At 39.8% G+C, this 128,077-nt stretch overlaps 3 protein-coding genes and 1 long non-coding RNA gene across 5 annotated transcripts in view; 3 read left to right on the top strand and 1 right to left on the bottom strand.

Moving 5' to 3' along the window:
- Positions 1-7,814: 7,814 nt before the first annotated feature.
- Positions 7,815-58,969, bottom strand: sf3b3 (splicing factor 3b, subunit 3). 2 transcript variants are annotated; one of them, XM_077515631.1, is made up of 27 exons: positions 58,829-58,969; positions 58,009-58,155; positions 52,780-52,935; positions 52,276-52,446; positions 50,259-50,431; positions 49,495-49,636; positions 49,203-49,315; positions 44,940-45,077; positions 42,498-42,601; positions 42,170-42,335; positions 37,986-38,081; positions 35,655-35,727; positions 33,078-33,229; positions 32,825-32,980; positions 24,214-24,369; positions 22,982-23,125; positions 20,334-20,456; positions 20,060-20,214; positions 19,801-19,975; positions 17,783-17,988; positions 17,480-17,636; positions 14,175-14,300; positions 12,676-12,888; positions 12,350-12,448; positions 9,036-9,179; positions 8,836-8,940; positions 7,815-8,662 (listed from the first exon to the last, which is right to left on the bottom strand). In XM_077515631.1, exons 2-27 carry the CDS (start codon positions 58,076-58,078, stop codon positions 8,522-8,524), a joined length of 3,654 nt encoding a protein of 1,217 aa, XP_077371757.1. In that variant the 5' UTR covers positions 58,079-58,155; positions 58,829-58,969; the 3' UTR covers positions 7,815-8,521. The 2 variants fall into 2 exon arrangements, with proteins under 2 accessions (XP_077371757.1, XP_077371758.1); XM_077515632.1 differs by lacking the exon at positions 58,829-58,969 and adding an exon at positions 58,586-58,700.
- A 175-nt stretch (positions 58,970-59,144) lies between these two features.
- LOC144015547 (uncharacterized) lies at positions 59,145-92,342 on the top strand. Its single transcript, XR_013282750.1, has 3 exons — positions 59,145-59,631; positions 89,817-89,897; positions 90,792-92,342. It is a non-coding gene; the product is annotated as an uncharacterized LOC144015547 (long non-coding RNA).
- LOC144016658 (uncharacterized) lies at positions 78,935-81,488 on the top strand. Its single transcript, XM_077517992.1, has 6 exons — positions 78,935-79,137; positions 79,572-79,822; positions 79,992-80,108; positions 80,271-80,442; positions 80,874-81,022; positions 81,128-81,488. Exons 1-6 carry the CDS (start codon positions 78,947-78,949, stop codon positions 81,292-81,294), a joined length of 1,047 nt encoding a protein of 348 aa, XP_077374118.1. The 5' UTR covers positions 78,935-78,946; the 3' UTR covers positions 81,295-81,488.
- A 24,598-nt stretch (positions 92,343-116,940) lies between the features above and the next one.
- Positions 116,941-128,077, top strand: part of st3gal2 (ST3 beta-galactoside alpha-2,3-sialyltransferase 2) — a 23,940-nt gene continuing 12,803 nt past the window's right edge. Inside the window, exons 1-4 of the mRNA XM_077517949.1 lie at positions 116,941-116,970; positions 117,316-117,891; positions 125,621-125,680; positions 127,491-127,624. Coding sequence (XP_077374075.1) covers positions 116,941-116,970; positions 117,316-117,891; positions 125,621-125,680; positions 127,491-127,624 — 800 coding nt within the window. The remainder of the gene's footprint in view (positions 116,971-117,315; positions 117,892-125,620; positions 125,681-127,490; positions 127,625-128,077) is intronic.

Raw genomic sequence — 128,077 nt, 5'->3', positions numbered from 1 at the left:
AGACTCTGGATGTTGTGGGACTGTCGTGGTTGACACGCCTCTACAACATCGCGTAGACGGGGACAGTGCCTCTGGATTGGCAGACCGGGGTGGTGGTCCCCCTTTTGTATGAATGGGGACCGGTGTGTGTGTTCCAATTGCAGAGGGATCACACTCCTCAGCCTCCATGGTAAGGTCTATTCAGGGGTGCTGGAGAAGAGGGTCCATCGGGAAGTCGAATCTAAGGCTACGTTCACACTGCAGGTCTTAATACTCAGTTCCAATTTTGCGCAATACAATTTTTTTGAATAAACGTTGAAGTCAAATATAAAGCCACAACTGTTACTCGAAACAACTTTGCCGATTCACGTACGTCTCCCGAGTAGTGCACCCGCCTGCGCGGATACCGCAGAGCGCATTTTGTGGACTTTTGATGACGGAGATTTCGGATATATGAGACCTGGCCGTTCAGACTGCGGTCGCATTGTAAAACTTCAGATACAGTATCCGATCTAGGACCACATATGAAAGTGACCCAGGTCGGATATGAAAAAATCGGAATTGAGCCGTTCAGACTGACATAAAAAAAAGTCAGATACAGGTCGCATTTGGGCAAAAAATAAAAATAAAAATCCGATCTGGGTTGCATTTGCCTGTAGTGTAAACGTAGCCTAAGATTCAGGAGGAGCAGTGTGGTTTCGTCCTGGCCGTGGAACATGGACCAGCTCTACACGCTCGGCAGGGTCCTCGAGGGTGCATTGGCGTTCACCCAACCAGTCCACATGTGCTTTTTTGGATTTGAAGGCGTTTAACCGTGTCCCTCGGGGGGTGCTTCGAGAGGATGGGGTACAGAGCCCCCTGATACGGGTTGTTCGGCCCCTGTACTATCGTTGTTGAGTTTTGTCCCCATTTCCAGCAGCAAGTCAGATTTGTTTCCAATGAGGGTTGGACAGAACAGAATCGGTGACAAAGGGCAGCCGCCAAGGTTTCCCTTTGCCACCGATTCTGTTCATAACTTTTGTGGTGCATGAATTATGATAGCATACCATTAGGAAAAAGTTGAAAGTTAAAAGGCCGCTGGGAATACGTGCGTGCTTTGGAGGAGATGCCTTTGCTTCAGTATTGAAAGATGTCCATGCTCGTAACTAAAAAAAGTTTCCAAGCAGGAATAAATTAATGCTCCATACATTGGGCATCCCCTGTTAACATCACTGTCCAACAATCCATCAGTCCAATCTTTTATAGGATATTATTTTTCCATACATGTTAGGTTACAGATTTTTCTCTGAGGTTCCACATCATGTTCTGTTTTTTCCCCACGGTATACCTGGAAAGTCAAATGAAAGAGATGAAAAGGTGCTTTTTTTTTAACATTGGAAACACTGTTCAAAATTAATTTGACTTCAGTTTCCGTCACATAACTTTGCCAGCAAGCTGAATTCACACGGTATTTGTTCACAAACACCACGAGAATCCATCTTGTACTTCTGCTGCTGATCCGTTCGCAACCGACCTTATTTAGGTCGGACCAATCAGGTGTTCTTTAGTGCGGGATATGCAGCTGTCACAAAACCAGGAAGAGTCGACGCCGGGGGAAACGAACAAACCTAACATAGACGAATAGACGCTGCAATTAATTCTGTTCTCGCAGTGTTGCCCACCATTTCGTTGTTGAATGTTGTACAGCGAGGGGCACTTCGTGCATTTTCATCTGGTGAAGATGTTTGTGCTTTTTTTTTTTTCCTAAGATGAAACCGAAGTTGGGTGCTGGGGGTCGGGGTGTTTTCGGGGGTTTGGGGGTCGGGGGTGGTGGGGCCTGGGTCGTGGTGGATGGCGGGTTTGGGTGGGGTGCGGGGGGGTCGTGGGGGGATGGGGGCTGGAGACCGGTGGGGCGCTGTGGGGGCCCGCTGGGCCTCGTTCTGCGGCCTTGGGCTCGGGGGTGTGGGCCGGGGCTGGGGCGGGGGTGTTCCGGGTGTCTGGGTCGGCTCGCCGACCGGTGTCCGCTCGGGTGGCTTGGGGGTGGCCTTGGTGCTGCCGCGGCCTGGGGATTCCGGGTGGGGGGGGTGGGGTGGAGTGCTCGCTTTGCTGGACCGCGGTTGACGGCTTCTTTCTTTGGTGGTGGTCCTTATGCATGCCAGATCCGTCGCACCAGCATCTACTGAAACTCAACAGAAGTACCCTCTCACTCCCACAGCCCCTTGAATCAGTTGGTGCTGGTGTCTGTGGTTCTCACTTTGCTTTATCTATCCTTCCCTCCTTCCTCTCTTTAGTTTTTCCTCTGGTCACTTGAGATCTTAATTTATTAGAAGTATGAGGTTTCTGGGGTTGGCATAAGACTCTGGTTTTGTAACCACGCAGGAGGGGTCTTGTTGGTGCTGGACTTCACTTTGATGGATTGGATGTACTGGCTTCTATGGATCTCACTCTGCCTTATCGATCCTTCCCTCCTTCCTCTCTTTAGTTTTTCCTCTGGTCTCTTGAGATCTCGCTAAATTTGCTGGAATTTAGAGGCTTCCGGGGTTGGCGTAAGACTTTGATTTTGTAATCATGAGGAAGGCAGGAAGTGTTTGGTCGGTGCTGGATTTCACTTTGATTTACCTTTCTTTTATCTTTATTTCTTTTTTTTCTGACCTTTTCTCTGGTCTCCTGACCATTTAAACCTCACGACTCTGGCAAGATTCTGAAGTACCTGGTTAAGGCGAAGGGTAATGGGATATTTATAAGGTTTTAGGTGAATGAATGAGTATAAATTTATACGTATTTGCACGCACGCACACGCACGCACGCGCACGCACGCAAACGCACGCACGCAAACGCACGCACACATACACACAAAAAATAAAAATAAAAATAAAATAAAAAAAAGAGCAATGATGACAAGACGTTGAATCGGTAAGACTACCGAATGAACAATTCTGAGCTCTTTTTAAAGAGAAAAAAAGAAAAAAAAAAAAAAAAAGTTATGTTTGTATCTGTTTCAGTTTTGCAGCAATTAGCATTACAATATAGCTAAGTTTCATTTTTTTGTTTATTCAAAACCTGTCAAAAACACTGGTAAAAACCGCTTCTTCTTCTTTTTTTTAATAACTACCATTGCTTTAAACGACCTCTTCAGGTCAGAAGCTGCATCAAAGCCTTCTGTGTGCTCTAGCATTAAAAAAAAAACAAAAAAAAAACGTTTTAGGTAGGGAAGGACAATGTATTAAAAAACAAAAACGTATTCACACACTTTTGGGTTTGAATGAGTTAAACTCAAGTTTCACATAACCTAGAGGTAAGCCAAGCTATCATTCGGACTGTAAACAAGCCTACGTTAGCCAAGACCTTGGAAGCATGGTTTCCTGAATTGCTCAGTCATTCAGAAGCAAAGATGGGGCGAGGTTCACCCCTTTGTGAACAAGTGAGCGAGAAAACAGTTTCAGGACAATGTTCCTCAACGTACCATTATAAAGAATTTGGGATTTCATCATATACGGTCCATAATATCGTCAAAAGTTTCAGAGAATCTGGAGACATTACTGCATGTAAGAGGCAAGGCCGAAAACCAACATTGAATGCCCGTGACCTCCCGCAAGTGGCACTACATCAAAAAACGACATCAATGCTAAAGCGAGGAGGATGGAACGTTTGTAAACATGGAACAATGCAGTGGGAAAGCTTTCCCAAAGCGACTAGGATGGAGCATGTATTTTCCCACTGCTTTGTTTACACAGCGCTTTTGTTCGCATGGAAGATGACCCGGAAGTGTTTACGGCGCAGCTAAGGTGACATGGTAGGCGAAAAAAACAACTTTGCGTTCCCTCGCAATCTTTGCGTAAAACGTAACAGCATCATATCAATTAGGTGCAATTCAGCAATTACGAATTAAATACAAATTACTTTTGTTTTATCTAAAGTCCCGTCGGGGTGTTTTTGAAAGCGAAATTTACCACTGAGCACACCAACTGGAGTCACCCGGCTCATTTTGGACCAGCAGGCGTAGGAAATGCCGTGCATTGACCTAATTACTGACCTGCGCAGCCTTCAATGTAACCATCCGCGGTTACGTTCAAAGCTCAAGTGCGAAAAAAAAAAAAAAAAAAAAAGTTCGATTAATACGCGTTAATACGTGATTAATGCGACATTTTTCTGTGATTAATTAATCTATTAACGCTTTAACTTTGACAGCCCTAATATATATATAAAAAAAGGTGACAGTTTTTAAGAGGCTATACTTTTGATTTGGCAATTTACTGCCACTAGTCTTTCTTTACTATAAAGATGATATTTTATTTTCTGATGACGTAATGAGTATGAAAATAACTGAAAACATACACTGTTGCCTAGTAACATTGTAAGATTTTTTTTAAGCATAATGTTTACTTTTTGTCACTTCTTCAAATGTGTTTTCTGTTCATTTGCTTCTGCAATCGAGTCAGTAATCTTCATCAGTGGCCTGTTCTTAAATATTGCTGCTGCAAATGATTATTTATTTATTAACAATTCTCCTTTTTGTTAATAAGGTTTGTCTGGAGTAACCTATTCTAAAGGTGGGTTCAAGGTTGCAATAAGGCACATTTTCTAAGCATTTCTCCAAGTAATACTGGCTCATCGAACTGATAGGAGAGTTCATAAGCAAAGGACAGAACTCGATGAAACTTGATGTTTCATGTACAGTATAATGGTGGGACATTTTCTGCTTCTGGACATGTTGATGAGGCTTAAACAAAGAATCATTTAACACTGTTGATATGTTTTTACCCAGGAGTTGAGGTCAGGCCAGTTGCTTCCAGAACAAGTAATACATTGTATTTTGTGTAGTTGTTACTGTTGAAAAAGTAATAAATACAATATTATGGTTTCTTCAGTTGTCATGTGTTTATTTCGCATCACTATCACCAAAACAATAAAATGTATGATGTGATGATACATCATAACCATTAACAAAAAAACTGTGTCATTAAATGACAATGATCCTAGTTTGAACTTTAAAAGGTATTTTTTTTTTACAGCCACAAATGAAAATAAGAGTCACTCACTTGTAACTCTTGTAAAACTCAATCCTCCTGATACAACATACTTTGCAATTACCTACCCTGCCCCCCAGGGTTACAGGCAAGCAAGGATTGTTAGTCTTGACTCAAACCTACCGGACAAGACCCTTTCTGTCTGGGATGGTTTTGTGATTTTCCCAACAATCCAGGAATTCCAAGGGGCAAAATGATCAATTAGAAGCACTATGTTCCCTGGGACAAAGTTCCGCTTGACTTTTTTTTGTTTTCATTTCTGTTCCTTCTTTAGTTTGGTAAATACTCCTTGATCCATCTTTTCCAAACAAATATGCCATGTACTGGACTTGTTTCCATCTCCAGCCTCTTTACAAAATAGACTGGGTGGACGATAGGGATGTCACAATAAGGGCAATATCGTGATATTGTGATATTAAAACTGCCACAATATCGTCGTCATCATGTTCACAATATTTAAAAGGAACACATCTGTTAAAAAAAAAGTCAGGTTGATTTCCATTTGTGCAGATCGAGCACCCTCTAGTGGCTATTTTATTAGTGAAATTTAAATTTCATTAGGGATGTTTTGGCCTTCTATGTTTAAAATTATGCTAATTGTCAGATGAAAGGGAACCTAATTTGCTTGTGAAGTGATCAATGTGTGCTTGCATTAGCAATTAAGAACCTCATGATTGTTATTAGAGATTGTAGGTGGTTTATATGCACTGCTGTTAAGTACAAAAGTGCAATATTTTGATCTTTTGTAAACATTGCCAACACCCCCTCAATATTGTGATAATTATCGTATCATGACCTTCTTATTGTGATAATATCGTATCGTGATGTTTGGATATCGTTACATCCCTAGTGGACAATTGAGCTTGGATTTTAGAAGGCGAAAGTGAGTGAGAGTCAAGGCTTCCAAATTGTTTGGGTCTGTATTCTTTAGTGAGTGGTCTGCTGTTAATAATTGATGTCACTTCACAGAGTACTGTGTAAAAAGCTTAATGCAGATACTGAGTCCTCAGTGTAGAATTGAGAATCTTTCTGATGGAGTGAATTAACCTCTCGCATACTAAGCCATGATATGATCCAGCAGTAGGGTTAAACATCCATTTAATTCATTTTAAGAAGAGGGCATCATTGATATTTTCCAGGTTCCATTGCTCAATAGCTCACTTTAGTTCTCGCTCTGCAGCAATACAATACTTACCATTGTCGGAATTTAACTCTTTGATCTGTCCTAGTCTTGCAATGAAGCGCTGTAGGGCATTAAGAAATGAATCAGTGTCCAGAGATGATGCAACTTCAAAGTGAACTGTGCTTATTGCCAGAAATTTGAAGATTAAGCTATCTTTTCACAAGACCCGGCCACGCTTCTTTTTAAAAGGCCCAAAGTAGTCCACTCCAACATAAATGAAGGGAGGTTCATCCACTGAAGCGCTGTCAAAAGGCAAGTTTGCCATTTGCATTGTAGCTGATGGTAAACAACACTTTGACATCTTTCTCATGGCAACACTGGCACCAGGGATTCAAAAGCGCTGTCGTAGTCTTGGCAACACATGGTTCCTGCCACTATGCCCAACCACCTGGTGCACATGCCTTACAATTGTGTCTGAGATGTTAAAAGTCGTATAGCTGGATATTTAGACTCTTCAGGCATGCCAGCATTACCAAGACACCCTCCAACTTTCATCACTCCTTCAAGTATGAGACCGAGCTTGTGAATGTGACTGTTTCTTTTCACACATGCTCCCTTTTGGAGGCAGGATAGTTGTTCTGGAAATGTTTGATGATCTCTTATCTCTTAATCATATAAGGACCTGCACTGTGTCTTCATATGGAGTGAATCACTTCAAATCAATTGGGATGAAGACTGGGGAAGATGTGCACCCACCCCCACCCATTTTCTCGACCGCTTATTCCTCACAAGGGTCGCGGGGGGTGCTGGCGCCCATCTCAGCTGGCTCTGGGCAGTAGGCGGGGGACACCCAAGACTGGTTGCCAGCCAATCGCAATTCGAAGCGCCCAATTCACCTGCCATGCACGTCTTTGGAATGTGGGAGGAGACCGGAGTACCCGGAGAAACCGAAAGATGTGCATCAACTTTCATTTTCGTTCTGATCATATGAAGTACCATGTTCATCCTCAGAATCCAAGCCATTATTCTTCTGAGATGTGTCCATGAATCATGATGACCTGTCATGTCGCAAACATAACAGAGTATTTGATTCCTCTTCTGCAGCAGACACCTTGACCTCTGAGTCATCAGATGGAAGCTCTTCCAGGTTCTCAGGGTTGACAGGACAGGCTTCAAAACAAAACTTTGTCTCCATTTGTCATTTTGTCTTGCAAAGCAGACTGGAGTACATCATGAGAATGTTGTGCATATCTGTAAATTGAAGCAGAAATTATTTGTCAATCAAATAATTTTGAATCGAACATTGTTTGAATCAAGAATCGAAAATCGATTCTGGATCGAATCGTAGACCCAAAAGTCGTAATCGAATTGAATCGTGAGACAGTCAAAGATTCCCAGCCCTAGTTAGTAAATGTATTGTTATGGTAAATATACAAGTTGTGCTTGTAAAAGTGAAATATATATATATATATATATATATATATATATATATATATATTGCACATTAAAAGCAATGCATTTATTGGACAGGATTTCTCTTCAAATAGGTTTATGAGGAAGCAATACAACTCACTACAACTGCTCAAAAACACCCCTGACATTTCTACTGTTATGATTGTCTACCAAGTGAGAACTCTAAGTAAACATTCTTGGTTGGTGTTGAACAAGGAAAGAAAGTCACAGACAACATTTACAAAAAAAAAAAAAAGTACAAAAAACAACTTTATTTACAAGACAAACTGCCATTGTGGAGTCCACAAATGCCCACTTCTACTGGAACTTGCTGGAAGCGCTTGTGGTCGAGGTGGGGGAATTTACAGGCCTGACAATAGTTCAAACTTTGTGTGCTCATCCGCCCACCTATTTTCTCTGACTTTTAATTCTGCATGATGGCAAAACATTAACCACCGCAGACAGGAAACAAACAATGTCATTTTCCCCTTTGGGTTTGAATCGTGATGAAACTCAAACCAAAAGACAAAACAAAATTCGGATACCACGCTTCTTTCTAATTCTCCTATTTTCAGGTCATGCAAGATATGTACATGAGGGAAAAGCTACTAGAATCTATCTGAGAATGTGAGAATGATGTGTGCCGCCGACGTGAAAATACACAGCTGTGCTCTGTAAAATAAAGGACATTTGGACATTGGTCATGTCCGACAACTAATCATGCCTGGCATGTGTTCGCTGTTGTTTCGGAAAGGGTGAAAAACTAACAAATGTTATAGTTATAGTTAAATGCTATTAGCTATTTTGGGTGACAGGGCCTGCATGATTCTTGTAGCTCAATCTTCAATTCATGTACGGCAAAGTCCGATGTGGGAAATACATGATGCATTTTTACACAAGTTTGACCCCCCCTGGGATTTCAATTTGAATTTGTGTAAAGCTGAAGCTTGAGGGTCAGCAGTTAGAATGCGTAACGTGTGCGGATGTCCTCAAGTTTTTTGGAGACCTCGGGTGGCGTCCTGTCCAACTCCTCTGCCACACTTTTCTGCTTGTGTGGCTCCATGCTATTGAACTGCTCACACAGGTCTCCGTCAATCACGTTCTGCAAGTACGCCACATGAGAGCAACGTGAGGACACATTGAAACTGTCACTATTGAATCTTTTGTAAATCCCAATCATTAACCTATCAAATAGTCGATTGAACGGATGGATTGGCGCTCCTCACAAAAAGTTTGGAATACTGTATTTGTCTTTCAAATCGACGAAGAACTCACCTTGACGGGGAAGTAGTAGGACCTAAAGCTGAGATGGTCTCTTCCGCACAGTGGTGGGAACTCAGAGCGCATGTGCATCTCTAAATGTTGAAAGAAATCATGATCCTGCACAAAGAGAAGTGCTAAATGATTAATAAGAGGCAAACAGAACACAATCAAACGATTGACAGAGGACAGGCTTTTTTTTTTTTTTTTTTTACCTCATGTGACGTAAAGGGGACCAAAATGCCGATACCTCCGGACAGGGTGGTGTAGACCAGTGACTCTGACCCTCCTGGGATCAGCGTGGTTTTCTGCAGGGACAAGATGGTCTCCCCTATGTGGTAGTTGACGATTACGTCAGCCTGGAAAACACGCACAAATGTCCATATGATGACTCTGACACCGAGTCGTCCGGTTGTGTGTGGCCGGCCAGCAAAAATGTGGTGGGCTATAAAAGTGTGGTGAAAACTTTAGTACATAAATATGTGTCACTGTCTGATGAAAACCAGCATTTCCACCAAAACATCCTCATGCTACTTCACTGTGTAAACCAATCAAAGTTTGTTTTTCTTTGTCGATGCGACCAAGCTCAGATGGGAAAAACAGAGCACATGTCCAAAGATCCCAATGTAGATAAAAAAACAAAATAAAAACATTTCAAGCCTTGTCAGACATTGTTAGTTTTTTTTTTTTTATAAATATATTTATTCTTACCCAACAGAATGTTAATACCATAATTGCCTTTTTCCACACACTTTTTTTCCCTCAGCTTTGACTTTTTGTTGCTGGACATTTTCTTTTCGTGCAAACTGTATAAAATTTATCCTTTATTTTTCTTAAGGGTTTTATTAAATTATAAATCCAGGCGTCTGTTTGTCTACCCATCCTTCCACAGGGTGTCACACAAATTTCCATCCATTATCTCCTGCTAATCCAGGTTGGGTCGTGGGGGCATCAGCAGCTTTAGCAGGGAAGCCAGATTTCCTTCTCCCCAGCCACTTCAACCAGCTCCTCCGGCGGGATCCCAAGATGTTCCCTAGGCCAGCCGAGAGATAATAGTCTCTCCAGCGTGTCCTGGGTTGTCCCCGGGGCCTAGGGCCCGTGGGACGTGCTAGAAGACATCCCAACCAGATGCTCAAGCCAACTCGACTGGTTCCTCTAAATGCGGAGGAGCAGCAGCTCGACTAAGTACCTCCCAGATGACCGAGCTTCTCTTCTCTCCTCGAAGCCTTCCAGGAACTAACTTTTTATGGCCTTGCCGAACTTCTCCCATGCCTGAGGTTTTGCCTCAGCAATCACCGAACATGCGTTCCACTTAGCCAGCCGGGATCCATCAGCTACCTCCGGAGTCCCACATGCCAAAAAAGCCCGATACATGACTAGTAGCATTGTTTTGAAAACGCATTTCGGTGCACGTTCTCTCCTGCCAAACATGTACAACATGTACAGTATTGTCACTGCTGGGAGTTTAGCTTGGTGTTGGTGCTAACGCTCCCTGAGATATTTTATGTTTTGTATCTTTTCCTAATACACCATAGCCTTGATATGCCCACAGAGATTAAAATCAAGTAGGCATATGGAAAGAGTTGCTCTAACCATTAATGCATGTTAAGACCAAAATGAGATGGAACTTCGTCTTGCTGGAAGTAAACTAGGAAGTGACCATCCTTGTTTAGCAGGCTAAAGAGGGGGAAATAGCACATTTGCGTAAGCCTGGTTTGTTAATAAATGATAGGAACGGCAAATTAGTCAGGCCGCATCAAAGTGTGCAGTCTATCAATCCTTTTTCTGAACCGCTAATCCTCACGTTGGGCATGTTTAAAAAAAAATTAAGAGTTCCTTCGCTATAACGAGGCTCACTTTTCATGGACAAGAGAGAATTTGAGAAAATGTAATTGAACTTTTAACTTGTGAGTGTGGATGGTTGCTCGTCTCTGTGTGCCCTGCGATTAGCTGGCAACCAGTTCAGGGTGTACCCTGCCTACTGCCCAGAGCCAGCTGAGATAGGCTCCAGCACCCCTGCGACCCTTTTAAGGAATAAGCGGTTAAGAAAATAGATGGATGGATAGTCCAGTAAGTGAAGTGTACCAAGTTATATTTTAACAAATGTTCACACATCCTTGATTTAATTCTTCGCCACAAGTGTCATCACTTGTGAGCTATTTTTTCGATCAGACCCGTGGGCTACTCATGTTGGTTTTTTTGGGGGGCTAACTAGTGCCTGCTGGCACCTTTTTTTTTTTAAACAATACACAATAATCAACAAAGTAAAAAGGTAATTATCTTTTTAATCTTGCACTCATTCACACTTACTGATTCCCTAAGTCAAGCCTCCCACCAGCCACCATTATTTCACAATATACATATGTACATTTATAATAGTAACGCTATTATATATGGCACCACTTCAGGCACAAGATGAAGTTCAGTAAATACATTTTTGAAATTGTTGTATGCACGAAATGCAAAATAATCATCCATTATGAAATATAAATTAAAAACACTCCTGTATATTGTAGGAATATATGTTATTATGAAATAAATATGTTATCATAAAATGGCCATTTGCAGAATGCAACACCAGGAGAAATGTCACTTAACTAAACTTAAATGTTCATTTATGTCAACCCAAATGTTGGCATTGATACCCACACCAAAGTGTGCACTTATAGGTGAAATTTACTTTTTTAAAAGCACAAATGGAGGAACCTTGCAAACTTTAAGATATTTCAAGTGTTTGAAGTGGAAATTGAATTTAAGTATATCTACACAATGAATCAACTTTGGTTGGAATATTCATTTTGAAGTAACCCTTACAAACACATTGCATCGATTTCCAAAAGTGTTCCCTTACATCAGTACTATGTTAAGTTAGTTTTGACTTTTAAAAACCCCTTTAGAAAGATGCTGACAGCCTAATCGGCTACAAGCCAAGAACATTTGCCTGTCAACAACTAAGACAAGTACTGTAATATCAAAGCAGTGCTGCGAGCTGACATGATCCATAACCAACAAACACGGAGAACTGAGTCCTCTGTCATAAGTTAGAGAGGCAAAAAGATGTGGCTACAGGTCTTGTCGGTCTAGGTCTCGTCACCATTAAAAAAAAATATGCATCGCAAATGCTGTTTAGATACTGTATGTTAATTACTCAAAGTTTTTAAATCATATTCTGTTGGTGAAATAGGTTGTGATAAATAAACCACTAAAGGAGGATAACTTAAAAAAAATAAAAATAAAATAAAATAAAGGTACGTTGTCGTTTAATGATCAACATTTGATACACAATATCAGCGAAACTACACAATTAGAAGAAGACATCCACCACAACCAAATTTTAAAAATGACAAAAAAATAATAAAAAAATCATCATCTACTATATTTAGTAACAGATTCCACATATTTTGACGATTCATTTGCTTTTGTAAATTGTGTTAAATAATTAAGAAACTTTCTTGACATCCTCTTGCATGTCCAGCATGGCCTCTTAATGAATGTAGACGTCACAATATAACAGACTTCTCGATCTTACCTTTTGTGATGCTCCATTGAGAAGTCCTCTGTCCCATAAGGCCTTGTTGCCTGTTGGATCCTCATCCACATCATCACTCGTGTTGGGAGGAAGACGCACCTGAAATTTAAATAATACACAAAAGGTGATCAAGTGGGTGAATACATGTATACACCAATGCATAAATTGCCCACACCACATGCCTGCCCCTGCTTGGGGCCCCAATTTGGTCCCCTGAATCTAATGTATGTCAAGTACTCTGTATGTACAATGTAATACGGATTACACTAGCTAGTTTATGCACACATCTATTTTGATAACTTTGTGTTCCACAGTCAAATACTCACAATAGTAATGTTGCCAAACTTGTCAGCGGAGGCCATGGTGTCGTAGTCAAGCAGACATGCTGTTGTCACCCAGCGGGGACAAGTGTCGTCGGCAAAGATGATGAGCTGGTTCTCGTTCCGTCTGTAGCGGACCCAGAAGAGACTCTCCTGTACGTCAGAGACCACCACACGCTGGCCAATGGTGTGGATGCCAGTCACCAGATTGGGAACATGCTATGGAGGAAAAAGAGGAAGTAAAGAAGACACACTCTACATTTCAAGTTAAATCCAAATATAAAGTACAGTGGTACCTCTACTTACGAACGCCCCTTCATCCGAAATTTTCAAGCTACGAAATTCTTCAACAGGAAAATAATGCCTCTTGTTACGAACCAAGTTTCAGGATACGAAAGGTAAAAATATGGGCTGCTACTCGCAGCACCCAGAGTTTCCTGAACGCAACATACTTAAAGCTGCTCTGCCATTGGCTATTACTGGCATCCCATTGGCTAAGAGGGACCTGTACTGTATGTGACCATAGATACAGAATAGAATGTGTCTATGAAGCGTCCTCGTCATTCGCCCCATGGGCCATGAGGTGCTTAGTTTTACGTAAATGTATTAACTAACGGCCGACAAATTTGTGCAAAAATTCAAACAATTGGTGATTGATGAAGGCTATGTTGCACGGTAAGTTTTTTTTTTTTTTTTTGGGAAAAAGATGCCTCGTCGTCGTACCTGAAGTTTCCATGAAGTTTCGGAATTTATTGAAAAGAATCACCCAGTAAATGTTTTCACCATTTGGGCGATCGCTCACTATGATGATGTTTGCCTTGGACACTTTCAAAGGATTGTTTAAAAAAACAACAAAAAACAAAAACAAACAAACAAAAAAAAGGGCTCCAGTGGATGAGTGGAACCGTCACTTACCTTCGGGAGATCATGTGCAGCTTACATGATGTAACATAAGCGTGAGTGAGCGAGTGCTAAATAAAAATAATAATAATAAAATAACATATAAAAAAACAAAAAAACGAACAGCACTGGATCAGTTCTTTTCAAAACACCAAGCAAAAACACAGATAACATGAATCAAAGAGGGCAAAACATGGACAGCAGTTAAAAAGGTAAATGACCATCATTTTTATTCATTACTCTACTCTTTGTTTTTTACATTATGTCCAACTCTCATTTACTGTGCAATAATCTTATTGTAACATGTATTTGTTACATGTTTTGATGCATTTTTATGCTTTATAAAACATTTATGTCTGAATTTTGGGAGGCTTGGAACGGATTAGGGCATTTACAAGGAAAAAGCGTCTACATACAAAATGTTCTACTTAAGAACTTTCTTCCAAAACCAATTAATTTCATAAGTAGACCACTGTGGTATCTTCTGTATTGTGCATCAAAATGTTAAGGACTACTAATAATATGAGGTGAGTAGTGTTACAAGGGAATGTAAAGTTTGATTAGATGACTAGCTGCTCAATACTGCATGGCTGCAGGCTACTTACCTTATTCTCACACTTGCGCAGCAGTTTCTTTTTGCCCATGTCATAAATTCTCAGAAGTTTCCCGACTCCAACCAAAGCCCGCCCCTGGAATGGAGCAATTGCCAATGGCACATGCTCTACTGGCGTCTGTCGGAAAGGTAAGAAATGAACATTTTTAAAAGGATTAATTGGCTTATGACTTAAGAGAGGAAAATACTCTTTTCTTGTCAATAACTGTTTGTTTTTAAACAAAATGAAAACCCACATTGTCTCAGCTAAATATTGTAGTTTAGTTTGAGCCTTTGTTGTGGAAATTTCTATTTGTACATGTGAAACGAGAAGTTTCTGATGCAAACATTTCTTTAGTATCAATAGAGAAAACCAAGAAAGAGAGAAGTGTACTTTCAAATCAATAAAGCATCTCCTGTCTAACTGCTTCTTGGCTTAGTATCATAGCAGTAACATTTACAGCTTAACTAAGTCAAGCTTCATGTTTTATGTCCTTTCTACTTTATTTGGGCTGTGCAACACTATTGTTTTTACTTTCAATTTTGGTACTTTTATAACCTATTCAAAATGTTCATAACCTTTTTGCGTCACCCCTTCTCTGCACTATGGTTTAATACAAAGAGAAAATGTTTTAGATTCTTTGTATGTCAAGTTCTGTCCATGATGGTAGAACTGACAATAGAGCTACAAAAAAAAAAATGCAATGACACCCTGAATTCTGGGTCAAGACAATGATGATTCAAATCATACACAGTGCGGGAAAAGCCCTGGGAAACCACAACGGAAAAAAAAATGTGTCAGTCAAGGCAATAAAAACATACCACATATGTAGTAACACAAATATCTAACATAGGAACAAAAGTCCGCAGTAAAGCCGTACTTCCCCCTTTGGGTAAGTCTCAATGGAAGGAAATATTACAACAGAAATCTATCCATCCATCCATTATCTGTTCCGCTCTACCTCACTGCTCTAAGTAGTGTAAATATACCCCTTTATTGTTGCTCAACACAACTTTTAAGTTTCCACAAACCTCCTTTGTGCACTAACAATGCAGCCCTGGTTATACTTTGTTCTAGGTGGTAAGTGGTTTTAACACTGCAATGCATCCATGACTGATCCACACCAGTAACATGTAAGGGCTCAATCATATCCCGATTACATCCACAGGTTCTTTTGTTCCACAGGAATCACCTGAAAAGCGAATGCTGAAGTCCGAGGCAGGGAGTGGGATCTGGGTGTGTGTGAGATTTTTTAAAACCTTTGAGCCTTTGACTGAACCGATTAAGGCCTAAAGCAACTGGCAAAACATGCCTCTAAAAACCTACGGGTGACTTTAGTCACTTTCGAAAACCTGAAGTTTTCCTGAAAATTCAACAATATTGTCAATGCCTACTAAATTAATATCTCAGCTCCTGAAGCAGATAGAAACAAATAATTCCAAAAACATTTGAGAGCCTACCACTGTGGCGTTAACACAAACATATGTTTATTATTATTATTATAAACCTTCAATTAATTATAAATAAATAATCAACAAACTGACGCATCTGCAGGTAACTCAACTCTTGAGTGCAGTTGTAATAACCTTGGGAAATTGAGGGTTAATTATTCATTGTCTATTCCATTACAAATAAGTCAACATTTTCAACATCCTCATTGTCTACAAACATATTTCTTAACATGTCACTCACCAATATCACACTACGGCCAAATTACTCTTGAAAGGAAAATATATAAAATTAAAATGCACCAGTTTTCGTATAACCTCCAGAGGTCCTGACTTATGGAATAAGCTGGAGAGCAATGCCAAACTATCTGCTTCCCCATCAATATTCAAAAGAAAACTAAAGACTCAACTTCTGGAGAAATATATTCTTGACTGATATTGCGGTCCAGTGTTTGCTTTCTTTCCTCGCATCAAATCATTCAATTAGTCCGGAAACTGCTGCCTTTTTCCACATTTTGATTGACCACACTAGAAGAAATTGTGTATTTTATAACTATATCGATAGGAAGACCACTTGTTAGGAATTATGACATTCGTTATTATTAGTTAATAAGTTGCACTTTGCCATGTACTGTCAATTAAATCGTGCCCAGGGTGGTGGCTTGGACCCCCAGTTAATAAGCTCATAGCTTTTTGGGGCGTCCTTTTTCGCAATTCAAAACAAAAATGTATATTATTCCATCATGAGAAGACAGTTTTTTTGTACGGATGTGTAATTGTATTTATGACGTGTGATATTGCGAAATATACAAACAAACATTGCTGACTCGTCACACTGATTTGAATTCCTCCCGCGCCGTCGTCAATCGCGTCATTTGTTTCATAGCTCCCGCAACTCTGCGTCAGCCACGAATGCTCGAATAAAATTCCAGGACATGCTACAAGGCCCATGTCACGCTCTCGTGTATATTTTGATGCATTTCATCGGCTAAGAGACCAAGAATTGGCGCGCTCCCAGCTTTAATGATAGAAGTGCAACCTTGCATTCCCGACCTTAATGGGTTTAATTAAAAGGAAGACCTTCTGTATTAACAGATTCCTTTTTCAAAAATAATTTCCAGTTTAATACATTTTGTAGAAGCTTTATTTGTACGTACGCCGCCATTGGCAACTCATTCAGTGCGTAGTGACGTAGAATGGCAGCTGGCTCTCTACCGAGCAATTTGGAAAACCAATGAAAAAAAAAAAAAAAGAAAAAAAAGAAAAGGCAATGTAAGCCTTGTGGCGCTCCTCAAGAAATAACGTGATCGGGACTCGGGAGAGTCACCTTCCCCCACGCTGTGCTCTCGTCATTCACCTGACGCGTTCAAGAGTTTTGATCGTCCCTTTAAGGAACGCTACTGAGACTTACCTTGGTTTCTTGCACTGAATGCGTTGCGATGTCAATTGTGGCGGCGTACATCCGAAAAGTTTCTACAAAATGTATTAAACTAGAAATGATTTTTGAAAAAAGAATCTCATAGTTATGTTAGTAACAACCAAATAAATAATATAGAACAAACTTGTCATTACAGTCGGGGTTCCTTTTAAACCTCCAAATCATACCAAATCAACACCACAAACCCTGAAGTTAAAATGTTGCGTTGTGTGGTATCTCTGGATGAGGAAAGGTCAACTAGATTTAGACCCACACAAAATAAAAGTGCCTTAGAAGTGGTGTGTAAATGATATGAAATAGCATCCTGAACAAGGCTAATGCAGCTGCATCATTTTTTTTGGCATATGTCTACACAACCTCACTGTAATTGAAAAGGCAGCAACCAGCAAACCAACAATGACATTTATAATAGCCAGGAAATTCAAATCCACCTTATGCACAAACTCGAGCTTTTCCCCGCCACCGGTGAGGCGGTAAGTGTAGATGAAGCCGCCCTCATCTGATCTAGGGTTGAGGATCATGTCTTTGGCCACTCCAACCAGGACATACCAGTCATCCCCTGCATTGTGGAAACGACACACTGCAACACTAGGAAGTGTGCACAAAAAAAGTGCATTCATTAGAATTGACATGCAAATTGATATATTGATATATACATGATGATATATTATACTGTATTACTATTTGTTAAAATATATCAATTTAGATTTCTGTCTCAAACACACAAAACATACCTGAATGCAGCTTCCTTCTGCTCCAACTGCACTTGGTCTAGTGTTGTACCCTGAATTGGATTGACCAGCCGTACTAGTGAGGCCCAATGCCCAGCGCCAGCTTTTGGTGAACCAAAAATGGCTTCCGGGAGATTCTCATTAAGGAAGGCGGCTGCCATTTCAGCAGCCAGTTCTCGTTCATCCTCACCTGCAGCCTCCACCATTTCCTGCATGCACAACACCAACAACGGACAAAAGCAATCAGTTGGAACAATGAGGAAGGTGATTCCCCCAAAAAATGTCAGCCTCTAGTGTGAAATGGAGTGCCTAACTTATTTTGCCTATAATAATGGAGTACATGTCAGGTATGCAACTATGCACGTTGAGATAACAGGACATATTTAGAAAGACTAGTGTCTTGTCTACTGCATGAACTTCTCGCATGAGAAAATAAAAAATGTTCTTTTTAATACTTCCACCCTGCCCCCTGTTAATAAGATCCAGTGACCTGCATCCCTCCTTGTTTTGGTTCCTGTATGTCAACTGCAAAAAACAGCCAAATGTATGCTGCCCACCTTACGTAACAGTGCATGACAGACACGGGTCAAACAATAAATGATATAGGACTGTATCAAGGATGCCATTGAAATACGTAAAAATAAACAAGTATAACTTTTGAATATGAAAAATACCGTATTTAAAATCCTCGTTTAAAAACAAAAAAAAAACAAATGTTCAACTAGAGACTACATTAGGTCCTTTAATCATACGTATTGTACACAATTTGTCCACGAGTTAAAAAATGCAACCATGTCTGAACATGCTTGCCAGTCCTTTTCCCTTTAAACATCTTATACATTGTGACACGTTGGTGATGGTTGTGTGCAGAAGGAAGGACCAACTAGAAATGAACAAAACAAGGTTTAGAATGTATTTCCCTTAGTCTTGTTCTAGAAAGATGGTAATAATTTCCATTTACAGTCAGCCACATTACTACCGGCAATGTCACTTGGAAATATATAAAATATCAATTAGCCACAATGTAGCCAAAGTTGGTCTTATTATAACCTATGGCACAAATTACACAAAATTTCAAAAGTAAAACGCCGTTTATCGCTTGCTTGATTTATCTATTATTCAGCAATGGCCAGTAGGAGTACTTTATTATGCCACAGCCAGGTTTACTAGTTGTGTAACATTTAATTTAATTTATTTTTTTAAATTTTGCGTAAGAATGATGGACAGGATAGCTTACTGCTAAAGGAAGCGACTAAGTGAATATGTCCTAAGTTTTTATGCCGAGAAGAAATTATACCCATGCAACATAACTAAACAAAGGCTACTGTGCCTGGGGAGTTAAACATTAAAAATTGCATTGCAAAACAAAGAAAAAGGAAATAAGGCTCATAAAAACTTCAGCCTCCTGAAATATGAGCATGTCTGTGTGTCCAGGGGTGAAATGTGAATGCAGCCAATTGGCAGAAGGTCCAGCAGAAAAAAAGGTCTCCACTCCCAAGAAACAGGCTGTTGGGATGGACAAGTTTTCACAAACGTATTTTGTTTTTGTTTGATTTGCCCATACAGAAAAACTTTCAAAATGTGTTGCTCCAGGCAACAGCTGCCCATAAACAATGGATGACACACTGGAGAAAATGGATTTGCAAGATTAAGCCAGCTCCCTGTTGTCTCTTGCCTGCCACAAGGTTATGTTACAAGCATACTTTTCTTATGAAAAAAAATTGAACTATCATCACTGGTGGCCCACTATCTGTGGAGCTGTTCGGCTCGAGGGTACCATTATTTTCCAGACAGAGGCAGAACAAAACATGTTCCTGGAATACTAAAAGTGCTCTATTCTGTCATGTGATGCATAACTGTGCCATAACTATCAAAATCCTTCTTCCCATGTGATCATTTTGCAATGTTAATCCATATTTCCAACAGTTCGAGTGTTACCAGATGTTTGCCGTGTCCGAAGGCTGGCTATATATTTATTACTTTCTTTGCTCATATTCTCACCCCAAAAAATTCCTTCATACCTCAGCCATCTGTTGTTTCCTTTGAGCTTTGGTCGCCTCGGTGTAGGCATTATGGTCAGTCTCAATCAAAATTAGGTTGTTGGTTTCTGGGTGTATCACAAACTTCCTGGGAGTGTACTGCAGGGGAAAAGCCACCTGGTTGAAAACAGCTCCAAGTTTCTCCAGTGCCAAGATTCTGTCAAACAAATCACAACAAGGAAGCTGATGATGAGGGCCAAATGGTTACAAATCTTTCTAGTCCTGTAACCAAGATCTATACCTAAGTGTGTTGGTGGAGATGGCCACTATTCCTTCCGGGCATTGCTCAGAGGCAAAGCCTGAGGCATACTCCAGAGTCTCATATGACAGCGGCGTCAAATGGAAACGAGACTGATACGAATAGCTGAGCCATGAGCGACTGGACATGGCAAGCACCTGATGATGATAAGAGACAGATTAACTTGGTACTATTCATACATGTATTGGAATAAATAGCCTTACGTATTTGGTAATAAATAGGCTAGAGTGTTTTCTGAACATTTTTAAATACATACAGCGTCCTGTCCTTGCATCTTGACTCTGAAAAGCTTGACGGGTCGTGAGCCCAGGTAGCGGGTTCTTGTATCGGACAGATCACCAGTGACTGGATCAAGGACAGTCCTCAGCAGTACACCATTCTACCATAGAGAATACACACAGACACTGTTCAATGACGTGGCCTACAATTTAAAATATAAAGTAAAATATACATAGTCAAATAAGATTACTGCATAACTATATTCTATAAAAGCTACTGTTTCTGTTGATATGTTGGTGCATTAAATTTGGTTCTTTGCAGGGCTCTAAATTAACACCCACCAACCCACCAAATACGGGTTAAAAATCATTTTGGCGGGTGGTCATAAATGTATATTAAACAATTTGGTTGGTACTGTAAGATGTGTTTGCGTCTGTTAGTACTACGCTACGCTATATTTTGTCCTGTCATCTGCACCCCGGCAGTGACTCCTACATTACATATCCAACGAATACTGCCACAATGCTACGCAACGGCATTTAATATTGCTATTGGCTACGTGACTGCAGGTGTTTCGCGCTATTGGCTGGAGTGCAACCAACATGGCGGCAATGAGCCAATGACCAGCAATCCACCAGTATACGAAGAAAATGCAACTGGAGCGAGAGACGAGCAGTAATGAGGGAAGTTAGAAAAAAACAGTGGGGCTAAAGTATAACGTAAAATGTAAATAAAACTAACTTAAATACGTTGGTGGTTGAATTTGGGACAGAGGAGTTCCGGCAAGAATGGAGGGGATAGGATATCGGCGGCAGAGCGCGCAAAACGAAGAACCACGTACCCAAAAGAAAAAAATAAAACAAAAAAGCTTTGTGGTGGGAACTAATAATTTTAAAGTTGAGACGCGAAAGGACCACAAGAGTGCCCGAAGTCATCAGGAGAGCCAAAGAATTAAAAATGCCAACACGGGAGAATCCTCACTCATGTATTGAAAAAAAGAGCAGACCTTTCACAGACCATATGGATGTGGAGGTAAGTGAATTAACTTTACTATACAGAATCAGTGTATTTAATACAATGCCACAAATATAGTGTTACTTTATGTTCAGAGGCTTAAAATAAGAAGAAAACAAGTCTGGGAAAATTTTCACTGGAAAAAAAAAAAAAAAAAAAAAAAAGGCTGGTGGAAACTGTGTTTGGCTAGTAACTTTCGAGAGTCACCAGCCACATTGGCTGGTCATCAAAAAAGTTAATTTAGAGCCCTGCTTCCCTGTACTCTTCCAACTTTCTCTGCTTTCGGGTGTACGTGTTCTTTAAAAATGGGAACCAAGAACGGTTATAAAAGAAACTGTACTGCTTAATGGGAACGAGCCAGTGTATCCACTGAGAGAATTCAATACTGCTACGGCAGCGTGCTGCCAATATTACAGCAGTAATGAAAATGTGTACAGTACGCGTTATGACGTTTTTGTGATAAATAGTCATAAACTGGGGAAAATAAGCATTCCCCAAGGGTCAGTGTTTGGGCCTCATTCTATTCTCCATCTGTATAAATAATTTAGGTTGGGACTTAAGGCAAACAAAGCTTAATCTTTATGAAGATAACACTATTCTGGACACCTCCAATCCACTTTTATACTTACAATATGCTCTTGTTCAACGGCAAGAATCTCTGATGGGGTTAAGGTTGGTAGTAAATGCTACTAAAAACTAATTGACTTACCCGTTCATGCACGCCAATGGAAGTCCCTTTGTCAGATCGAGATGGCGCAAAAATAGTGCTGTACTATATATACTTAGGTATTTGGTTGGACGATAAGCTGTCTTTTGGGTTCCCATATTGTTAAAAAACAACAACAACAACACCCTTTGATTCAGTTTTTTTTTGTTTGTTTTTTTATTTCGAATGAAAGAGGAAAGCGCTTTTTCTATTCTAAAGAAGAAACGACCGTAAACACATACACAATGTTTACAGTGTGTCTTATGTTGTAGGCCTACATCGCAAACGTTCCCGGATTGCTCCAATTATAGAGGTTAGCCCTGCGCAAAAGTGACGCAAGCCTTTAGTGGATTCGGCCCTCTGTATGAAACAGTACAATGGTCCTCCACTACATTAGAAGAAAACCCATGTATTGATTTTTATTGCTAAAGTACTTATGGCTAAACTATCCCTCTACATTTTTTTTTTTAACTATAATTGGGTTTATAGGACAAGGTTATCATAAAAAATGCTATTGACCATACCATTGACAAGAAGAGAACTTGGTAAAATGTCGTTTTCATCATATGCTTCAATTGTTTGGAATGAACGCCAAGTCAGATAAAATCTGGACTCAGTTCCACCACTCAGTACTTATTTTAATATTTAAAAAAAATCAACCATGATGGAAAAATGCAACTGTTTTTACCCTGATGCCCCCCCCTCCCTTTTCCCCCCCCTTTCTCTTATGTATTGTATGGTGGAGTATGTCAATTGTAGTATAGTTGTTTGTGTGTAGCACTATTCTGTCATGTTTGTTGCAATTATCTGCCTCTTGTCTTGGACAGACTCTGTAAGAAGCATTATTCTAACTCATTGGGGCCTTTCCTGGTTAAATAAAGGTTACCGGCAACTGAAAAATGAAAACTAAAGTGGTTTATTTATTGTTTTACAGTATTATTGTTGATGTGAAAGATGCATCATACCTGCAGCCCTATGTTGAGGTAGAGGAAGCCGATGGTTCCTTTCTCTCCAAGCTCATCCTGTTTCTCAACCCCTCCCATTTCAACAATACAAAGACTCTCTGGCTGGGCTGGGAGAGCCTGCATACTCAATGGCTGTAAGCAATCCTGAAAGAGAAAAGATTTAAACTATATCAGTTTCAGCCTGTTTTTTTTTCTCAGAATGTAAGGCATTTAATGCAGGGTTTTTCCTGGGTCGAATTGAGGCAGAGGTGGCACCATCCTGACCATGCGCCATGACGGGCACGCATTCTGTAATTTGAACACACTTTCTTTTATAGGCTGCAGGCAACATACACTCCACAAATATATAAACGCAACACTAAGGTGTGCCTTAGAGTGCCCACAATAAAAGGCCACTCTGATGGGTACAGTTTTATTAGGTTGGCATTTCTGGAGACTTAGAAAACCAGTCAGTACTGACTTCCCCCCCATAAAACAAAACTGCACCTTTCAGAGTGGCCTTTTCTTGTGGGCAATCTAAGGCTTTATACATACGGGCATCCGCGGATTCGTCTCGACAAGACCTTTCCAACGGCGTCTATCACGTCACTGCACGACATTGCATTACGGAGATAGAAAATATATACTGTGCTGTATAACAAGTAAATTAAAACACATACTTTTACTTGAAACAATGACTGTAAATTTAAAAAACTAATGAAAAAGCATTCATAATAAACAAAATCATAAAACGAAAAAACAATGAAAAAATATATATACTGTGCAGTATACTGTAATAAAAAAAAACTACTTTTAATGGATAAAATGAATGTAAATGAAAAAAGAACATATGAAGGAAAAAAACATTTACAGTGGTACCTCTACTTACGAAATTAAATTGTACTGGAAGAAAGTTCTTAACTAGAGCAGAGACGCATTTTCTATGTAAATGCCCTAATCCGTTCCAAGACTCAAAATTCAGACATAAATGTTTTATAAAACATAAAAATGCATCAAAACATGCAACAAATACATGTTAAAATTAGATTATTGCACAATAAATGAGAGTTGTGCATAATGTAAAAAACAAAGACGAGAATAAAAAATAAAAATGATGGCCTGCATCGGGACCGCATCTGTTATGATGTGTCAGAGGGTTTTACAAGCAAGATGAAAAGCTTCACAGAGAATCTCACATTAAAAATAAATAAATACGTATTATATTACATATATACATATTATATTGTTCATACCGAAGGGTCAAGGGAAATGATTCGAACAGTGTTGTCAACCAGTCCCACAGCCAGGAACCGCGAGCGCTGTTCACCAGGCGGAACATTGGCCAAACTCATGCAGACCACATCGGCGGACATCTCCTTGCGCTCGGTATACTCATTTAGCTGGCCTGACTGGAGAGAACAAAAGGAAGAACAACATCCATTACAAAGATTCCAAGAACTCAATTCAATTTACAAAGCACATTAAAAAACAACCACAGCTGCAAACAAAATACCGCTTTTCCACTAGACCGGTTCCGCACCTTGGTTGACCTTGGTTGCATTTCCATTTGACTTTTTCGGGGCCAAGCGGTTGCAATGGAACTGCCTTTTAGAACCATCTCAGCAGTAATACTAAGAATAATAATGCATCAGATTTATGTCGCGCTTTTCTAGACACTCAAAGACGCGTTACAATAGATACATTATTCATGCACTTACATATTCACACTCCGGTGGTGGTAAACTACCATATTTTCTGCACTATAAGGTGCACCGCATTATAAGGCGCACCTTCAATGAATGACATTTTAAAACTTTTTTCCATATATAAGGCGCACCGCATTATAAGGCGCACCTTCAATGAATTACATATTTTAAAACTTTTTCATATATAAGGCGCTACAGTAGAGGCTGGGGTTACATTATTCATCCATTAGATGGTGCTGCTCTAAAGGGAATGTCAACAAAACAGTCAGATAGGTCAGTCAAACGTTATTAATAGATTACAAACCAGCTTTCTGACAACTCCATTCACTCCCAAAATGAATAAACGGCTGTTTTTATTTTTTTTTGTCTGAGGTAAAGTATTAGTATTAGCTAGCGATCCAAGATGCGCGTCACCGATCGTGCAGGGTCACCGATAGCGTCTTGACAGCGAGACCTGTTGCGGCTCAGTATTGATCCATATATAAGGCGCACTGGATTATAAAGCGTGTGGTCAGCTTTTCAAAAAATTGAAGGCTTTTAGGTGCGCCTTATAGTGCGGAAAATACGGTACATAAGAAGCCACAGCTGCCCTGGGGCAGGCTGGCAGAAGCATGGCTGCCAGTGTGCTCCTACGTCCCCTCCGACCACCCCCAAACATTCGCACTATTCATGCACCTGTCGGATGGGCTCTGGAGGCAACGTGTGCAAAGTGTCTTGCCCAAGGACATGACGATACATGACTTGGAGAGAGCAGGAATCGAACAGCGGACCTTCCGGTTTCTGGACGACCGACTCTACCTCTTGAGTTACTGCTCCATAAGAGGTGGTTCTGAGTGCCGGTCGTCTGGGGCCGCCCATCACTGCCATCTGGCCGACAGCGATGAGCCAGCAACTCCGTGGCACACGCCCATTTCCTGGTTTTATGTGAGTGAGGTAGAGACGCCCGCCAGCCCAAGTATTTACTAGTGAATGAGATTTTAATCTATGTCGTAAAAAAAATAAAATAAAATTCTGAGTGGCCACACTGCTCGCTGGATCGTGTGTTCCCATTTACTTGAATGAGAAATCCAGCTTTTTTGTTTTAGCATTTATTTGATAGGCTGTACTTTGAGACGTTGCCACATCATGCAATGGCAATTCATATTTTGAATCCCCTCAAAAACAGTGGTCGAGTCTTGCCACTCGTGAAATGTTATGGCAGAACCACCACCAACCTGCCCGTTGTAATGGAAATACAATGGAGGCTATCCAGCGTCGTGGCAGGCCACGTAGTGTAGTGTGGTGCCGTGCCATTTGGGTCTAGTGGAAAAGTGGCTAAAGTGCTACCCCGGGTTTACACCGGTTGCGGTTGCGGTGCGGCTGTGGTGCGGTGCGTCTTGACTGCGTGCTCCGGACGGGTCAATTTTTTGGCCAATCCACACCGGCTCCGCACAGCTGCGGTCCGGCAGCTCCGTCGCCGACCACTTCCCGCCGTGTCTCGCGTGACCGCGCGCGATCATGTGGCATTAAAAACAACGACAAACACACAGAAAGTCTGTGCTCAACAGAGAAGCAGAAAGAGAGGTGGACTTTTATTATTTTGTGACTTTCTACCTCCATTATAAACCTCTCCTCATCCATGTTCGCTGGTGTCTGAACCGTGAATGAGCACCTCGCACATTAACTCCAGGCCCGTCTACGCCCACATCACGTTTTGCTAGCATGCTTGCGAAATAGGATCTGGCGAGTGTTTTATCTTGAAAGGTAACCGGAAATTTATTTTGAAACTGCGTCGGTCTTCCTGTCCCGCTCGATGTGTTTTGTGCTAGCTTGCCATTTGCCGGAGGCCTACCTCTGCGGTGTCCGGCAAAAATAGAAAATAGGCTATCCTTGCGGAAGGGCTGCGGCACGCCGCAGCTGAGACGCAGTCGACACGCAACGCACCCGCAAGCGGTGTAAACTGCACCATTCGAATGAATGGAATCTAATTGCTTGCGTCGCCGGAACGCACCGCAACCGCAACCGCAACCGGTGTAAACCCGGGGTTATACACAGACAAAAATCAAACATAAGAAATAAAAACAAACTAGAGCTGCGAGCAGCTATAAAGGGCCCTCGCAACCCGGGCCACGTTGGGGTACTTGCACGTCGGGGTACTGGCACGTTGGGGTACTGTAAAATAGGACAAGGACCATCTAAAATGTTTTTGACAAGCCTTGTGTGTGCAAAGTTTAATCAAAACGCAAAATATGGTGCGCAATTCCCAAAATAAATTCAAAATGGCGGACTTCCTTTTAGGTTTAGCATACGGCTACAGAATACTTTTTGTAGGTCTTAAGCTAATAGGTATGCCTCCCAGTTTTCACAAATCTAGGTCAAGTCATCTTTAGTTGTGTATCGCTTGAATCATACAATTGGAAATGCTCCATAAAAATGCATAGAGGGCGCTATTGAGCACAACGTTGGGTTACTTGCACGTCAGGGTACTGGCACGTTGGGGTACTGTTACATGGAACAAGGACCATTTAAAATGTTAGTTTTTTCCATGCCTTGTCTGTGCAAAGTTTAATGAAAAAGGCCAAAAATGATGTATAGTTCCCAAAATAAAATCAAAATAGCGGACTTCCTCTTTGGTTTGGCAAATGGCTACATAATACTTTTTTGTAGGTCTAGCATAATCATACAATCGGAAATGCTTCATAAAAATGCCTAGAGGGCGCTATTTATTGCAAATTGCACAATAAATCTCTGAAAATTCATGTTCATGACAAGTCTGATGTGTTTGCAAAGTTTCATGAGTTTTCATGTGTATAAAAAAAAAAAAAAAAGCAGGACTTGACAACTGTTACATGGAACAAGGACCATTTAAAATGTTAGTTTTTTCCATGCCTTTTCTGTGCAAAGTTTAATGAAAAAGGCCAAAAATGATGTATATTTCCCAAAATAAAATCAAAATAGCGGACTTCCTCTTTGGTTTGGCAAATGGCTACATAATACTTTTTTGTAGGTCTAGCATAATCATACAATCGGAAATGCTTCATAAAAATGTCTAGAGGGCGCTATTTATTGCAAATTGCACAATAAATCTCTGAAAATTCATGTTCATGACAAGTCTGATGTGTTTGCAAAGTTTCATGAGTTTTCATGTGTATAAAAAAAAAAAAAGCAGCACTTGACAAACAATGCATTGCTATGGCAACAGCGTGTTACAAAATAAAAAACTTTCGATTACTTTGCATCTTAAACATCTTAAGATGAAACACACCAAGTTTGAAGACAGTCGGATAAATTTTGTAGGAGGGGTTCGTTAAAATATGACCCCTGAAAAAGGCCACAAAAAATGGCAACAAATCCCATCATAAATCAAAATGGCAGACTTCCTGTTTTGTTTAGCACATGGTTCCAAGAGACTTTTTTTGTACATCACGGGCTCTTATGTATGCCTGCAAATTATCATAGCGCTAGGTGAAACGTACAACCGGGAATGCTTCGTTAAAGAGGAGTTTTTTAGCTCAAAATGTGATGCCCGGCCCCTGGGGGACTTCCTGTTGGGTTTAGCACATGGCACCAAGAGACTTTTTTGTACATCCTGGGCTGTTACATATGTCTACAATTTTTCGTCGCTCTAGCTGCTTCGTACAACTGGGAATGCTTCATTAAGAAGGATTTTTTTTCCTTTGCAAAAAGTGCATGCCACGACAACAGCGTGTGACGAAATAAAAAACTTTCAATAACTTTTCATTTTCAACATCTTAAGATGAATCACACCAAGTTTGAAGATGATCGGATAAACTCTGTAGGAGGAGTTTGTTAAAATATGACCCCTATGAAATGGCCAAAAAAAATGGCAACACATTCCAAAGTAAATCAAAATAGCGGACGTCATGTTAGGTTTAGCATATGGTTCAAAAAGAGTTTTTTGTACCTCGAGGGCTGTTATACACCTCTACAAATGTTGGTAACTCTATGTGAAACGTACAGCCGGGTATGCTTTGTTAAAGAGGAGTTTTTTAGCTCAAAATGTGATGCCCGGCCCCTGGGGGACTTCCTGTTGGGTTTAGCGCAGGGCACCAAGAGACTTTTTTGTACATCTTGGGCTGTTACATATGTCTACAAATTTTCATAGCTCTAGCTGCTTCGTACAAATGGGAATGCTTCTTGAAGGATATATTTTTTTCCTTTAAAAACAGTGCATGCCATGACAACAGCGTGCGACGAAATACAAAGCTTTCAATAACTTTTCATCTTCAACATCTTAAGATGAATCACACCAAGTTTGAAGATGATCGGATAAACACTGTAGGAGGAGTTCGTTAAAATAAGACCCCAATGAAATGGCCAAAAAAATGGCAACACGTTCCAAAATAAATCAAAATGGTGGACTTCCTGTTAGGTTTAGCATATGGTTCAAAAAGAGTTTTTTGTAGGTCATAGCCTGTTACATATGTGTACCAATTTTTGTAGCTCTAGATTAAACGTACAACCGGCAATGCTTCGTGAAGTAAGAATTTTTAAACTCTAAATTTGATGCGCCGCCGCCGTCATATAGTATATCAAAAACTTTTCATTTTTCACAATGATGTTGTCCCAGGTGTTGAGATGGTACATCCCAAGTTTGAAGTCAATCGGGTTAACCGTGTAGGAGAAGCGGGCAAAAGTATGACCCCTGTAAATGTGCAAAAATTGGCAAAAATTGGACATTTAAATACTCATACCTCACTTTCTGTCTATTTTAGGGTACACACTTCAAAGAGGTTTTTGTTCATTGGGATGTGCTACAGGTGCCACACAATTTTCATAGCCGTCGGACAATCGTAGCGGGACAGGGATCCGTTTAACCTATGTAGGGGGCGCTAAGGAACCATTTTTCTGTTATCATGTATGGCGACTTTAAAATATCAAATTTTTCGCCAGGCCTGATGTGCGTGTAAAGTTTGGTGAGCTTTTGGTCACGTTTAGTGTCTCAAAAATGCGATTGTTTGCGGAGAAGAATAATAATAAGAATAATAATAATAAGAAGAATTCCTACAAAAACAATAGGGCCTCGCAGCGGCACCGCCGCCGCCGCTGCTCGGGCCCTAATTAGGAAAATACAATCAAAATAAAAACAAGTTAAAAAAAAAAAAAAAAAAAAAAACTACTAAAGCCCAAAAGTGGGAGCAGGGGGCATGTGAAAGTCCTACATAAAATGGCCAATTATTGTGAAGAAGAAAAACACATTTATCAAATATTGTATGTCTTTTGGGTTGACGACACTATATTGAGACTAAGAGGTTGCAAAACACAGAGGATGAAAAAAGTTTACACACCACTCATTTTCAAATGCCAGGTTTTGCATGTTTTTTTGGTGAAGAAAAAAAAAAAGAAATATAAATTACATAAAATCTTTACACCATTACCTAAAATTAGTATGTCAATGTAAAAAGATAAAATAAAGACTTTACAGAGGGGAATTAAAAATAAACTGCCGACAGACTGCGGAGCAGTGCCGACATATAGCTTAATTGCTTATACACAGGAAATCCGTCCCTGGTTGAGGACTGGCAGGCATGAGAACCCAAAAGACTCAACTGAAAGATGATGTGGGTCTATTGGCTTCTCCTGCCTGCCAGTCTTCAAACAAGGCCGGGTTTCCTGTATATAGGATATAGTAGGACGTCATGGTGCTCGTTGCTTTCACTTTATGAAACTGCTAGACTACAGCGAGTTACGACACAATTTGGGAAAGGATTGTGTAAGCTTGCACTATGTTGGAGCTTTTGCAAAAGCCGGGCATCATTTCTAAGGAGCTGCAAAGTAACAAGACTGACTTTGACAATACTACATTGATGAGAGGGAATCTGGCGTTTTTGATGGAGAATTTGCCCAGATGTTTGATTCAGATTCAGAAGATGAGGACTTTGAGGGATGGGCGATTTGTGGATTAGGATTGATCAAAAGTAACGCGAGTACATCGTTAAATACTTCAAATACAACCAAACTCACTGTTTACATTGTTAAATACTACAATAAAGTACAACCAAACTCAGTTTTGCTCCACTGCCTTTTTAAAAACATAGGCTAGCAAGTGTAAACTGTAAGTGTAACCAAATGTTTTGAGCTCGCACGTTTAACCGTGCCTGCGCCTTAAGTGTGTGTTAAATACAGAAATGGCACCAGTAACAGACTGCGCCTTTTATTACGGTGTGCCTTATGGTCGTGAAAATACGGTAATGAAATCTATTCAACAATTGAAAAAACACAGTCCCCTAGCTAAACTGATTAAAAACAATAATAGTAATCTTAAGACCAATTACTGCAGATCTCAGAACACAATGGTGCAAAAAAGTTCAAATACTAATATAAGCAAATAACAATGCTGATATATTTAATTTACTTTTGACCTTGACGTCATGACTGATGTCGACCATTAACATTACCGTCGTTCACGTGTGCCAAAATGCTAATGTATCCCTCATTTTAAAACTAGCTAAGTATTGTTAAACAAATGTTCTGTTCATAGCTGCTGGCTCTCCGCCTTAACGCGGTTCTAACCAGACATCGGTGCAATGTCTACTGTACACCTGAACACTTTTTGGGTCTTTTCCGACTCTGCATTCACAATAGCCATTAGCATGCTCAGCGGCGGCCCGTTTGCTTTTGGTAAAAGCGCTACTTTTAGTAGGGTAGTTTATTTGTCACCATGGAGAAGAGGATCTGCACCACGCAGCTCGTTGCTGCTACTGTGTACAGACTTATTTTTTTAAAAGTCAGTTCGTGCTGCCGTGGAGCAAGTTAGCTTAGTGCCTAAAGAAAGGACTTCTGAGTGGATATGTTTTGATAAGCCAACTCTGCTTGAAACTTTACCACAACTTTATTCCTGATCTTCTGTCTGGTTGGGTGTGTTCCTTTGGCTTCATTGCGCTATTTATCCACTAAAGTTCTTTATTAACAAAACTTAGTGGGTTGCACACTGACATTAGATTAAACATGCGGGGTTGTGGCGTGCTGCACCAACCATGTCTCTGGTGGTTCCTTGGGGCATACACACCCAGCACCCTTGGTGGCTTGGCTGTATTGGCTAGAGTGGTTCCCTGGGCTCCCAGCAGTTTCTCATTATTGGCTGGGGTTGTGGTAACTGCATGGTTTCTGCATGCTGGGGCTGATCATGCTCGGGGGCAGGATGGGCTAAGCACTTTGCTACAGCGGCAAGAGGATGGTAAGCATGAGCTTCTTGCAGCTTGGATTATAGCATATTTGGCAAATAAGCCACTGTCTCTCCCCTCCACTGGTTCCTCTAAGGGAGACTTTGCTCCTTTGTTGAAGATTCTTTACACAGACTGATATAGATATAGGTACAAAAACAAGCACATCATAAGATCTGCTGAATCACTGATCATCAGTCTTCTTTCAACATCTTTAGTCCATTTGCCCCCAGAGCAATAATATTACTACAGTACATTTGCAAAATGTCACAAGACAAAGTAAAAAAAAAATAAAAAAAAAAATGAATGTATCAACTAGTCATGTTTTTTTGTTGTTGTTGTAGAAAATGAGATCTTCCTGAAAGACATACCTATTTACACATATCCACATATAGAATTTTTGTACTCTTTCTGTAATGCCCTATGATGTTGACCCAACACCTTGCTCCTTCTAAGGGGCCATGTTAGGAAAAGGAGCACTTGGCAGCAAACAGCAGCATGATGAAGATTTCATGTTGCTCAGAGGTCCAGCAGACAGGCAACGCTCCTTATATTGTTGGCACTAGAGAAAGCATGGTGGTCAAACTTCTAAAGATGATGAAGAGAATGGTCCTGATCACTATTGGCAGCGTTGGAAGTTATCAGCTGATCAGCTGGCCAGCTGCTCAACCAAAGGTGCAGCAAGTGCTTAACTTAAGCTAGCAAGTCCTTTGTGAGTTTTGCATTTAGACAATTGGTGTATCTATGTATCTAAATAATAAAATTACTAATAGGATGGTAGTAAGTGGTATTTTTATAGGTTGCGAAGCCGCAAAATTCAGCATCTATGAACTTTTAGTAAAACAAAGCAAGTCATTTGGGATGTTAGTTTACGGCAAATATAGCAATTAGGGGGTGTCTACTCTTCACTAAGTTTGCTATTTATAGTAGGTTTTGGTCCACAACACCTGCAAATGTACAAAAAGAGAGTGAGAGTACCAAACATTTGCTCTTACCGGGTCCATCTCAAAGTAGACCAATTCGCCACCTGTGAGTGCGATAACCACTTGCCGCTGGTTCACAGCACAACGGACAATGGTTTTTTTGCCAGGAGTCTTCCACTCATTCACACGCTTGTCTGCTCTAATATGGCGGATACCATCAGGGTACACCTATAGAGACAAAGACCAGATGCAAATGAGATGGAACCACCAACTTTAACTACGCTTACAAAGTTGAGAGACCATTTTAAAGGAAAATAGTACACACTTGAACGAGGGCATCATCACCCAGCAGCGAGCAGGAGAGGGTAGGTGTTGTTCCCAGGAATCCAGAATCTGTCACCTCCTCTACAGTCTCCCCAATGGACAGTACCAGCGTAGCATTGACGAATGACACAATGATATAGGCATCAAATTCATCTAAAAATGAAAAGAAAAGGAGCACTGACTAAAAAAAACAAAATACAGAAGGGAAGGACAGGAAATAAATATTCATGTTGTGCATTTACAATAGGTGAAAACTGAAGAAAAATGCTAGAGGAGAAGTCTAGACAATACTGGATTAAAAAAAAAAGAGGAATTAACAACCATAGATGTATGACTGAAAAACACGATCTGCAGTCAAAATACAAGTCAAGTTTGATCAAAATGTAAAATGAGCTAAGACCATTTCAACTGTTAAATAGACTTCCTAATATCATCTGCCAAAGTTGTCCGGTACTTTATTTCTTAACTGCGTGACTAAAAAACAGAGGTCATGTAAAAAAAGCAAAGTCCACAGGGTCTTTTTGTACATAAGATGGTTGGACATCTGGCCCACACTGATGGGGAAAACTTAGTTGGGGTTTGTGTAGCTTTTTTGACAAAAATTCTGCAACATTTCTGACATTTTCCATTTTCCCCATTACGTTTTCCATTGATCAAGCCACATCGCATGTTCATATTTAGGATGAGGGCTTGCTTTGCTTTGTTTTGTTTTCAGATATTTTGACGTTGGCCATCACAGCAATAGAACGATTATAGACAGAAAATGCAGACAGGTTGGCTGTGAACATAAATAGTTGCTGGTAGAATTTGCAATGGTGTGACTTCAGGGACATGGTTGTTAAAGAGAAGCATTTCTGTCGTTGAGCTGTTTGCTGTTAGCATTAGACCATATTTCAACATTATTGCCATAGTGATGTGCACATTCATGTATAGTTGTCGCTCTACTGCTGATCACCAATATTTAAATAGCAATTTAATTTAAAGCAATACAGCACTTATTAAAAATTTTCCAGTATTGGGTTAGGCATTGTGTACAAAGAATAAAAGTGCAAATATCTCTATCTTATTCCCTGAATTTTATTTTAAATTTATTAAGTATCAAAGTTCGAACGTACCGTTGCGGACACCACTATCCTGGTCACATGATTGTGATGACGTATCCCGTGTGTAAAACGAAAGCCGCCTTCACTCATTTCAATGGGAATTTGATGACGTAAATTGGCAAGAAAAAGACAGTCTTCGATCCCAAATACTGCGCCAATTCTGTGCAGAATAAAATCCTCAGCAAGTCTGGTTTCATGTCATTCCGTGTGGGGGTGGGACGATGGGGTGTGGCGGCTCCTAATGTGGGTTAAAGCGTGCTTAGCGCATGACATGTAGCTTAGCCTAGCAGAGTAAAAGTCATCCGGATGTTTACCGGCCACTTCGACTCGCCGGCGGCTGGATCTGCCAGTTTCATCCCGCTTTCTGTTGGAAACAAATCTTTGGCGAGTCCTCCGTGGGTCTACTGCTTTTAAAGAAGTGCTTCTTTGCTGTAAGGCGTAATTCCACCTTTGATGTCGATATGGGACGCAATAATTCCTCGTGAGTTCTTCCATTGCCACTGGCAGCCATGTCATTCAATTTCTATTTTACGCACACAATACGTCACGATGATCACGTGACTGTTCAAAATGCCCGATACCGTACTTAATGCAAAAATAGTCATAAAAAGTAGGGCTGAGAATCTTTGACTGCCTCACGATTCGATTCGATTACGATTTTTGGGTCTACGATTCGATTCAGAATCAATTTTCGATTCTCGATTCAAACGATTTTCGATTCCAAAATTATTTTATTGACAAATGATTTCTGCTTCAATTTACAGACATGCACAACATTGTCATGATCTACTCCAGTCTGCTTTGCAAGACAAAATGACAAATAGAGACATTAAAGTGTCTTTTTTTTTTTTTGTTTAAACATGTATTAATTTTGTATTGTGCCTTTTTCCACAAAAACAGCATGTGGGCTACTATGCCTTTTCCCCTTCTTCTTCATTTCTGATTTAAATCAAATCGATTTTTGGATATTAATATCGATTCGATTCGATTAATAAATGAGAATCTTGATTCTTTTATGAATCGATTTTTTGGCACACCCCTAATAAAAAGTACTATAAAATCATAATCGCTCAACATGAATTGACAATTTTTTCAGGGAAGAGTTGAAATGAACCATTTCACAGAATAGCTGGTTAATTTATCATAAGTCTTGTGTTCCGTTAAGGCCTAAAATGTAAGTTTCTGAATTTTAGACTTTTTAAAGCTTCTTTTAGACCCCGCAGGAACCCTGAAATCAGCAATATAGTGAATCCACGATAAGTGAACTGTGAAGTTACGAGGGACCACTGTACGTAGATTTTATTTATTTATTTTTTTAATTCTTTGATATTTTTATCCTTTTGTGCCGCTGATATCCAATGTCCGCTGCTGTGAAACCAGACTTTTCACAGTGCTGGAATAATAAAGGCCTACACGATTAAATGTGGCGCCCGTGACCCTTGTGAGGATAAGGATTGATGGAAATGAAATTATACCTTCAATATGTCTGCGTACTGTCCACACAGCATTGGGGTTACCGGGCAGCTCAGACACGGCCATCTCGGAAACCTGTTGAAAGTAATTACATGAGATAATAAGAGCGAGTATAAGGTTTTCATGTTATCTACTATAATAAAAAGGGATATGACGAAAGCTGGTTATAAAAAATTATTAAATAGACAAAATAAATGTCAAGAATCTGGTTAAACTATTGAAATCCAATCAGCTTTCTTTTTTTTATTATTATTATTGCAGCTAAAGTTTGCAACATAAAATAAAAGACGAGCCAAGCATCCTATGAAAAGAAATTTGACATGTTGGATATGTGACAGGCATGAAGACAGTGCCTTGATTCACCCAGCCATCTGTGTAAATTAATCACAAACGTCGGGACCATCTGATAAATATTTGGGGTTTGGATGGGGAGTAGCTGTTGTCAGTCAACCCCAATTAAACCCAGTCCGCCTCACACAATGGACGGCACAAGATCAAGAAGAAATTCAAAAGAACCCACATGCATGCATGTGCACACACAAATACTCACACTGTCTCATCACAAATACCATACACGTTTTCAACAATACCTCCCTCTGTTCACATACACGTTTGCGTAATGTTGACCGTAATGTTGGCTCTTTGAGGTATGTAAAGTTCACTAGCTACTGCAATAAAAACTATGCCCCTATAGATGGAACTCATTAGGACATAATTCCTATTATCATCATCGCTAGTAAAAAAAAAAGTACTTTTATGTACTGAGCCCAAAATATAAAATTGTGTGTTCAGCAGTAAACATTTATTGAGAAAATAAATGCACGACAGTAGGGCTGTCACTAACGACTTTTTAAAAAAACCGACTCAACTTCTCATATTTTTAACGACTAATCGAGTTTTTATTATTATTAGTTTTTTTTTTTTTTTTTTTTTTTTTTTTTTTAAAGATTTGAGGCCGCAAATGTTGAACGTGTGTTGAATTGAGTGGATAATCTGGATATAAAACCCATTGTTCCTTATATTTCCTGTACAATTAAATAGTCTTTAATTTAGTCTGACTGCAGCGCGCCCGCACGCAGCCATGCACGCACGCGCGCACGCACATACACACAACTTCTTCATGCCCTTCCCTTCATTTCAGTGTTGTATGGTCATTAAAACACAGGCGATGGTGGTTGTTTGTTTGTTAGTTGTTTGCCGTGACAAGCAACTGATCACCGAGTGTTATTTTGTCACGCCGATGGGATTTATTTATTTTTTTGCCACGCCGAGGGGATTTTTTTATTTTATTTTATTTTATTTTTTTACACCGAGGGGAATAAGCTCTTCTTTCGCGATCAAGATGACGTGGCTTTGCGATTCAAGCCGTGTTTGTGAGGGGGGTTATTCTGTCACGGACCGGTGAGTGGTAAAATAGAAAAACTTTGCCTACGTTGCCATGAAACGCTAAGCTGACTCCAAGTAAAATGTGTTTGACTCAACAAAACGGCCACCACGACGCCGCAGCGAACTGGTCGTGCACATTTGTGTTACTCATATACGCTTGTGAATGTGTATAAGCAATCGTGGTATTCACGGCAGGCCAAGAATTTTCGTTCATGTTCACTGCAAAATAACGCTCGCAGGAGATTTGCCGGTCGCAGCAAAATAAATAACTGCTGACTAATAGAAAGTGACAGTCACACAATTAAGCAGCTGCCAAGCGCGACACGAGGGAGCGAACTAAATGACAACATTACAAGCATTTTTGTAACATTATTGTCGTGTTTACCTTTGTCTATCCGTATTGCGCTGAATCCATGTTATTGCTCCGGTATCCATGAACAGTGGCGTCGATTTGTACATACCTCCAAATTCAAACAACCAATCAGACCAAACAAACAGGTGTCATTTAAAAAATAAATAAATAAATATTACTCTGTCCGCCTTCTTCTCACTGAAGTTCGCAACACACTCTGCGCGGCGGCATAAAAGGTCCGAGACATGGACGGCGCAAAAATGGTTCCGGGCGGAGTGTCGATTTAAATTTTTCCAGTCTACCTATTTTTAAAGTCGACCTAGTCGACTTGGTCGACTAAGGTTTTTTTTTTTTTTTTTTTGTCTCAACATGAAAAAGCTGTCCTGCCATTGGTTCAGAGCATTCAAGGGCCAATAGAATATCTTAGATCGGCATGCAGTGAACACATCACACATCCCAGCCCTACACGACAGTGAAAACTGTTTGGATTAACGTGAAAGTGTTAATCTTTTGTTACATGACAAGCGGTTAAAAAAAAAAAAAAAAAACAAAAAAAAAAAAACAAAAAAAAAAAAAAAAAATTAAGTGCTTTTACCTCCAGACCATGTCTCAGAACCCTTAAAGTAGATTTGGGTCCTCGTCCACAGGCCACATAAAGTTGTGGTGTGTCTTCATTGGCCAAATCAGCAATCTATCAGAGAAATAGAAGAGTGGATGTTAGGGATGTAATGTTACCAAAATTTCATGGTATTATTGAGATACTGCAATAACTTGGAAGGAAAACACCATTGTGCGGATAATTACGTGCCAGGGATGTTAGCCTTTAAAAATAGGTCAATACAACCATGAAAAAGTAGAAGAAACAAACTGATCAATATAGAGACCACACTTACTAGTGTTACTTTTATCCACCATTTTTAAATTTAGTCTGTTTTATTTCAGTTTCAATCATGCTTGTTAGTTTTTAAGATAGTCAACCAGTTCCTGTTTTTATTGATTGAGAACATATAAACAAACACATCACAAGTATAATAAAATACAAGTTGAAGTTAAAAAAGGGGAAAAAGAGAAGAAAATCATCAATAGGATCATAATTGACATGTTCAAAAGGAGTAGAAGGAAGTACAAAAATTTATCTAGTCCTACTCCCTAATACTTCTATCATAATAATGAGGGATGGGCGAGTACCGATACCAGATACCGGCCTTTTTTCAAGTACTCGAGTACTCGTGACACAGACGAGTACAAGCGATCGATGGCAGAGGGGGAAGACGTTAAGTGAGTCCTCCTTGCCTGTAACTGGCGCTAGCTTGCAGCAGTTTTTCACCAAAACTTCACCGGTTTGGAAATACTTCAAAATTGTGAATCTTAAACTAAAAGTGCATTTTTGTGTTTTATTTTGAGTATTAAGACTATTGAAGAGTGACTGTGCTGTTTTTCTTTGTCAAAATTAAAGGAAATATATTTGTTTAAAAATATCTTTTTGTGATTTTTTTTATTTGTCAAAATGTACCACTGGTATCGGCAGTTGGTATCAATAACGGTATCGGTGAGTACTGAGGGTCTGAGTATCGGTATCGGTCTGAAAAAAAGTGGTATCGAACATCCCTAATAATAATAGTATACTAATAAGTTATTCTTGCTAACATAAAACTAAACAATAGAAATTAAAACGTGTTTATCTTAACTCATTTGCTCCCAATAACTTATAAATACGTTTGTCTTTTTGAATGTCTTAAGTGTCCCAAAGACGTATTTATGTTTTTTGTTTTTTTGGTTGTTTTGTTTTTAATGCTAGAGCATACAGAAGGCTTTGATGCGGCCTCTCAACCGCAAAGAACGGTTGCGGAAATTGTAATTACACAAACGGCCAGGTGGCAGGTGGCAGCAGAGCAAAGGAGATGAACCAGGGCCATGATGAAAAAAAAAAAAGAAGCTCACATTTTGAAATATATTTGTGAAAATTGATTAAACTTAGCTATATTCTAATGCTAATTGCTGCAAAACAGAATCAGATAGAAATATACTTTTCTTTCTATGTTTTTTTATAGCAATAGAACAAAACATTCTGTGGGCCTTGCAAAATCAGTCAAATTCCAGTAAAACGGTGGAGCGAACGGGATTGCTTCTGTGAAAATGGATTGGAGCGAATGAGTTAAGTGCACAGACATATTGGTATGAGTTGTAGATCCTTATCCATTAAAAATGTACAAAGAAGAGAGAGCGACAGTAAAGCTCTACATTTACAACAAAATAAATTCCCAAACATTAAGTATTGAACATATGTGGGCACACATGCACATACCCGCACATAACGAGTACATACATACACAAATAAACATACACGCACACTCAAATTTGTTTACATTTATACCTGATTAAAATATTTTTATATTATTATCTGTATAAACCTCTTTAAATAAATACAGTAATTGATTTTGGGGGGTTATGGCGGCGAGCTCTTAAATGCTGAACACAATCTATTCTATTTTTCATTAAAACATTTTTAGTACAGTAAGAGTTAGCACGCCCGCCTCCCAGTACTGAGGACGCAAGATCGAGTTCAGGCTCCGGCCTTCCTGGGCGGAGTTTGCATGTTCTCCTCATGCCTGTGTTGGCCTTCTCCGGGTAACGCCGGTCTCTTCCCACATTCCAAAGACATGAATGGCAGGTTAATTGGGCGCTCTGAACTGTCCCTAGGTGTGCTTATGAGTGTGAGTATGAGCGGTTGTTTGTCTCTGGGTGCCCTGTAATTGGCTGGCAACAAGTTCAGGGTACCCCGCCTACTGCCTGAAGTCAGCTGGGATAGGCTCCAGCAACCCCCTTTGTATAGAATAAGCGGTTAAGAAAATGGATGGACGGATGGGTGGTTCATTGATTCGCATTCACACATTTTTCAGTTCAATTTTATAATTGTTCCACAAATTAATCCCTTTAACAAAAACACACATTTGCTTCATGTTTGTTCTTATTGTTTTTTTTTTAAGGTCACTTATACCCCTTAACCCATAGCAACTGCCTTCTTTGATTTCGAATAACTTCTACTGTGGCAGTTATTGTATACTTTGTACATTATTTGAGCTGTTTTAAATTCGATAAGATCATAGAATTTGAGAGTATTTAATTTAATGAGTAACGGATTTGTTGGTTCTATATAGTTTGTGAGTTTGTGATGCTAATTGGCCACTAAGCTAACATTCTCTCGACGAAACAGCGTGTACGTTGCTGTTGCACAGAGGCGTAAACATACCCACTAATGTCAATAAGCAATCGCGACATTTTCTCGTTCCTCTGATTGACAATCATAGACAGTCACGGCAAAACGCTAGCAGGAGGGTTGCCGGTTACGACTGCCTAAACAATCACAGGGGGAAAACATTTGTCAACAAAACACTTGCCTGCAATGCACAAAGCATGACGCCACAAACTATCTGTTACCGTATCATTGTCGATTACACCCTCCCCACAACACGACAATAAATCACACAGGAGAAAATAATGGACTTTCTTTACTCATTCAATTTGCCACTGACTTCTGAAGGTTTGTGCTTTCATTATATTTGATAAGTTAATGTGCTTTAAGCATTATGTTACAATTAGACTTACATACAACACAAAAAAATGGTTTGACATGAACAAATTATCATTAAATTTAAAACAAAGTTCGTAGTTTTTGGCACTAGGCAAATCACTCACGAAGTAAAAATTATGGTGAAATCAATTGAAATAGAAAGGGTGTATGAAAATAAATTTCTTGGAGTAGTTATTGATGATGAATTAAGTTGGAAGTCACACATAGAAAATGTCAAAAAATCATAGGGATACTCTATAAAACTAAGGATGTCCTTATAAGAAATGATTATACACATAATGTTTATTATTATTACCATATCTGACTTATTGTGTGGAAATTTGGAGAAACGCATATAAAACAAATACTAACTCTGTTAAAGGGGCTGTCTGCCGGATTCACTCAAGAAAATGCACTTTTTAAATACAGGACGTACACACTTTAACTTTCTCTCAGTCTACACATCTGTGTTTTTATTAATCTTTTGTGGTAATTTCGTTCCTAAACCCCCACCCCCCCCAGCCTGTATTTTGCCATTTTGTGTTTATTTTGTAAACAGCGGGACGTTTCTGTGGAAAGACAGTATTTATAACCCTCCAGCCAATCGCAGAGCGGGGGTTGGCGTGTCGCAAACGGGGCCGGGCGAACGTGTCACGCACTCCCGCAGCAATCTGAAAGCACGCACGGATTTTTTTCTTCACTCACTCATTCACACACGTAAGCTTCTGTGAGTGAGTGAGTGAGTGAGTGAGTGAGAAAAAAAATAATTTACAGAATACATGCGCATCATGGCGCATGTTCAGGATTAGGAATGTTCGATACCACTTTTTTTCCTGACCGACTCAACTATCGAGTAGTTAACGACACTGATACAAAATACCGATACCATTAGTAAATAATATTCCCCACCCAAAAATGATATATGATACCTCAAATATATTATATTTCCTTAACACTGCATGAAACTAATGGCAATTCATACAATTTCTAATTTCTAGAAAAAGGACTGGAGTAGGGAGGACGATAATGGTATTCTCACCGCTGCGAGTACTGATTCCTTAAAATAAGACTGGTACTGGCACCGATACCTGGTATCGGTATTCGCCCATCATAGTCAGGATGGTACCACCTCTGCCTCAATTTGAGCCAGGAAAAACCCTGCTAGCAGTATTAATCTAAAAGACACAAAATTTAAAATGAACACCCACCTGACAGGCCATGATGGGGGACAAGTTCTCCTGTTCATCAACCAGGACCAGATTCTTGAGGGGGCGGGGCTGGAAGAAGAAGGTGTCCCCTTCTTCCAGCGGCATTGCAGAGGAGAACTCGGGCTCCTCGTCATCATCGCCCAAGTGAGCAATCTGGTAGAGGTAACTACAAGAAGATTAACAACATTAGTCATCATGGCGTGTCAAAATCCACAGATTAAATGTGTGAATCATGGCCAAGAGGAAACCCTAATGTATGATGAGTGTACTGTATTAAAAATAACTGACATCCTATCTAATAAACTTCAAACAACCTTAAGACACTTACTGATTTCCAAATTCTGAAGCCACAAACAGGAAGCCAGTCTTCAAGACACACATGGCTGTTGCCACAGGGATTGTATCAAAATACTTCAGCCTGATTTCTGTGACCTAAAAAAAAATAACCATACATGTATTAGAACTCATATTTCGATTTGACCACATATACCAGTAACCTTGCTCTCGCAAGATGAATTCTCGCGGTATTTGTGAGTACAAAAACTCCGAAGAATACATCTTGTACCGCTCTCGCAGACAACCGCCGTTCCCGAACCACTGCTGGTTCGGACCAATCACAGAGCGACATTGTGTTTGCGGGCAAGATATGCAACCAGGAAGCCAGCGCAGACGCAGGGGCTAACAAACAAACAAACCCAACATGGACGAATGGACGCTACAATTAATTCTGTTCTCGCAGAATTATTCACCGTTCCTTGTTGAATGTTGAACAGCGAGAGGCGCTTCGTGCATTTCTAGCTGGTAAGAAGTAAGGCCTTTTCCCCCCTTCGACAAGAACGAACACGAAATTTTCACCCGTGGCCATGATTGGTTAAAACAAATGTGTAGAATGTCGCATCGTCCAATCAGCTCGAATTATTGTAGCAGCTGCTTGTTTATGAGCTAGCTTATAAGCAAACTTAGCTTGTAGCAAACGTGTGTGATGTCATGCATGCTGAGATCACGTCTCTGATCAACTGCTGAAAGGAGACTGATTTTGTCCTCTTTCATCTAAAAACTGCTTCAAACAAGAAACATCAAAGCATATGTAGGGATGAAAGAATGTTGATTTGTTGTAATTGTATTGTATTGGTGTTAATGTTTGTTATGTTTGTTTTTTGTGTTTCTGTAAAGCGCTTTGTGACAGCTCAGGCTGTTTGAAAGCGCTATATAAATAAAGTTGAGTTGAGTTGAATTGAGCCTTTTCCAGACGAAGTTACTGTGGAGAGGTACCAGATTGGCTATTGCCAGGTTAATATACCAGTATTTTAAATGTGAATCCTACAGAAGCATTATCTAACACATTACTAACTTATTGTATATCATCAGGGTGTGACATTAAGCCTTTTTGGGTGGTGGACCACCATGTTACACAGTGCCAGAATGACAGTATTGGCACTGGCCCTGTATAGTCATGATATAATACGATACGTTTAAAAGATAATTTCACATTTAGCATCTTTATACTGTATTATTTAAGCCTTTAAGAAAAATATAAATTTACATTTTCTAATGTGGTTTTATTTGCATTATGAGATCTATCATCTTTTGCCAATGTCAGACTACGCGATTTTTTTGTCTTACATGACAGCTGCGCTGTCACATTACCCGACAAATTCGCTCTGTGTCGTGGACGGAGCGTGTAGTCACACTACACGTCTGAACGCGACAAGACACCAGCCGATCATCGTGTGTTGTCTTGCCAAGAGAGACGCGTCGGCCACTGTTTGTCGGGGAGGTGGGACAAAAAAAATAAATAAAATAAAATAGAGGCAAGGACAGGGAGTGTTTGCGTGAATGGAGCACGCATGGGACAAGTGTGATGTGAGCGCATTGCTTGCGCTCCCTGCTCCGCAATAGTGTTTAAAATATGATTTAGTAGCCAACAGTGTATTTTAATTTATTTAGGCCTATATGCGCCGGTAATTATAGCTGATTTTGTTAATTAATTTGCTGGATGACATCTTGTTTTATTATTTTATCAAACACTGAAATATTATATTGAGTATTTTTTACTGCTTCATTTATTCAGATTTGATTTGTTTTAGTACGATGCATTGGATAGTACGGCACTCACTCCAAAGGGGGGGACTTTCAAGTGAGAGCGGGTGACAGTTAAGGCGGCGAGGCCTGGCCCGATTATATGAAAATGTGATCGATCCTCACTAAATATGTGCCCATCTCATATGCCCAAATTTCTGAAATTATTAGAACAACAGTCACACTATATTTTGGTCCTCTATTCATGTCGCTGTTGCCTGACGGATTGCACGGATGCGTGCGCGGTTTGTTTCTCTTCTTCAACACAGCTGAAGCTCATCAGCAAGCTCTGCATAAGCCTGATAACGATCCTGTTCATTGGAACAGGTCAGTTTGAGCAGGAAAAATCCAAAACCTGCAGGACTCTGGCCCTCGAGGGCCGAGTTTGGACACCACTGGTTTAAGCGATTTGTCCTTATATATAGAATATAACCTGGCGCACAATAAATATATGCTACGCAGTAAAAAAAGAACAATGATGATTGGTCAATTTTAGCGGATGAATTTAGAATATTGAATAATAAATATTAGAAAACCAAGAATGTGTTTATTTAATTGTATTTATTTATTTATTGAATTTGTCGCGGCCCAATTAGGCTAGCATCAGTAAACTTCTTATAGTGCCCCGAGGCCATCGGGCCCCTGTTATTGTAGAACCCTGATCAAACAAATAATCAGTGCATTTTCTCACCATTTCTTCATCAGTTTCCAAGGTAACTTTAAAGATGTCTCCTTGCTCGGTCTGGGCGAGGAAGAAGAACATGGACTTGGTCTTGTGGGTTGCTGAACAAACAAATATCATACCACGCTCTGGGTCATCCAGGTCATTCTAGCAGAAGGAAAAAGACAATTACTCATATGCATGTTTGTTTTGAGAACTTCACAAAGTTGGTATACTCTGCATTAGCTCTGCAATCAGTCTGCCTGAATAGTTGAACAATTATGGGGCCATTATTGTAGCAAAACTACTTACTAATTAGTATTTCGATCCACAAATATTTAAGAACAATTTGTACGCGTAACCAGTGTTTTAAGTGGGCCGGAACTCACCGGTACGGAGCTACAGCACTTCTAAAAATCGCCCTTGAGCGTTCTGGTACTTCTCGACGTGCAAAGAACGTACTATCAGCGTTACTATATGCTTGACAATGCAATTTTTGATCCTCAAAAGCTGTTCGGGCGAGCACCGCTCATCCACAGACTTGAATATAGTATTGAAGCCCTGCACTCGTTACATCACCATGCACACGCTTAATCCAGTATTTAATATAGATCTGTGCTCGGCGAAAGAAGCGCGCACACGTCACTAAAGTCGGCCAGTGTCAACGTGATGCTAGCCGACCAGAACGCGTGTGTACAACCATAGTACTTGAGTTCAGAAAATGAAATAAAAACGCTAACATGCTGTCCCAGTTCAAAGATTCAAAAAGACCTCGGCCAGACGGTGGATTCGCAGGCTGATACAGCACGGACGTAATAAATAAGTGGGTTGCTCATGCTGAAGAGAGGCGTGAAGTCGGGGCGTCCATCTTGCGTTGCCAGTCACACCTACAGTCTGCTGCATACTTTTTCCCCCCACGTTATTTTCTTCCTCTACAGCAAAAACACCACTGTGTGTGGCGTACAGCTGTAGTAATAAGTATAAAATAAGTGTGAGAGAAGCTCTAAGTGCAGATTCATAATTATGAATGTGAATATAAAATTTATTTCATACGGTATTTTTGAGAGTGCTACTCAAAGATTGGTCTGCATCATCAACCAGTTATCATAACTATCAACAGTGAAATGAAAGCAAAGCACACAAGAAAATACAAGAAAAAGCAATCGCTGTGAATTGTAAACCTGACAAATGCGTAAAAACAATCTACAAATATGTAACTAAAGTCACCATTGTATAACGAGAATCTACAAATATGTAACTGTAGTCACAAATATTATTGGCGCTAGCGACCCCTGGTGGTCTGAGCCACCAGGTATATTCGAATTCTGCACTTAATTCCCTTTAAAATTATGTACCTACTAGGGATGCAACGGTTCTCGGTCTTGGACCGGACCGTTCGGTCCGCCCTGCGCGAGACAATACGCCCTTTTGGACCGCGGGTTTTCGGTCCAGAACAAATTTTGTATTTATTGACACTTATACGCCACTGTGTGAGCGCGTGCAAGCCGCGGCAGCCGCGCCGGCCGGAGAAAAGCCCTCCCCGCAAGCTAATGTCCAATCAGTGTTGCGGTTCCGCCCACTCGCCCCCTCACACAGACGTGGAAAAACAAGCGCGAGCTGCGGAGAAGTGGTGTGGAATAATTCCGGCTTCCTTATCGAATACGTCGACGAGGGAGTGTAAACGTTGCTTGTAACATGTTCCATACGTGAATCCATGTTGAACGGGAGCGTTGCCACTACTGAGCGAGCGCTCGCCGAGCCGGGCTCAGCGCTGCCGTGCGCCTCAAGTCGGAAAGCGGACACGCACTCTGCCCTGTCAACACCAACCCTCGTTCCCCCAGCCGGTAAAATGCTTCAGGACACACACACGTGAAAGCGACGGAGACCTGCGAGAGCAATGAAACAAATAATGCCGACCGACGGCACGCTTCATGCGTCACGACTGGCTCGAAGAACCCAGCTCTACATGGCCGCCATCCAATCCACGACTCCTGTGAATCCGCGCTGGCCATCAACAGCAGAGAGACGAGAACAAAACTAAACAAATGACACATCCGCCCTCCCCCGTCTTGTGTCAAAGTAGTTGTTTCCACTGATTTATTAGATTTTTTTTTTTTAATCTCCTGCCGCGAGTCCCTTTTTCAATAAACGCATGAAGAAGACACGTGTGTTTTTGAGTTTTAGAAAAAGGTTTTGAAACAAGAAAATGAATATTTATGAATATTTATGGCATATAAACAAAAGAAAAGCCAGAACACGCTCACATTCTGCAATGGTGCGTTCAATGACCACACACACACTAGGAATTCTCAGTACACCTAAAAAAGCTCAAATGACAGATGAATGTTAATGTTTTTTTTTGGTTTTCTTCCACGTTTGAAGTTTAAAGTCATGGTAGGGTTAGGTACAAGGAACATTTCTGAAAAATGGCCACTTTTATGTAGTAAAAAGTAATAAGATCCCACGGCAATTCGCGACTGGCTAAAATGAGTTAAAGGAAACACGAGCAATATGAACAAACACTTCCAGCGTCTTTGCCCTGATGTACACAGAATTTTTTGTATAATATTATTAATATTGTTGTTGGTGTTGTTGTTATTATTATTATTATTATTATTATTATTATGTGTACATATATTATAGTATCCGCATAGTGTTAAAACTCGTTACACAATGCAATGTTTGCCCAGAAGCAAAATAAAGTGAATTTTTGGGGAAAAAATTGTTCTCTTTATGCACAAATCACGTACCGAAACTGAGGCCCAAAAACCGAGGTACGGACCGTACCGTGGGCTACCTGTACCGTTGCACCCCTAGTACCTACAAAATGTAATACATGCATGTACCTAAAAAAATGGACCAAGTTACAGCAGTTTTAATGTGGAAGGTGGAAATCCCTAGTTTTGAGAAAAAAGGGGGTTTAAAGTTTTGGTACTTGCATCTTTCAAATGTCCATAGCAACCAGTACCTTAGGAAAAAGATATGAACCTGAAATTTTCAGGAACTGTTAAATTATCAGTGGAAAGTCAATTCCAATAGCAGGCAAGGTCATCGTCCGAGATTTTAACCCTTTAAATGTTTTAGTAGTTTGACATCTCAAGAGATGAAATCAGCGTCAACTTTGAAGATCACATTCAGCTTACAATTTATATTGTGAGGCATCAGCCAAAGTTCGGCTATATTATTGTTGCTTCTTGTGGTATTTTCTTGCTTAAATGAGGTCATATTACCGCAGTGGGAAATTTGATTGAATAATTTTGTGTCAATTAAAAGATTATTTGCCATTGGATGTGGCCTGTGAAAAGTGCTTTATTGATAACTTATCATGGATGTGATAAATGCTTTTGGTCAAATGAAGAAAATGAAAATGTGATGGTTTAATAGTTTTTTGTTTTGTTTTGTCTCACCACCCCACCCTAAGTAGTCTGATACACGAGGGACACTACACTATTGTATCTACAAGTCAATATAACCTGTGTGCATTTTCGGGCAGGGTGTCGGGCTGACTCGCTTGTGGAAGACCATCGTGATCACGTTTCATCTTGAAGTTTCATAGCTCATTTTCATGTTCATGTCATCCCATTTAAAAGAGCATCAGTGAAAATGTGTAGTGATATTTGCGACATATGAGGGCAGACGGTTCATTTTTGACGCATTGAAGAAGTGGTGTGTCCATCGTCGTATGAAATAGACAACATCGACAAGCGATCAAAACATTACATTAGTATTTACAATACATTATTACATTAGTTTACATTACATACTAAGCACTGGTGCATGTCACAACTTTTAATTCCCGACTCTGTGTGGCTGTGAGAGCAGAGAGACAGCCTGTCACTCCCGCGGGGGCATTGTGGCTGGTCCCCTGCTGGAGATTGCCATGGTTTAGTGTGTGAATGTAGTAATTTGAATTAAAAGTATAAATTGATTCATCAATAAAGAGATCCTGTAGAATAATCAGCAGTTTATTGGCCTTCAAACATCGGCCAAAACAATCGGCTCATTGGGCCAAATGGCCTTTTATTTTCCCCTTAAAATGTTAAGAGGAAAAGCGAAATTTCCAACGCTATGGATGTACCCTGAATGCACCATTTTGCTTGCGTAGCATTAGCAACTAGCCAGCCAACAAGTGTGTAGCGTATGCTATTCTGATTATTCTGTTGTCCCTTAGCGTCCTTTATGTTGTTCAATGACACCACAGTTGGAGTTAACTGTAAAACTAAATACATTATTATTCCAAATGATCACATACATTTTCTTGCCACCATAGATGAATGGATAGTTAAGACTTACCCTGCGACGTGGGATAGGGCAGCGAATGTCAGGCTGGTCACCAAAATTCTTATATGTGATGTAGTTTTCAGAGCAGATCAGAACTCCGCTTGGCCCGTCGGAACCACCAGGAACTAGATACGCAAGAGAACTACATGAATGGCATACACAGCGGTACCTTACCTTATGACTTTATTTCAATCAATTCAGTTAACATTCATTTTTACTCCAAACATATAGAAAAACAGTTAACAGGAATCATCATCTATAGAATGTTGCTTTATTTGCAATCGACTCGTGAACATTTGCGTACCAGTGATGAGAAAGTTCCCATGTTCTTCTAAAGCCTCACTGTACTTGCGAACCACGTGGTTCAAGCCAAGGTCCAACTCATAGAAAGTGAGTGTTTGTTGCGTGTTGGCTGCAGCTTCTCCAGTAGGGTCATTGTCAGCTTCCTGTAAAGTGGCAGCCACATATTTAAAAAAATAAATAAATAAATAAATAAATAAAAGACAGCTGATATACAAAAATGGTGTTGGAAATCCAGCATTGTTTTGAGTACCCAGTGAGAGATAGTGATTGTTTTTTCAGTTAAAGGGATACTTGACTCATTGAGCCACTTTCAGCAGTAAAAGGTTTATACAGCATGAATTTGATAACTTAATTATTTTTCTTGTACAATTAGTAACTTTAAAAACTAATTTTAACACTTGCTGTCGACTGAGGAAATAGATAACGACTAATCATGGCTCACCTGTTTTCTGGGTTTGGTCAGCAAACTGAGCCATGATTAGTCATTACCTACTTCCTCAGCACAGGCTGCGTCATCTTCAGTCGACAGCAAGTGGAAAAATTTATTTTTAAAGGTATTAATTGTACATGAAAAATAATGAAGTTACCAAATTCATTCAAGAAAAAAATATTAACTTTTTGCTGCTAAAAATGGCTCAATGAGTCAAGTATCCCTTTAAGGTCAGAGAAGAGACATGACAAACTCATCACATGGTGATGATGATAAAACTGTAGTCTTTTTTTCTCCATAATACCATTTACATGCTACTATGCTAATGCTAGTACCTCATAGTCCATTTCAAGACAAGCGAACATGGGATTTTCAAAGCCGACATCCACACCCACTACATGGTATACCAGTGTGTTGGCTTTGTGTGCCTCCAGTGGGGAAGAGATGGTCAGTCGTGCAGCTGCATCTCTGTTCAGAATATAAACCAACTTCTGTTTCTCTATTGCTCCTACACAAGGAAAGGACAAAGCTCACATTAATGACACCATTAGTGCAATTCTGGAAAATGATCACATTGTGTGGATTTTTTAAATTTAACTTCATTTGTTTATTTATTCCCTCCATTGTCCATCACGACCAAGTTTCATTCTTTTTGTGGAACTTGTTGTAGTTTTTCTTTTTTCTTTTCTCTAGCCTTCTGCAGAGTAACTCTGGATGTCTGTGGCGTGTTAGATGGCGAGTCTTCTGAGCAATTGACCTTACCGTGGAACGCCCCTCCCGCCCACAAAATGCGACGAGCAGCGTCCTCCGACATTTACAGGTCAAGATAAGCTGAAGTGCATTCACAGTAATGGCGAAGTTGTCAAATCTTCTTTTCAGGACGCCGATATTTCTCTTCGAAGCAAGCAAAGGGAGCTTTAAATTTTTTAGTGAAGGTTATCTTCACTCCCTCACCATGCAATTTTGCCCAAAAAGAAAAGGAAATGTACATCGCTATCTGCTGTTGCCTCACTCACTTCGACTGATTGTTAGCAAAACTGAAGTTTTTGGACACTATTCTTGTTTAAGCAGGGTAAGAATATATTTATATTATCTCATAGTTTCAATGTTTTGATGGCATTTATAATAGTAAGTCAACAAACGCCGCTTTTTTTGGTGTTGTTTGACGGTTTAGGGAATGGAATAAACCAGATACCTCCTTCCCGCTGGTCGTGATAACTGCTCTCTCGCTCACACAAGCCGTGACTACAGCAGGACGCCGGTTTGTCGATTCGGATAATGGTTATCACTCTTACACAAGCCGTGTTTACAGCGTTTGACCATTTTTATTGATTATTTTTCGTGCCTTTGGCTAACCACGCAATACAACACTGGGAGCTGGACTGCTTTGTTTGTCCGCAGCTAAACTCACGTGCTGGCGCAGTCATGACGTCTTGATTGGTTTGCTAGGTCATGTGGGCGTGGTTTATGCTAAGGTCAATTGTAGAATCCATTAGAGCATAGGTGTCAAACTGCAGTCCTCGAGGGCCGCAGTCCTGCAGGTTTAGGAGGTTTCTCATTTTCAACACAGCTGATTCATATTTTATCTCATCAGCAAGCTCTGCAGGAGCCTGATAATTATCCTGATCATTGAATCAGGTGCGTTGGAGTAGAAAAAACCTCAAACATGCAGGACTCTGACCCTCGAGGACCGGATCTTGACGCGTGCATAAGAGCATGGTTCCCCAATTCCGGTCCTCGAGGGCCGCAGTCCTGCAGATTTTCCATTTTTGCGTCTACCAACACACCTGATACTATGGACTAGGATCGTTATCAGGCACGCTGATGAGCTCATTATATGAATCAGGTGTGTTGGTAGGCGAAAAAATGGAAAACCTGCAGGACTGCAGCCCTCGAGGACCGGAATTGGGAAACCCTGCATTCGAGCGAAACACTAGCTCCTGGCTGTGACTCCGAGAAACAATGAGTTAACACAAGACCGCGCATCATGTCACATCCTCAGATAGCAATAAATTCAAATCCGAATCCAGGCTGAAGACTAATGGCCAGAGGATTGCCGAAGTACTCATTGTGAAGCGCTAAGGTGTTAATCTGCTAATTGGAAGATGCTTGATTCATAAATGTTCAAATAAAAAGGCTATTGTAAAGACAATTTTGGGCAGAAGCTTATATACGCATACACACGCACACACTTCGGCACATTACTTGCATCTCTTGAATTACGTTTTCAAAATTTAAATCACAATTAAATTCCGATGAATTGCCCTACCCTATTCTCTGCCATGTTGGTACACAGACATACACACTCATTATTCAACTTGCAAACACCCTAAAAGGCTTTATTGAACATACCTATCATAACAGCTCTGCCTTTGGGATCTACTGCCAAAAACTGTCCTGGGACAATGCGGCGACAACCACTCTTCCCAAATGTCTCCTGGTGAATTTTCTCAAACATGTTTTTGGACGGATGATATTCCAAGATGACGATACGACCGCTGTCACTTCCAACAACAATGTAATCTACAACACACAAACAATGAAAATGGTGAATACAGCAGCATGGTTTGCTATCTACAAGAGACTTCGGGAAACTAAAATTTCAGGACTAAATCCACAATGTTTTCATTTTTATTTGGTTCTTATGTTATGGCAGCACAGAAGGGTACCAGTGATAGACAAGGGAAAGGTTTGAAAAGATTCAAACCAGAAATTGAATTTATTTTGACGTTGTGATGGTAGCAGTTGACATCCATAAAGCCAGCTGAAGAAGTGAGTCGCTTTCTAGATGCACACAATAATATCCCATTGCAATTTGTAAGGAAAAAACAATTGTACATGCACTGGGTTATATACCTTTGGTTCCTCCTGTGAGTCGGAAGGCCATTAGTGAACGCACAATACCAAACACTTCCATTGTCAGCAGGGTGTGCACCTTTCCCGTATTTGCGTCTGGCCGGAGCAACTCTATGATCTTTCCTCTGGAAACAACAATCTCCTGCATTTTGGTTCCTACAAAAAACACACACATGCACGCGTGCACGCAAGCACACACACTCCATAAGATGAATAAATTGGAGGTTGACCTAAAAGTTCCATTTAAAAAAAATATCGTTAAGAGAGACACATCTAAATGTTTGACACTGAACCAAGACTAGTGTAGACATCCTTGGCAGAGGTATACATGATGGTAGGATACATTAAAGTCAGAAAAGTTCCAGGACTGGTGTCACAAAAGTTAGAGTTCAAATCCAAACTTCATTTTTCCCCCTTTTTAATAATCCCTTTGGAGTCTAATGCACTCTCCAAGCCTACTCAGCCATGCACTCCTTGAATAAATCTTCAGGAATCACTCGCACCATTATCGTCTTCAAAACGGGTCCTCTTGATAACCCACTTGAACTTGGCAAAGAAGAAAAATTTACACAATGCAGGTTGGGTGAGTAGGAAGGTTGACCCAGCATGGTAGGGCTGCGTAATAACTTTAATTAAGTTGATTGTCATTTTAAAAAGTGAATAGTTGAGAATTTGCTAAATCGTGAAATCGAATATTGTCTTCTGGATGATTAAAAAATGTGGTTCTTGTATTAAGCACAAACAATGAATGTTAAATTTTATGTTAAAACTGATTTTGAATCAAGATACACTATTGTTGTCTGAACATTTTGCATAAGATTTTTTTAATTAATGAAACCTTTAAATATATGTTTTTTGGGTTTAAAACCGATTAAAATCATAATCGTAAGAATGACAAAAAAATAAAAATTGTGATGTTATTTTTTTTGCCATATCGCCCAGCTCTACAGCATGGCAAAATTCTTTATGGCTAGGAACTGTCAGATGCTCACGGCACTGTTAGCAGGCATGTCATGGAGAAGTTGCCACAACAAAGCAAATGCCACATGATCTCTTTAGAGAGAGGGTTATTTTTTTTTTACATTTGGATGATTTTTTTTTTAATGTTTAAATTGACTGCGGTCAATTAACAATAATTTTGCAGGGCACAAGGGCGCACATGGCTTCTTTTTAAATAATATTCAGGCATTAATCAGGGATGAAAAATGTGACATGTATACGACCTCTCTAGGAGGGTAATTGGGAATGCAATTTTTTTTTAAAATGTTTCATACTTAAAAACATCAATTTGATGTAATTTGAGAGATAAAAATCAAGCAGACTTAAAAGACAGTATCAATGTATACCGTATTTTTCGGATTATAAGTCGCAGTTTTTTTCATAGTTTAGGCGGGGGTGCGACTTATGTGTGAAATTAACACATTATTATACCATTTCACATGTTATTTTCACACTAAACCGCAAGAGGGCGCTCTAGGCCTGTGTTGATAAATTCAACATTGCATCGTCTAAGTCCCGAGTTGGGGGAGTTGTTTAAAAGTGACACCGAGGATGAAGATTTCATTGGATTTAGTGATTTGGAGTGAAACTGATAGTTTGGTAAACTTGTTAGAATGTTCTTTATTCTAGAGTTATATGAATAACTTGTTGTGATGGGAACATAATTCACCCACGGAATGTTGGGACGAAGGGAGAGTTCCGGGTGGGAAGGTTTTGTTATGTGGAAAAGGGGAGTTAGCCTGTTAGCTTCTAGCTGAGTGGGGAGTTGCTGTTAAGACCTCAGAAGCTGATGTCAATAAAACGCCAGCCTTTGGCTCCGTGCTTCAACACTCCGCCTCGGACTCCCGTCACTGCTCGCTACAAACTCTTAATATGTTACGTTGTTACTGACATTACCAGGCATGTCAGTCATGTAACGTTAGTATACCGTACACTTATTCAGCCTGTTGCTCTCTTTTATTTTTATTTTAAATTGCCTTTCAAGATGACATATATGTTTTTGGTAGGGGTGTAAAAAAAAAAAAAAATCAATTCGGCAATATATCGCGATACTACAGCTCGCAATTCTCGAATCGATTGAGTAGGCAGCCGAATCTATTTTAAAAAATCAATTTTTGATGGAAAAATATTCAACAAAACGTCTTACTTAGGGTTAGGATTCACACCTTAAGCATGGAAGAATGTTATATTAATGGAACATTAAGCCTTAATATTTTATTTCAATGCTGTTCGAACATGAAACAGGTTGCAACCTGTTTGTTAAATACAGTGGCTCACAGTTATAAGACTGTAGTTTCAGATACATAAATAATACCTTTTCATACAAATCTTACAGTGTACATGCACAAGTTTACTGAATAGTATTTTCTAAATTTGAGTACAAAATCGCAACAATCAATTCATACATTTGTATCGGGATTAATAGGTATCGAATCGTGACCTATTGATCGTGATACAAATCGAATTGTCAGGCGCTAGGCAATTCACACCCCTAGTTTTTGGTGTTGGATTTTACCAAATAAATTTCCCCCAAAAATGCGACTTATACTCCAGTGCGACTTATATTATGTTTTTTCCCTTCTTAATTATGCATTTTTTGGCTGGTTCAATTTATAATCCGGAGCGACGTATAATCCGAAAAATACGGTAATAAAATTTGTGATGCACAATATGAAAAATTTCAACCGATACCGATAACTGATAATTTCCTGATTTGTATGGTTGATACCGATAAATTTGTTTTTTTCATATTTAACATAGCCTTCATATAATCTGAAATTTGTTCGTCCAGGAATGGAAAAACTGATGTTTTAGTAGCTCTGATTACGACAGCAAACAAATGTGTTTCTTTCAAATGTGTATTTATTGTCTATATGAAATAGCTTACAGATAATTACACAAAATAAAAAGTTCCTTTTTAAATTAATACAGAACTACAACTGGTTTATCTGGAAAAACAAAACATTCATGTATGTATGCATTATGCAATAGGAATGCATTTATTCAACTCTAAGTGCAATAGTGCATGAGGATGAGGTAGGTGAACGTTAAAATTATATGTATTGATATTTGTCAACCTTAATTTAAAAAAAATTGAAAACAAATAAATGTACAAAACTGGCATTGCAGCAAACCTTGTGGGTGCCTGGGTGGTTATGTTGTTTCCCGTGGTCTGGACGGGCCGTGAAGGCAACACAGACTTGAAAAGAATAAAATAATAATAATAAATAAAATAATAAATAAGCTGCTCACATTAGCGTGTTGCGCTGTGGCTTGGTTACTGCCGACAGTAACTGGCATTAAATAGTTCATTGCTTGGCTTGATCATTTCACAAACGCTACAGTATTAATGCTTTGACTGCGCTGGGCATAGTAGAGATTTCTCTGAAAATGTAAAAGTTAAAAATAAAATAACATATGACACGCATCCTTGAAAACTCCCACCCCCAACTGCGGTAGGACTTACGTGTAGTGTTAGTCCGTTTTTGTCAATCAAACTGTGGCCACTTGGGAGGATGCAACGTGGCTCCAAAATGTGCTATTAACTTGGAAAAAAACGGGTCAGCTACAGAAAAGGGATGCTTGTCTAGCAATATGAATGCCATAACTTTGGCGTTAATGGCTTTAGATTTGTTGTTTGCTGCCTTTCTGGCTTGTTAGCTTAGCAATGTTAGCCTAGCAACATTAGCTGCTGCAGCTGTGCCTCCTTCACGTTCGTTCAAAACATCTTTGACATGATGACGGATTTCAGGTGAGCAAAAGCCTTTTTTCCCCCACTCTTAGAATCCTTGCTGAAAATGTTTTGATCTTAACATTGACGAATGGTCGCTGCAATTAATTATGTTCTCACAGAATTACCCACCGTTTCCTTGATGAATGTTGAACAGCGAGAGGCACTTCGTGCATTTCTACCTGGTAAGATGTTCGTGCTTTTCCCCCCTTCAGCAAGAAGGTAGACGAAATTTTCACCCATGGCCATGATGGGTTAAAAAAACAAACAAAAAAAAAACATGTAGAGCGACGCATCGTCCAATCAGCTCGAATGATTGTACAAAACATCCCGCCTTTTCCTGACCAAATTACTGTGGAGAGATACCAGATGGATATTGCGGAGAACTCATTTGAGTGAAGCGCATATCCATCTGGCTATTGCCAGGTTAGAAATTTTAAGACCTCACCCAGATATTAAAATTCAATACCTTTTCAAGAATTTCTAAGGTGGTATTTCCAAATCAATAAATTCAATGCTTTTAAGAATATAAAACCCCTGTAAAAACAATGTCAGTTTAGTGATGAGACCATAAACAACAAACGTGCAGTCCCCATGGGGACTTGCTTATGGGGTGCAAATACATCTAATTTTTAAAATGAGGAAAACCCGTCGCCATGACGGAGAACTTTAACCCATGCTTTAGAAACATGTTGGTTGATTACCTGAGCCCACACTCAAGAGAAAACATGCTTGGATTTGACATACAGAAACATGTTGGTTGATTACCTGAGCCCACACTCAAGAGAAAACATGCTTGGATTTGACATACCTTTGTGAGACCAGTCCTGGAGCTTTTCTGACACACCACATAATCATAGGTGGGCAGCCTGTCAGGATTACCTGACTGTATGTTTTTCTGACCAATGATGAGAAACTTAAAAAAATAAAAAAATAAAATAAAATAGGCAGACTAAACAATGACGGACATGGCTTTTCATTCGTGAGTATAATCGTCATTCACCGTGACATACCTGTTACAGACGGATGCCTGTTTTGCCGACGAATAAAGGAAGCATGCACTGTGTGTCTCGCATTGGCAATGTATTAAACTGGAAATGAGTTTTCAAAAATGAATCCCATAGTTATGTTAGTAACAACCAAATAAATAATATAGAGAAAACTTGTCATGAAGCCGGGGTTCCTTTTAAGAGGAATGCATTGAAATTTGCGAAATGCACACCTTTTTCGGTTTGTCCTAAAATAGCGGTGACAAATTGACGAGGGAAGCGTGGGTAAAATAAAACGGCAGACTGATGATTACAAGTTGGTTTGGCATGAAAAAAATGCCAGACTGACTATGACTGAAGGGGGCGCTGGCCACTGACGGATGATGAATGACGGCGCACCAAAAATACGTAAAATGCCAGTCTCTGCTCATAGTACTGTGTCAAGCTAACCAGGTATGAATACAGGCATTAGGCTGACAAAAGCACAATAACGATGAGGAGCAAACTCACCCGAGAAGTTTCCATGGATGGCATGTGTGATGCCAGTGGCACGCTGTAGAGTGATGTTGTAAAGAAACATGGCTGCCTCTCACTGTGGCTTCTCCACAGGCCAGTCCAGGGGCTTAAAAGATCACTTCACCCAACTCAGTCTGGATTCTGGAAGTGAGGAAAACTGCACAGTTAGCTTAGAAAATGCCAGAATGTGGTAGTAATGCCAAATGCAGCAAAAAACAAACTGTACAGATGTGTTACAACACATTCGGTTTCCTTTCATTAATCAATATTTTCTACACCATATTAAATCGCAAAATACAACTGTTGACCATTGCTTGCATATGAGAGCTATCAGTGCAATCGATTCTGATTGATACTGTTGATGTAAGTGGTACTTATTCTGCACACAAACAAAATAACACTGTATGTACAGTATAACCAATGTAAAATTGCAGTTTAAACGTCGTTTTCAATTGCTGCTTGTTCAACAAAAATAACAAAAGCGACATCTGTTGTTAGCATTGTTCCAACCACGAGCTTAGCCGGCGAAGTTGATTTTCAACGACACAGAATTATTACAAGAACCATATACTTGCTAGTTTGAATATTTGATATGAGTGAGTGTTGCTCAAAGCAAGAAATTCTCTTCGATTGACAACACACGCACTAAAACACCACTTCGTCTTCACTGTTGGCGTGAGCCCATTCATACAGAGCGATAATTTTGTCCGTCGCATCCTCTTATTTTTTTTTCGTCTTACGAGCACAGATTGCTCACAATAGGAGTCGTACTTGAAAAGGGACACGTAGTAGATTCGTAAAGTATCATATTTACCGGTGTGCTTAACAAGATGATAATGATTTCAGGCGGATACAATCGTAATCAATTCAAGTGACTTTTCGATGCAGCTCAGATGACGACGGACCGCCGTTTGTGGGGTCCTTTCTACTACGTCACATAAGGTAGGTAGCACGCACACTGCCTGACAGAAATCTGTAAACTTGAGGTCAGTGAGTAGAGGAACACACATTCCAGCAGATGTCGACAAAGACCACGTAAGTAAGTCCAGTTGACTGACGGTCAACTGGAAAAGGGGGTTGTGCGCGCTCAATGAGAATGTATGTAATTGTGAAAAGGCCACGCCGGAAGTAGTATCTTGTTAATTGCATTGTTGCTAGCCTGACCGGAGAAGCCGAGAGATGCATTGATGAAAGCGGTCTTCTGTTTCTGACCAGGGGTGGGGGGAAAAACGCAAACGCACACCCCCCACCTGCTCTTTATTGGCACTGCATGGACCACTAGGGTCGGCTACTGCAACAGTCCGCCGCCTTGCTTAAGCTCTTCTTCATGTATTTCTACTCTAGCGGGATGATGCTAGGACTCAGCGCTTCCTAACATCTGTCTTTGTTTAGCTAGTTTGAACTCGCTAAACATCCGCGACAAGTGAGCGTAATCTAGATTGATCAACGCGTTTGACGTTGAAAGAGCGGAGAGCGAAAAAACATACAAGATTCTGAGTGTGTGACGAATCAACGAGGAGCGAGTGGGAGCGTACAACCTTCTGACTGGGAGGAAAAAGACTGCTTTGGGGAGATTTATCAACCAAAAATATCGTGAGGAACATCTGGTACAGTAAGGTGAATCTATGTTTTTCTATGATATATTGCAAGGAAATATGGTTTTAATTGTGTTATAAGGATGAAAATGCACATCTCCTCCACTGGCGCTGAAGGCAAGCGATTTTTGCATCTCTCGCGCCTTCGTTTGGAGGTTCAATCTCTCGCTAAACTGCATGCCAGTGTCAACCTCTGTCACCTTTCCCAGTTTATACCCACTGGGCCCCGAGTACGGTGCATTTGCTCTTGTATGGTCGCTGGACACTTACCTCAAAGCACGATGTAATTATTTGTAATTTTTTTCCTGTATATTGGTTTGCATTTGTCTTTGCTTTCTAAGGACCGTTTAAAATGATAGGTATCTTTCCAAGATATTTTGGACAAGTCGGTACAATAATTGGAAGCAAGGCCATATTTGTTTTACTCATGTTAACTTGCAAACGGGGGCATAAATGTTCAAATCTACCGTACATTATTACATTATTAATAAAAGAACAATAAATAAATGATGTCAGTCCTTGACAATGATTATTTTTGACACAACAAAATACTCTGGAACACTGTACAAACCTCAAGCTTCAATTCAGTTTTAATTATAAACTTCAATTTCAACGAAGTTGGGACATTGTTCAAAATTTAAATTAAAACTGAATTAAAACTGAATACAATGATTTGCAAATCCTTTTTGACCTATATATATATATATATATATATATAATATATATATATTAGGGGTGTGAATTGCCTCGTACCTGACGATTCGATTCGTATCACGATTCACAGGTCACGATTCGATTCGATACCGATTAATCCCGATACGAATTTATAAGTCGATTGTTGCGATTTTTTTTCATTCAAATTTAGAAAATACTAATCAGTAAGCTTGTAGAGTGTAAGATTTATATGAAAATGTATTATTTATTTATCTGAAATTTCAGTCTTATAGAGGTTGTAATCTGTTTCATGTTTAAACAGCATTAAAATAAAATATTAAGGCTTAATGTTCCGTTCATATAACATTCTTCCATGCTTAAGGTGTGAATCCTAAAAAAAAAAAAAAAAAAAAAAAAAAATCGATTTTGCCTATTATTGAATCGATTCGAGAATCGCGCGATGTAGTATCGCGATATATCGCCGAATCGATTTTTTTTTAACACCCCTAATATATATATATATATATATATATATATATATGTATATATATATATATATATATATATATATATATATATATATATATATATATATATATATATATATATATATATATATATGATAGTTGTAGCGTCAATGGTTGGTGGGTGTACTCTTTGACTGCCTGTGCAGTTGCATCTTCATTCATGACTCCCCTCACTGGCACCTTGCCTATGAGACACCGCTGTAAAGAGAAATTTTGATGTTGTTGTTGTTGTTGTTTTTTTAAAGACTCACTTGTGGTTAATTAATACAAAACAATATTTACCTGTTTGAAAATGCATGAACTCATTGAACACATTTGCAGTAGAAAACAAAATATCCTTCGACGGTTCTAGGAGTGACCTCCAGCTGTTTCTCAAACAGCGCTGCCCATCAGTGTAAAGCCAGGTAGCTAGAGGTGGCCTAAAATTAGACACTACCTCCAAATTTTATATTCAGGAAAATATGTTGTCCATAATAATTAGGAACATTATATTTTGAGTCATTCTGCAATGGGTGTTGTCATTGTCATCATGGTAGTTTTTCCAAATTACACTTGTCAGTTAGCCTAGGGGATCTGTGCATGTGGCGTATGCATCAGATACGCCTCCAAATGTGAAGAAATAACCACTTTTGATTTATGTCCTGCTTATCAGACGCTAAAGCTGTTTGCTCATGATAATGCTAATGCTCGAGCACTGCTTAACTTTTGGTTTTGACACAATTGTTTTTCTCTGTAGTTTGACAGTTGCTTGAAAATGGTGGATATTTGGATATTTGCTCGGCTTAGCTGCCATGCCATAAGTGGAGAAACTCAATGAACAACTCAATCACAGAAAACATTTTTTGAAAAAAGAAAAAAAAAATACCCGGTATGCTATTTTCTAGGGGTGTGAATTGCCTAGTACCTGACGATTCGATTCGTATCACGATTCACAGGTCACGATTCGATTCGATACCGATTAATCCCGATACGAATTTATAAGTCGATTGTTGCGATTTTTTTTCATTCAAATTTAGAAAATACTAATCAGTACGCTTGTAGAGTGTAAGATTTATATGAAAATGTATTATTTATTTATCTGAAATTTCAGTCTTATAGAGGTTGTAATCTGTTTCATGTTTGAACAGCATTAAAATAAAATATTAAGGCTTAATGTTCCGTTCATATAACATTCTTCCATGCTCAAGGTGTGAATCCTAACCCGAAGTTTTGTTGAATATTTTTCCATTAAAAATGGAAGTTTAAAAATCGATTCACACACACACAAAAAAAAAAAAAAAAAAAAAAAAAAAAAAAAAAAAAAAAAAAAAAAAAGGCAATGATGATAGACGTTGAATCGGTAAGACTACCGAATGAACAATTCTGAGCTCTTAATTAAAATAATAAATAAAAATAAAAAATAAAAATAAAAAATCGATTTTTTTTTTATTGAATCGATTCGAGAATCGCGCGATGTAGTATCGCGATATATCGCCGAATCGATTTTTTTTAACACCCCTACTATTTTCAGACTTCAAGGGTGGGAAAGCACTAGTTGTATAGCAGCAATAAATACACAACACACGAACACTACAATAATACTATTACTACTATGACACAATACAAACATAAGACATAAACCAAACAAAACCCCAACAATTTAAACAATTTATCTAATTAACAGTTAACCGTGGGTCACCTTCTTCCTATCATACCCTGAGCCCTTCTTTTCGTCAATTGACACCAATCTGCCAGAGGTGTTGACTCGAGTTATGTGACTTGGACTCGAGTCAGAATCGAGTCATGAATTTGACGACTTTAGACTCGACTTGACAAAATGTAAAAAAAAAAAAACTTGCAACTCGACTTGGACTTGAACAACTATGACTTGTGACTTGTGTGGACTTGAACCCTTTGTCTTGAAAAGACTTGCTTCTTCGACCTAAACAATTGAGTATTTTAGTCGTGACGTCAGCGCCCGCTCAGCCATACTTCCGGGTCCAAGTGCTGAAATGACTCACAGCCTCACTGCTGTGTACCTCGCTGTTTACACCGAACTGAGACCAAAACAACGACGAAACTGTCATTCTACTTCTTTCCCCCAAACGACAAAGACAAGAGGAAATGGTTGCAGTTGATAAGGTAAGTTGTAATTTGAAGAAATATATAGAAAACTAATTTTATCGCCGATGTTAGCGTTAGCGCCGATGTTAGCGCATCCCCTGTCGAAACGTTACTAAAGCAACATAGGCAGATATTTCATTTCTTTAGTTTGGTCAATCTGCTACAAAACTACAATCCACTTCAAGGATCGATGCATTGTGCATTTTTAGATGCTTTTATGATGAATACAGTTTAAATCAGGGCACATGTAGCCTATGTAGCCTACTGTCTATGTAGCCTAGGGCACTACAACCCTGTCTGTAAAGAGATGGCGAGTTACTCGGGGGTTCTGTGAGTCAGATGAACTAATTACATAATCATAGTCCAGACAATCTGCATTCTTATACATTGCTAGTCCATGGTTTGCTTAAACCTCCTATACACTACAATATTTTGATGCAATCATGAAAAGACTACATTACACAATGTAGATTCATCCTCTTTTTGTTGTGTTGCTATACCTATTCTCTTTTGTTGATTCTCTTTTGTTGTTGGTTAAAAAAAAAAAAAAACCCCGAATAAAATACTAATCACAAAACAGACTAGAATGTAGTCTTGAATTTTTCCAAAGTTTTGTCAAAACGCTTATAGTATATATAGGAGGCATAAATGATCATCAAAACAAGATGATACATTATGATCTCTCATCTCCCTTCTTTTTACAGGCATGCCAACTTCACACCAAATGCCAACTCAAAGGTGTGTGGTTGGCATTTTCCAGATGAAAAAGCTGGTGGGCCATCACGATTTGCATGGAACCAGGGTAAGACTTTTCCAAGCCACCTCAGCCATGCACCCAAAAGAAAAAAAAGCAATGATTCCACTTCCTACCAGTGTTCAAGAGGAAGAAGAAACATCAATGTTTATCTTGTAATGCTTCAACTATTTAAAGAAAGAATCCTGTTTAATAAAATATCCTGTTCAATAAAGAATTTTGTGTACACTACAAATAATGAAATTTTACATTAATTACTTACCTAGTGATGTAGATGGTATCATCATAGACACTCTCGGCGATAATCTCGTCAGATTTAGGCAGCTTGGCCTTTTTCCATGCACATTCCACATCCGTGCGCGACATAAATACTATGGTTTTTAACTATAGTATTTATTATGTATGCTTTTTTATGTTTATTGATTTTAATGCCTTTATTGATTTAATGCATTTTTGCATACTTGCTCGTATGCCATTGAATTGCCCCTCGGGGACAAATAAAGTATTTTTGAATTTGAATTGAAAAAAAAACACAAAAAAAACAACACATTTTTCTCCACCCAAATCAGTAAAGCTGCCATATGGTGGCACTTGTCTTTGCCAAGTGGGCACTGGCATGTGCTGTACTTCACCTGCTGACTTTCTAAGTGCACCTGTATTGAGAACAACTACATCCCTTACACCAACCCTAACTTTTTAAACATCGCATTTGCAATAGCCCAGGGAGGGCTTTTCATTAACCAGAACATGGAACCTGCTAAAGAACGTGGCATAATAATTTTATATACCTGGACAAGATATGAAAGGCCAGGGAATGTGGTGGCAACAACCATAAAGATCATGGTACACTGAAAGCTAGCCCTGGTCCATAGCCTAATGCATATTACTGCTGTTGCATTTATGATTAAATGGATGGATGGATGGATGGATATGCAACTGCAGTAAGGTAGGCTATGGTCCAGGTATGACTGAAAGTTCGCTTTGGATCAAGTCTGTCATATCTGTATTGTATCACATCAAACGTCAGAAAAAACTAATTGCCAACAAAATAAATCTGACAGTCTTCACCCAAGGTTAATGAAAAGCCACTGAACGTGGTATATGACGTTAAGAGCCAGGATTCGTAACAACACCTAGCTGTCCCTGTCAACTCACCTCGACATCATATACTTTCTTTTTCATGGACGTTTGCACTTTACCCTTAATAATACCCCCTGGGAGAAGATTTAAATTTACAACTCAATCTGAGTTAAAAGCATTAACTCGCAATTTTTTGTTGTTGTTGTTGTTTTTTTTTTGTTTTTTTTGTTTTTCGAAAAAGGACGTACAGTGATACCTCGGCTCACGAACTTAATTGGTTCCCAGAGAGTGTGTGTAAGCCGAAAAGTTCTTCTTCCGAACATTTATTTCCCATAAGAAACCATTAAAATGAGAATAATCCGTTCCCAGGTCCCTATAAAACATAATTTTCTACTAAATAAGCCTTAAAACTACACAAAAATATACCTTATTTTATGTATAATAAATGTGCTATTGTATTGTAATTAAAGAAATGAATTGTACTGTATAATAAAGTCGCTTTATTTTACTTTGTGATGGTAGTTCTTAAGGATAGTAGCAATGGTAGACTTACTTCATTCGCGAGCGTTTCACCGCGTAGAGTGTTTATGGAACGGTTGTCGCTCATTCGCACTTTCGTGCTCACCGGAGCGGATGAGGTGTGTCCCTTGGTGAACAAGGAAGTGGAGCACTTTAGCGAGTCAACAAAAAGTGAGCCAACTACTTTCACCTCTTTCCTGGGACTAAACAGCCGTGGCACGATTTTCTCCTTTTTTGAGGTACGTGATGGCACTTTCGCTTTTTTTAGTGGCGCGAACTCCATTGACTACAATGCAAACGCGCCGCCGAATCGCCGTCCCTCGCTGGTAAGCATTAGGCTTAACACTAGCCTGTGGTGGGGTCTTTTTCGGTCCCATAATAGCAAAAGTACACTCAAAATGTCTATCAAACACAAACCGCGTCCGCACTAAAAGAAAGGGGGTGGCGAACTGGGACGCCGTGAGCGTGCGTCAGCTTCTCGTGGCCGCCACCGTGGTGCTGTTCGACCGCGTGGTTTGGTTCGCCGAAAAGTAGTTCGTCAGCAGAGACTAAATTCTCGCGAATTTAATGTTCGTGAGGCGAAAAGTTCGTGAGCTAAAGCGTTCGTCAGCCGAGGTATCACTGTAATTGTAAAAAGATTCACTGGTTCCATTGTCGCTGTTTAAAATGGCAAGTGAATGGGGGATGGTGCCGCTTGGACCCGGAAGAAAGATTGAACTACAAAATGACGTCAGACTAAAATACCGGATAACACTCCTCCCCCGCCAACGGAACACTCCGCCCCCCTAAGCGGAACACTCCTCCCCCGGCAGTCTACGGGTAGTTTTAAAGGACAAAAGGCAGAATAGCGACTTAATAAAGGAAAACCGAGTCTATTAATGGCCATGACAAACGAATCTTTATTGCACAAAGTTACAAACCTTCACAAACGTAGCACATATGAAACAGACTATTTAGAATCCCGTAAATAGTATTTTAAAGGTGTTGTATTGTGATATACATACAAAATGTTTTTGTTTTTTTTAACACAAGTAATCACCTTTTTTTCTTTTTTTTTAACCAGGTTACCTGGCTGTATAAGGTTTATCCATCACAAAAAATTATCTTATGTAAATATCCAAAACATTTCGTAAGCTGGAGCTACCTTTTTAAGAAAACAATATTCCATACTCATAATGACCATATTATGAGCCACATGAATCACATTCTCATACTCTATTCATCCATCCATCCATCCATCCATCCATCCATCCATCCATCCATCCATCCATCCATCCATCCATCCATCCATCCATCCATCCATTCATCCATCCATCCTCTGAAACGCTTGTTCCTCACAAGGGTTGCGAGGGATGCTGGAGCCTATCACAGCTGGCTTCGGGCAGTAGGCAGGGTAAACCCTGAACTGGTTGCCAGCCTATCGCAGGGCACACAGAGAGGAACAACCACTCACACTCACAAACACACCTAGGGACAATTCAGTGTTCAATTAACCTGCCAAGCATGACTTTGGAATGTGGGAGGAGACCAGAGTACCCGGAGAAGATCCACACAGGCACAGGCAGAATATGCAAACTCCACCCATGAAGCCTGGACTCGAACCCGAGTCCACAGTACTGGGAGGCGGATGCGCTAACCAGTCTCCACCGTGCCACCCACTACTATATCAATATAAGCCCAAATTCAGTTTAAAATTTGACATTAAAAACACATCCAAATCAAAAAACCACTTGATCTTTTCTTCATCTGGCCAGTCGAACATATCAAGATTCTTCTTCTTCTTTCGGCTTTTCCCTTCAGGGGTCGCCACAGCGAATCAGTTGCCTCCATCTAACTCTGTCCTCTGCATCCTCTGCTCTCACACCAACTACCTTCATGTCCTCTTTAACTACATCCATAAACCTCCTCTTTGGTCTTCCTCTCGATCTTCTGCCTGGCATTCGAAAACTCAGCATCCTTCTTCCAATATAGTCACTATCTCTCCTCTTGACATGTCCAAACCATCTAAGTCTAGCCTCTCTGACTTTATCTCCAAAGCTTCTAACATGTGTTGTCCCTCTGATGTACTCATTCCTGATCCTATCCAACCTGGTCACTCCCAAAGAGAATCTCAGCATCTTCATCTCTGCCACCTCCAGCTCTGCCTCCTGTCTTTTTCTCAGTGGCACTGTCTCCAGACTAAACAACATTGCTGGTCTCACCACAGTTTTATAAACCTTTCCTTTCATTTTAGCTGAAACTCTTCTATCACACTTTTCTCCACCCGTTCCAGCCTGCCTGCACACGCTTCTTCACTTCTATTCCACACTCTCCATTGCTCTGGACTGTTGACCCTAAATACTTAAACTCCTCCACCTTCTTGGTTTCTTCTCCCTGTAACCTCACTCTTCCACTTGGGTCCCTCTCATTCACACACAGATACTCTGTCTTGCTACGGCTAACCTTCATTCCCCTCCTTTCCAGGGCAAACCTCCACGCTTCTAGCCTCTCCTCCACCTGTTCCCTGCTCTCACTACAGTTCACTATGTCATCTGCAAACATCATAGTCCATGGGGATTCCTGTCTAACCTCATCTGTCATCCTGTCCATTACCATTGCGAACAAGAAGGGGCTCAGAGCTGATCCCTGATGTAGTCCCACCTCCACCTTGAACTCCTCCGTCACACCTACAGCACACCTCACCACTGTCTTACAGTTCTCATACATGTCCTGCACCACTTGAACATACTTCTCCGCCACTCCAGACTTCCTCATACAAAACCACAGTTCCTCTCTGGGCACCCTGTCATAAGCTTTCTCCAGGTCAACAAAGACACAATGGAGCTCCTTCTGACCCTTCTCTGTACTTTGTACTTGAAACCATACTGCTGCTCACAAATGTTCACATCTGCCCTCAGTCTAGCTTCCACTACTCTTTCCCATAGTTTCATTGTGTGGCTCATCAGCTTTATTCCTCTGTAGTTGCCACAATTTTGCACGTCTCCCTTGTTCTTAAAAATGGGCACCAGCACACTTCTCCTCCATTCCTCAGGCATGTTCTCACTACCTAAGATCCCTTGAACAACCCTGTGAGAAATTCTACTGCGTCCTCTCCTAGACACTTCCATACCTCCACAGGTATATCATCAGGACCGAGTGCCTTTCCACTCTTCATCCTCTTCAATGCCCTTCGAACTTCATCCTTACTAATCTTTGCTACTTCCTGGTCCACAACAGTCGCCCCTTCTACTCTTCATTCTCTCTCATTTTCCTCATTCATCAACTCTTCAAAGTACTCTTTCCATCTTCCCATCACACCGCTGGCACCTGTCATCACTATTCCATCCCTATCCTTTATTACCCTAACCTGCTGCACATCCTTCCCATCTCTATCTCTTTGCCCTGCCAACCTGTATAGATCAGTCTCTCCCTCCTTACTGTCCAACCTAGAATACAAGTCATCGTAAGCCTCTTGTTTGGCCTTTGCCACTTCTACTTTCACCTTACGCTGTATTTCCCTGTACTGCTTTCTACTTTCTTCAGTCTTCTCAGTGTCCCACTTCTTCTTAGCTAACCTCTTTCTCTGTATCCAATTCTGCACCTCCTCATTCCACCACCAAGTCTCCTTATCTCCTTTCCTTCCAGATGACACACCAAGGACTGTCCTACCTGTCTGCCTGATCAAATTTGCTGTAGTTGTCCAGTCATCTGGGAGCACATCCTCACCACCCAGAGCCTTTCTCAACTCCTTTCTGAAAGTCATACAACACTCTTCCTTTTTCAGCTTCCACCATTTCGTCCTTGGCTCTGCCCTTGGCCTCTTTGTCTTCCTCACCACCAGAGTCATCCTACACACAACCATCCTATGCTGTCTGGCTACGCTCCTACCTACCACTACTTTGCAGTCGCTGATCTCCTTCAAATTACACCGTCTACACAAGATGTAGTCTACCTGTGTACTTCTACCTCCACTCTTGTAGGTCACCCTATGTTCCTGCCTCTTCTGGAAGAAAGTATTCACAACAGCCATTTCCATCCTTTTTGCAAAATCAACCACCAGCTGTCCTTCTGCGTTCCTCTCCTGGATACCAAACCTGCCCATCACCTCCTCATCTCCTCTGTTTCCTGCACCAACATGTCCATTGAAGTCTGCACCAATGACAACTCTCACTTCTAGGGATGCTCTGCATCATTTCATCAAGTTCCAACCAAAAGTTCTCCTTCTCCTCCAGCTCACATCCTACCTGTGGTGCATACCCACTAACAACGTTGATCATCACACCTTCGATTCCTAACTTCAGGCTCATGACCCTATCTGACACTCTTTTTTTACCTCCAGGACGTTCTTAACAAACTCCTCCTTCACGATAATTCCTACTCCATTTCTCTTCCTATTCAACCCATGATAAAACAATTTGAAACCAGCTCCTAAACTTCTAGCTTTGCTCCCTTTCCACCTGGTCTCCTGAACACACAGTATGTCCACCTTCCTCCTCTGCATCATGTCAACCAGCTCTCTACCTTTTCCTGTCATACTCCCAACATTCAAAGTCCCTACTCTAAGTCCTAGACTAGTGGTGTTCCTCTTCTCTTTCTTCCTACGAACACACCTTTCTCCTCTCCTTCTTCGACCAACAGTAGTCCAATTTCCACCGGCACCCTGTAGGTCAACAGCACCGATGGCGGTCGTTGTTAACCCGGGCCCCGACCGATCCGGTATAGAAGTCATATATTTGATTTGCATGTTTGTTTTGGCCAAAGTTTTACGTCGGATGCCCTTCCTGACACAACTCTCTGTATTTATCCGGGCTTGGGACCGGCACAAGAAGACACTGGCTTGTGCCCCCTCGCGGCTACATTAGTCGAACATATCAAGATTATATTGTTCAAAGTAATTAAATAGGGCGGCACGGTAGTCGAGTGGTTAGCACGTCCGCTTCCCAGTTCTGAGGTCTCCGGTTCGAGTCCAGGCTCGGACCTTCCTGGGTGGAGTTTGCATGTTCTCCCCGTACCCGTGTGGGTCTTCTCCGGGTACTCCGGTCTCCTCCCACATTCCAAAGACATGCATGGCAGGTTAATTGGGCGCTCCGAATTGTACCTAGGTGTGCGTGTGAGTGTGGATGGTTGTTCGTCTCTGTGTGCCCTGCGATTGGTTGGCAACCAGTCCAGGGTGTCCCCCGCCTACTGCCCAGAGCCAGCTGAGATAGGCGCCAGCAGCCCCCGCGACCCTTGTGAGGAATAAGCGGTCAAGAAAATGGATGGATGGAAGTAATTAAATATACACTACCTTAGATCATCATAAAGTGTACAGTACAAAAGAAGATGAACCTCACTTTCCACGTCATTCAAATCACACATTTCACATATTATATCATCTGGTATATTAGTAAACCGACCAGTTTCAATGACTAGAGGGAGAGTACCAGACCTTTGCTGAGCAACCAATGATCTTTGATTTCTAGACAGTCGAGATAGAACATATTGTTCAGGAATAAACCTGTCTTTGAGTTCCATATATGTTCTCAGTTTAGGCTTTAATGAAACACCTTGAGACCAGGTTTCTTCAAACTTCAAGAGAAGCTTATATTTAATGGAATGGATATTACAGCACAGGTTATTCCTGTATTGCGTATCAACTTCCTCAAAAATTGACATTTTTATTGACCAAGTAGATTGATGTAATTTGCTCCCCTTAAATACCTTCTGATTAGTCCTACCCTCTTTTATAATAACCAGTCGTTTCCATAGCCGTAACATTTCACACTTCCGTTGGATAGACCCAGCCCATATCTCCTTGAATCACTCCAGTTGGAGAAAATCTATGTATGTACACCTAAAAAACATCCAATCGGTCTATTTGGGATAGCATCTATTAATTTATAGTCTTTAATTCCCTATACCCCAGCAGCATAATTTAAAATTGTCGAGACACATGCATTATATAATAAAGTATATCAAGTTCCTTCCATACTTGAACTTTGTTAACTACCAATCCCAGAGCTCTTCCAGCTGAGTCAGCAAGGGTCCCTGTTCCAAAGTTAAAAGTCATAAATTCATGAAGAAAAAAAAGCCCATTTATATACATCAACGCATTCTTGGGAACTGAACCAAAGTAAATTGACTGCTTCTTTCGACATTTTTTTTTACAGAAGTGCACTATCTGGGTTTTGTTCTTATAATATATTTCACACTTTTTTTTTTTTTTTATTCAAGCTCAGATTCAGCCAAAAGCATATAATCTGCATACAGTAATATACCTACATTAAAATTATCCAGATATAGGCCTATGCTAACTTCCTTTATCATTGTAGCTAGATAGTTGAAGAATAAAGTAAAAAGGGTTGGTGAAAGTACCTTGCTTAACTCCAAAAGGTGTATCAAACCAATCTGTATAAATATCATTAATTTCAAACAAGCTATTGGATTTTTATACAAAGTCTGAATTGCTCGACAAAATCTTCCATTTTAAATCTTCCAGTTTAAATATGATGTATTGATGTTGTTCTTGCAAATTTTTACAACGTACTCTACAAACATGTTTTCGTGACACCTATGTAAGCATTATGTAATGTATATACTTTTGTAACTTCAAATAACCACTACCAAAAAATTTATCTAAATCACATTTATTAAGTGGCAGAATTGATGCAATCGCTGCAGCATCTGTGAGAGTTGCAATTATAGATGAAACCAATTAACTCTCCTCGCTTTCCTCATCCCCAGAAGCCTTTATACTCTTGAAAGATTGTATTGCATTGGATGCAGGGGTGAGGTTACAGGGGATCCTGTACATCGCTCAGAATTTGGATGAAAATGCACTCCAGTTCACGACACCTAATGACCAAAAGAAAAACAAAACAAGAATGAGATGGATCGAGATCAGAGGTGCCTAGGTCCGGTCCTGAAGAGCCCCAATCCAGCCTATTTTCCATGTCTCCCTCTTCCAACGCAGCTGAATCCAATCATCAGCAAGCTATGCAGAAGCCTGATAACGATCCTGATCATGAATCAGGTGTGTTGGTGGAGAGAAACATGGAAAACAGGCTGGATAGGGACTCTTGAGGACTGGGCTTGGATACCCCTGATCTAGATTAGATAGATTTTTTTTTTTTTTAATCCACCCATCCATTATCTTAACACTTATAGTCAAGAGGCCTCCCCCCTACCCTCAACTTACTGTCTAGCCACTGAAAGTGTGCTTCCCGACAGAATAATTCCTCTCTGGTAAACACCCAGAAATGGGTGCAGGTCAAGGACAGGACACGGATTGCTCCTTCACCATCATTCAGGACAGCAAGAATGAAGATTGAGCATAAAATCTCCTCTGGTAGCTGTGAAGCATAACCTAAAAAAAAAATAGGGTGGCTCATCAGTATCATCGTCATCATCATCATCATTATCCTCTTCCAACAAGGGTAGTGCAATTAAGAATTCTTTATCAGCATGTTATGTGGGGGTGTGCTCAAAAAATCGATATGGCAATATATCGTTGCGGGCCTCATTACAATACACGTATCGATACGCAGGTGTCAGAAGCGATATTGATCGTCAACTTTAAATAGGCAGTTAACGTTTGCCTTTGCAGCTTCCATTGTACCTAAAAAATGAAAACCAGCAGCGTCTTTGAAGTTAATTGCCTTCAATTAATGCAAAAATAGCTCACCAGTGAGTTTGGTGTGTCTTGCTAAGAAAAATTAAAGCAGAGGAAGAATATCAACATTTATTTAATTATAAACATAGCATGGCACGTGTCTTAATGTACCAATTGTCATATATTTTGTGTAACAACTATGGCCCAGGCCACCCTTTTTTTTTTTGGGTTTGCTTCTTCTAAAGCAAACTCTCTGCAGTTGCATAAACATTCCACAGCTCAGACAGGATCTAAGCTTGGATAGCTCTGCAGGTGGTCACTCAACCACAAACAAAGCTCTTTTGAAGCCGCTGACCAGGTGACATAGGAATTTATGCGTCTGCCGAAAGAGTTTATTCAAGCCCGACTTCCCGGGGTCCGAGAAACTACCTTCAATGAATCAGAATATACAAACGACTGATCAAAGGAATGTTTATGACCTTTCTTATCAACCAGGGGGGACTCTCTGGCGTCGCCCCTCCAGGGGGCACTCCTGGAACGTCTAGATGGAGCAACAGCACCGTCAAGTGGTGAAACTTGGAACTATCCTTAGTGACAATTCATACAAGTAACCGCATTTTACACATTTATACCATGATAATTCTTGACAGATAACTGAACTACGAATGATTCATGTTGTCTTTGTGTGTATGAACGTCCTATTCCATTTGTACTCCATAAGGAATGAAAGGTAATCAATATCTTTCAGTTCAGTCAGATTAGGCAAGTGGGAACTACCTCACAAATTAGCTTATGATGTATTAATTGCGATATATGTGCTAAACGTGTTGTGTGGGAAAACTGATTTGCCAGACTGACCAAATTTAATGCCAAATTATTAATCCCTTTAATAATTTGCTTTTTAAAGTCTGTGTGAGCGAGTAGAAGGGTTTGCCACCGCCTACCGAAGCTCCGCCCATAGGCTTTAAAACAGCGAGGGGACCCTCTCGATCTCTCTCTTCCCGATCTCTCTCTCTCCCCCGCTTCCACGCTGCCCGTCTTCGCTCTCGCCATCCTCACCTGCTCCCACTGACTCTTTGTTCCAAGAAACTTGTCAAACACGTGGCCCCCTTTGTTCCTGGCAGCAACCATTGCCACGAGAGCAGCCACTCGCTCCACGCCACGCCAAAGCAGGTGCAAACTGCAACGCTGACCCCAAAGAGATTCTTTTACTCCCTTTTTCCTTGTTTTCCCCCTTTTTTTCCTTCACCATCGGTGACTGCCCCGCCAGCAGCGAGCTCCGTGGCCCCCGGGGTACACTTGCAACGTACCGCCGGACTCAAGGTTGTGCACCCAAGCCGCACCGCATCTCACCTGCTATTCAGTGGCGCCCCGCCGCGGTGCAAGCCCACCTCCAACGGCTGGCCGTCCCCGTATGCAGGCACGCCGCGAACCGAGCCCCAACAAAAAACACGACTGATTAAAACTAGGGCTTGCATTATCAAAGTTTTTATTGAAATTACATATTTTCTACCACCATTATCATAATGCCACCCCTAAAGTATATAAAATAGCTAATTTAGGACGCGAAGAAACCGCAAGTTAATTACACCGTCATTGTATGATATAGTACAAGTCTCCGGTGTATGTGGCTAGTAGCTAGCTGTTAGCGTTAGCATCGGGTGCCTGGCTGGCATAGTGACACCTGTTCCTTGGCTTTCTTGCTTTTCGTATTGTTTTCAATATTGTGGACCTCAGCTACTTTGTAATCCACTCTCCCTATTTAAACGAAGGGAATGTGCCTTAAAGGGTTAGTTCGGATTTTTTGACATGAATCTGTATTTCATACTCATCTCCAGTGTGTGCGATCAGCACTGACTTACCTCTGACAGTGTTCTGTGACACGAGTTCTGGTCCGGTGTTGGACGAGAGGAAAATAGTCTAGCAAGCTGGCTGGAGTCATGGATATAAAGCGTTTTTCTTCTAAAAACAATGTTTTCAATAAGAGTGATACATTTGCACACTAATCTCCTTTCTGAAAAAAGTCAGACGCCATTACCGCTGGGCACTACCTTTCTGTTCATTCGTATCACTGCGCGGCGCCCTGTAGACAGTTGATCGACGCGCTGCAGATAGCTGATCCGCACACCTTCCGCCTTCGAAAAGACAAACAACTTGTAGATTAGTGCGCGTCTATCAGATGCATGTGTTTTACACCTGTGATGCTGACAGTTATTACTGTTTTACATATATCAAATCGCAATGCAAATTAAAAATGTATTGCGATACTCCCCAACACTGACTATAAAGCATATTTATGAGCATTTCTAAATGTCATGTTGATAGACATCACCTCCTTAGTAATCATTGGCAAGTCTTGTTAGCAGGTTTTGCTCGTCCTTGTGAATCAGATAATTGTTGATATCTAAATCCATGCAGGGGGGCTGCTTGTTAGTTGCCGTAGACTCGCTCTCCCAACCTTCTCTCAGCTCTATGGCATCATGAATAGCCATCCGACGAATCTTGAGCAGAGATTCATAATCGAAATCTCCTCTTCCTGCTCTTCTGTTAAAACAGTTGCGGCGTTCTGTAATGACAATGTCCAAGCCAGCGCCACAAGTTCTTTCTTTCTCTTCCCCGTAACACTGCACCCCTGTTTCTTTAAAAAAAAAAAAAAAAAAAAAAAACTCATTTAAAAATATCCACTTTACAATGCTCAAAGTAGTCGAAATCTGCGTTACACGCCGCCATGTTTACCGATCTGTGTAGGCATAACCTTTGACCGGGACCAGCATGCCTTGCGCTCGCTGAGATTCCGATTCGTCTTATTGCAGTATGTCCAAGATTAGATCACTGGCGGCGAGGCAAAAACTTCAAGCTTCATTCAGCATCTGAAGTTGCTCAAAGAATGGTAAGTAAGCTAATGTCAGTTGTTTATTGTCTAATTATCGTTGCTTGTTGAGTAATTAATGAGACTGTAATCTCACTGGTAATACATTGCAAATATGGCAATCTGACGCACCACTCTGGGTTCACTACTTGACTCCTCTTTGATGGTCACCTGAAATAATATAATCTATGATGTTAAAAATACTCGAAAGGACTTGAAACTCAAAATGTAAGACTTGTGACTCCCTTGAGACTTGTCAGTCTTGACTCAGGACTTGACTCGGGACTTGTCAGTCTTGACTTGGAACTTGACTTGGGACTTGAGGGCAAAAGACTTACTTGTGACTTGCACAACAATGACTTACTCCCACCTCTGCAATCTGCCATGTGCATTCTCTCCCTGCTCCCTGTTTTTGTACTGTAGTCCCCCTTGTCCAGTCACCCTGGGTTTATCTCAATGTCTTTCTATTTCCCCCCATCATCGATTTGCCTGGCAGCGTTGCTAAGAGACAACAGCAGTCTGTCTTAGAGCAGTAAAGGATGGAGTGGATGGTACAGTAGTTTTCCGAGACTGAAATGAGACTTCTTTTCTTTTGCTTCTTCTCTTGCTAGTGTCATTAAACAAATATTAAACAAGCTAAACTGTCAGATCAGGAAGTGTGTGTGCTCGAGGAAAGAAAAAGGCATCAGTCATGCTGCAAATTGTGTGCATGTCCCTATGTTACATCAAAGAATGACTGAATAGTCCTACAGAATTTTGTGCTCTCTTTGTTCTTTTATGTCAATGGTTTGATTGCGCAGCCAAGAAGACTTAAGCAATGTCTTTTTTTTTCATACTATATGAACGGCAGAAAAAAAAAACCTGCATTGTACATAAACGTTGTAATCTTTCCTTCACATAATTGAATACCTATGAATACTGATAGGTAGTATGCTTATACTTGTAAAACAGAAATGTTCAAATGAAAAGATTTGATGGCAACAGTTTAGACTTTAGAAAAATGAAAAAATATTCAGAATTTTAAACTGAAATTTTAAAAAGTCTGACCAGCGATCACAGAACGGAATTTGGTTGAATTTAGAGGTACTACAACTATGTGTGCAATGCAAATGTAGAGTTGAGGCAGACCAGCTGCTGTCCATTAGTTAAGACTGCTTCATTACATGTTTTTCGGGCAGTAGGCAGGGTACATCCTGAACTGGTGCCGAATCAGTTCAAATTCCGACTTGGAAAATGTGTGAAAGTTGTATATTACCGTATTTCAGAAAAACATTGACTATATTCATGTTGCATTATATCTAAAGCGCAAATATATAGTAAAAGTAAAGTCAATTTTCAAATATTTTTCCCAAAAATCTTGCCTGTCCTAAAATTTGTCACTACCGAAACAGCATTACAATACAATAAAAAGATTTCTATTAGTTGACTCATATTTTTTCCTGTTCCCCACTGTAAAGAATAATTATATAAATGAATATATATGGTTTTGGCATCAAAATCAGTCTAACTGATTTTTTTTTTTTTACAGAATTTTGTATTATTTTATCCTAAATGTGTCAAATTTTAAATGCTATTTTTCATTGTAAAATGTAGAACGTTGATCATATTGACTCCCATCATTCATCGTTACTTAAAGCTCGTATACACGTAACCAGTCATTATCATGAATTGTTGGTTGATTCTTCAATATATTTTATTTCTGTTAAAACATTTTTTTTTTTTTCGGTAGTGACTGCAAAGTTTCGGTATTGACCATACTGTTGCTGTTGTTGCAGTAATATTTTGTCTGAGGGTAGCATTGTAATCACTCAACTATTTTTGCTAAATTTTCACTTTTAACATGTATTATAACTAATGAAACATTAAAGGTCCGCTCATATAAAATGTTCACTTTTGGGGTTTTTTTTTGGTCATAAATATGCCTTACTACAGCCTGACAAAGTTCCCAAGTTGTAAGATAAACGATCCATGTTTCCCTTTTTCTATGGCCGTTTGTATCAAAGTAGGTCAACAAATAGCACTCTCAAATGGGCTGTTTCAGCAGGTCGGTTTTACACGTCACTAACCCACCTTTTTCGGTTTTACACGTCACTAGCTCAGCGCGAACTCCACCCTCATAATTTTCAACCCCTCCCGCCTCAGGAGATTTCCAACCCACGAACAAACAGCAGCAGTGGCAGGAGGACAGCATGGCAGCAAACCCATAGGAACTGCTCTGAACCAGTTTATACAGAGGACAACAAAAACATTTTTCTTCTGCCACAGAAAGGCTTGTGGTTGGACTGTATTTATGCATTAAATATGACCAAGCAACTCCCAAAACGTGTTAGTTCCCGCGAGTGGGGTGGCCGATTTCGCGGTCCTGTATCTCCGGCCCGGAGGGTCGTGGAGGGCCGACGCCGATGGAAAGCCGAGGTTGACCCGGTTCCGGGGATGTGTTCATTTTCTCCGTAGGACTTATGGTTCGACCGGTACAGGGATGTCAATCCCAGTAGCTGTACCCGGAAAATGTGCATCGTGAAGAGCGTTAGCAGCCCTGACAGTTTGTGGCAAACATTTTACTGACGACTGCTTCGGGAATTTGGGACAATACAAACGTAGATTAGCAGAACATCTTTCACTTCCCACTGAGCAAGCCGACGTACAAACAACGTAGTTTCTACGTAGTGGGCACACGTAGAAAACACGTTACATTGTGCAGATTGCAATATCAGATTACGTAATTTCGTCAACGTCATTTCAACGTAGATTAGTGACATATATAAAACGTCTATTCAAAGTTGAAATCGGGTTCAAAATAGGTCATGTGGACGTCCTTTTGGCACGTTATATAGACCAAAATTATATTTATATATAGGACTGTCTCAGAAAATTTGAATATTGTGATAAAGTCCATTGTTTTCTGTAACGCAATTAAATAAGCAAAAATGTCACACATTTTGGATTCAATACAAATAAACTGAAATATTGCAAGCCTTTTATTTTAAAGGCCAAATGTGAAGTAAGGTTGGCCAACCATGTTTTTGAGTAATACCAATGGCTAAACCATTGTCAGCATATTTTCGTTGTTTTTTTTAACGCAACCCTTTCAGGTTCTTAGTTTAACCCATAGCAACGCCCTTGACAACGAAAATGCTTTTCTTCGACAATCTTCGGAAATTTTCGGAAATTACGTCACACCGGGAAGTTGCGAGAGAAGTCGGCCATTGAACTGCATTGTTTGCATTGCTACTCGGTAAGATGACTCGACGATGTGTGGCGATGTATTGTTCTCAAGCTAAAGAAAAGTTGTACGAGTGGCCAAAAGATAACAGGGCACGTAAATGGACAACTTTCGTTCGCGCGAAGCGAATGAATTTCACGCCATCGTCGAAGAGTGTTCTGTGTTACAAACACTTCGAAGATGCCTGCTTCCTCAACCAGTCTGCTTATGATAAAGGATTTGCAAAAAAGTAAGTGATTACAATTATTTTGAAAACACGTGGAATTTTTGGATAGATCACTGATGACTTTGACAAAGCAGAGCTTCCAACAGTTGTGGAATGAACAGTAGAAGCTAGCGACGTTAACCGAAAGCTAACGTCTCGGTGCTTTTCATATCAACGATGAGTAATAATGGCAGTGAGACAAATTGTTCTGGAAGTAAATTTCAATAGGTTGGCAGCATTGCTTTGTTGATGAAAGAACATAACACGTCCTTTTGAAAAACTGCCAATCATATGTCAATCGTACTGCATTTTATGAGTCATTAAATAATTAAATATTTGGTAAGGCAGGGTTAGATGAAATGTGATAGTATTTTTTTTAATTATATATTTAAATGCTGGTTGGTTTTATAGGTTTTATGAGCGAAGCATATTTTTAGTGTCTCCTTATGTTTCTGCAGGTTATTGCTCAATGCAACTGCTGTCCCAACAATTCACTTGCCTCCACAAGACCAGCAGCAGATTCAAAATCCACCTGCCCAGCGTGCAGCAGCAGCTAACCGAGAAAGGAAGCGAGCCGTAGCTGAGGCTATCACCTCTGCAGCTGCCTCTGAACAAGAAATGGCTGATTACGAGGGTCAGTTATTGCAGGATAAATCCTGTTCTAACAGCGAAGATGATGAAGTTATGCCACCACATAATGTGGATAAAAGTAAGTTAGGTGGAGTTGTTTTAGTCACTATGTACTTGCATGATTCAAATGTGTTGGATGGCCGTGATACAGACATTGAAATGGTGGTCACTGAAACAATGACTGCCATTAGTGATAATCATATACATACGTTGATTATAAAACATGTTTATCTTTTCAATTTGTTCAGTGATGCAGACATTGAAGTATTGTCCTCCATGTGAGAAATGCAAGAAGAGGGCAAATTACCGGTCCATTGGTATACAATGCAACTTGGGCCAAACAGAACCCAAAAGGAAAAAAGCCTGTATGTCACTGGTTGACACAGATAGTGAAGAGGAGAGTGACATGGAAAGGGACGGTCAACACATAGAAATATTGTCATACCTTGTATCTGTAGAACAACCAAACATCTGTAACACGCCAACTAACATTTATAACTAATTAAGGAAATGAAATTCATTTGAAGGTACCGAAGTCAATGTCGCAGTGGTGGAACTCCTGACAAAGACCATGTTTGTCAACGATGTCATGAAGATGTCTCACCTCGGACAGACCAGTGGTGTGGAAGCTTTTCACAGTGTGGTGAATCACTTTGCCCCAAAGATGTACAACTTTTCGTACAAAGGAATGAAAAGCAGGTGCGTTTAAGAAAACTTTGATATGTATGAAATGGAGACTATAGTGATGAGGAGGGAAAGTAACGTAATGAAGCACTTGCTTTGAGGCTCCTCTAGATGGTGCTCATGGCTTAAACATAACAGCTAGTGCAATGGAAATTTATTAAATTTCCACTGCATCTGTTCAACCAAAAATGCCATCTCAAAGAATCGAGAAAAAAAGTAATATATATATATATATATATATATATATATATATATATATATATATATATATATATATATATATATATATATATATATATATATATATATATATATAATGTGCTTCTTCAAGTGTGATTTGTCCATGACTAGTAGAACATAAGGATGAAATGTAGAACTTTGAGATATAAAGCTATTTCATCACAATGTGACAATTTGTTAATAAGGCAATTTTTGTTCAATTCCAGAATCATTCTCGCTGCTATGCATTATAATGAAAATGCTGGGAGACCACAGAAAGTGACGAAGGAAGGAATACACTCCTACTGCATCGTTTATCCCAAATATAAGAGTGGTGGCTATTCTCTGAGAAAGATATTGGTGGATGCAACTTATGGTAAGTTATGAAACAAAAACAATTCCAGGCAGATGCATTACTTAGTGTAAGTATGTATGTCGCCCAAATATTTATCATCCCAATTTTTTTTTTCTTTTTTTGCAGACTATGTGAATGACTGCCTTTCAGAGGTGATGAAACTGATTGACATTCCAAATAAGTACAGAACCGGTGATGTGGTCGTCGACCCACAATTTCTTACAACAGCAGTGAACAGACCGGAAAAATCAAATGTTATTGCTGAGCACCATACGAGATTCCTCAGAAAATAAAGAATCACATCCCTTGTATTAAGTTGTCCTCATTTGTTTATTTTTATTATGATGTAACTAGTCCAAATCACAGTTCTGGAACATTTCTCTGTGAAACACGAAACCCTTTGAATAAAGCTGACTCCTCTTCTCCTGGTGGTGGAAAATGTGCCCTGATACAAGACACTGCACATGCTGGAAGGACAACACGGTTGTCCAGACCAAGAAACTTCCAGCACCAGCGCACAAATTGTCTGTAGGCAATATGTCTATACTTGGCATCCTGTGGCCCATCAAATGCCTTGCCTCTGTACTGTTGCTTGTAGGTCATCCATGCTACCTATAATCCATATGGGTCCAGGCACACAGCATTGAATCCAGGATGATCAGTGATGCAGTCCAGTACCTGATTGAAGTGTTCCTCTCCTTGTAGACATACAGTCACTACTTTTTGAATTTCATGGCAGCAAACACATTCTGCAGCTGTAGGCATTTGCTGGCAATTACCACAAGTACACCTGAAATAAATAAATAAATAGTAAAATACTGAGCGATGACACCATGAACAGAAATGTTATTGAACAAGTGTATTGCTATACCAATCAGTCAATAATTCTGTTTATGAAAACATTTGTTTCAAAATATACAAGTACGTGGACTGAATCATGTACAAAAGTAAGAAATTGTCATTGATAAATCTCTCAAGTACAAGTAAAAAAAAACATCGCTGAAAAGAATACTCAAGTACTGAGTAACTGCTTGAACATAAAGTCCGATTTATTTATTTTTTAAAAAAAACGTCAGACAAAAATATAAAATTATGTCCAAATGCTGGCATCTTCAAATAAAAAAAAAAAAAATACCACTGCCTACATATATCTTACCAATCTTGTAATCTCGACGAGTCTTGTCTCCATTCCATGTCAGGTCGTCTGGGCGCACTATCAGCATCCTGATTAGCATCTGGCTCGTACATGTAAGGTCCAACGTATAAAATACCAACCTCCTCCTCTTCCTCCAACTCTTCAAAAACTTGGTTCTCCTCATTTTCGCTCAAACTATCGCTGATATCGCTGTCTGAATCGACGTTTGAGAGGCTTTCTATAGCGTCTGCATGGAGCGCTGCCATCGCTGTTCCCGGTGTGACGTATCACTTCCGGGTTTGTCGCCCGACAAGCTCAAACTTCGGAAAAGCGATTATTTCGTCAAATATATAACATATAAATTATTTTTTCATACTTTATTTGTTGGACAGTGTTTCAATGCTTCTATTGTGACCCTATATGGTATTTCATGAAATTACTTCACATTTGGTCTTTAATATTGATTATGGCTTCTTTTTTTTTTTTTTTTTTGGTCTGAGGAAATATTCTGACATTTTGAGATAGGATATTTGAGTTTTCTTAAGCTGTAAACCATAATCAATATTAAAATAAAAGGCTTGCAAAATTTCAATTGATTTGTAATGAATCCGTAATGTATGGCATTTTTGCTTATTTAATTGCATTACAGAAAATATTGGACTTTATCACAATATTCTAATTTTCTGAGATAGTCCTGTATGTTATATTTATCATTTAAAATGACTAAAATAATGGTGTGAAATTGTGCATGAAATGCTCAATGAAGAAATAAAAACATAATCCAGTTTGTTAAAATGGGTTTATTGTTTTAAAGCCATATGTGTCATGTGAGGCATGGTTGAGGACCCAAGTACAAAGAGGCACATGTGCTCAAAAAGTGGTTTTAAAAAATAAAAATATAAAAAAAATAAAGATACTCCAGGAACTACGAGGGGGAAAAAAATACCCAAAATAAGAGCAAACAACTACGAAGGAATAACTCAACTGAATAGCAGGAACAAAGGAACCATGACAGTGACACAAACTGAACAAAAAAACCAGCAGACTATACATACACTCACACTGATTGACGCAACAAGACCCAGCTGGGTGAGGGCACTGATTGGTCGACACACGAGGCAGGGAAAACAGGTGGGCATAGTTTCGCATGACGAGACAACATAACAAAAACACTAACCCCGAGATCGGTACCAACTATTGAAACTAAAGCATGCAAAAGCATGCGCCAATATTCATTCAGGTGCAGACGTGAAGACTGTTTGTAAACAGGAGCACACGGAAAAGATGAGACTTGGCCACGCCCAACTCATTTTGTAGTCAAAAATAGACGGAAGTCTGGCGAGCCTTGGCCACGCCCACCAAAATCCGCTCGTTTGATGCTAGGCTAACAGTAGACCTTCCTCGTGGAGACTGCAACTCAACAACAAGGTACAGTTTCGTGAACATTTCTTTTGATACAGTATTAGGGCTTGGTGTCATTGCTGCAAAGCTCATTTCAGGAGATCTTTAATTCATCCCTTTCCTACCACTTTGTCCTGTACTCAGGGTTGGGGGTGGAGCTGATCACAGCCAACTGAGGGCAGAAGCAGGGTCCATGCTGGACAGGACATCAGTTAGAATGACAAACATTTTTTTGTAACATACATTTAACAAATTAGGTTTTGTATTGAATCTTTAGTCTTTCCAGGCAAGAGTTCGGCAACCCAAAATGTTGAAAGAGCAATATTGTCGCGTCGACGTCGACGCAAAAAATACGTCGACGCAACAAATGCACTCGATGCGTCACTTTTGGCGGCATCGCGCAATGTCTGGGCCACCAAATATACGTTACCTTGCAGACAAAACACAGGGCGCAAAAAAAAAAGAAAAAAAAAGCAGAAAGTACATTGCACATATATTGTGCACAATTACAGTGTAGCAATGGAGGGCAACGATCGTTGTGCTTTGCGGATACCCGGAAGACATTACAAGCAAGCTACGCGTACCGGCAGGGGCCGGGTCAAAAATGAAGAAAGTGTGGAGGTTTTTTTTATTTATTTATTTATTTAATTTTATTTTATTTTTTTTAATTGTCGAAGGGTGAAGCAAGCTAGCAATGACACAATACAATGATGTGTCTATTGTTTCTAATACAATAGATAGATGACGCGGAAGCTGAGAAGCGGAATTGCCACCTTTTTTTCTTCCGTTGTGCGCAGCGCGACGGGATACAGGTACAGTATTGAATAAAAAAATAGCAGCGACCGCAGCATCCAGTAGCAGCGAGTCCGGGGAGAAGAAACGACCTCGTAATAAGACATCCGAAGTATGGGAGTACTTTACACCTAAAAATGCAAAGTAATTGGCATACCATAAAAGCACAACCGTGATTAAGAGGAGGCATCCGGGAGCTTCTTGTGTGGAGAAGACATCGTAAGTTTTCAACTTTTTTTTTCTTTCCTTCTTGCCAATGAGTAACCCCGTCATTCATCCAAACTGCACCACGTAACTTCTGCTCCAGCCTCGCGCACAGAACATGTACCCACTGTCCACTTTACCACACGCAAACACACAGCCCTCACACACTCGCTTGTTGCTGACATTTTTTTTTTTTTTTAATTGACACAGACAAACACTCTCTTCACATACACGTAAACTTTTTTCTTTCTTTTTTTAAAAATTTCTGTCTATTAATAAACAAGCAACATCCACGCCATATGAAAGGCTTTTTTCAGTGACTGGAAATATAGTCAACAAAAAAAAAAAAGGGGCAGCTGAGCATTTTGAGATGCGAACATCCACTCCAACACAACACATGAATACAACACGCACACACCTGAGCAGATGCACACAGAAAGCGTGAGAGTGGTGGTGGAGCTGTGTTGTTTGGAAAATTGCAGCCGTCACCACTGCTAATAGTCTTTTTTTTTTTTTTTTTTTTTTTTTTTTTTTTTTTTTTTTTTTTTTTAAATGCTAAGATTTTGGTTCAGATTGTGGCTTTTGCAGTTTTAGTTATTAAAAGAGAGCTTTATTTTTTTATTTCTTTATTGTAGGATTCCATTGCACTAGAGCTGTGTGCACTTTGTCGTATTGTTCAATAAAATTCATTTTTGAACTTGAATAAAAATATATTGGAAAGAAGAAAATTGTGTTTTACTCATGGAGATAAATTAGCATTAATTGCAATAGAGGTCAAATTATAGTGAGGTAATCGATAATCGAATCGGAATCGAATCGCATTTAAAAGTGAATCGTTAGATTCATCGATGCATCGAAAAAATATTTTCTAGATTAATCGATTACAAATATAATCGTTTAACCCAGCCCGAATTATTGGACCAAAAAAAGAAAAAAACAAATATGTCGGGAGCCGCAAAAAATTAAAAGCCTTATATAAGCCTTATAATGAAGGCAACACATGCTGTATGTATCTATAGTAGCTATATTAGCCTCCTATTAAAATGACTAAGTTAACTACAATTACATAATGAGCCTTCATGATTAAATGTTTATTTTTCCTGCAGTGCATCCTGAATGCAGTGCAATGCAGCGTCCTGAGTGCGGTGCTTTCATATCTTTTTCAAACTCTTTCAAAAGGTCATCTAGGTGGCCCTCATATCTCTATTTCAGTTTTATTTAACAGTGGTCTTCTCTGGTTCACCATCCACTCCTCTTTCATAGTCTTGTTTCTTTGAGAGCCATTGGTACCACCCTATTGACCATTTGCACCGACGTCACATGATCACGTGACTGACCCACCATGGACGGCGGAAGGAAATTACGTTTGAATGGAAGTGGACGAGCCGCGGAGCGATTTCGGTACTTAGAGACTTTTATTTTTCAAATTAAAAGTTATTATTGCCCATCGAGCCATGGAATCTGCTAGTTCAACTGACATTCGCCTGTCGGCAGAAGTGGAACATTTAGTAGGTGCTCATAGAGTGCGATAGTAACACAAACTGGAGATGGATAGTGTGAAAACAGACGCTTACCTTCTGTTCCCTGCTGTTTTCACGGAACTAATCAAATCGCAGACTCTTCCGGAATTCCCCGTGCACGACCTGTATCACTGTTGTTACGCTCACACCCAGGAGACAATCTACCTCGTAATGGCAAAGGTAAAATTTGTTTATTATGCTAACAGACTTATTTTTTTAATGTTATTTTTACACATTCTGTCATATATTGAAACACTGTGGTTGTGTCAGGTATATGCATCAAGTATTTTCACTCAGATGTACTTAATTGTTTTGAAGAAGGTGCACTTAAGTTATGTGTGGGCAGTTGGAGTGGACGCTAACTACGTGGCTCAGCCACGTTCACATTAACGATCGTTAATGTGACTTGAAACACGTAATTCGACACCCCTGTTACAATGTTTGTTAGAGTGTATGGAGTAAGTGTACATTTACGAGTAAAGTGTATGAACATTGATCTACTAACCTCGTAAAGAATGCTTGCTGCAAATCCGTGAATATTTTGTGGGCTGTCAATCCTTTCTGTTGATTGCCGCTATCCATCGATGCCTTTTGTCTTCATTAGTAGGTATTCGGTAAAAAGCAACATTTGGTTTACTCCCTTGTCTGTTTGTACAACCGACCGCACAGCAAGATATGACCATTTTATAACTGAATCGACTAGACAAAGGACTTCACGCTGTACACGATTCTAATGTTACAATCCAGGCAAGTGGTTCTTTTGCCGTCCATAGTTTCAGGAAGGGGCGTTCCCATGGCGGAAGTGACGACACGTGCAAATGGTCAATAGGCCCTGTCTCTATAGCCCTGTGTGGGAGTGACATTCCTCCATGAGGGGCATTCTCTGTACATGCAAGATTTAGCCTCAGTGTCGACAGATCTTCTGAAACTTTGCTAATGCTCGCTGAGTTAATAATGCCAATGTTTTAGCCTAATTGTTTTTATTTGAGCAATGTTGTACACCTTGCAGACATGTCTCTCTGTTATCAATGTTTGGGGAAACAACCCTAAAAGGCTTTATTTACCCTGCAGAAAAGTGAATAGGACAACTACAGATGAGGCATTTCTGGCAAAGGTTTCTTATGGAAATTTAGCATTGTGTCAGAGAACCTCTTCTGTATCCTCTTTTTAACTCATTCCCTGGCAGCCATTTTCACTGAAGCAGCCCCCTTTGCTCCCGGCTGTTTTACTGGATTTCGTCTGATTTTGCAAGGTCCACTGAATACTGTATTGTGTTTTATTGTCTCTTCTTTCAGCAGGAAAAAAACTATATTTGTATCAATTTCCATTTTGCAGCAATTAGCATTAGACTACAGGTAAGTTTATCATTATTTACATTCCTGTTGAAAACACTGTCAAAAAGAGCTTGTTGCATGGCCCTGGCTGATCTCTTATACTCTGCTGCCACTTACTAGCCGTTTTTGTAATAACTTATTTCCCACCTTTTAACGAAAACGCTCACCAAAAATTAAGCTCTACATTTATTTGTTATGGGATGTTTGCTCTCCGGGAGGCTCAGCGGGAGCTAAGCGTTGACGTCAGCTGGAAGGGTCTATAGCTTAGACAGTAATCTGCTAGCGAGATGGGAGGGGTAAAGATTGCTGCCCTGTCGTGTATGGGCTATCAGCTATCCAGTAATATATACAGATCAGCGCAGCAAATCACAGTCACGGAGGGGGATGAAGTCGAGGTCTGTCACTCTGTCGGACCCAATGGGTTACCTTCCACAGCTGAGGCCTGCAGGTGGTCATCGCTGAGTCCCTTGATTCGGGCTCCCTTCGCTTGTCACCTTCTGCTTTTGCTCTGGCAAGCTTATACTGGTTTCTTTCTCTTTTTTTTTGGACTAGCTTCTCCCGCTTTCCGCTCGTTAGTTACGCCAGCCTATAACTCAGACTAACTCCCACTAGATGCTCTTGTTAGCTGCTCCGGCTCATTCCGGCTCGCTCGGTTTGTTGTCGCTTTCTGGGCTTCACACCGGCTGCCAAGTCGCCGCCGCTCGCCGAGATGCTTGTTTCCTCACGCAAAATAAGGATTTGTGGTAGGCTTGCGAAGTGTGGTCTCTCTGAGCAGCTGTAGTGTGCATACATTTCGGCTGCATTTTATGCTATAGCGACATCTACTGGTCACTTTTTACACAGTGTGGATTTAAGTAATAGAAATCTCGAAATGAAAGTTGGTCGATCATCATTTAAGTGGAAATATGTTTTTATTGTCTTCTGTATTCATACTTGTTCTTTCACCGAGCAAGAATACAGGGTGACACAAAAAACGGGAACTTTTTAACAATCCAATAAAACCAGCAGTGATGGAAGAAAAATATTTTCTTCATAGTAATTGAAACCTTAAAACATGCCATTTAAAACAATATTGGAATTTTAATTTTTTTTAAATTACATCCTGCAGATGACAAAACTGATTGATATTGCGCTTCACTCAAGGGAGTTCGCCGCAATATCCATCTGGTACCGCTCCAGGGTAATTTGCTCGGGAAAGATGGGACATTCTGTACAATAATTCGAGCTGATTGGATGATGCGGCATTGTACAGGTTTGTTTTAACCAATCACGGCCACGGATGAAAATGTCGTCTTTGTTCTTGTCGAGGGGGGGGGGGCATGTACATGTTACCAGCTAGAAATGCACAGTGCCTCTCGCTGTTCAACATTCAACAAGGAAACGGTGAGTAATTCTGCAAGAACAGAATTAATTGGAGCGTCCATTCTTCCATATTAATTTGTTTTTTAGCCCCAGCGTCGGCGCTGGCTTCCTGGTTTCGTCACAGTTGCATATCCCGCCCGCAAACACCATGTCGCTCTGTGATTGGTCGTTTGGATTAGTGGAAATCAACGGGAGCGGTACAAGATGTATTCTCCAGAGTTTGTGAACTCACAAATACCGTGAGAATTCATCTTGCCAAGGTTAATAGAAGACATCCTCCTGTACGAATCCATTAAAATCTGCGGTTGAGATTCCTCATTGTTTGCTGCAACATCAGCTGGGATAACTGGGATTCCGTCATTTTTTGATTGTAAATGGCATGTTTAAGGTTTCAGTTAATATGAATAAAATATTTTTCTTCCATCACTCTTGTTATTGTATTGTTAAAAAGTTCCCTTTTTTGTGTCATCCTGTATTTTATTTTTATCAGAATACCCGATTATTCAATATAATTTTCTGTAGGATATCTGAATATCAAAATATTCTATGTGTAATAGGTCAGAGTGCGAACGTCAGAGGCAAGGGTCACAGGAGCAATCCTATTGGTCAGGTCTCCGGAATGCCCATTAGCTCGCTAGTTTGCGCTCGGCTTCCGGGATGCTGCTTGGAGAAGTTCGTATGCGGAAACACAAATGGTGTCGGGAAAGTGTGTTTGCCACTACATGCCTTTGACAGTGGTTCAACTTCTTTTTACGATCACGTGCGTAAGGTATGCTGCTTCCTGTATATTATGAGAATGTCCCGCCCATTATGCCCTTATCATTCATTGTTTATCTGTTTTTCAATGAATGGTTAATATGTTTTACAATTGTGTGAGAGCCGATAATGTCAAATTGCTTCATAAAAAATTACCAAGACAGCGGCAGAGGCGTAATTCAAGATTTATTTCCATTCCCGTCTAATGAACTCATCAGGAGAGCTTCTTCTAGGCTAATTTAATATCCGAGAAGCACAGAATTTCAATAAAGGTGCACAGGCTAACAGAGATGTCTTTTCTTTCCTCGCAGACAACTGGAGGTGGTTTGTTCTAAGGAAAATGGTGACTGTGGTGACTGTGGGAGGCTGGCAACAACAGCAGCTGAGCTGAGGTATGCTGCGTGGAGAATGTTGCGTTAACTAGTTGGCTTCAAGACAGGGTGCAGGTTGACTTAAATGTTCTGATAAGAATTGATGTCAAGGAAAAGGGCACAAGGATACAGGGGACATTTTACTAACTTTGTACTGGCAGTCAAACTGCCGATCTTTCAGTAACCTCTTATTTAAATCAGCCTCATATAAAGAAAATGACGACTCCATCAGCGTGTGACGTAGTGCACTGTTAAAACGTATAGTCATTTTCAGAATTAATCAATAGTGTGAATTTGAATTTTGTGAGGGCGTGGATGTGGATGCCTAGTTGGCACGTCCGCTTCCCAGTACTGAGGACTCGGGTTCGAGTCCAGGCTCCGGCCTTCCTGAGTGGAGTTTGCATATTCTCCCCGTGCCTGCGTGGGTCTTCTCCGGGTACTCCGGTCTCCTCCCACATTGCAAAAACATTCTTGGCAGGTTAATTGGGCGCTCCGAATTGTCCCTAGGTGTGCTTGTGAGTGTGGATGGTTATTGGTCTCTGTGTGCCCTGCAATTGGCTGGCAACCAGTTCCGGGTGTATCCCGCTTACTGCCCATAGTCAGCTGGGATAGGCTCCGGCACCCCCTGTGACCCTTGTGAGGAGCAAGTGGTTCAGAAAATGGATGGATGGATGGATTAATTGTGTGAAGCAGTGACAATGTTTATTTAGTCTGAAATAGGCATGGGCCACTTACCGGTTTCAAGGTACACCGCGGTTTAAAAAAGGCACAGTTTAAAAACGGCTCAATCGGTGGTATTAGCTGTGATGTATATATTTATTTTTTTGTGCGATCAGTCAGTGAGCCTGATGACTTTTTGCCTTTGACGAAAAGGGTTGGCTGTTAAGAGATTGTTTTTTTGTTTTGTTTTTCCAGGCATTTGTGTAATTTCTAAGGGTGTCACGATTTCGATTTTTTATCGAAATCGATCGAAATTACGTCACGATTTCGAGCATCGAAATAGAAGAGAGGACACACGATTCGATGCCCCCCCCCCCCCGCGCCCGCCGCCACCGCCGCCACCGCCACCTCCCAGGAAAGCAAATGAGACGCAGCCATTCAGCTACTAGCTAACGGCACTTGTTAGCTGACTTCTCCTGCAGTCATGATGGCAAGCGCGGACAGACACAGCAATGGTGCTTCAAGCCGCTCCCGCTTCTCTCGTCACCAGTTTGGAAACATTTTGCGTTCCCGGTGAGTTATGTCGACAACGTTCACGTTGTCGATAAAAAGACCACAGTTGCAAGATATGCTATGTGCGCGTACTGTACTCGGCCACGGTGTTACGCCCGGCTCGTCAAGGGGAAGGGAAGTAACACAATAACAGAAAATATAGAGTAGATAAACACGGGTCGACTTTAACATCTGAGTAGTTTTAATTGAAATTTCAGGCAGGGGTTTGACAAGGGAGTGAAAGTGGAAGGTGAACAAATAATAACCGCATTTGACAGAACTGACAGAACGGAGGAGAAACAACAATAACCAATAGGGGTATAATACACGGATACACAATAGCGTCGCGCTGGCACAGTCGTCCAATCGGAGTGTCGCGCTGGCACAGTCGTCCAATCGGAGTGTCGCGCTGGCACAGTCCTCCAATCAGAGTGTCGCGCTGGCGCATTCAAACTGAAGTACCATTATACGGGCACCAGCCGACACAAACACACACATACATACTAGGGGAGCGGAGCCGGCGGCGGGCCCGAGCCGCCAGCCGTAACAACGGGAAACACGACAAACATGACGGGACATTTACGCAGGCATCACAAAGATTTAGATTTATCAAATTCAACTAGAAGTGGGAAAACAACGGTCCAACCAACTATTTCATCCTCATTTACAGTGAAACTTCCACACACTTCAGCTCGCGCGAAACGCCAGATCCATAGGTCTATTTATAGCAGCAGACCTGCAGCCTTGGAAAACGCTGGATTCAAACATTTAATTAGTGTACTTGAACCACGCTACAGTATGCCCAGCAACTGTAAATGTTGGGATATAGTTTGTTCAGGCTGTATTTGTTCCATGACTTTGGATACAATATATTTTTTGTTGTTGTTGCACATTGCACATTATTTTAAGAGGAACGCACAGCACACTGTTGTAACCAAAAACAGTCAATAGATGGCAGGCACCCACTGTGACTTTTTGTTTTTGTTTTTTTATTTTTTATTTTACACTTCAGTAAGAACAAGACGGTTAACTTTATATTGTAAATAAATTCTTTGAATTTGATCATTCCTGCCTAATGTCAATTATCATATATTACATAAATTTACACAAAAATAATATGGAAATTGCATCACCTATATGTAGCCGATCTTTTGAAATAAGATTTACTGTACAATGAATAGAACCAATGATCATAGACTAGCCTTAGCCTACAGAAGCATATGCCTCTGTGTTATAAAGTGGGGGAGCGAAAAAAAAAAAAAAAAAAAAAAATCGAAAAAAAAATCGAATCGTGACCCCAAAATCGAAATTTAAATCGAATCGTGGAGTTGGTGAATCGTGACACCCCTAGTAATTTCATTTTTTTTTCCTTGGAGGAAAGATGCAAAATGTGCTATGGAAGAGTTGCTTCTGTAAGGGACAATATTTCCAATGGTATTATTATTGTTATTAAGTCCACTAAGGTTGAATTTAGTGGCTGTAAATACTCATTGTTCCTTATCTTCTGCTCAACATATGCACATATTACACAACCACCAACAAAATTAGCCTATGCTAAACGATTAACAATCGCGATTAGCATTAGCCCTGAATAAACTCGAATCACTTACCGGTACTTATTGTACTTTTCATGAAAATCACAACAAAATGAAAAATCCAGTTTGATCACACTATTAATGCACTTCAATAGCGCTTCATCTTCATCATGTTTACTAAGCCTGATGTACTCGCTTGTTTCGTTCAAGCATATTGAGTTGTAGAAGTGTACAGTGGCCATTGATGCAGCATCCTAATGGTACCGCACACGTGCACAGAAAGGTTTTTCAAATAACTTTATGCTCCAAGTTCCCGTGCCGTCACCCTGGTTCCATCCCATTCAAATCCATAAACGTCCAAAGTGCGTTTGTTTCTACTGCCAGCGTCCGTGCGCACTCCCTTCCATCTGTTCTTAAGTGCATTGTGACAATTTGACTTGGTTTTTGCACATTTGGGGGCATAAAACTGGAGTATAATCGTCCTTAGTTATGGCAAATGCTGAATGACCCCTCGCCTGCAGTTAGGGGAAAAAAAAAAAAAGAACTCGGCTGAAGTCGCCGTACTCGGAAGAGTCTTGCTCGATACGGCCTTCCTGTGGCTTATGTACCTAGGGCCACCCGCCATCTTACATGTGTCTAGCCGGCGGCAATAAATTCATTAAAGCTCTTATTCATTTTGCAATTTTGATGCGGATTGCTTTGTTACAAACATGAGACGTAGTAATGTTAATTTTCTCCCTTTTCAGTCTAAAGACACCACAAACAAATCCTAAGAAGCATCTTAGTAGTGGTGAATCGGAGTCCGTCAGCAATGTGTCAGTGCGGAACACGAAATATTGGTTCCCGGGCCTCCTGGCAACTTCCAGGTGCCACAAATATGTTTTGTTTTGTTTTTTTGTTTTTTTTTAATGATTAAAATAGCTTTTTGGGCAAGATGACGCATTGGGAACAAGACATCGAATAGGCACGTGAATGCTCCGACATGTACTTGCCATGTCGTTAAAATATCCTTCAACACACCTCCACCCCTGGCCGGCCGATCGACAAAAGTCTCATTCCAAGGTTTGGTAAAAAGTTGACAGCCCTGCTGTATGTGATCGTTGAAAAAACGTTATATACAATAAATTAGCTTTTTTTTTTTTTAATACATCACACACTCACTAACACAAGCTTACATCATGTGAGCCACACATGGTCTCCCAGGTGGGGGCAAACCCATGCCAACCGGCACCAAAGGCAAGTGACGGTTCCACTCCTCCATCTGGAGTCCAATTAGCAATTTTATTATTGTGAACATTGGTATATATAGCTTAACTGGACTTAAAAGGACTTAAAAGGTTAAAAGGAAAACATGCTACTAGCTTTGGTGCCACGTACATTAGTCCCAATGACAGTGTTAGCTTAGTTTAAATGAACGAAAAAGAGGTTGTGGCAGCCACCTTTAAATGAGACTAATGACCAAAAATTTTTTTTAACTTCTCCAAAGTGTAAGGAATTGAGACTCACACCGCACACAACGTGAGCAAAAATGTCTGCTGTACACAATGGAGGCAGTAGGTCCAGATTATAGTTCAACCTGTATTTGGAATTTCTATCACCATGTGATGGCTACACGGCGATTGCAAAGCCTTTTGCTTACAGTCCCTGTAGAACCAAATATGGCCTTTACAGCCCACATTTTGAAGCTGTTGCCAAGCCCTATTGCAAACATTGATTTTCTCCCTATTGTCATTCTCATTTAACCTTAGATATAGCTACAGTGCGGTATATTTTGCCTGAGCTTGTGTGTATTTTCCAAGGTGACGTTAGTGTAAACACCATTCTGTTGTACATTTTCTACGTTTGGATTTGTGCCACACAGTGAACTGCTCCTCATTCACAGGATCATTGCCATAGCAACAGTCACTAAGTCGCATAAATTCACATTCTAAGCCAATATTTAATATTTACAAACTGTTCAAGGCATTTGTATTGGTAACAAACACTTCACATGGCTGTCGTTTTCCGTGACCCTAGTAGTGGAGTAAATATTCCTTTGCCAAGTGTTTAGATGGATAGTCTGTATCAGTAAGCATCTGGCATTGGCCCTCAGCACCAGAGACCCCTCCTCCCCTCTTTCTCTCAGTATTCCTCTCACCTCAACATCAGACTAATAGGGAGAAAGGAGTAGGAGGCGAGTGAGAGGAGGGAAACACGAGAGGAAAATGTCTTGGTACGAGCATGGCTAGCAGGAGGAATAAGAGAGAAAGTATTGGGTTCATTCCTGCAAGAACACCAAAAAGAAAGCAGACGTGTACTCTGTCAGCCATGTTTTGGATCCAAATTCAAAACACTACATATATGTATTAGTAAGATATTTTTGAAACCGATTCAATATAAATATCCCTAAACCTACCAAATAAAATATTTGGGATTGTATAATTAAGGCCAAGCACAATCTGTTTTGTTTGTATGTTTTACTTTATTTTATTTTTGTGGGGTAACATAGGGACTAGAAATAATCCATACTAGACCAAAACTTTATTAAATGTATTAAGCCTCACTGAATGAACGGGTTGTGAGGTCCACAGAGATATTAAATATGACTGTGGTCCGTGAGTATTGCATTAAAAAGACGTGAAACGCCAATGAAAAAGCTAAACACACATATTGATACGCTGAGCCAAGGTCTCAGTTTGTTGACATTTGTCAAAGCCTCATTCACTTGCAACATGTTAACAACAGTTATATCAAACTCGGATATTGAGCAAGTAGCTGAATTCACGAGCATGGGAACAGGGCTTCCAGGGATCTACTGAAAAACTCTTCTTCGCTGCTTGACAAAACAACATAGCTAATTTATAACTTTACGGATGTACTCTGGCATTCCACTCTATCTATATAACAACTTTTAAACACATTTTATTTTTTAAATGCCTTACTACCAGTGTTGCCACAGTTACCTTGAAAAAGTAACTTAGTTACTTTACTGATTACTTGGTTTTAAAAGTAACTAAATTGCGTTACTGATTACTTGATTTTAAAAGTAACTAAGTTAGATTAAAAGTTACTTTTTTAGTTACTTTCAGCAGCTGCCGATAACACCATCTCAACATAAAAATAATGCAGTAGAAACGGAGTTCCAAATACTTTATTGAAAGTGCATTTGAAACAACATGAAAATAAAGGTGTTTTTTTTATGAAAAACAAAATAGGCAGTCTCTCTTGACTTCTTGTAACGTAAATACTTTTTATAAAACAAAAAATAAAAATCTATCCAGGTTGAAAATGAAAATCCCCTAAATTCCTCTATTGTTTGTTTGTTCCGCTATTCCAGTGTGTACACATGTATCAGTTTAAATATTTATTAGTAGTTATTGACAGTTATAATTGTTTTTTGGTTTGTTTGTTTTTTCTCTTCAAAATAAGGATCAGGAAAATAAAAGGTTGATAATTTAATGTTAAATATAAATATTTAACCTTTAGACAGACACCAACACAATTAAACAGAATATTTGCACATTGTGAAGTATTTCAGAAACATAAATTTAAGACATGAAATAAACCTACCGTCCAGCCAAAAGAAATATGAAGCCACCTTATGGAACAATAAATCTATCAAACACATTTTAACCACTTAATATATGCAAAAATATTTCCAAAAGTTCATTTCCCTTTTTAATCAACAATTTTTGTATTTAACAATTGTTGTTTCCTTTGTCATCACTTTCATTTTTGGTTAATGTATGACATCTTTTTTTGTTTTTTTAATCTGAGACACGATGATGACCACAGAATCACTACTGTTTATATTTTGTTTTTTGGGCTGTCGTAATCGCGGGCACGTCTCAGTTCTCCTATCTGCTGCTCATGCTAGTTGTAGACATTGACAGGGAGCCACAAACTGAGAAATGAGATACTTGCAGTGTGCTTTTAGCTTAGCTGGTGTGTTGGCTGTGGGACATACCTGTGTCGTTTGAATCCATGCATTGGATCGTCACGGGAGTTATTCTTTTTGGCTTGCGCGCAGTACCAACGCCGGCCCGGGACATACAAGTGCACCGAGAGGACTCGATAGCCATGGGAAATACCGAGATGTACGGCACCGGCTTCTGCTAACTGTCCCCATTTGTATGTTGTCACTCGTTGCGCGCGCGCGCGCGCCGTGTCGCGAGCACGGAAACACGGAAGTAGCTTGAATGGTGATGCTACTGAAATGTAAACAAAACAAGTAGAGCACGGCGCAGAACTCTTGCTATTGTTATGAAAACCATAAAGCCTCACTCGCAACCGATACGGTCGTTTAGCTCCCCTTGACGAACGATGGTTCGGTCGAATCGTTTTTTTGTTCCACCCCTACTGAAAACGTAACTTGTCTGACGTCACTCCCCCTGGCGAGAGGGCGGAGACGACCTCATCCCATAATGCTTCACGGACCAGTTGAGGATGGAAATAAATTATTTTTTTTACCACTTTTATGGTCCATAATGCACACTTTTTTTGTTGTGTTGTGTGCCTGTTGGTTAATAAAACTAGTAGTAAAAGTATCATCACTTTTGTTTTGAATGTGCAAACCATTCATGACCAGACCATGGCTGAATTCAGTGTGGTGATCAATGACTTCTGCCTCATCTTCGTAGTTAGCAGTAGTTGTTTGTGACTGTTACAACAGTGAGATAGTTTGCCTTCTTCATGAAAATGTGGAGTAACGCATTGATTCTCTGGACAGTAACTTTAATCAGACTACTTTGTAGAATAAAGTAACGCGTTAGACTATTAGTTACTTTAGAAAGCAACTTTTTTGAGTAACGCGTTACTCAAAAAAGTTGCTAAGTACTAAGTAACGCGTTACCGGCAACACTGCTTACTACAGAGTAAATCCTTTCAATTATAGAGTACCAAGACCTTAAGACCTTGATGGCTGCTAAACTGTGATTGGTCGATTACGAACAGAGAGAGAAAGGAGAAGCTCAGCAAAAGGCCTTATTGGTCAAATCAGTTCTGGTGGGATGCATTACTGTCTTTTAGGGCTGCTCGATTATGAAAAAAAATAATCACAATTATTGTGGTAATAATTGAAATCACGATTATTCATATCGATTATTTATGTTTTGGTTCAAAGCAAGAAAATGTTTAAACATTTGAAAATATTAAGACAAATTTAAAAAATAATAATATGTAAGCTAATTTTGGACCAAACAGACTTTATAATAATAAATGATTATTTATGTTAGCAAAAATTTGAAGTTGGGATGCAGCATGTGCAATATGACTTGTGGGGTGCAATCTACTGTAGTTTTGACAGGGTTGGTTGGTGAAATAACTTGTGTGGGCGTGCCTCAAAACAACTCAAAATTAATAGGGATGGGCGAGTACCGATACCAGGTATCGATATCGGGCCGATACCAGCCTTTTTTCAAGTACTCGAGTACTCGTGACGCAGACGAGTACAAGCGACCGATGGCAGAGGGGGAAGACGTTAAGTGAGTCCTCCTTGCCTGTAAACTGGCGCTAGCTTGCAGCAGTTTTTCACCAAAACTTCACTGGTTTGGAAATATTTCAAAATTGTGAATCTTAAACTGAAAGAGCATTTTTGTGTTTTATTTTGAGCGTTAAGACTATTGAAGAGTGACTGCTGCTTTGTTTTGGGTTTTTTTTGTCAAAATTAAAGGAAATATATTTGTTTAAAAATATCTTTTAGTGATTTTTGTATGTTAAAATGTACTACTGGTATCGGCAGTTGGTATAGGTGAGTACTGAGGGTCTGAGTATCGGTATCGGTCTGAAAAAAAAAGTGGTATCGAACATCCCTAAAAATTAATATTATTAGGGTTGCAGCTATCAAATATTTTGGTATTTGGATATCCTACTGAAAATTCTAGCGAATAATCGGGTATTTGGATAGAAATAAAAAAAAAACATACCAGTACAGTACATCGTAATTGAATTTCGATTAATTGCACAGCCCTACCGTCTTTTCACTCTTATTCTTGTTGCATGCCATTTTGGTGAGGCCATGTCCTTAGCATTTGACTGTCACGTAATATCAATTTTGTCATGGTAGCACAGTGTGAAAAGGTCAGTTGGAAAGGGAGCGCCACATCCAATTAAATTGCAAGGTTCACACAAATCTAGAAAGGACTGGTCAGGGGAGATGAAAAGGTGTGATGAGAGGGACAGGAAGGGCAACTGTGAGTGACCGCTGGGATTTGCATGGAAAGATTTGATCGCTAAAGTGAGATGCTTGAAGTCTCCATGCGACAATGTGCATACCAGAGAAGCAAGTTGCAATGAATGCTGATTTGACAATAATGAGTCAACATTGGATGTGAATGGGAATCATGTTGTCTTATAAGTGAGATCTTCAGCGCAGCACAACAGACAAGACGGTGGCGTGACTTCTTTTTAATAGCAGGCTTTAGGTATGAATCTGTGTTTGAAGTCTTGAAGTAGTTGTAGTAATGTTTCAACAACTTGGAGTGCTGTCATAGATCAGTGGTTCTTAAATGTTGGTAGCTGTACCCCTAGGGGTATGTGAAAGGCACTCCAAGGGGTACAGGAGATTTTAAAATATATTTTAAAAGTATATGAAAATATTTCTAAAAAAATATATGTTCATAAAAGGAATTTTATATTTAGTAGGCTATTGAATTTCAGTGTTCTAAAAACCCATCATTTCCCCCATAAACCAGAATGGTTTGACCCCACTTGTCATATGCCACCTAGAATCATCCGTCAATTACTTGAAAACTTTATTTAAAATGTAATTAATCATTTATTTTTGAAAATCATCCGTCAATTACTTGAAAACTTTATTTAAAATGTAATTAATCATTTATTTTTGAAAATAGAGCTTTACTATGATCACAAACAAATGACATTTTATGTTGGTAATAATTTGTATTGCACAAATCTTTATTTATAATTAAATTAATTATTTTTTAGTTATAGCTTTTTATTTGAAACTAGTTCAAGAGACCACATAAACACAAACAGAGTTCCAAACTTTAATAAATCAGACAATGATGGCACAGCACAGTTTTATTTGATTTTTTTTTTTCTTCAATCAGAAATGTGTCATGACTGTGTTTTGTCTGTGTTGTGTTTGTGATAAATTTCTGTTTGGTTTTATTTGACTATATTTGAACTGATGCAAGATGCAATTGGCATGTAACTACAGTGTTTTTGTTTTATTTGAACGGATGCAATTGGTATTTAACTATGTGATGTCAAGAATCTTTCATCTCTGTATATGGTTAGAAGCCAGTCAGCAGCGAATCAGATAAATCCACGTCAGTCCTGTTTCAGCGACCTATCAGGGTTACCCACATGTCTAGCCACAGCCAATCTGTTCCATTCACTGTCAATATAAGCCTGTTCTGAGAAGGGTGTGTTTTGTTGGAATGATCTAGTCAGACCCGTCACCAGAAAGAAATTGTAGGGGGGGCATTACCTTTTTTGGGGGGGGCACACTTTATCAACCTAAATCTAATGTTCATCAGGTTGAACAGCGGCATTGTGACAACTGCAAAAGTGTTCAGAAATATTTTCTGTCACTTAAAAGCGGCAGTTCGTTCTGAAATCTAAAAGACAAACTGAAAAAAAGTGTGTCGTTCATTTTGCATTTATTCAACTCAAAAGTTCATTTGAAACAAATCCACTCTTCACTTCTGTAAACAACTCTGTCCGAATGAATGACTCTGTGACCCAGCTCCTTCTATCTGGAATTGGCTAGCAGTTGCCTTCATTTGCGTGTTGGATTACGGCTGTACGATATGGACAACATTTCCTTTCATTTTTACCAGACATCTCTATTCTTTGATCTTTGACTCAGCATGAGACTTCACATCATTTTACTTTTTTTATGGTGTCTTCTGTATTTTGTGTTATTTTATTTCTATACTTGTACAGATTTTCCCTCCCATTACTCGACACAAGCTTCAGAGCCTCGGCCCATTTCGTCACTAATTACTACCACTGTTCCTCTGTCCAGCTGGCCACCTGCTTCTCTCTTCCTCGATGCCTTCTTGTTGTTTCTGGTCAAGTTAAGTTCCACGCCTTTTGATGTTATGCGAATAAAGTGTTAAACTCTTATTTGTGTCTGCGCTTTTGGAATCCAACCTCAGAACATAACAAAATGTTTTGCGCTGGTTGGGGGTATTTGACTAAAAAAAATATTTCATAGGGTGTATGTCACTGAAAAAAGGTTGAGGACCACTGTCAAATGACAGTGTGAGTAGTTTCAGTGAAGTGATGACTGATTGGGCGTGAGTAAATTAATTGTGCTCTTGCTGTGCAATCCAATAACCTGCAGGGTTTCTAGCCTGGCAAGCTAGACCCATTGTCTTGAAAGAAAGGAACTGGGTCTGCTAAGACTGACATCAGCCATGTTTACATGGAGACATTCCAATTGAAATCATTACTATTAAAAATGATGTGGTCACTTAAATAAAGATGACTTGACTTGTTTACATGTGACATGATCCATTCTGATCTGCCATTTACATGTTCTGCTTCGTTAATTTGATCAACACCGCAGCGGCCGTGAGACAGGTGGACATCGATCATGTGACTTATTAAGTTTACGGTAGTTAATTTGTCATTTAGCACGGTAGTTGTGATAGTTTTACCACTTTTATTGAAGCAACATTTTGATAAAAGCAAGTTCCAAGTACTTTTAAACAAATTATCCCCTCGCAGACAAGCTCTTGTCAAATCCAGTTAGCGGAACGATGACGTCACAATGAATTTGTGTCTGAACAGAGCATTCACATACCGGATACAGCCATTACGATTAAACTGTTGACATGACGCTCGTTCAGATTGGCAAAAGGAATGAACCACCCCTGTTCATCCGAATTAAATTCCATTCTGATTCAGCATTTTCAATCTGATTGAGGTGTTTATATGTAGCATTTTCACTCCGTTTGGACGTTCGGATGGTGGAAGTCCAGTCAAAGTCCATTCAAAATGGCGCACGGGAGAGACGGTAGTTTGTTTCCTTCAGCATTAAATTCAATTTTAAATAACCAGATACACTTAGCCATTAAGAACCTGAGCAGCTGTCGGAACTGGAAGCATTTATTTCAAAAGAAGACGTGTCAAGTTCATGGACTTATATACTGTATGAATGGACTAAAAATGACGCTTGCTCGCTGACGTGAGAAGTGAAGCCACCGGAGGCCCTATTACGTAGGGTGACCAGACGTCCTGTTTTGACCGGCACAGCACAAGCATCTTTACCAGCTAAAAATGCACAAAGCGCCTCTTACTGTTCCTCAAAAAGAAAACAGTTATTTTGTGAGACTTGATTGCAGCATCTATGCATTCGCCCACCGTTGGCACCATGTTAGGTTTGTTTGTTTCCCACGACCTCGATGCTTGTTTTCACCACGGCTGCATATATATGCCGCACCCAAACATAATGTTGCTTTGTGATTGGTCAAAACCACCAGTGGTTTGGATCTGTGAAAATCAGCGAGCTCAGTATAAGCTGGATTCTTGGGAGTTTGTAAACCTCACAAATACCGCAAGAATTCAACTTTCAGAGCAAGGTTAGGCAAGTACGTAGAAAGTGCAGAGAAGGCAGAACTTCCGCTCTCCGCTGATTGGTTCTCTCCACTGTCTGTTTGGCTAAGTTTGCCCCACCTTGGAAATGCGCTTGATGGCGACTGTGTTCAGACTCACTCGCTGATACAACGAAGGGTCTGGTTTCGAGGCTACAGGGTTTCTCCCCAGAAAACTTGCTAAGCTTGGTTGGTAATCATGGACGGACTGGGAACAAAATCTGTCCCGGGAAAATATTTTCGGGTAGGTGGAGGGTTCTAACAAAAGACTGGCAGCCAATAAAGCACTGGAGGAAACCCTGAACGGTGACTAATAGAAGTAAAAAAATGCCCCTGATCAGAACTACATTGGTTATCTATTATGATACACCATTTAAAATCAATATGTCTCTTGCTTTGTCATAGAAAAGTATCAACTCATGATCAGTGGATTTTGCAGATTTTGCTTGTAAAGCACCAAAAATATAAACAAAAATATAAATGTTTTGTAACATTTGAACATTCATCAAAGTGTAAAAAGTGCGCAAGCAACACATTTTTTGTTCAGTGCCCAATACCAATCTAGACGAAAGTTATGTTCTGGATTAATCTTAAATTGTGTCCCTTGAAAATCAATTGACATCTTTTTCTGTGGAATATCTGTTATCGTTTGCTTTACATGGCGCAAATGAGGATACAGGTAGGTGAAACCCAGAGAGGTAATGGTTTTTCAGTGACACCTTTTATCTCGGTGTCAGGGGAAAATATTGTAAGTGCTCTTTAAAAGCTCTTATCAGTTTTCTAGGAGGGAAACAACCACATTCTTCTTCTTCTTCTTCAGATGTTTCAGTGGTCAATTATGTAATACTGGGAAATGCAGGCTGGGTGAAATAGATATGAATCAAAGGACAAATGTTAAGCGCACGCACACATACACATTCATTTCCACAAAATAATCGAGGCCGGTGTGCACAAATAGAAACACACAGCTGATTGGCATTCCACCAGCAGAGAGATGTCTGATGGGTTTAATTGGACACAGGGGAACTGTGTGAGGGATGAGATGCATAGGCTGTGACCCTCCACGCACACACTTTATCTCTCCCTGCCCCCCGTCCATCTGTTTGACCGTCCAACACAATGAAAACAAATATTTTGAACTAAGGAGAGAGAGGCACACAAATGATCTTTATATAGATATAAAAGGTTAGTTTTTTATTTTACATTTTTAGAATAGTTAAAAAAAATGAAGCATGTTTTGCAACAACTCCCCCTCCACACGCACACGCACGCACAAACATCAAATGACTCATTAATTGCTTGTGCCCTGTGCTGTTTGCTGCCAAGTAGTGAACTTCATTAGGCTTCTTTCTGTTGCTTTAAAATGCACACGTTGATACAACCTTGTTATGTGAATAAAAAGCATACAGTAGGGATGCACATTTTACTAATTCTCCTTGGTCAACAATTGCAAAATTAACAAGAGCAGCCAAGTATTTAACTCTGTTTTGTCTCAATTGCTTCCAGGCATGATTAATCCACAATCAATTCCAAACAATTGTAGATATTCTCAACAATCAATCAACCAATAGATTACAAATACATCCATCCATCCATTTTCCGAACCGCTTATCCTCACTAGGAAGACAAAATACTGATATCGAACTGAGAAACAGGTTTGCCGTGCTGTCGCCGAGCCAGCAAGCCTCGGGGGATCACAGCACCAGTCAAAGGTATGAAACCGGACCTCCTCAGCAAATCCGTTCAGCTACTGAAACACAAACACTGATAATAGGCGACAAAGCCTTGTTTGGTGTTAAACGTCTGTGCAGCAGAAAAAACACAAAAGTTCTGTGTTTTGCTAATGACATGGTGCTGGACATTTCTGAAAAAGTCGACAAGATTGCTACTGACTACCCGACTGCGAGATCGATTGTGATTCACACAGGAGCATTCGATGTGTTGAAAAAACAGTCGGAGATACTGAAGCAAGACTTTATTACCCTTCTACACAAGATAATATGCCTAAACGCAGAGGTTTTTCTGAGTGGTCCTCTGCCTACTGTCCGACCAGGTGATGAGCGTTTCAGTCGGATTATGTCACTCTCGAGATGGCTGAAAAGCATCTGTGCTTCTTACTCAGTGAACTTTATTGACAATTTTTCTATGTTTTGTGAACGTCGCCATCTTTTCCAACGCAATGGGATTTATCTCAATAAGCAGGGAGTCAGATTACTGACAGCCAACATCTTCCATAGCGTGCGTCACTGGACGCTATGTTCCCAAAACAAAGGACATGAAACACAACAACCGATAAGAAGAGGATCTGGTGAGGCTGGCTCACTATCTTGCACTCCCTGCCCTTCAGAACAGATTGATTTGTCCTCATCTGCCCACACTCCAAACACCGAACATCAAGCTCCCCTGCTCCAGAACGACACCTGCCAAACACCACCAAGACCACCACCACCAGTTTCACTACCAGATGCACCCCTGCGCTGTTCATCGCCCCCAAGCGACACCTGCCAGACAGCGCCACTACCGGATTCACTGCCGGATGCACCCCCGCGCTGTGCACCGCCCCCGAATGACCCGATGACTGACTCGCCAGCGAGTCTCACCAACAGGTTGAGCAATCTGGTCAATCTGTCCATACAGCTAAATAAAAGTCTCTCCAGGCAGCTGCCTGCTGATGACGGTTCGCCCATGCTCCCCCCAAGACGCCACATTCAGCTATCCACTAATCGTCTGACTCCACCAAGCCTCAGCATACAGCTCCCCACCCGCCGACCTCCATCTTTGGCTATGGAGAATCTCAACTACAGCTCGGTCTGATATGTTTTGGGTCCAGACTACATATACAATATAAAAAACGTGTGTTCCCAGAATAAGTCAGGACCCAAGGAAGCTTGTAGCATTCCTGTGATTACAAGAAGTAGAAAGTTGGCAAAAGAAATGAGAAGAAATAAGTCAGAAGCTACAAACCTAGTCAGTATAGCTTGTGAACCTCTGACTAAACCAGCGTCTCCGATTGCCACTGTGAGACTAGCGCTACTAAATACAAGATCACTAGTTAACAAATCATTGTTGATTCATGACATTTTTATGACATATGATCTTGACTTATTTCTCCTCAGTGAAACATGGCTAACAGAAGGTTCCTGCAACACGGTTCTCAATGAGGCAACACCAACAAATTTTAGTTTCATGAACAAATGTCGTAATGGCAAAAAAGGTGGTGGACTTGCTGCCATTTTTAAATCTCTATTTCAGTGTAAAGAAATTTCATTGGGAAGCTTTAATTCATTTGAATATCTTAGTCTTTTGGTAAAAGGTGAACCAAACATCGTCATTGTCATAATTTATAGACCTCCAAAACAAAAAGGCAGATTCATGGAGGAATTTGAAGAAATGCTGTCAGTAATTTGTACCGACTATGATTATCTGATCTTAACTGGAGACTTTAACATTCATGTTGACAACAACTTGGATAAAAATACCAAAGAATTTTGTAATATACTTGATACTTTTGGTCTCTCACAACATGTAAAAGGTCCAACACACAATCAAGGTCACATTCTTGATCTCGTCATCTCTAAAGGTGTTGACATTTTATCTGTTGAGGTGAAAGATCTGGCTATTTCAGATCATTCCCGTGTGTTTTTTGAATTACAAACAATCCCAGAAGTTCAAACAACTACTGTCTCGATTAAAAAAAGGTACATAAATGAGAATACAAGCAACATGTTTATGGAATTAATGGCTGCATCACCAACTGTAAATGCAGAGACCGTTGATGAACTTCTGGATGAATTCACCTCAAAAATCTCAAATGTTTTGGATGCTGTTGCTCCTATTAAAACGAAGACCATTTCATCCCGAACTAAAACACCTTGGAGGTGTACTACCAACATAATGACTTTGAAATCTAAATGCAGAAAAGCAGAGCGAAAGTGGAGAAAAACTAAACTCCAAGTTCATTTTGACCTGTACAGACAATGTCTTTGTCATTTTAACCAAGAGTTAGTAATAGCTAGACAACAACACTTTTCTGAAATTATTAGTAGGAACCTCAACAATACACGCACTCTATTTGGCGTGGTTGACAAACTTACAAATCCCCCAAATCAAACAGCGCCAGAACTCCTCTCAACAGATAAATGCAATGAATTTGCCTGCTACTTTAGTGAAAAAGTACAAGCCATCAGGTCAAACATTGTTACAAACCAGCAAAATAACAAAACGATGCTGCACTTAAAATCACCTAGGAATAATTTAATTACCATGACAGAATTTGACTCAGTGGATCAAAATACTGTAGTAGACTTGGTTCAGCAATTGAAACCTTCCACGAGCTGTCTTGACACAATACCATCTGGCTTTTTCAAAACCATTGTGAAATCTGTTCAGATCGATTTACAACAAATAATAAATTGCTCACTTCAATCAGGTGAACTTCCTAAATGTCTGAAAGTAGCCGCCGTCAAGCCCATTCTAAAAAAGAGAACACTGGATGTCTCCCTGCTAGCAAATTATAGACCAATCGCAAACCTTCCCTTCGTAACTAAAATAGTTGAAAAAGTGGTTTTTAATCAGCTCAGCAATTTTTTGAGCTTAAACGGACTTTTGGATAAATTCCAGTCAGGTTTCCGACCTCATCACAGTACAGAAACAGCTCTGATTAAAGTACTGAATGATATAAGATTGAGCACTGATGCAGGGAAGGTATCAGTGCTCGTCTTGTTGGACCTCAGTGCAGCATTTGACACGATTGATCATAATATACTGTTAGACAGGCTGGAAACTTGGGTGGGATTAAATGGAACAGTCCTTAAATGGTTCAGGTCCTATTTGGAGGAAAGGAGTTACTTTGTGACCATTGGAAATTTTGAATCTGATCGAAAGGCCATGACATGTGGGGTCCCTCAAGGGTCAGTCCTTGGACCCCTGTTGTTCAGTCTGTATATGTTACCTTTGGGTCAAATGCTTCAGAACACCGATGTTGACTATCATAGTTATGCAGATGACACACAACTGTATTTATCGATGTCCCCAGATGACAGCAGTTCTATTAACGCATTGTGTCATTCTCTAGAGCAAGTTAACAACTGGATGAACCAAAATTTCCTTCAGCTGAACGAAAACAAAACGGAGCTCATTGTTTTCGGCAATAAAGAAAAGAGGATTGCTGTTAAAAAACAGCTTGAGTCACTGTCTTTAGAAACTAAAGACCAAGTTCGAAATCTTGGGGTACTAATAGACTCAGATCTGACCTTCAGCAATCATATTAAATTCATCACTAAAACAGCCTTTTACCAGCTGAAAAACATATCCAGACTGAAGGACTGCATGCTTCAAGCAGACCAAGAGAAGCTTATCCATGCTTTTATCTCCAGCAGACTAGATTACTGTAACGGTCTTCTGACTGGACTCTCTCAAAAGAACATGAGACAATTGCAGCTCATTCAGAACGCTGCAGCTCGAGTTCTGACCAAAACAAAAAGATCAGAACATATTACTCCAGTACTTAAGGATTTACACTGGCTCCCTGTCAGCTGTAGAATCGATTTTAAAGTTCTGCTACTCGTCTATAAATCACTAAATGGTTTGGGTCCTGAATATATCCAAGAAATGCTGATTGAGTACAAACCCAGCAGGGCTCTGAGATCTACAGACTCGGGCCAACTAGTGGAACCCAGAGTTCGAAGCAAACATGGTGAAGCTGCATTTAGCTATTATGCTGCACACAGATGGAATAGGCTACCAACAGAAGTGAAGTCAGCCCCGAGTGTAAATGCTTTTAAATCCAGGTTAAAAACTTTGCTTTTTTCTTATACCTTTGATTAGGGACTTTTAAACAGCTTTAATTAAGTGTTTTTTTAATTGTTATTTTTATTTTTATCATTATCATTTTAAACTTCCTTATGTTAAATTTTTTAAAGTTTGTTGAATAATGTTTTAAGATTGTTAGTTTGTAACCTATTTTCATTTATTTTTCTTCCTCTGAATGTTAACTACTGTTTCTTGATGCTTATGTGTTGTCTTTCCTCGTGTAAAGCACATTGAGTTGCCTTGTGTATGAAATGTGCTATACAAATAAACTTGCCTTGCCTTGCCTTGCCTTGCCTAGGGTCACGGGCATGCTGGAGCCCATCCCAGCTGTCAATGGGAGGTAGGCGGGGAAACACCCTGAACCAATCGCAGGGCACACATCGGAGAACAACCATTCGCACGCACAATCACACTTACGAACAATTTGGAGTGGTCAATCGGCCGAGCATGCATGTTTATGGAATGTGGGAGGAAACTGGAGTAAACCCAATTAAAAAAAAAAAAAAAAAAAAGCATCGCTGATGTTAAAGTGTAACCCCCCAACCAGAATATTGCTCCACTCCTCAGTAATATTTGGTGCTCAAAGGGAGTATTGTCTGGAGGTGCAATAAAATGTCAAAATAATGACCAGTACATGTAGATAGAATTGGTAGACACTAGGGATGTAACGATAAGGGCAATATCGTGATATTGTGATATTAAAACTGCCACAATATCGTCGTCGTCATGTTCACAATATTTAAAAGGAACACATCTGTTAAAAAAAAGTCAGGTTGATTTCCGTTTGTGCAGTTCTAGCACCCCCTAGTGGCTAGTTTATTAGTGCAATTAAATTTTCATTAGGGATGTTTTGGCCTTCTATATTTAAAATCTATGCTAAGTGTCAGATGAAGGGGAACCTAATTTGCTTGTGAAGCGATCAATGTGTGCTTTTTATTGTTATTAGAGATTGTAGGTGGTTTATATGCATTGCTGTTATGTACAAAGCACAATATTGTGCTTTTTTGTATGAGCTGTTTTTTGTTTTTTGTTTTTTTTACAATATTGTGATCTTTTTTAAATATCGCCAACCCCTCCAAAATATCGTGATAATTATCATATTGTGACCTTCACATTGTGATAATACCGTATCGTGATGTTTGGATATCATTACATCCCTGTTAGACGCCCTTTTATAGTAGTGGTGTGTTACTCCTTAATGCTTCTGAATCAATGAATAGTGTTTATCAGGGTTAACAGCTAAAGACTACATTACTTATTGCCACAATTCAGCAAAATTAGTACAATATTAGAAACAGACTGACAACATTGTAATGCAGATAGACAAAGAACTAGGTGTGTCTATTTGATCTCAGAAATGAATCTGGAAACATGTAATTGGTAGAAACGTAAAATGCACAATGAAGCTCTTTTTGGACAATTAAAAAGTCATTGCAATAATTTTTGTGCCATCGGCATGATACAACTTAATTACAAGGCAGAAATCAGAACAATCTCACAGGAGGGTACCGATATTTGGTTTCCATGGTTACAGCCTAGTCGAAGCGCAGAGCTGAGACAGTTTGATTTGTCATCACAGCAAATGGATTGCTTTCATCCGGAATTATTTCCTCATCTTGCTGCATTTCATAGAATGATTGAATTGTCTCCTGTTGCTGTGCGCCATGGGTTTTCCCATTGAAAACAGCAGCAAAGTCTGCGGTATTTTTCTCAAACCCACTGGAGCAAAAACAGAAGCAAATTCATTCATTAAATTGATCTGGAGACAACCTGCAGTTTTGTTTTCAGAAAGAAGTATCCAATATCCTATTTTCAAGAAGGCCATATGGCAGACTGGCTGACACAGTACGAAACATTTTGGATTCCGTGGCTACTGTAAGTAATATAGCCATTGGGGAAACGTGTAATGACAAAACGAAAGGAGAATGGTTGAAGTCTGGTTTTGTAGTGCGGTGATTGATATGGAATGAGTTTGAGGAGACGATGAAAGGGGAACAGAGCAAAACTATGATTAATGGTGTGAGGTAAACAAAAACGCCGAGAAAAATAAATGGGTGGAAGTTGTTAGGGACCTGTTTGAAATTCAATAACACGTCTGTGAAAACGTCCACTTCAAGAAAGAACAACAGAAAAGACTTGGAGGATTCCGTGAATAAAGGAAGAAAGAAAATAGAGGATTGGTATGATAGTACAGTCAGTGCTTCTGATAATGGTTATTGGCCTTAACCACCCACAATTGCTTAAAAAAAAAAAAAAAGACAAAAACCAGACCAGAATTGGTAATTTGATGCTATCTGAACTGGAATCTCTCTTGAGTCATTTGTGACTTTAAAGTGCATTTTGTTCCATACAGTTTTGGGTGAATTGGGAATATTATGACTTCAGGAGCCTTCAGCTTCAGAGGTTTGACTATAATAAGACCCAAAATGAGATCAAATGCAGTTAATTATCAACACATCTGATGATATCTGAAAGAAATACAGGAGGCTCCGCATGTTAAAAACGATTAAACTTGTCTTGACATTACAGCTTTTTGGTTCCCCATACATATGTGGCATTTTAAATTATTTAATAAAAAAAAAAAAAAGAGGTACAGCACCAACCACGTAAGTCTACAGGTAAATATAATACAGCACTCCCTCTTAATTATTTTTTTTTACAATGGCAATCTTATAGCACAGACAACAGAAATTCATCATAAAACTTTAAAACTGAAATAAAATTAACAACTCAGTAATGTAGATGAGCATAATTACTCAGATTATTTTTCCTGATCACGTCACGTTTACAAAGGCACTTTTTTTGGGGGGGGACAAATTTTAGAGACAAAACAGTAGACAAAATCTTGCTGAAAGCCATCATCACCTTGCAGTATTTAATTAAAATGCATCCAGTCTTACCAACCTCCTATAACATTTGGCCTCCAGTGGCTAGTAGTAGTTTATAAACTGGGATTTAGGCTAAACTAAGTGAAATGTAATTATCTTATATTCCCTAAAACATTTGAACCCACGAATAATTAAAAAGGTGTGATTGATTAAGTTGGCCAGATTCTCATTAAAAATGAGGTCAGCTAGAGTGCAAGATGCTTTTATTCAGGAGGCCTGGCCTTCATATGTACTCAATATATTATATCATCAGTCTGTGTGTAAAGGTCATGTCAATGTCTGCTGTGTTAAATCTCAATTTCTGACTCATTGCGTTTCAGTAATCAGTTAAATACTGTAGAAGTATGACTAGGTTCCAGATAGGCTCATTGACATTCCAATTATGGATAAACCTTTTCATCACAGACTATATGAGTATATACTACGAGGAAGGTTTTTTATAAATCTTCGTTCAACTGATATTTGATGGTAAAATCAGTATGAAGCACCTCTGTCATATTTCCTCTGAAAAGCTGCTATGTTCCCATCAACATAATTACTTGGCCTGTATTAATCTGTGTGGAGGGAATTAAGGAGAATTTTCATTAGCAAAATGAGGAAATAAAAGCGTGTTGTTTCATTTATAAGCAGAAAGCATGTTTCTATCAGTGCAGTCCTACAAAGTATGTTTTATGGATAACACGATCACAGTCCTGCTTGCTTGTGCAATTCCTTTGGATTTCTAAAACCTTTTTCTATGTTTGGCCATGTTTTTTTTAACAGTTCAACATTCATAATATTATTTATGTAAGAAGTCCGGATGAGCATTTGATTTTATTACCTTAATTGACAATTTCAAATGAATGAGCAAATAATTCGACAGTTTTAAAAAAAACATTAAAAAAAGGTGATTGATCTATACTCCTATTCTATGTTAGTGCCATAATTATTACGGTACTACATCCAATTGGAATTCAAGCCAGTGTCGCACAAGATGTCAGCATATTGTCTGGAACAGATTGTATTCAAATTTAGGGGCTCCTCTGTACTTATATGCCCTGATTGTGCATATTGTAGCTGAGAAAATATGCAATTTAGCCTGTGGGTGCAAATGAGAGCACTTAGCATGAGACGGAACAAGATTTTAGACTGACATCTGTACTACCTGATAAAGAACCATTGTTACAGAAATGTAATACAGCGAGGTGATTAGTGATTAATCAGAAAAATAATGTAATGTAAAACTGAACTATAAAAAGATGAGTATGTACGGAGAAAACAAAGTGATTGCAGAGTCACCAGAAAAGTTTCTGTTAAAAGCAATATTGAAACCAAATAAAGAAAAATGTACTTAACAGAAAAAAAAAACCAAAAGGTCAACTTCACCCACTGCAAGCTGCTGCAGAATTGTATAAATTTGTAACACAAAAAAGGCTTTAAACACCAGGTTGGAAAACATGCTATGTCTGCTTTGCGTCTATATGACACCTGCGTTTGTCATAGGAATGAGCCACAGACACTAGTGGTGCGCAATACTGCAAATCTTGGTATTGATCCAATACCAAGTAAATACAGGGCCAGTATCACCGATAGATACTTTTTGAAAATGATGGTATATAATCACTTTTTTAAATTAAGGTAGCTGTATCATTGAATTGCTTATTCACAATCAAATTTTCAACCTTTAAGTGTTTTGTGTTGTTTCCTTTTTAAACAGAGGACAAAATTAAGATGAAGTTTATTGATAAATACAGGGTGATCCAAAATGGTTGACCCCATTCAAAATGCCCATATCTCTGAGACTACTTGATGGATCTTAATGAAACTAAATACACTTTATGTTGAAAGTCATAAGTTTCATTGGTTAAATTTACAAAGAAAAGAAAATTTGTGAAGAAGGCACGCTGTCTTCGGTGACAGAGTCCGAGCATACTCTAACACGCAAAATGCCTTTTCTTTTGAAGTGAACGGCATTTCTTAACCTGAAAAGAGAGAAACGCCAAATGTTACACATAAAAACTTGTGACGTTTCTACACAAGCTGTGAAAATTTGAGGTCATTCCAACGAACATTGTCAAAATTATTGGCCTACCAAATGGGGTCAAAACATTTTGGAACACCCTTTATCAATGTTATTATCAATGTTGAAACATTACAACCAAAACATTTTTTTTTACTTTCTTAAACTAAGTAATCATCTATTCAGAAACTATAAATACAAAACTAAAAATTTTGCCTTCATCACTTCTTTTTCAATCTAAATAAACAAGATGTGAAAGTTTATCATGCAGCAACAAATCTAAAACAAAACAACATAGCCTACCAAACTTTTCAAATACAATACTGTAAATGTTGATGCAATTTACTACAAAGATGAGATGCTAATTCACATGATTAAAACACAGGAGTGGAGTGAGAGCGGGAACAAGTTTGCCTGTGGCTACTGTGATATGCCTGTTATCTGTTTGACCAAACCGCAGCACTGCATAAAAGAGCCAAACTAAAACTACCAGATCGACATATTAGTGCCAATATCGAAACTGACTTGGTATAGATAATATCAATATTTTGCTCGATCCGCCCACCACTAACAGAAACTGTGCAGAAATTAGCATATGTTTTGTGAAAACCTGGTGCAATACACATCACACACATACAGAGGCTTTTGTTGACAACTGCGTGGGATTTTACAGGACACCGGGGTGATACATTGAAAATATCAAAACAATGTTTTCAGTAACAGCACAGATACTTTTCTGCAGACCCGTCACCAGAAAGAAACTGTAGGGGGGGCATTACCTTTTTTTGGGGGGGGCACACTTTATCAACCTAAATCTAATGTTCATCAGGTTGAACAGCGACATTGTGACAACTGCAAAAGTGTTCAGAAATATTTTCTGTCACTTAAAAGCGGCAGTTCGTTCTGAAATCTAAAAGACAAACTGAAAAAAAAATGTGTAGTTCATTTTGCATTTATTCAACTCAAAAGTTCATTTGAAACAAATCCACTCTTCACTTCTGTAAACAACTCTGTCCGAATGAATGACTCTGTGACCCAGCCCCTTCTATCTGGAATTGGCTAGCAGTTGCCTTCATTTGCGTGTTGGATTAGGGCTGTACGATATGGACAACATTTCCTTTCATTTTTGCCAGACATCTCTATTCTTTGATCTTTGACTCAGCATGAGACTTCACATCATTTTACTTTTTTTTTTATAGTGCCTTCTGTATTTTGTGTTATTTTATTTCTATACTAATACAGATTTTTTTTTTTTTAGTATTTTATTTGTGTGTATACTTATCTACTTATATTTACTCTAATTAATTTTATTTTGTGTTATTTTATTTCACTTGTGTCTACTAAAAGACTAATTTCTATTCCATGCACAGCACTTTGTATGCAGCAATGGCTGTTTTAAAGTGATTTAGAAATAAGGTTGAGTTATGTCGATGATATACAGAAACAACATATGGGTTCAGTGAAAAACTAAGCAGAATATCAATCCAAAAGGATGTGTAAAGTGCTTTTTTTTTTAATCAGAACTTAGTGACAGTCATCAACATGAACAAACTTGGCAATAAAAAAAGAGAATTCAACTCACATTGTACTGCAACTGCTTTAGTGATAAATAATTTTATGCTCCTTAGTTGTTGTTGTGTATGTGTGACTGCTTGGGTCTGTTAACAGCATACTGTGTATTGCTACAATTCATCCGTGCTGTGTGGCTTGACTAATTAAAATAAAAGTTTGACACTCACTTGTAAACGTAACCAGTGGACTCAGGATTCCCATTGATGTCAACTGTGTCATCCTGGATCTAGGTTTGGCATTTGGTGGCTTCCATTAAAGCGGCACGACGTGCTCACTGCTCAGTCTTTGTCCCAGCGTCAGCCGGCAAATGCGCACTATCTACCCGGAAGTAGATTTGGCTAAGGCACGTCTGCAGAGCGCGCGTCTCCCCCCCCCCCACCCCATCCCTCCTGATCCTGATTGTCCTTGGCTCGCTTAGTTGTCAATCACAGCCAAACTTGAAAGGAGGAATGTGGTTGGCTGGCACGCCATGCTTTACTTAAAACAGAAGGCGCAAGTTTACGTGACTGATAGGACGAATAGTTGGTGAGTTATCTTGCTAGGGCGGGCACGGCTGACTGACAGGGCGGGCACGGACCCCCAAGGGCCGCCCATCGCGACGGGTCCGCTTTTCTGTATTGGTTTGCCACTGTCCTACAAATGAATAATAAATTAACTTGTATCCAGATTTTTCCTTAATAAACCCAAAGGAGTAGAGGCAAGTTTCATGCTCAATTTAATTGCATCCCTGGGCATCAATGACAAATGATAGGAACACTAACAAGCCACTTCACAAAATTTGTAACTTGTAGAAAAACTGCATCAGTCTTACAAATGTGAAGATTTACAACCTCAAATGTCTGACCACTTCAGTTGTGTTTTCATAGGGGTTGGTTGCGTGTTTATCCATCTGTCTTTTAGCAGGGTCATGTCACTTTCCACTGAACTAGAGCACATGGCCTGAGAATAGCCAGCAGCCGTCTGGACCGTAGTCATTTTTTCCCCCTCTTAGTCATTCAACGTTCAGACAGTTGCACAATTCCCCAAACACATGATGTAGCTGAACCAGTTCACAGAATGACTTAAATGATTTAAACCTGCATCAAATAACCAGGACATGTAGACGGCATGAGGAGACACACGTTTATACTGTTAATCAGCAAAGAAAAAGTTGATTTGGTGTTGAGTTGCCCTTTAAATATTACTGTCAAAAACAAAGCAAGTAACCATAAAGTAACTATATTCCTTTTTCAAGGTACTGCTCACGACCCAGTTGTTGAGTGTAAGGGAATTCAATGTAAAGTGAACTGCTTCATAAGTTAAAAGGTGGTCAATGATCTTAATGCCGGTGACTGACTTTCTACCCCTTTCTCTCTCTCTTTCTGTGTTCAGGTTCTTCATGGAAGAGCAAGTTTGTCTTCTGTCAGATGTGGTTGGATTCCAAAACACTAAGATGCTCGGAAATGGAATGAACAATTCTATTTTCCCTTTAAAAAATCTGTGCGATGTGCCTTAGACGTCCTGGTTAGACACAAACATGTTTTTGCATTGGATTAAAGACATGCAACTTGCTCGTTGACCGGCAGATTGCATCCGATGAATAAAACGCAGCTAACAGACGAAAGGTGCCACTGAAGCGCTGCTTTTAGAGGGTAGTTTAGCAGGTTTGCATCAACAGTCATCATTGTGTTTCCCTCTGTCACACAGTCACACAATTAAATTAAGGCAACTGGCAGAAAGTGTGATAACACTAGCACATTATGCATCCTGTGTGTGGGCAGCAGGACAGATGCTGTCCCCACCTTCCCCCCTATTGTCCTCTCAAAGCCAGCTGGAAAGAAGATGAGATTTAGGATTGGTTTGGTTGTCTTTTTTTTTTTCCCCTCCCATCACACCCTTTCCGCATCACTCCACCCGACCTGGCCTGTCATCCCACAGCCAAGTCCCTGCTCAAAATATCATCACAGGGATTGCATTTTGTAAAAATACTGCACTGGAGTCTTAAGCATTTGTTCCTGGACTCCCAAGAATGTTTTATGTCTAGTATAAGCACCTCAAATGACAGCTCCCCAAGCAGAGTTGCTTGTGTGAGGCATTGAAAGCAGAGTGGAAGAGAAAAAAAATGGCATAAACAGATATTAGGTACAATGGATGTACAGTCGGAGTAAAAAAAAAAAAAAAAGAAGAAGAAGAAGGAGCAAGACCACACCAGGGTAATATTTGTCTAAAATGGCTCGAGATGTGACGGAATACCCTTCAGGCCAGACCTCCTCCTTTTTACTGCCCCTCCTCCTGCATTCATCCCTCCCTCTATCCGCTGCGCTCAACTAGAGCGCACACTTTCCTGGGCTCTGACTACAGTGCAAAGAAAGACACCGAGAACGAGAGAAAGCAGAGTGCTTGAGCCGAGCTTGATCACTTGCACAGATGGTCGAGAGGAGAAGGACGACGACCTGCTGCATTTACCCTTGTTCATTGCTGGATTGCCACCGAAGGCAAGAAAGAGGAAAGGGAATGAACGGAATGGATATAAAGACAGCAGAGGTCCTGAGGGTGAAGTCGGGATAAAGATGAGGATACAGAAGCTGACGTTGAGCTTGTCTTGATGGAAAATAAAGGACTTTGGCATATCTCGGACTGCGGCTGTGTGTGATTCAACGGCAACTTCAGTGTGTGAGACAAGCACATATTTGTGGAGGGGAAAGAAAAAAAGCTGAAAGAGAACAAGCGTAGGAAGATCGCCAACTGCACAGCTTGTGTGGGACAAACAGACTGTGACACTTGTGTGTATTTACTTAAATGATAGTGTGTGCGACCTGGTAGTCCATAGTGCTAACCAGGAGGTTGGACCAACTACACTCACCAGGCCTTGGTGGCTGTTCCTCGCAGGGAGCATAGGAAGAGGTTGGGCTGGGTACAGTGGCAGGCCCAGGGGTGGGGGCATGGCCATGGGGGGGCCGCATCCCTTCCTCCACCTCTCACCGGGACAGGCGGTGGGGCTTTTGGGGTGGGGGTCCTGTCAGGGGTGCACCAAGACTCTCGGAGCTGAGGCCTTGGCTAAGCAGAGCGGCACCTGTGGTGGGGGGCTCAGGTAGTAATGGGGAAGGAAGCGCAGCGGAGAAAGCAAGACGGGCAAGATGTTCTCCAAGAGTCTGGGTTGTACTCTGCTCACTAGTTCTCATCTTTATCACCTCGCTCTTCTTCTCCCTCTCGCTTCGGAGTGGCATTGGCTTCAACTACCTGGAGTCGCCGGGATGGGAGGATTCTCGGCGGGTGAAGCTGGTGCCCAGCTATGTGGGCTCGCACAAACACACCCCCCATGACTCTCTGCAACAGAAAACGTGCGCCTGCTCTCGCTGTGTCGGAGACCCCGGTGTCTCTGATTGGTTCGATGAGAACTATGAACCTGATATCTCACCTGTTTGGACCAGAGAAAACATCCAGCTGCCCTCTGATGTCTACTACTGGTGGGTGGTAAGTAACAACCCACTTTTACTGCATAAGTTAACATTTTTTACACCAAAACAACCACGATACAACACACTTGCAACTCAACCCTCTTTGTTAATGAGCCATTTAAACAAAAATGAGTTTTGCTCTTCCCATAAATCTCATCAAGTACTTTATTAATCCTTTATGGATTGCGTTTTCTGTACCCGTCTTAACGTACCACCAACATAATCAATCCACTCAAGAAGATTTTGGCTGCGTTTACACTACGTTCTCACCGGCCATGTTGAGGATACTGCGGACGAAACGGGATGGTTGTGAGCAAAGGCAGGGATTGAATGGGCAAACGTGAAAGACCGTGATGGCCATGACAGTCCCTTACGCCCACATCCGACGCCATGAGGAATTTAGCTAGACTTGAGTACAGAGGGGAAAAATGGCCAAAATCCCATGCCACACTGCATTTCAGGAAAACATGGCTGCCGTGCCTGCTGGGAACGTAGTGTAATCATAGCCTAAATATTGACTGGCCTACACACCAAACCCCAAAGGCTATTAATAATAAAATACAGAGTACACTACAAACTTATGTCATGCATGATGTCGTAATAAAAACCAATATGGCAAACCTTGTGAATATATGTAGCATTAAGTTTACAACTGTATTTTGTGTTTTTCTTGACTTTTGGTACAGAAAACTAGAAATGTTTAATGATACGTTAACCAAAGAATGATAAGTTCACCAAAGAATACAGTAAGCGAAACTTACATGATACACACATCTCTGCCTTGGGTGTTACATTATGGCACATTTATTCTGAAGCCTTTCTAAAAATCGAAGGTCGGTTTCCTGGAAAGATTCATTCACAGCATTCAAATTAGCATGTGTCATTTGTATTCTTACACTCCCAAGCTTAACAGCAGACATATCAAGCTTTATATTTTTATTTGATGAGCTATGAAAGAGTTCTTAAGTCATCTCAAGCCATTTACAACATCTGGAGGCTTCATAAGTAGTAGCAAACTTTGTATTTCATGGCTGCGCAACACCTGCAGATAATATAATAAATAAAGGCGCATTGATCACTTTTATGTACATCCACCACCTTATGCAAAATCTGCTCAACCATTTCAATATGCCCATTTCTTTGTTTTTGTGACTGTTCAATATCTGCACATCCCCTATTCCTCCAAAACACAAGATAAAGAATAGACTGGAAACTAGTGTTGTTCCGATACCATTTTTTGGCTCCCGATACCGATACCCAGCTTTGCAGTATCGGCCGATACCGATACCGTACCGATACTTAAGGTTTTTTTTTTCCTCAACATGAAAAAGCTGTCCTGCCATTGGTTCAGAGCATTCAAGGGCCAATAGGATATCTTAGATCGGCATGCAGTGAACATGTCACATACCAGTGAATGTCGTGCACCAGCAAGACACAAGATGCTGCATCCAAAATCCTATATTAGCGTTGGAATTAATGGTATCGGCATGTTACTTGTGAGTAGTCACCGATACCGATACCACTGTTTTAATGCAGTATCGGCACCTCTGCCGATACCAGTATCGGTATCGGAACAACACTACTGGAAACTTTGCAGTCAGAATATATTTAAGCACATTCTTAATTCACCATATGCATTTTTCCCATAGGTGCATGTACATAGCAAATCTGTCAGTGTTTCCAGTGTTCGATGAAATCTGGTGTTAACAGTGTTATTCTCAAGCTGTAAGGATAAAAAATTACTCTGTCAGAATAAATTTCCTCAAGTGTTGGAGCGGAAGCTAAGTGTAACCTGAATAGCACTACCTTAAAGGAACACAAGACTTATGAAAACCTATAACAACTATTCTGTGAAATGATTAATTTCAGCTCTTTCCTGAAAAAAAAAATGCCAATTTATGTTGAGCAATTATGATTTTATAGCACTTTTTAATGAATACTTAAGTACTGTATCGGGCATTTTGGACAGTCACGTGATCATCGTGACGTATCGCGTGTGTAAAATACACATTGAAGGAATGACAACAAAGAACTCACGAGGAATTATCGTGTCCCATGGCGGACATCAGAGGTGGAATTTCGCCTTCTTCACTTCAAAAGCAGTACAGCCATGGACGACATGCCAAAGATTTGTTTCCAACCGAAAGCTCAATAAAATTGGCACATCCAGCCGTCGGCTCGTCTGAGTAGATGGTAAACATCCAGGTAACTTGTATTCTGCTAGACTAAGCTACATGTCGTATGCTAAGCACAGTTTTAGCGCACATTAAGAACGGCCACCACCCCCACACGGAATGACATGAAACCGGACGTGTTGAGGACTTTACTCTGAACAGTATTTGGGATCCAAGACGTCTTTTTCTTGCTCATTACGTCAGCAAATTCCCATTGAAATGAACAAAGACGGCTTCCGGTTACGCACGGGATACGTCATTATGATCACGTGACCAGGAACATGGCATCCCACACCGTACGATCGAATTCGGACACTTAATCGGTTTAAACTAAAATTCTGAGAATCAGATATTTGTACTTTTAGTCTTTGTACACAATGCCTAATCCAATACTGGAAAATAATGAATAAGGCTTGTGTTGCTTTAAACGTTAAATTGACCACACCCTCATTTTCAGTGAAGGAGAAACTTTCCAAATTGCCAACATGCTTTTGGCATTTCAATAGTGATACATCCAATTGTTGTTGGGGCAGCGTGGCTCAGTGGTACAATGGTCGTCTCCCGACCCTGTTCGATCCCAGGCCAGTGCAACTATGTCAAAGTATCCTTGAGCAACATACTGAACATACTGAAGTTGCTCCTAATGCCATGTTATCAGTAATCAAAAGCGCTTTTGAGGGCCTTGTAAGTAGGAAAAACATTACATAAATGAAGTACCTTTTACCAGAGTGAAGTGTTAGTTAAATTTTTAACACTGATACTTGTGTAGAGTACTTTCAACACTACTCAGTGTTTACCAGTGTATATCTCTAACACTATACAGTGTTGGAGCAACACTGGTTAAGTGTAAAAAAAAAAAAAAAAAAAAAAAAAGGTAACACTGAAAAGTGTCAGATTTACACTCATTGGTGTGGACACATATAAACACTTTTCTAGTGTTAGATTTAACACTACTCAGTGTTAATCTAAGACTAGTGATTATGCTGTGTATTGTACAGAGGACTATCCAGTTAGCTCAGTCAGATCGATTCTCATCTTCCGACCAGTTCAGGGTGTACCCCGCCTGCTGCCCATAGCCAGCTGGGATAGGCTCCAACACCCCGCGCGACCCTTGTGAGGAGTAAGCGGTTCAGGAAATGGATGGATGGATGGATGGATGGATGGATTGTACAGAGGGAAAAGTGTTTTTTAAACATAGGAGTGGTCAACTCTAATCACAAATCCTCTTCATCTTCTGTTGTCATCAAGCCAATGAATCCACTGCTTCGATGTTTACTGCTAGTCACATGTTAAGATCCTGTCAGAGCAATAGAATTTCTGAAATAAATACTGTACATCCTCTGGGAGTTTTCGAGTTATAGGTCTGAAACTTGCTTTTAGATTTATATGTGAAGTGTAAATGTAGCAGCACGTGTGAAGGCTGAGTCCAGCTCGTACTACAAAATACATGTACTGCAAACACTAACAGCTGCCAAGTCATTAGGTCACACGGCAACAGGGAGATGATGAACTGGGAGGGAGAGAGTGGAGAAGAAGTAAAGGGGAGGGGCAAAAGTACAGAAAAATTGCCGTGGAGTGGGGGGGAATTAGCCACTGCAGACATATGAGATCATGAGAAGAATTCATTGTTTTCTAGGTTTGGTCATGTGACATTCACAAGCTGAGCTGTGATTGGTTACCTCAGCCCTTGTGATGTCATTTTCAGTCGAAGCAAGTTGCAAAATGTGTTTTTAAAGGTACTAATTGTACATGAAAAATAATGAAAATATAAAATTTATTATAGGCAAAATATTAATGTTTGACAGCCAAAAATGGCTAAATAAGTAAAGTATCACTTTAATGTTGGTTTATCAGACGCCTGACGGCGTTTAATGTATTGTGTGTGTGTCTTTAATGGCCGTCCTGAAAAACAAAACACCCATGTGTGGGAAGTGGCTGCCAGGTATCTTGTACCTTAGTAGTCAGCTTACAGTAAGATTAATGGTCTCAGAACAACAGAGGTGCAATGTGCCAAGCTGGATTTGGCATTGCACGGGGGCCATCAGAGATGGAGAAAAAAAAAAGCCGATAGATGGAAGGATGAAGAAAGCTTGGGAAGAAGAAATGACGACGAGGCAAGGTACCAGCTGGAGAGTGAGAGAGGTAATGGGGGAGTAAAAGACAGATTTAGTGCTCTCTGATCGGCACTGATGAGCCGCGTGCCGCTCGTGTGTCCCGGAGAGACCAAGAAAGACAAGAGAAGGAGGAGAAACAAAGAGGGAGCAGGGGAAATTAAAGAGAAGGAATTAGACATGACGGCACACAGGCTGCTGGGGAAGACGCATGGATGGAAATATAAAGCAACAAGATGTGTGTCAGGAGAAAGGAATCTAGGCCGCCTGTGAGTGAGAGAGTGTGAAAATATGGATGACGAGGCAGGAGTTTTGTTTAGTTGCTTGAATTTTCTTCACACGTATAAATGAACATTTGCCCCTGTGGTATGCTGATGTTGATGCTACTTAGAGAGTCATACTGTAGTTGGGTACTTTCAGATCAGCCATATTAACTAGTAAAGCCATTTGCACATATCCTACATTGTCGTAAATTTGTTAACATTTATTGGCTGCGAAAGCCAAAAGTTAAAGCAGGATTTTATTTTATTTTTTTAGTTCAGCCAGTTCTTGAGAATTTAGGTAGGCCTAAGTCACAACCACAATACGTGAGGACGCATGATGAGATATGTTTGTCTGCTGTACGGTATGGAGGACCAAAACTGCCAAAATTCAAAATAAATAAATGACTAAATAAATAAATGACTAAAATTGAAAGTAAAAATGAATATAAAAAACTATAATTTGAAAATTATGTCCAAAAAAAATAAATATAAATGGAAATAAATTCGTTTTTATTTTCACTTTTTGTCATTTATTTATTTATGTTTATTTATTTATTTAGACATTTATTTAGTCATTTATTTATTTAGTCATTTAGTTACCTATTTATTTAGTCATCTATTTATTTAAGCATTTAAGCATTTAAGCATTTATTTATTTAGTCATTTATTTGGAATTTTGGCAGTTTTGGGCCATACTGCCAAGTCAAAATGTTATTCAAATGAGGGGGCGGTTCTAAGCGTGTCTTGCGTTGGACTCTGCCGTTGTAAACTGCCTGTCATTGGCCGAGTGAGCAGCTCAGCGAACAAGGAAGTCTCGCCGGCTTGCAATGGAGAGCTCCAGCAATGGACGACGATCGTGTCCACTGTCTGCTCTCACTTGTTGCCTAACAACTCAAGTCGTAAGTTGAGGTGACTTTGGACATGATCGCCGTTGCAAGCCGGCGAGACTTCCTTGTTCGCCGAGCTGCTCACTCGACCAATAACAGGCAGTTTGCAACGATGGAGTCCAACAGACACGCTTAGGACCGCCCCCTCATTTGAATAACATTTTGACTAGGCAGTATGGCCCCAAACTGGCAAAATTCAAAATAAATAAATGACTAAATAAAAAAAGACTAAATACATAAATAAATGACTAAATAAATCGATAAATGATTAAAAATGAAAATAAAAACGGATTTATTTCCATTTATATTTATTCTTTTAGATAAAATTTTCAAATGATTTATTTTTTTATATTCATTTTTATTTTTCACTTTTAGTCATTTATTTATTTATTTTAGTAATTTATTTATTTTGAATTTTGCCAGTTTTGGTCCACCATAATACGGGGTCCCTCATGGGTTTCTTTTCATCCTAGTCCAGGGGTGTCTAACTCATATTAGCTCAAGGGCCGCATGGAGGAAAATGTACTACCAATTGGGCCGCATGGAGGAAAATGTACTACCAATTGGGCCGCATCGGTAAAATAACGGTATATAACTTAAAAATGATTGCCGTCAATCATATGCAGATTTTTGCTATTTGTGTGCCAGCCTTAAATTACAGAGCTCAACTGTAATCATATTGTTCCAAAAAATAATAAAATTGCAAATGGAACGCGGCGACACTGAGTCCTAGACGTGTTAAATCGACCTTTTTTGCATATATATTGTTCACAGAATGCATTGCGTGGCGCAGTTAATGACGTTATAAGGACGCTAATCCTTGTCATATCTATTTGTGTTACGAGTAATTGAATTTGTCGTATTTAACATGTTTGTCGGTCTATGATTAAAATGATAATAATAATAATAATAATAATAATAATAATAATAATAATAATAAAAACTTAACTTTAAGTTGTGTGTAAAATAATGACATCCAGGACGATACCCCTGTACAAGTTGCATTGCTTATCTGAGGACTGCTTGTGAAGTTACAAATTTTACATATTTTGATTGTGGCTAACTGATTAATTAGTCCGACATTACAATTTAAAAAAAACATTTTTTTTTAACTTTACAAAGTCATCGTGTGGGCCGGATTAAACCCCTTTGGGGCCTGATCCGGCCCGTGGGCCTTATGTTTGACACCACTGTCCTAGTCTATACCTTGGAATTCTATCCTCTGTCACCTCAGAAGTTCTTGGCCATTGTCAGGCACGTATCTGAGGGGAACGAGCAGGACCACAGGAGGGTCATCAAGGACTTTGTCAACTTGAGTGAGCGTAAACAATATGGTCCTTAATCAGGGATGCACATAGCATGAAAACATGAAAATCAGATCCCGCCAGCAACTTGAACACACAGGAAGCATTCCCTGCTCACACTGGTGAACATCTTGGGCTCAGAAAAATACCTTGGAGTTCACATCAACAATTAGTGTAACTGGACCAGGCGGACAACACAAATGCTCTGTACAAGAAAAGCCAGAGTCGCCTCTGCTTGCCGAAGAGACAGGGCAGGACCTTGCACATGATCTTTTATGAAACTGTTGTTTTGTCATCCATGCCACTGTCTGCGGAGGGGGGCGCATTGCTGAAAGAGATAGGAAATGACTTAAGCGAATGGTCAAAACAAGGCTGCGAGCTATAGTCTTGGACTTCTTGGAAGGTTACACCAACTCAAATTTCACTGTGTGCAATATTTTTTTGTACATTAATGGTTTGGAATGAATTGAATGGTTTGATGATAATATTAATATTGTATATTACCATTTGCCACAACCATTTCAGGTTTGTTTTTTGTTTTTTAATTATGAAAGCTATGAAAGTATTTCGCCCAAAATCTCACTTTTGAGCCAAAACAGAAATTGTATTGCAGAGTGTCAGCTATGTTTGTAAAGCTAGTTCAGAATTATAATTTAGGATTAATTTGGATGATTTCCTATTGCAGCTGTGCTTGGCTATTAATGAGAATCTGGCACTAATCAGCCTTTCAATTTTGTGTAATCATTCCAGAAAAACACAATTATTTTTAGTAGTAAATCAACATCATCTACTAAATCGCTACTTGAAAATTTTCCATCCGCTTTATTTTATGACTGCATGTTGCTAATCTCATTTATTCTGATGATCTTGGATCATGGTTACATGGGCAGTGTCTTTTCTGTTCCATACAGTATATTCATGCACACACATACTAGTACATTTCAATTGTGTTGTCAGATGTGGTTCCACAGCAGTGCCTCCTAACCATATTTTCCTCTCCCTCTAGATGTTGCAGCCCCAGTTTAAACCGCACAACATCCAGCAGGTGCTGCTTCGGCTGTTCCAGGTATCTCTTTTAACTTGTCATTATTATGATGAACTTTCAAATGAATGAAGTGTAGTCTTTCCTAATAGAGATGTAACGATATCCAAACGTCACAATACGATATCATGAAGCTCACGATACGAAAATTATCACAATATTGTGGGGAGTTTGGCGATATTTAAAAATGTCACAATATTGTAAAAAAAAATTGGCTCATACTAAAAATAAAAAGCACAATATTGTGCTTTTGTACATAACAGTAATGTTATGGTATTATTATTATTATCATTATTATTATTATTATTATTATGTTGTTGTTGTTGTTGTTATTAGGGGTGTTAAAAAATCGATTCGACAATATATCGCGATATTACATCGCACAATTATCGAATATATTCAATAGGCAGCTGAATCGATTTTTAAACAACCATTTTTGATGGAAAAATATTCACCAAAACATCTTAGAGTTCACACCTTAAGCATGAAAGAATGTTATATTAATGGAACATTAAGCCTTAATATTTCATTTCAATGCTGTTCAAACATGAAACAGATTACAACCCGACTGAAGTTTCAGATAAATAATACATTTTCATACAAATCTTACACTGTACAAGTTTACTGATTAGTATTTTCTAAATTTGAAAAAAAAAAAAAAAATCGCAATAATCAACATAAATTCGTATCAGGATTAATCGGTATCGAATCGTGACCTATGAATCGTGATATGAATCGAATCATCAGGTACTAGGCAATTCACACCCCTAGTTATTATTATGTTGTTAATGTACGCACACACTGAGTTTCTCCACATATTGACTTGCTTCACAGGCATATTACGTTCCCCTTCATCTATTATTACAATTAGTGTAGATTTTAAACATAGAAGGGCCAAAACATCCCTAATGAAAATTAAATTGCACTAAAAAAAACTAGCCACCAGAGGGTGCTCGAACTGCACAAATGCAAATCAACCTGAGTTTTATAACAGATATGTTGCATTTAAATATTGTGAACATAATGACGACGATATTGTGGCAGTTTTAATATCACGATATTGCGCTTATCGTCACATCTCTAGTTACTAAACCTCCACACTTCATTTTCCCTCATAGGAGTTTTTTCAAAAGTTTGTATTTCTAGGCACTTAACTCTCACATCTTTTTTTTAATGTTGTATCTTGTTCCATCGTTTCTCAATACATGGCGTGTGATACGTTTCAAGGTTCTAACTATTCTATTAGGGATGTTCAATACCCCTTTTTTTTTTTTTTTTTCCAGATCGAACCAGTACAAGTAGTCAACTCGAGTCGTCACCGATACAAGTACAGATATCAGTAGTACTTTTGATACATAAAATTTCCCAAAATAAACAATGACTGATAATTTTAAAGAAATAATTATATATCTCAATGTAGTATTTTAATATTGTATTAAATACATTTTATATTCTTCTATTTTTCATTTCTAGTTCCTGATTGTAAAATGGCCAAGAGGTGACTCCTAGAAATACAGTACCGGTATAGGCCAATCTTACAAGTACCCGTACCTTGAAATGAGATATCGGCCCGATACCTTGTATTGTACTCCCCATTCCTAGATTTTAAAATGTAACACTTTGATGTGGTTCGTTAAAATCAAAACCAATTTTCCAGTTTGAATCAATTTTTGTTTCCTCCCTACGTCTCGTGCACGTTTGATGAAGTTCAGCCTACTAATTTAAAAACATGACGTTTCAAAAGATTCACATTACATTATTATGAGTAGTATGTTATTATTATCATTAATTTCCTGCTTATTGAGTCCTGTTTCACTTGGTCTGATGATGATAGGTCATACCTGGACGATCCCCATATGGCTCATGGGATCCTGGACGATGCCTACGGTGTGCCGTAGTGGGGAATTCTGGCAACCTGCGTGGGGCTGGATATGGGGCGACTATAGATGGACACAACTACATCATGAGGTGAGAGGAGTGAATAGTGTCAATAAGATGGAGTAAAAAAAAAAAAAAAGTCAGGACACAGATGGCAGAAGGACACTGTCACTCAGCCTAGCAAGTTACATCATGGGTCAAAGAAGGTGAAGTAAACAGATGTGCATCTAATACAATATTTAATCTTAACGTTTTGTATGTTCCTATTGGTTGACAGGAGGTCATCGGCTTCTTGGGAGGTCAAAAATCCTAAGAAGTCGAATTATATTGCTTGTGTTTTTCCCACAAGCATGCAGAGTAAATCCTTCTATTTCAATCTCATCCCTGTGTTGTACTGTGCCAAATGCAAATCCCCGAGATAAAACGTTATGTTCAGTGCAAGGAATAACGGTGTTGCCGTTGGTAACACCATCCTTTTTTAATAAACGGAGTAATCTAACAAATTATTTTCCCCATATTTGAAACACCGTTATCGTTATTGTA

This window comes from Festucalex cinctus, chromosome 3 (assembly GCF_051991245.1).
Source record: "Festucalex cinctus isolate MCC-2025b chromosome 3, RoL_Fcin_1.0, whole genome shotgun sequence".
In the NCBI taxonomy this organism is placed as follows: domain Eukaryota; kingdom Metazoa; phylum Chordata; class Actinopteri; order Syngnathiformes; family Syngnathidae; genus Festucalex; species Festucalex cinctus.
Note: the sequence above shows the minus strand (reverse complement) of the source record. Positions and strands in the feature narration are given on the sequence as shown.

Excerpts from the sequence above, each read along its gene's own strand:
- sf3b3 (XM_077515631.1), bottom strand. The coding sequence starts at position 58,078 with ATGTTTCTTTACAACATCACTCTACAGCGTGCCACTGGCATCACACAT. Across the intron at positions 20,457-22,981 it reads ACCTCAACATAGGGCTGCAG|AATGGTGTACTGCTGAGGAC; the intron begins GTATGATGCATC and ends TCTCTATGGTAG. Across the intron at positions 9,180-12,349 it reads TCAATGGAGCATCACAAAAG|GCTGACGTAATCGTCAACTA; the intron begins GTAAGATCGAGA and ends CGTGTTTTCCAG.
- LOC144016658 (XM_077517992.1), top strand. The coding sequence starts at position 78,947 with ATGTATTGTTCTCAAGCTAAAGAAAAGTTGTACGAGTGGCCAAAAGAT. Across the intron at positions 79,823-79,991 it reads ACCACATAATGTGGATAAAA|TGATGCAGACATTGAAGTAT; the intron begins GTAAGTTAGGTG and ends CAATTTGTTCAG. Across the intron at positions 80,443-80,873 it reads TACAAAGGAATGAAAAGCAG|AATCATTCTCGCTGCTATGC; the intron begins GTGCGTTTAAGA and ends GTTCAATTCCAG.